This window comes from Procambarus clarkii, chromosome 35 (assembly GCF_040958095.1).
Source record: "Procambarus clarkii isolate CNS0578487 chromosome 35, FALCON_Pclarkii_2.0, whole genome shotgun sequence".
Taxonomy (NCBI): Eukaryota; Metazoa; Arthropoda; class Malacostraca; order Decapoda; family Cambaridae; genus Procambarus; species Procambarus clarkii.
This window is the reverse complement of record NC_091184.1, coordinates 42,523,010-42,667,188: the sequence shown is the minus strand read 5'-3', so window position 1 is coordinate 42,667,188 and position 144,179 is coordinate 42,523,010.

Sequence of the window (144,179 nt, the reverse complement as noted above, 5' to 3'; positions counted from 1 at the left end):
GATAAAAATCAATGTGTTCTCATTAGAATTAACTAAAATGTTCCTGATTTTCCGTTTATATTACCGACGGAAGATGTACACGTAAAACCGCTCTAATCCGGCTGAAACGTCGATATATGCAATAAAAACCGAACTTCTCCCCTTTTCAATATCTTACTCAGAATTTCAACGAAAAACAAATAGATGATTAAAGGTGAAGTATTTAAGTTTATTATCTAATCAATTACGTGTTTGCATCATTTTTATCGTATATTTAATGAATTAATACCAATAAACTGAAAATTCACAAAAACGTGGAAAAACGGCAAAATATTGCCTATTCGATGATATTTTGTTTAAATCACATAAAGAAAAAGGGGATGATAAACGTCAAAATATTGCTAAATTCGATGATGTTTAGTATGAAACAAAATGCAAGAAAACTTGCTTAAAATGCAATATTATGCAAAAATCTGAGATATGAAGGCCAAATCACATATCGTGATACTACATGAAATAGTATCGAAATATTAGTAAAAATGAATATATTTACGTAATATCAAACTACATAAAAAACGTGAAGAGATTCACTATTATTCCAAATTTGTGGATTTTAACTTCGAATTATAAAGCGAGGTTTCGTATTATTTAGATCCAAGAAAAGACATATGACAATGTTGTTTCCAATACAAATGATAAAAATCAATGTGTTTTCATTAGAATTAACTAAAATGTTCCTGATTTTCCGTTTATATTACCGATGGAAGATGTACACGTAAAACCGCTCTATTCCGGCTGAAACGTCGATATATGCAATAAAAACCGAACTTCTCCCCTTTTCAATATCTAACTCAGTATTTCAAAGAGAAACAAATAGATGATTAAAGGTGAAGTATTTAAATTTATTATCTAATCAATTACGTGTTTGCATCATTTTTATCGTATATTTAATGAATCAATACCAATAAACTGAAAATTCACAAAAACGTGGAAAAACGGCAAAATATTGCCTAATTCGATGATATTTTGTTTAAATCACATAAAGGAAAAGGTGATGATAGACGTCAAAATATTGCTAAATTCGATGATGTTTAGTACGAAACAAAATGCAAGAAAGCTTGCTTAAAATGCAATATTATGCGAAAATCTGAGATATGAAGGCCAAATCACATATCGTGATACTACATGAAATAGTATCGAAATATTGGTTAAAATGAATATATTTAAGTAATATCAAACTACATAAAAAACGTGAAAAAAGTCAATATTATTCCATATATGAGGATTTTAACTTCGAATCATAGAGCGAGGTTTCGTATTATTTATATCCAAGAAAAGACATATGACAATGTTGTTTCCAATACAAATGATAAAAATCAATGTGTTCTCATTAGAATTAACTAAAATGTTCCTGATTTTCCGTTTAAATTACCGACGGAAGATGTACACGTAAAACCGCTCTAATCCGGCTGAAACGTCGATAAATGCAATAAAAACCGAACTTCTCCCCTTTTCAATATCTTACTCAGTATTTCAACGAGAAACAAATTGATGATTAAAGGTGAAGTATTCAAGTTTATTATCTAATCAATTACGTGTTTGCATAATTTTTATCGTATATTTAATGAATTAATACCAATAAACAGAAAATTCACAAAAACGTGGAAAAACGGCAAAATATTGCCTAATTCGATGATATTTTGTTTAAATCACATAAAGGAAAAGGGGATGATAAACGTCAAAATATTGCTAAATTCGATGATTTTTAGTACGAAACAAAATGCAAGAAAGCTTGCTTAAAATGCAATATTATGCGAAAATCTGAGATATGAAGGCCGAATCACATATCGTGATACTACATGAAATAGTATCGAAATATTGGTAAAAACGAATATATTTTCGTAATATCAAACTACAAAAAAACGTGAAAAAAGTCAATATTATTCCAAATATGAGGATTTTAACTTCGAATCATAGAGCGAGGTTTCGTATTATTTAGATCCAAGAAAAGACATATGACAATGTTGTTTCCAATACAAATGATAAAAATCAATGTGTTCTCATTAGAATTAACTAAAATGTTCCTGATTTTCCGTTTATATTACCAACGGAAGATGTACACGTAAAACCGCTCTAATCCGGCTGAAACGTCGATATATGCAATAAAAACCGAACTTCTCCCCTTTTCAATATCTTACTCAGTATTTCAACGAGAAACAAATAGATGATTAAAGGTGAAGTATTTAAGTTTATTATTTAATCAATTACGTGTTTGCATCATTTTTATCGTATATTTAATGAATTAATACCAATAAACTGAAAATTCACAAAAACGCGGAAAAACGGCGAAATTTTGCCTAATTCGATGATATTTTGTTTAAATCACATAAAGGAAAAGGGGATGATAAACGTTAAAGTATTGCTAAATTCGATGAAGACAAAATGAAAACAAAATATGAAAACTAAGTATGAAACAAAATGCAAGAAAACTAGCTTAAAATGCAATATTATGCAAAAATCTGAGATATAGAGGCCAAATCACATTTCGTGATAATACATGAAATAGTATCGAAATATTGGTAAAAATGAATATATTTACGTAATATCAAACTACATAAAAAACGTGAAGAGATTCACTATTATTCCAAATTTGTGGATTTTAACTTCGAATTATAAAGCGAGGTTTCGTATTATTTAGATCCAAGAAAAGACATATGACAATGTTGTTTCCAATACAAATGATAAAAATCAATGTGTTTTCATTAGAATTAACTAAAATGTTCCTGATTTTCCGTTTATATTACCGATGGAAGATGTACACGTAAAACCGCTCTATTCCGGCTGAAACGTCGATATATGCAATAAAAACCGAACTTCTCCCCTTTTCAATATCTAACTCAGTATTTCAAAGAGAAACAAATAGATGATTAAAGGTGAAGTATTTAAATTTATTATCTAATCAATTACGTGTTTGCATCATTTTTATCGTATATTTAATGAATCAATACCAATAAACTGAAAATTCACAAAAACGTGGAAAAACGGCAAAATATTGCCTAATTCGATGATATTTTGTTTAAATCACATAAAGGAAAAGGTGATGATAAACGTCAAAATATTGCTAAATTCGATGATGTTTAGTACGAAACAAAATGCAAGAAAGCTTGCTTAAAATGCAATATTATGCGAAAATCTGAGATATGAAGGCCAAATCACATATCGTGATACTACATGAAATAGTATCGAAATAATGGTTAAAATGAATATATTTAAGTAATATCAAACTACATAAAAAACGTGAAAAAAGTCAATATTATTCCATATATGAGGATTTTAACTTCGAATCATAGAGCGAGGTTTCGTATTATTTATATCCAAGAAAAGACATATGACAATGTTGTTTCCAATAAAAATGATAAAAATCAATGTGTTCTCATTAGAATTAACTAAAATGTTCCTGATTTTCCGTTTAAATTACCGACGGAAGATGTACACGTAAAACCGCTCTAATCCGGCTGAAACGTCGATAAATGCAATAAAAACCGAACTTCTCCCCTTTTCAATATCTTACTCAGTATTTCAACGAGAAACAAATAGATGATTAAAGGTGAAGTATTCAAGTTTATTGTCTAATCAATTACGTGTTTGCATCATTTTTATCGTATATTTAATGAATTAATACCAATAAACAGAAAATTCACAAAAACGTGGAAAAACGGCAAAATATTGCCTAATTCGATGATATTTTGTTTAAATCACATAAAGGAAAAGGGGATGATAAACGTCAAAATATTGCTAAATTCGATGATTTTTAGTACGAAACAAAATGCAAGAAAGCTTGCTTAAAATGCAATATTATGCGAAAATCTGAGATATGAAGGCCGAATCACATATCGTGATACTACATGAAATAGTATCGAAATATTGGTAAAAACGAATATATTTTCGTAATATCAAACTACAAAAAAACGTGAAAAAAGTCAATATTATTCCAAATATGAGGATTTTAACTTCGAATCATAGAGCGAGGTTTCGTATTATTTAGATCCAAGAAAAGACATATGACAATGTTGTTTCCAATACAAATGATAAAAATCAATGTGTTCTCATTAGAATTAACTAAAATGTTCCTGATTTTCCGTTTAAATTACCGACGGAAGATGTACACGTAAAACCGCTCTAATCCGGCTGAAACGTCGATAAATGCAATAAAAACCGAACTTCTCCCCTTTTCAATATCTTACTCAGTATTTCAACGAGAAACAAATAGATGATTAAAGGTGAAGTATTCAAGTTTATTGTCTAATCAATTACGTGTTTGCATCATTTTTATCGTATATTTAATGAATTAATACCAATAAACAGAAAATTCACAAAAACGTGGAAAAACGGCAAAATATTGCCTAATTCGATGATATTTTGTTTAAATCACATAAAGGAAAAGGGGATGATAAACGTCAAAATATTGCTAAATTCGATGATTTTTAGTACGAAACAAAATGCAAGAAAGCTTGCTTAAAATGCAATATTATGCGAAAATCTGAGATATGAAGGCCGAATCACATATCGTGATACTACATGAAATAGTATCGAAATATTGGTAAAAAGGAATATATTTTCGTAATATCAAACTACAAAAAAACGTGAAAAAAGTCAATATTATTCCAAATATGAGGATTTTAACTTCGAATCATAGAGCGAGGTTTCGTATTATTTAGATCCAAGAAAAGACATATGACAATGTTGTTTCCAATACAAATGATAAAAATCAATGTGTTCTCATTAGAATTAACTAAAATGTTCCTGATTTTCCGTTTATATTACCAACGGAAGATGTACACGTAAAACCGCTCTAATCCGGCTGAAACGTCGATATATGCAATAAAAACCGAACTTCTCCCCTTTTCAATATCTTACTCAGTATTTCAACGAGAAACAAATAGATGATTAAAGGTGAAGTATTTAAGTTTATTATCTAATCAATTACGTGTTTGCATCATTTTTATCGTATATTTAATGAATTAATACCAATAAACTGAAAATTCACAAAAACGCGGAAAAACGGCGAAATTTTGCCTAATTCGATGATATTTTGTTTAAATCACATAAAGGAAAAGGGGATGATAAACGTCAAAGTATTGCTAAATTCGATGAAGACAAAATGAAAACAAAATATGAAAACTAAGTATGAAACAAAATGCAAGAAAACTAGCTTAAAATGCAATATTATGCAAAAATCTGAGATATAGAGGCCAAATCACATTTCGTGATACTACATGAAATAGTATCGAAATATTGGTAAAAATGAATATATTTACATAATATCAAACTACATGAAAAACGTGAAGAGAGTCACTATTATTCCAAATTTGTGGATATTAACTTCGAATCATAAAGCGAGGTTTCGTATTATTTAGATCCAAGAAAAGATATATGACAATGTTGTTTCCAATACAAATGATAAAAATCAATGTGTTTTCATTACAATTAACTAAAATGTTCCTGATTTTCCGTTTATATTACAGATGAAAGATGTACACGTAAAACTGCTCTATTCCGGCTGAAACGTCGATATATGTAATGTGACGGTAACGCGGTGGTGTTCGGCTGTTCAAAAGCTAGGGGTATGGCCTCGTCACATAGAAACAAAAAAAATAGAAAATCTGGAACTTCGTCTGTGGTAAGATAAGGAGAAGACACACAAAACACAAGTAAATTTAACAATGCGATTTTAATTACGTTAGAAAAAGCAAAACATGAATAAAATGGACATACAAATTCGTATAACAAAATCAATCAATCAAAATAATAAAATTAATCAAATGACAAAATGAAAAGTTACATTAAGACAAGTGAGTAATAACAAGTGAACAATATACAATCAAATAAGAGGTGCAGGAATATTGGCTTTAAGCTATCACCTCTCTTAGTACACGTAAGCCACAGCTTAATCTACCAAGGAGACGTGTTAACCTGATGAAAGCACTGGATATTCTGAGAGCGGTAGGTCGTGTGGCCCCAGACATCAGGTAGTGTGGGGGGGTGGAGGGCAGGTGCAACTGGACACGCAGCCAATCAGCGATGAGCAAGCGACAGACAGGTAGTTTGGCGGTTCGAGGTGGAGCAGGTGTTCCTGGCTGCATACGTTTTGCGCTCTGGCAAACCTTGCTGGTGTAGTTGTTGGATATTTCTTCCATACTAGTTTTATATAGATGTATATATCGACGTATTGTGGAGGGAAGAGCAGGCTCAATCTCTTGAAGGAGATTATCGTCACAACTCTCCCCCGAAGCCTACGGTTCTGGAAGAAGTACGTCGTTATGTGGTGGAGTAATAGATGGAGTCGCTTCTACTTCATAAACTCTGGAGAGATCATTGGATAAGATGTTGTCGGAATCTTGGTATAGCGTGTCTCCAGGTTGAATTTCTGCAGTTATCAAGCCAATAAACGTCTATCAACGTCATCTCAACGTTTGCAGTTATCAAACACGGACCACACCACCCTACACCTCCTGCAGCACGCCCACTTCTCATCTCAACGTCTTCTACTACGTTATCAACGTCTTCCATCGGTAGAAGACGTTGAGATGAGAAGTGGGCGTGCTGCAGGAGGTGTAGGGTGGTGTGGTCCGTGTTGATGGTAGACCAAGCACTTTTCAGGTGTGGAGTGAAGTGCTGGTGCTTCAGGATGATGAAGAGTAGCTCCTTGCCAATTGTTCCGTAGTTCCTTGTAGCAGTAGTCGCTGACAGGTGTATTCTCCTCGCCTCGTTGCTGCATCACGACACCACCAACGTCGGTACCACTGGCGTCGACATGGAGGATGAAGGGCTTATCTGACGAGGTGAGAGTGGAATTAGAATATGGCAAAGGAGCACTATTATTATCCTGAAAGTATTTGGGAAGATCATTAAGGATTTCGGAATTAGAAAGCGCTGACTCCTTGTCAGTGCTTTCGGGAGGAGAAGCTGGGAAGGTCTCACTGTGGATGTAGGGTTCTGTGAAGGTAGAATAATTGATTAGGACAGTGGGAGGAGTACCATTATATTGCTTCAGGAGGTTGACGTGGCACAGCTGGGTCTTCCGCCGCCTATCTGGAGTCTCTATAGCGTAGTTGTTGTTATTTCTGCACTCTTTGACGCGGTAGGGTCCTGAAAACCTGTTTTGTAAAGGTGAACCTGGGATAGGGAAGTATGCTAGGACGAAGTCTCCCGGCTTAAATTTTCTTACTTTGCTGGTCTGGTCGTAATGAGTCTTCATCCTCTCGTGGGCTTTCAATAGATTATCATGGGCAAAACGGTGGACTCTCTCTAGAATGTGTTAAAGGTTTTGAAGAAACTGGGGCACATTCTGATGCTCACTGAAGGTGGCATCTTGGAGAGAGTCTTTGAAAGCCTTAAGGGGAGTACGGCACTTACGGCCGTAGAGCATCTCATAAGGAGATACTCCTAGGGACTCATTGGGAAGACTTCTGTAAATACACATTATAAGGTCGATTTGCTTATCCCAATCCTTAGAGGTTTCACTACAAAACTTTTTCAAGAGTGCTTTGATAGTCTGATGACTACGTTCAAGAGAACCCTGTGAAGCAGGATGACAGGGGCTGGACAATACCTGTTTGATGTTGAACTCCTCCAGTGTCCTTTTGAAGAGATCACTGGTGAAGTTGGTACCACAGTCGCTCTGAATCTCCCTGGGAAATCCGTATTGAGTGAAGATCTTCAATAGATGTTTTACAACTGTAGCAGCCGTGATGTTCTTCACTGGAACTGCTATGGGAAATCTGGTGGTAGGACACAGGATGGTTAAGATATAGGCGTTACCTGAACTGGTCCGAGGTAAAGGACCAACACTGTCTATTATAAGTCTGTGGAAAGGTTCCGCAGGCACCTGTATGGGAATCAGTGGCGCTCTGGGAATAGAGATGTTCGGTTTGCCTGCCATCTGACATGCATGACACTGTTTTACGTACTGTTTGACGCTATTTACCATACCTGGCCAGTAGTAGTCTTGACGAATTCCATGGTAAGTCTTGTTGAATCCGTAGTGGGAGAGTGCTCCGTGGGCCAGGTGTAGAATAGTGGGCCGCAGGCTGGTAGGAATCACAAGTTGTTCGATGTTGGCCCAATCGTCCTCCTCCTTCAGTTTACTGGGTCTATATCTGCGGTAGAGCAAGTCGTTCTCTAGGAAAAACCCAGGAATACTGTCGGGTTGAGTCTCAGCCTGGAAAAACAATGGTGTTAAAGTAAGATCTTCCCTCTGCAACTTACGGAACTCCAACTTGGTCAGATGCGGGGGTAGTTTCTGAGGGTCTTGAGGGACAGCGGTAGCAGTAGAGTCAGCTGGCTGTGGACGTGCTGCTTGTGCACGGGTGGTCACGAGAACCGGAGGAGAAACTTCATCACTCTCTTGAACCTCTGCTGGAACATACGCTAGAATAGGGTTAATTGGCACAGAGTTACACACCTGGGGTTTGTCCATGACGATCAGGTTGGTTGGTTGCAGGTCTTCTGCCAAGTCGTTGCCTAGGAGAAGTTGCACTCCAGGCATGGGAAAAGGCTTTTCCCTGACGGCGACTTGGACTTCTCCGTTCACGTAAGGACAATCCAGGTGGACTCTGGCGAGAGGGTATGGAGTGGTAGCAGTGAGGTCAGTGATGAAGACAGTTTCTCCGGTGTAGGCGATGTTGGGCACAGCCGACTTCAAGATGATCGATTGAAGAGCCGCTGTGTCCCTCAAGATCTTCAATTTGAAACGTCCCTCCGGATTTGAACCGTTGGCAGAGACAGTTCCAGTATACAGGTGGTTACTGAAAAGAGAAAGATCATTAACATTAACACCAACATTCATCACAGGCTTACCGGACTTAGGAGGAGTTGGTTTGGGTTTCTGTGGGTCAGTGGTTCCCTTGTATTGAGACTTACCACACTTGTCTATGGTATGTCCACAGAGTCTACAATACTTGCAGTACAATTGCGAGCCAGCTTGATCGGTGCTCACTTTCTCGTAACTGTACCACGACTTCTTACTGGAGGATGGTTCGGGTGTCAGCCGGTGGATGAGGCTGTAAGTGTCAGCCGACTTAGCACACTTCAGGTAGTCGGTTTCTTCTTTATCTGCTAAGTAGAGACCTACAGGAGGCGGCACACGTCTCAAGAATTCTTCAACTAGCATCAGGTTGACGAGTTCTGTAAAAGTAGAGACATGTGCTGCTTCCAGCCATTTCATAAAATATCTCCGTTTTGTGTTAGCAAACTCGAGGAAGGTAGTGGTACTTGCCTTCAGGTGGTCACGGAATTTCCTTCGATAACTTTCTGTGGAGAGGAGGTAGGCGTCCAACACTGCTTGTTTCAGAGTCTGGTAGTCATTCTCAGACGCCAAAGTACTGAGTGTGACTGCAGCTCTACCTGTAAGATGGACTCTGAGAAGTGCGGCCCATTGGTCGACAGGCCAACTGAGTTGATTAGCAAGGGTTTCAAAGGTGGTGAAAAACACATCAACTTCTGCTTCTACAAAGGATGGCATTAACTTACTTGCAAGTGATATATTAAAACTGACGGGAAGATTGGCTTGCTGGCGTTGAGCGAAGTGTGAAGTTTCCAACGTGTATTCTCGTTGACGACACTCTAGAGCCAAAGTCGCTTGTTGCTTGTCATGTTCGCGTTGCATCTCCAACTCGCGTTGTTTGGTTTCAAGCTGTATTCGTTCCCGCTCCTGGAGCATTGCAACCTCACGTTCCTGGAGGGCGAATTCACGTTCCTGCTCTTCTTTCTTCAAGGCAGTTTCACGTTCCTTGAGAGCGAGTTCACGTTCCTTGAGAGCGAGTTCACGTTCCTTGAGAGCGATTTCACGTTCGTGTTCTTCCTTCCGTATGGCAGCCGCTTCTCTTTGCTGCTCGAGGGCTTCCCTTTGCTGCTCACGTTCTATCTTGGCCAGCTCTAGTTTGAGTTTCATCGTCGCCAAATCAGTTTTATCTGCAATATAGTAAGTTTCATGAGTTTCAGAGTCTATCTTACCTTGCTCTAAGAAATGATCCAGCAACAGGTTGTGTAGGTCGGTCTTGTTGGCTTGGTAGGGAACTGTTAGTTGATACTCATGTGCAAGAGTTTGTAATTCAGCTCTCTTGGCATGACTTAAAGTCCCTATTGTACCTGCTGGATCTGCACGGAAAGCTTGGAGACGAAACATGGTGAAATTAGCAAATAAATGTACAACGAATATACCGTTATAGTGAATGTCAGAAACAGGACAACGTGGCAACTGGTACCTATCCTGTGGGATCTTTAACAATTAAAGTTAAGTAAAAGATGTTAAATGATTAATTTAAATCAAAGGCGCAGGAAATCTTGTACCCTGTACTCATGTAAGAGGATAAGAGCAAGAAAATCCTACTAAACAAACGAAACAGAGTTTCGAAAACAAATGAAACAGTTAATTGCCTCAAGAGTAAAATTGGTAGTCCATGGATGTAGGCATACCTTGCCGAGTCTCTATAGGACATAAAGCAAGTTTTTCCTACTGAAATTAATATGATACTTACAGAATTAGCGAACTTTTGTGCTCTGAAAAAGTAAGCTAATTCCCTACCATTGTATGTATCATCATCTCTGACTGACGTGTAGGGGTGTGAGGTGTCAACTGGTGACGAGAACTGCTGCTGAGGTCCCAATTCAGCAACTAAAGTTCGAGCTAGAGGAACTATGGCCCTCTTGTCCTCCTACAGTCAGATTGCAGAAGATTAGGTGCACTTGACCCGGGGCAGACCACAGTACCAGGGTACCAATATGATGATCTGTCAAAAATGAGAAATATCCAAGGGACAAAGATAGTAAACACGAGTAATAACACGGAGGGAGAGATGACCAATTAAGAGTATGACTGCGGCCTACAGTCACCACGTAATCCAAAGTTGTCTCACCTTCACCATATGCTACTCTCGTAATGCACAATACACCGCACCATATAAAAAATGAAATTGAATATGAAAAATAGTAAAAGCTACGTTAACAAAGTTAAATACGCTTACCATAAATTACTACTTGGCACCAGTACCTGAGTGAAGCTCCCGGACAGGCCCCCCACTTAATATGTGACGGTAACGCGTTGGTGTTCGGCTGTTCAAAACCTAGGGGTATGGCCTCGTCACATAGAAACAAAAAAAATAGAAAATCTGGAACTTCGTCTGTGGAAAGGTAATGAGAAGACACACAAAACACAAGTAAATTTAACAATGCGATTTTAATTACGTTAGAAAAAGCAAAACATGAATAAAATGGACATACAAATTCGTGTAATAAAATCAATCAATCAAAATAATAAGAATAATCAAATGACAAAATGAAAAGTTACGTTAAGACAAGTGAGTAATAACAAGTGAACAATATACAATCAAATAAGAGGTGCAGGAATATTGGCTTTAAGCTATCACCTCTCTTAGTACATGTAAGCCACAGCTTAGTCTACCAAGGAGACGTGTTAACCTGATGAAAGCACTGGATATTCTGAGAGCGGTAGGTCGTGTGGCCCCAGACATCAGGTAGTGTGGGGGGGTGGAGGGCAGGTGCAACTGGACACGCAGCCTATCAGCAATGAGCAAGCGACAGACAGGTAGTTTGGCGGTTCAAGGTGGAGCAGGTGTTCCTGGCTGCATACGTTTTGCGCTCTGGCAAACCTTGCTGGTGTAGTTGTTGGATATTTCTTCCATACTAGTTTTATATAGATGTATATATCGACGTATTTTGGAGGGAAGAGCAGGCTCAATCTCTTGAAGGAGATTATCGTCACAGTAATAAAAACCGAACTTCTCCCCTTTTCAATATCTTACTCAGTAATTCAACGAGAAACAAATAGATGATTAAAGGTGAAGTATTTAAGTTTATTATCTAATCAATTACGTGTTTGCATCATTTTTATCGTATATTTAATGAATTAATACCAATAAACAGAAAATTAACAAAAACGTGGAAAACGGCAAAATATTGCCTAATTCAATGATATTTTGTTTAAATCACATAAAGGAAAAGGGGATGATAAACGTCAAAATATTGCAAAATTCGATGATGTTTAGTATGAAACAAAATGCAAGAAAACTTGCTTAAAATGCAATATTATGCAAAAATCTGAGATATGATGGCCAAATCACATATCGTGATACTACATGAAATAGTATCGAAATATTGGTAAAAATGAATATTTGTACGTAATATCAAACTACATAAAATACGTGAAGAGATTCACTATTATTCCAAATTTGTGGATTTTAACTTCGAATTATAAAGCGAGGTTTCGTATTATTTAGATCCAAGAAAAGACATATGACAATGTTGTTTCCAATACAAATTATAAAAATCAATGTGTTTTCATTAGAATTAACTAAAATGTTCCTGATTTTCCGTTTATATTACCGATGGAAGATGTACACGTAAAACCGCTCTATTCCGGCTGAAACGTCGATATATGCAATATAAACCGAACTTCTCCCCTTTTCAATATCTTACTCAGTATTTCAAAGAGAAACAAATAGACGATTAAAGGTGAAGTATTTAAGTTTATTATCTAATCAATTACGTGTTTGCATCATTTTTATCATATATTTAATGAATCAATACCAATAAACTGAAAATTCACAAAAACGTGGAAAAACGGCAAAAGATTGCCTAATTCGATGATATTTTGTTTAAATCACATAAAGGAAAAGGGGATGATAAACGTCAAAATATTGTTAAATTCGATGATGTTTAGTACGAAACAAAATGCAAGAAAGCTTGCTTAAAATACAATATTATGCGAAAATCTGAGATATGAAGGCCGAATCACATATCGTGATACTACATGAAATAGTATCGAAATATTGGTAAAAATGAATATATTTACGTAATGTCAAACTACATAAAAAACGTGAAAAAAGTCAATATTATTCCAAATATGAAGATTTTAACTTCGAATCATAGAGCGAGGTTTCGTATTATTTAGATCCAAGAAAAGACATATGACAATGTTGTTTCCAATACAAATGATAAAAATCAATGTGTTCTCATTAGAATTAACTAAAATGTTCCTGATTTTCCATTTACATTACCGACGGAAGATGTACACGTAAAACCGCTCTAATCAGGCTGAAACTTCGATATATGCAATAAAAACCGAACTTCTCCCCTTTTCAATATCTTACTCAGTATTTCAACGAGAAACAAATAGATGATTAAAGGTGAAGTATTTAAGTTTATTATCTAATCAATTACGTGTTTGCATCATTTTTATCGTATATTTATTGAATTAATACCAATAAACTGAAAATTCACAAAAACGTGGAAAAACGGCAAAATATTGCCTAATTCGATGATATTTTGTTTAAATCACATAAAGGAAAAGGGGATGATAAACGTCAAAATATTGCTAAATTCGATGATGTTTAGTATGAAACAAAATGCAAGAAAACTTGCTTAAAATGCAATATTATGCAAAAATCTGAGATATGAAGGCCAAATACCATTTCGTGATTCTACATGAAATAGTATCGAAATATTGGTGAAAATAAATATATTTACGTAATATCAAACTACATAAAAAACGTGAAGAGATTCACTATTATTCCAAATTTGTGGATTTTAACTTCGAATTATAAAGCGAGGTTTCGTATTATTTAGATCCAAGAAAAGACATATGACAATGTTGTTTTCAATACAAATGATAAAAAGCAATATGTTTTCATTAGAATTAACTAAAATGTTCCTGATTTTCCGTTTATATTACGGATAGAAGATGTACACGTAAAACCGCTCGATTCCAGCTGAAAGGTAGATATATCCAATAAAAATCGAACTTCTCCCCTTTTCAATATCTTACTCAGTAATTCAACGAGAAACAAATAGATGATTAAAGGTGAAGTATTTAAGTTTATTATTTAATCAATTACTTGTTTGCATCATTTTTATCGTATATTTAATGAATTAATACCAATAAACAGAAAATTAACAAAAACGTGGAAAAACGGCAAAATATTGCCTAATTCGATGATATTTTGTTTAAATCACATAAAGGAAAAGGGGATGATAAACGTCAAAATATTGCTAATTTCGATGATGTTTAGAATGAAACAAAATGCAAGAAAACTTGCTTAAAATGAAATATTATGCGAAAATATGAGATATGAAGGCCAAATCACATTTCGTGATACTACATGAAATAGTATCGAAATATTGGTAAAAATGAATATATTTACGTAATATCAAACTACATGAAAAATGTGAAGAGAGTCACTATTATTCCAAATTTGTGAATTTTAACTTCGAATCATAAAGCGAGGTTTCGTATTATTTAGATCCAAGAAAAGACATATGACAATATTGTTTCCAATACAAATGATAAAACTCAATGTGTTTTCATTAGAATTAAAGTAAATGTTCCTGATTTTCCGTTTATATTACCGATGGAAGATATACACGTAAAACCGCTCTATTCCGGCTGAAACGTCGATATATGCAATAAAAAACGAACTTCTCCCCTTTTCAATATCTTACTCAGTATTTCAACGAGAAACAAATAGATGATTAAAGGTGAAGTATTTAAGTTTATTATCTAATCAATTACGTGTTTGCATCATTTTTATCGTATATTTAATGAATTAATACCAATAAACTGAACATTCACAAAAACGTGGAAAAACGGCAAAATATTGCCTAATTCGATGATATTTTGTTTAAATCACATAAAGGAAAAGAGGATGATGAACGTCAAAATATTGCTAAATTCGATGATGTTTAGTATGAAACAAAATGCAAGAAAACTTTCTTAAAATGCAATATTATGCAAAAATCTGAGATATGAAGGCCAAATCACATTTCGTGATACTACATGAAATAGTATCGAAATATTGGTAAAAATGAATATATTTACGTAATATCAAACTACATGAAAAATGTGAAGAGAGTCACTATTATTCCAATTTTGTGAATTTTAACTTCGAATCATAAAGCGAGGTTTCGTATTATTTAGATCCAAGAAAAGACATATGACAATGTTGTTTCCAATACAAATGATAAAAATCATTGTGTTTTCATTAGAATTAACTAAAATGTTCCTGATTTTTCGTTTATATTACCGATGGAAGATATACACGTAAAACCGCTCTATTCCGGCTGAAACGACGATATATGCAATAAAAACCGAACTTCTCCCCTTTTCAATATCTTACTCAGTATTTCAACGAGAAAAAAATATGTGTTTAAAGGTGAAGTATTTAAGTTTATTATCTAATCAATTACGTGTTTGCATCATTTTTATCGTATATTTAATGAATTAATACCAATAAACTGAAAATTCACAAAAACGTGGAAAAACGGCAAAATATTGCCTAATTCGATGATATTTTGTTTAAATCACATAAAGGAAAAGGGGATGATAAACGTCAAAGTATTGCTAAATTCGATGAAGTTTAGTATGAAACAAAATGCAAGAAAACTTGCTTAAAATGCAATATTATGCGAAAATCTGAGATATGAATTCCAAATCACATTTCGTGATTCTACATGAAATAGTATCGAAATATTGGTAAAAATGAATATATTTACGTAATATCAAACTACATGAAAAACGTGAAGAGAGTCACTATTATTCCAAATTTGTGGATTTTAACTTCGAATCATAGAGCGAGGTTTCGTATTATTTAGATCCAAGAAAAGACATATGACAATGTTGTTTCCAATACAAATGATAAAAATCAATGTGTTCTCATTAGAATTAACTAAAATGTTCCTGATTTTCCGTTTATATTACAGACGGAAGATGTACACGTAAAACCGCTCTAATTAGGCTGAAACGTCGATATATGCAATAAAAACCGAACTTCTCCCCTTTTCAATATCTTACTCAGTATTTCAACGAGAAACAAATAGATGATTAAAGGTGAAGTATTTAAGTTTATTATCTAATCAATTACGTGTTTGCATCATTTTTATCGTATATTTAATGAATTAATACCAATAAACTGAACATTCACAAAAACGTGGAAAAACGGCAAAATATTGCCTAATTCGATGATATTTTGTTAATATCACATAAAGGAAAAGGGGATGATAAACGTCAAAATATTGCTAAAATCGATGATGTTTAGTATGAAACAAAATGCAAGAAAACTTGCTTAAAATGCAATATTATGCAAAATTCTGAGATATGAAGGCCAAATCACATATCGTGATACTACATGAAATAGTATCGAAATATTGGTAAAAATGAATATATTTACGTAATATCAAACTTCATGAAAAACGTGAAGAGGGTCACTATTATTCCAAATTTGTGGATTTTAACTTCGAAACATAAAGCGAGGTTTCGTATTATTTAGATCCAAGAAAAGATATATGACAATGTTGTTTCCAATACAAATGATAAAAATCAATGTGTTTTAATTACAATTAACTAAAATGTTCCTTATTTTCCGTTTATATTACCGATGGAAGATGTACACGTAAAACTGCTCTATTCCGGCTGAAACGTCGATATATGCAATAAAAACCGAACTTCTCCCCTTTGCAATATCTTACTCAGTAATTCAACGAGAAACAAATAGATGATTAAAGGTGAAGTATTTAAGTTTATTATCTAATCAATTACTTGTTTGCATCATTTTTATCGTATATTTAATGAATTAATACCAATAAACAGAAAATTAACAAAAACGTGGAAAAACGGCAAAATATTGCCTAATTCGATGATATTTTGTTTAAATCACATAAAGGAAAAGGGGATGATAAACGTCAAAATATTGCTAAATTCGATGATGTTTAGAATGAAACAAAATGCAAGAAAACTTGCTTAAAATGAAATATTATGCGAAAATATGAGATATGAAGGCCAAATCACATTTCGTGATACTACATGAAATAGTATCGAAATATTGGTAAAAAAGAATATATTTACGTAATATCAAACTACATGAAAAACGTGAAGAGTCACTATTATTACAAATTTGTGGATTTTAACTTCGAATCATAAAGCGAGGTTTCGTATTATTTAGATCCAAGAAAAGATATATGACAATGTTGTTTCCAATACAAATGATAAAAATCAATGTGTTTTCATTACAATTAACTAAAATGTTCCTGATTTTCCGTTTATATTACCGATGGAAGATGTACACGTAAAACTGCTCTATTCCGGCCGAAACGTCGATATATGCAATAAAAACCGAACTTCTCCCCTTTTCAATATCTTACTCAGTAATTCAACGAGAAACAAATAGATGATTAAAGGTGAAGTATTTAAGTTTATTATCTAATCAATTACGTGTTTGCATCATTTTTATCGTATATTTAATGGATCAATACCAATAAACTGAAAATTCACAAAAACGTGGAAAAAGGGCAAAATATGGCCTAATTCGATGATATTTTGTTTAAATCACATAAAGGAAAAGGGGATGATAATCGTCAAAATATTGCTAAATTCGATGATGTTTAGTACGAAACAAAATGCAAGAAAGCTTGCTTAAAATGCAATATTATGCGAAAATCTGAGATATGAAGGCCAAATCACATTTCGTGATACTACATGAAATAATATCGAAATTATGGTAAAATTGAATATATTTACGTAATATCAAACTACATGAAAAACGTGAAGAGAGTCACTATTATTCCAAATTTGTGGAGTTTAACTTAGAATCATAAAGCGAGGTTTCGTATTATTTAGATCCAAGAAAAGACATATGACAATGTTGTTTCCAATACAAATGATAAAAATCAATGTGTTTTCATTAGAATTAACTAAAATGTTCCTGATTTTCCGTTTATATTACCGATGGAAGATATACACGTAAAACCGCTCTATTCCGGCTGAAACGACGATATATGCAATAAAAACCGAACTTCTCCCCTTTTCAATATCTTACTCAGTATTTCAAGGAGAAACAAATATGTGTTTAAAGGTGAAGTATTTAAGTTTATTATCTAATCAATTACGTGTTTGCATCATTTTTATCGTATATTTAATGAATTAATACCAATAAACTGAAAATTCACAAAAACGTGGAAAAACGGCAAAATATTGCCTAATTCGATGATATTTTGTTTAAATCACATAAAGGAAAATGGGATGATAAACGTCAAAGTATTGTTAAATTCGATGAAGTTTAGTATGAAACAAAATGCAAGAAAACTTGCTTAAAATGCAATATTATGCGAAAATCTGAGATATGAAGGCCAAAACACATTTCGTGATACTACATGAAATAGTATCGAAATATTGGTAAAAATGAATATATTTACGTAATATCAAACTACATGAAAAACGTGAAGAGTCACTATTATTACAAATTTGTGGATTTTAACTTCGAATCATAAAGCGAGGTTTCGTATTATTTAGATCCAAGAAAAGATATATGACAATGTTGTTTCCAATACAAATGATAAAAATCAATGTGTTTTCATTACAATTAACTAAAATGTTCATGATTTTCCGTTTATATTACCGATGGAAGATGTACACGTAAAACTGCTCTATTCCGGCCGAAACGTCGATATATGCAATAAAAACCGAACTTCTCCCCTTTTCAATATCTTACTCAGTATTTCAAAGAGAAACAAATAGATGATTAAAGGTGAAGTATTTAAGTTTATTATCTAATCAATTACGTGTTTGCATCATTTTTATCGTATATTTAATGAATTAATACCAATAAACTGAAAATTCACAAAAACGTTGAAAAACGGCAAAATATTGCCTAATTCGATGATATTTTGTTTAAATCACCTAAAGGAAAAGGGGATGATAAACGTCAAAATTTTGCTAAATTCGATGATGTTTAGTATGAAACAAAATGCAAGAAAACTTGCTTAAAATGCAATATAATGCGAAAATCTGAGATATGAAGGCCAAATCACATTTCGTGATACTACATGAAATAGTATCGAAATATTGGTAAAAATGAATATATTTACGTAATATCAAACTACATGAAAAACGTGAAGAGAGTCACTATTATTCCAAATTTGTGGAGTTTAACTTCGAATCATAAAGCGAGGTTTCGTATTATTTAGATCCAAGAAAAGACATATGACAAAGTTGTTTTCAATACAAATGATAAAAATCAATGTGTTTTCATTAGAATTAACTAAAATGTTCCTGATTTTCCGTTTATATTACCGATGGAAGATATACACGTAAACCGCTCTATTCCGGCTGAAACGACGATATATGCAATAAAAACCGAACTTCTCCCCTTTTCAATATCTTACTCAGTATTTCAACGAGAAACAAATATGTGTTTAAAGGTGAAGTATTTAAGTTTATTATCTAATCAATTTCGTGTTTGCATCATTTTTATCGTATATTTAATGAATTAATACCAATAAACTGAAAATTCACCAAAACGTGGAAAAACGGCAAAATATTGCCTAATTCGATGATATTTTGTTTAAATCACATAAAGGAAAAGGGTATGATAAACGTCAAAGTATTGCTAAGTTCGATGAAGTTTAGTATGAAACAAAATGCAAGAAAACTTGCTTAAAATGCAATATTATGCGAAAATCTGGGATGTGAAGGCCAAATCACATTTCGTGATACTACATGAAATAGCATCGAAATATTGGTAAAAATGAATATATTTACGTAATATCAAACTACATGAAAAACGTGAAGAGTCACTATTATTCCAAATTTGTGGATTTTAACTTCGAATCATAAAGCGAGGTTTCGTATTATTTAGATCCAAGAAAAGATATATGACAATGTTGTTTCCAATACAAATGATAAAAATCAATGTGTTTTCATTACAATTAACTAAAATGTTCCTGATTTTCCGTTTATATTACCGATGGAAGATGTACACGTAAAACTGCTCTATTCCGGCCGAAACGTCGATATATGCAATAAAAACCGAACTTCTCCCCTTTTCAATATCTTACTCAGTAATTCAACGAGAAACAAATAGATGATTAAAGGTGAAGTATTTAAGTTTATTATCTAATCAATTACGTGTTTGCATCATTTTTTTCGTATATTTAATGAATCAATACCAATAAACTGAAAATTCACAAAAACGTGGAAAAACGGCAAAATATTGCCTAATTCGATGATATTTTGTTTAAATCACATAAAGGAAAAGGGGATGATAAACGTCAAAATATTGCTAAATGCGATGATGTTTAGTACGAAACAAAATGCAAGAAAGCTTGCTTAAAATGCAATATTTTGCGAAAATCTGAGATATGAAGACCAAATCACATATCGTGATACTATATAATAGTATCGAAATAATGGTAAAAATGAATATATTTACGTAATATCAAACTACATAAAAAACGTGAAAAAAGTCAATATTATTCCATATATGAGGATTTTAACTTCGAATCATAGAGCGAGGTTTCGTATTATTTAGATCCAAGAAAAGACATATGACAATGTTGTTTCCAATACAAATGATAAAAATCAATGTGTTTTCATTAGAATTAACTAAAATGTTCCTGATTTTCCGTTTATATTACGGATGGAAGATGTACACGTAAAACCGCTCTATTCCGGCTGAAAGGTCGATATATGCAATAAAAACCGAACTTCTCCCCTTTTCAATATCTTACTCAGTATTTCAAAGAGAAACAAATAGATGATTAAAGGTGAAGTATTTAAATTTATTATCTAATCAATTACGTGATTGCATCATTTTTATCGTATATTTAATGAATCAATACCAATAAACTGAAAATTCAAAAAAACGTTGAAAAACGGCAAAATATGGCCTAATTCGATGATATTTTGTTTAAATCACATAAAGGAAAAGGGGATGATAAACGTCAAAGTATTGCTAAATTCGATGAAGTTTAGTATGAAACAAAATGCAAGAAAACTTGCTTAAAATGCAATATTATGCGAAAATCTGAGATATGAAGGCCAAATCACATATCGTGATATTACTTGAAATAGTATCGAAATATTGGTAAAAATGAATATATTTACGTAATATCAAACTACATAAAAACGTGAAAAAAGTCAATATTATTCCAAATATGAGGACTTTAACTTCGAATCATAGAGCGAGGTTTCGTATTATTTAGATCCAAGAAAAGACATATGACAATGTTGTTTCCAATACAAATGATAAAAATCAATGTGTTCTCATTAGAATTAACTAAAATGTTCCTGATTTTCCGTTTACATTACGGATGGAAGATGTACACGTAAAACCGCTCTATTCCGGCTGAAAGGTCGATATATGCAATAAAAACCGAACTTCTCCCCTTTTCAATATCTTACTCAGTATTTCAAAGAGAAACAAATAGATGATGAAAGGTGAAGTATTTAAATTTATTATCTAATCAATTACGTGTTTGCATCATTTTTATCGTATATTTAATAAATCATTACCAATAAACTGAAAATTCAAAAAAACGTTGAAAAACGGCAAAATATGGCCTAATTCGATGATATTTTGTTTAAATCACATAAAGGAAAAGGGGATGATAAACGTCAAAATATTGCTAAATTCGATGATGTTTAGTACGAAACAATGCAGGAAAGCTTGCTTAAAATGCAATATTATGCGAAAATCTGAGATATGAAGGCCGAATCACATATCGTGGTACTACATGAAATAGTATCGAAATATTGGTAAAAATGAATATATTTACGTAATATCAAACTACATAAAAAACGTGAAAAAAGTCAATATTATTCCAAATATGAGGATTTTAACTTCGAATCATAGAGCGAGGTTTCGTATTATTTAGATCCAAGAAAAGACATATGACAATGTTGTTTCCAATACAAATGATAAAAATCAATGTGTTCTCATTAAAATTAACTGAAATGTTCCTGATTTTCCGTTTATATTACCGACGGAAGATGTATACGTAAAACCGCTCTAATCCGGCTGAAACGTCGATATATGCAATAAAAACCGAACTTCTCCCCTTTTCAATATCTTACTCAGTAATTCAACGAGAAACAAATAGATGATTAAAGGTGAAGTATTTAAGTTTATTATCTAATCAATTACGTGTTTGCATCATTTTTATCGTATATTTAATGAATCAATACCAATAAACTGAAAATTCACAAAAACGTGGAAAAACGGCAAAATATTGCCTAATTCGATGATATTTTGTTTAAATCACATAAAGGAAAAGGGGATGATAAACGTCAAAATATTGCTAAATTCGATGATGTTTAGTACGAAACAAAATGCAAGAAAGCTTGCTTAAAATGCAATATTATTCGAAAATCTGAGATATGAAGGCCGAATCACATATCGTGATACTACATGAAATAGTATCGAAATATTGGTAAAAATGAATATATTTACGTAATGTCAAACTACATAAAAAACGTGAAAAAAGTCAATATTATTCCAAATATGAGGATTTTAACTTCGAATCATAGAGCGAGGTTTCGTATTATTTAGATCCAAGAAAAGACATATGACAATGTTGTTTCCAATACAAATGATAAAAATCAATGTGTTCTCATTAGAATTAACTAAAATGTTCCTGATTTTCCGTTTATATTACCGACGGAAGATGTACACGTAAAACCGCTCTAATCCGGCTGAAACTTCGATATATGCAATAAAAACCGAACTTCTCCCCTTTTCAATATCTTACTCAGTATTTCAACGAGAAACAAATAGATGATTAAAGGTGAAGTATTTTAAGTTTATTATCTAATCAATTACGTGTTTGCATCATTTTTATCGTATATTTATTGAATTAATACCAATAAACTGAAAATTAACAAAAACGTGGAAAAACGGCAAAATATTGCCTAATTCGATGATATTTTGTTTAAATCACATAAAGGAAAAGGGGATGATAAACGTCAAAAAATTGCTAAATTCGATGATGTTTAGTACGAAACAAAATGCAAGAAAGCTTGCTTAAAATGCAATATTATTCGAAAATCTGAGATATGAAGGCCGAATCACATATCGTGATACTACATGACAACCCGTTCTCGCAAATTTAATAAGTCAATATTGACTTATTAAATATGTGCATAGGTGACATACTTAACATATTAGTTTCCCTTGAAAAGCTTCATAGAAAACACCGACCTTACCTAACCTACTTAGTATGTTAAGATAAGCATCTTATTGCTTCGTAATTACAATTATTACCTAACCTATACCTATAATAGGTTAAGTAACAATTGTAATTACGAAGCTATAAGATGCTTATTTTAACATACTAAGTAGGTTAGGTAAGGTCGGTGTTTTCTATGAAGCTTTTCAAGGGAAACTATTATGTTTAGTATGTCACATATGCACGCAACTGATAAGTCAATATTGACTTATTAAATTTGCGAGAACGGGTTGTACATGAAATAGTATCGAAATATTGGTAAAAATGAATATATTTACGTAATGTCAAACTACATAAAAAACGTGAAAAAAGTCAATATTATTCCAAATATGAGGATTTTAACTTCGAATCATAGAGCGAGGTTTCGTATTATTTAGATCCAAGAAAAGACATATGACAATGTTGTTTCCAATACAAATGATAAAAGTCAATGTGTTCTCATTAGAATTAACTAAAATGTTCCTGATTTTCCGTTTATATTACCGACGGAAGATGTACACGTAAAACCGCTCTAATCCGGCTGAAACTTCGATATATGCAATAAAAACCGAACTTCTCCCCTTTTCAATATCTTACTCAGTATTTCAACGAGAAACAAATAGATGATTAAAGGTGAAGTATTTTAAGTTTATTATCTAATCAATTACGTGTTTGCATCATTTTTATCGTATATTTATTGAATTAATACCAATAAACTGAAAATTCACAAAAACGTGGAAAAACGGCAAAATATTGCCTAATTCGATGATATTTTGTTTAAATCACATAAAGGAAAAGGGGATGATAAACGTCAAAATATTGCTAAATTCGATGATGTTTAGTACGAAACAAAATGCAAGAAAGCTTGCTTAAAATGCAATATTTTGCGAAAATCTGAGATATGAAGACCAAATCACATATCGTGATACTACATGAAATAGTATCGAAATAATGGTAAAAATGAATATATTTACGTAATATCAAACTACATAAAAAACGTGAAAAAAGTCAATATTATTCCATATATGAGGATTTTAACTTCGAATCATAGAGCAAGGTTTCGTATTATTTAGATCCAAGAAAAGACATATGACAATGTTGTTTCCAATACAAATGATAAAAATCAATGTGTTTTCATTAGAATTAACTAAAATGTTCCTGATTTTCCGTTTACATTACGGATGGAAGATGTACACGTAAAACCGCTCTATTCCGGCTGAAAGGTCGATATATGCAATAAAAACCGAACTTCTCCCCTTTTCAATATCTTACTCAGTATTTCAAAGAGAAACAAATAGATGATGAAAGGTGAAGTATTTAAATTTATTATCTAATCAATTACGTGTTTGCATCATTTTTATCGTATATTTAATAAATCATTACCAATAAACTGAAAATTCAAAAAAACGTTGAAAAACGGCAAAATATGGCCTAATTCGATGATATTTTGTTTAAATCACATAAAGGAAAAGGGGATGATAAACGTCAAAATAATGCTAAATTCGATGATGTTTAGTACGAAACAATGCAGGAAAGCTTGCTTAAAATGCAATATTATGCGAAAATCTGAGATATGAAGGCCGAATCACATATCGTGGTACTACATGAAATAGTATCGAAATATTGGTAAAAATGAATATATTTACGTAATATCAAACTACATAAAAAACGTGAAAAAAGTCAATATTATTCCAAATATGAGGATTTTAACTTCGAATCATAGAGCGAGGTTTCGTATTATTTAGATCCAAGAAAAGACATATGACAATGTTGTTTCCAATACAAATGATAAAAATCAATGTGTTCTCATTAAAATTAACTGAAATGTTCCTGATTTTCCGTTTATATTACCGACGGAAGATGTATACGTAAAACCGCTCTAATCCGGCTGAAACGTCGATATATGCAATAAAAACCGAACTTCTCCCCTTTTCAATATCTTACTCAGTAATTCAACGAGAAACAAATAGATGATTAAAGGTGAAGTATTTAAGTTTATTATCTAATCAATTACGTGTTTGCATCATTTTTATCGTATATTTAATGAATCAATACCAATAAACTGAAAATTCACAAAAACGTGGAAAAAGGGCAAAATATTGCCTAATTCGATGATATTTTGTTTAAATCACATAAAGGAAAAGGGGATGATAAACGTCAAAATATTGCTAAATTCGATGATGTTTAGTACGAAACAAAATGCAAGAAAGCTTGCTTAAAATGCAATATTATTCGAAAATCTGAGATATGAAGGCCGAATCACATATCGTGATACTACATGAAATAGTATCGAAATATTGGTAAAAATGAATATATTTACGTAATGTCAAACTACATAAAAAACGTGAAAAAAGTCAATATTATTCCAAATATGAGGATTTTAACTTCGAATCATAGAGCGAGGTTTCGTATTATTTAGATCCAAGAAAAGACATATGACAATGTTGTTTCCAATACAAATGATAAAAATCAATGTGTTCTCATTAGAATTAACTAAAATGTTCCTGATTTTCCGTTTATATTACCGACGGAAGATGTACACTTAAAACCGCTCTAATCCGGCTGAAACTTCGATATATGCAATAAAAACCGAACTTCTCCCCTTTTCAATATCTTACTCAGTATTTCAACGAGAAACAAATAGATGATTAAAGGTGAAGTATTTTAAGTTTATTATCTAATCAATTACGTGTTTGCATCATTTTTATCGTATATTTATTGAATTAATACCAATAAACTGAAAATTAACAAAAACGTGGAAAAACGGCAAAATATTGCCTAATTCGATGATATTTTGTTTAAATCACATAAAGGAAAAGGGGATGATAAACGTCAACATATTGCTAAATTCGATGATGTTTAGTACGAAACAAAATGCAAGAAAGCTTGCTTAAAATGCAATATTTTGCGAAAATCTGAGATATGAACACCAAATCACATATCGTGATACTACATGAAATAGTATCGAAATAATGGTAAAAATGAATATATTTACGTAATATCAAACTACATAAAAAACGTGAAAAAAGTCAATATTATTCCATATATGAGGATTTTAACTTCGAATCATAGAGCGAGGTTTCGTATTATTTAGATCCAAGAAAAGACATATGACAATGTTGTTTCCAATACAAATGATAAAAATCAATGTGTTTTCATTAGAATTAACTAAAATGTTCCTGATTTTCCGTTTATATTACGGATGGAAGATGTACACGTAAAACCGCTCTATTCCGGCTGAAAGGTCGATATATGCAATAAAAACCGAACTTCTCCCCTTTTCAATATCTTACTCAGTATTTCAAAGAGAAACAAATAAATGATTAAAGGTGAAGTATTTAAATTTATTATCTAATCAATTACGTGATTGCATCAATTTTATCGTATATTTAATGAATCAATACCAATAAACTGAAAATTCAAAAAAACGTTGAAAAACGGCAAAATATGGCCTAATTCGATGATATTTTGTTTAAATCACATAAAGGAAAAGGGGATGATAAACGTCAAAGTATTGCTAAATTCGATGAAGTTTAGTATGAAACAAAATGCAAGAAAACTTGCTTAAAATGCAATATTATGCGAAAATCTGAGATATGAAGGCCAAATCACATATCGTGATATTACTTGAAATAGTATCGAAATATTGGTAAAAATGAATATATTTACGTAATATCAAACTACATAAAAACGTGAAAAAAGTCAATATTATTCCAAATATGAGGACTTTAACTTCGAATCATAGAGCGAGGTTTCGTATTATTTAGATCCTAGAAAAGACATATGAGAATGTTGTTTCCAATACAAATGATAAAAATCAATGTGTTCTCATTAGAATTAACTAAAATGTTCCTGATTTTCCGTTTATATTACCGACGGAAGATGTACACGTAAAACCGCTCTAATCCGGATAGAACGTCGATATATGCAATAAAAACCGAACTTCTCCCCTTTTCAATATCTTACTCAGTATTTCAAAGAGAAACAAATAGATGATTAAAGGTGAAGTATTTAAGTTTATTATCTAATCAATTACGTGTTTGCATCATTTTTATCGTATATTTAATGAATTAATACCAATAAACTGAAAATTCACAAAAACGTGGAAAAACGGCAAAATATTGAATAATTCGATGATATTTTGTTTAAATCACCTAAAGGAAAAGGGGATGATAAACGTCAAAATTTTGCTAAATTCGATGATGTTTAGTATGAAACAAAATGCAAGAAAACTTGCTTAAAATGCAATATAATGCGAAAATCTGAGATATGGAGGCCAAATCACATTTCGTGATACTACATGAAATAGTATCGAAATATTGGTAAAAATGAATATATTTACGTAATATCAAACTACATGAAAAACGTGAAGAGAGTCACTATTATTCCAAATTTGTGGAGTTTAACTTCGAATCATAAAGCGAGGTTTCGTATTATTTAGATCCAAGAAAAGATATATGACAATGTTGTTTCCAATACAAATGATAAAAATCAATGTGTTTTCATTACAATTAACTAAAATGTTCCTGATTTTCCGTTTATATTACCGATGGAAGATGTACACGTAAAACTGCTCTATTCCGGCCGAAACGTCGATATATGCAATAAAAACCGAACTTCTCCCCTTTTCAATATCTTACTCAGTAATTCAACGAGAAACAAATAGATGATTAAAGGTGAAGTATTTAAGTTTATTATCTAATCATTTACGTGTTTGCATCATTTTTATCGTATATTTAATGAATCAATACCAATAAACTGAAAATTCACAAAAACGTGGAAAAAGGGCAAAATATTGCCTAATTCGATGATATTTTGTTTAAATCACATAAAGGAAAAGGGGATGATAAACGTCAAAATATTGCTAAATTCGATGATGTTTAGTACGAAACAAAATGCAAGAAAGCTTGCTTAAAATGCAATATTATTCGAAAATCTGAGATATGAAGGCCGAATCACATATCGTGATACTACATGAAATAGTATCGAAATATTGGTAAAAATGATAATATTTACGTAATGTCAAACTACATAAAAAACGTGAAAAAAGTCAATATTATTCCAAATATGAGGATTTTAACTTCGAATCATAGAGCGAGGTTTCGTATTATTTAGATCCAAGAAAAGACATATGACAATGTTGTTTCCAATACAAATGATAAAAATCAATGTGTTCTCATTAGAATTAACTAAAATGTTCCTGATTTTCCGTTTATATTACCGACGGAAGATGTACACTTAAAACCGCTCTAATCCGGCTGAAACTTCGATATATGCAATAAAAACCGAACTTCTCCCCTTTTCAATATCTTACTCAGTATTTCAACGAGAAACAAATAGATGATTAAAGGTGAAGTATTTTAAGTTTATTATCTAATCAATTACGTGTTTGCATCATTTTTATCGTATATTTATTGAATTAATACCAATAAACTGAAAATTAACAAAAACGTGGAAAAACGGCAAAATATTGCCTAATTCGATGATATTTTGTTTAAATCACATAAAGGAAAAGGGGATGATAAACGTCAACATATTGCTAAATTCGATGATGTTTAGTACGAAACAAAATGCAAGAAAGCTTGCTTAAAATGCAATATTTTGCGAAAATCTGAGATATGAACACCAAATCACATATCGTGATACTACATGAAATAGTATCGAAATAATGGTAAAAATGAATATATTTACGTAATATCAAACTACATAAAAAACGTGAAAAAAGTCAATATTATTCCATATATGAGGATTTTAACTTCGAATCATAGAGCGAGGTTTCGTATTATTTAGATCCAAGAAAAGACATATGACAATGTTGTTTCCAATACAAATGATAAAAATCAATGTGTTTTCATTAGAATTAACTAAAATGTTCCTGATTTTCCGTTTATATTACGGATGGAAGATGTACACGTAAAACCGCTCTATTCCGGCTGAAAGGTCGATATATGCAATAAAAACCGAACTTCTCCCCTTTTCAATATCTTACTCAGTATTTCAAAGAGAAACAAATAAATGATTAAAGGTGAAGTATTTAAATTTATTATCTAATCAATTACGTGATTGCATCAATTTTATCGTATATTTAATGAATCAATACCAATAAACTGAAAATTCAAAAAAACGTTGAAAAACGGCAAAATATGGCCTAATTCGATGATATTTTGTTTAAATCACATAAAGGAAAAGGGGATGATAAACGTCAAAGTATTGCTAAATTCGATGAAGTTTAGTATGAAGCAAAATGCAAGAAAACTTGCTTAAAATGCAATATTATGCGAAAATCTGAGATATGAAGGCCAAATCACATATCGTGATATTACTTGAAATAGTATCGAAATATTGGTAAAAATGAATATATTTACGTAATATCAAACTACATAAAAACGTGAAAAAAGTCAATATTATTCCAAATATGAGGACTTTAACTTCGAATCATAGAGCGAGGTTTCGTATTATTTAGATCCTAGAAAAGACATATGAGAATGTTGTTTCCAATACAAATGATAAAAATCAATGTGTTCTCATTAGAATTAACTAAAATGTTCCTGATTTTCCGTTTATATTACCGACGGAAGATGTACACGTAAAACCGCTCTAATCCGGATAGAACGTCGATATATGCAATAAAAACCGAACTTCTCCCCTTTTCAATATCTTACTCAGTATTTCAAAGAGAAACAAATAGATGATTAAAGGTGAAGTATTTAAGTTTATTATCTAATCAATTACGTGTTTGCATCATTTTTATCGTATATTTAATGAATTAATACCAATAAACTGAAAATTCACAAAAACGTGGAAAAACGGCAAAATATTGAATAATTCGATGATATTTTGTTTAAATCACCTAAAGGAAAAGGGGATGATAAACGTCAAAATTTTGCTAAATTCGATGATGTTTAGTATGAAACAAAATGCAAGAAAACTTGCTTAAAATGCAATATAATGCGAAAATCTGAGATATGGAGGCCAAATCACATTTCGTGATACTACATGAAATAGTATCGAAATATTGGTAAAAATGAATATATTTACGTAATATCAAACTACATGAAAAACGTGAAGAGAGTCACTATTATTCCAAATTTGTGGAGTTTAACTTCGAATCATAAAGCGAGGTTTCGTATTATTTAGATCCAAGAAAAGATATATGACAATGTTGTTTCCAATACAAATGATAAAAATCAATGTGTTTTCATTACAATTAACTAAAATGTTCCTGATTTTCCGTTTATATTACCGATGGAAGATGTACACGTAAAACTGCTCTATTCCGGCCGAAACGTCGATATATGCAATAAAAACCGAACTTCTCCCCTTTTCAATATCTTACTCAGTAATTCAACGAGAAACAAATAGATGATTAAAGGTGAAGTATTTAAGTTTATTATCTAATCATTTACGTGTTTGCATCATTTTTATCGTATATTTAATGAATCAATACCAATAAACTGAAAATTCACAAAAACGTGGAAAAACGGCAAAATATTGCCTAATTCGATGATATTTTGTTTAAATCACATAAAGGAAAAGGGGATGATAAACGTCAAAATATTGCTAAATTCGATGATGTTTAGTACGAAACAAAATGCAAGAAAGCTTGCTTAAAATGCAATATTATTCGAAAATCTGAGATATGAAGGCCGAATCACATATCGTGATACTACATGAAATAGTATCGAAATATTGGTAAAAATGATAATATTTACGTAATGTCAAACTACATAAAAAACGTGAAAAAAGTCAATATTATTCCAAATATGAGGATTTTAACTTCGAATCATAGAGCGAGGTTTCGTATTATTTAGATCCAAGAAAAGACATATGACAATGTTGTTTCCAATACAAATGATAAAAATCAATGTGTTCTCATTAGAATTAACTAAAATGTTCCTGATTTTCCGTTTATATTACCGACGGAAGATGTACACTTAAAACCGCTCTAATCCGGCTGAAACTTCGATATATGCAATAAAAACCGAACTTCTCCCCTTTTCAATATCTTACTCAGTATTTCAACGAGAAACAAATAGATGATTAAAGGTGAAGTATTTTAAGTTTATTATCTAATCAATTACGTGTTTGCATCATTTTTATCGTATATTTATTGAATTAATACCAATAAACTGAAAATTAACAAAAACGTGGAAAAACGGCAAAATATTGCCTAATTCGATGATATTTTGTTTAAATCACATAAAGGAAAAGGGGATGATAAACGTCAACATATTGCTAAATTCGATGATGTTTAGTACGAAACAAAATGCAAGAAAGCTTGCTTAAAATGCAATATTTTGCGAAAATCTGAGATATGAACACCAAATCACATATCGTGATACTACATGAAATAGTATCGAAATAATGGTAAAAATGAATATATTTACGTAATATCAAACTACATAAAAAACGTGAAAAAAGTCAATATTATTCCATATATGAGGATTTTAACTTCGAATCATAGAGCGAGGTTTCGTATTATTTAGATCCAAGAAAAGACATATGACAATGTTGTTTCCAATACAAATGATAAAAATCAATGTGTTTTCATTAGAATTAACTAAAATGTTCCTGATTTTCCGTTTATATTACGGATGGAAGATGTACACGTAAAACCGCTCTATTCCGGCTGAAAGGTCGATATATGCAATAAAAACCGAACTTCTCCCCTTTTCAATATCTTACTCAGTATTTCAAAGAGAAACAAATAAATGATTAAAGGTGAAGTATTTAAATTTATTATCTAATCAATTACGTGATTGCATCAATTTTATCGTATATTTAATGAATCAATACCAATAAACTGAAAATTCAAAAAAACGTTGAAAAACGGCAAAATATGGCCTAATTCGATGATATTTTGTTTAAATCACATAAAGGAAAAGGGGATGATAAACGTCAAAGTATTGCTAAATTCGATGAAGTTTAGTATGAAGCAAAATGCAAGAAAACTTGCTTAAAATGCAATATTATGCGAAAATCTGAGATATGAAGGCCAAATCACATATCGTGATATTACTTGAAATAGTATCGAAATATTGGTAAAAATGAATATATTTACGTAATATCAAACTACATAAAAACGTGAAAAAAGTCAATATTATTCCAAATATGAGGACTTTAACTTCGAATCATAGAGCGAGGTTTCGTATTATTTAGATCCTAGAAAAGACATATGAGAATGTTGTTTCCAATACAAATGATAAAAATCAATGTGTTCTCATTAGAATTAACTAAAATGTTCCTGATTTTCCGTTTATATTACCGACGGAAGATGTACACGTAAAACCGCTCTAATCCGGATAGAACGTCGATATATGCAATAAAAACCGAACTTCTCCCCTTTTCAATATCTTACTCAGTATTTCAAAGAGAAACAAATAGATGATTAAAGGTGAAGTATTTAAGTTTATTATCTAATCAATTACGTGTTTGCATCATTTTTATCGTATATTTAATGAATTAATACCAATAAACTGAAAATTCACAAAAACGTGGAAAAACGGCAAAATATTGAATAATTCGATGATATTTTGTTTAAATCACCTAAAGGAAAAGGGGATGATAAACGTCAAAATTTTGCTAAATTCGATGATGTTTAGTATGAAACAAAATGCAAGAAAACTTGCTTAAAATGCAATATAATGCGAAAATCTGAGATATGGAGGCCAAATCACATTTCGTGATACTACATGAAATAGTATCGAAATATTGGTAAAAATGAATATATTTACGTAATATCAAACTACATGAAAAACGTGAAGAGAGTCACTATTATTCCAAATTTGTGGAGTTTAACTTCGAATCATAAAGCGAGGTTTCGTATTATTTAGATCCAAGAAAAGATATATGACAATGTTGTTTCCAATACAAATGATAAAAATCAATGTGTTTTCATTACAATTAACTAAAATGTTCCTGATTTTCCGTTTATATTACCGATGGAAGATGTACACGTAAAACTGCTCTATTCCGGCCGAAACGTCGATATATGCAATAAAAACCGAACTTCTCCCCTTTTCAATATCTTACTCAGTAATTCAACGAGAAACAAATAGATGATTAAAGGTGAAGTATTTAAGTTTATTATCTAATCATTTACGTGTTTGCATCATTTTTATCGTATATTTAATGAATCAATACCAATAAACTGAAAATTCACAAAAACGTGGAAAAACGGCAAAATATTGCCTAATTCGATGATATTTTGTTTAAATCACATAAAGGAAAAGGGGATGATAAACGTCAAAAAATTGCTAAATTCGATGATGTTTAGTACGAAACAAAATGCAAGAAAGCTTGCTTAAAATGCAATATTATTCGAAAATCTGAGATATGAAGGCCGAATCACATATCGTGATACTACATGAAATAGTATCGAAATATTGGTAAAAATGAATATATTTACGTAATGTCAAACTACATAAAAAACGTGAAAAAAGTCAATATTATTCCAAATATGAGGATTTTAACTTCGAATCATAGAGCGAGGTTTCGTATTATTTAGATCCAAGAAAAGACATATGACAATGTTGTTTCCAATACAAATGATAAAAGTCAATGTGTTCTCATTAGAATTAACTAAAATGTTCCTGATTTTCCGTTTATATTACCGACGGAAGATGTACACGTAAAACCGCTCTAATCCGGCTGAAACTTCGATATATGCAATAAAAACCGAACTTCTCCCCTTTTCAATATCTTACTCAGTATTTCAACGAGAAACAAATAGATGATTAAAGGTGAAGTATTTTAAGTTTATTATCTAATCAATTACGTGTTTGCATCATTTTTATCGTATATTTATTGAATTAATACCAATAAACTGAAAATTCACAAAAACGTGGAAAAACGGTAAAATATTGCCTAATTCGATGATATTTTGTTTAAATCACATAAAGGAAAAGGGGATGATAAACGTCAAAATATTGCTAAATTCGATGATGTTTAGTACGAAACAAAATGCAAGAAAGCTTGCTTAAAATGCAATATTTTGCGAAAATCTGAGATATGAAGACCAAATCACATATCGTGATACTACATGAAATAGTATCGAAATAATGGTAAAAATGAATATATTTACGTAATATCAAACTACATAAAAAACGTGAAAAAAGTCAATATTATTCCATATATGAGGATTTTAACTTCGAATCATAGAGCGAGGTTTCGTATTATTTAGATCCAAGAAAAGACATATGACAATGTTGTTTCCAATACAAATGATAAAAATCAATGTGTTTTCATTAGAATTAACTAAAATGTTCCTGATTTTCCGTTTACATTACGGATGGAAGAAGTACACGTAAAACCGCTCTATTCCGGCTGAAAGGTCGATATATGCAATAAAAACCGAACTTCTCCCCTTTTCAATATCTTACTCAGTATTTCAAAGAGAAACAAATAGATGATTAAAGGTGAAGTATTTAAATTTATTATCTAATCAATTACGTGTTTGCATCATTTTTATCGTATATTTAATGAATCAATACCAATAAACTGAAAATTCAAAAAAACGTTGAAAAACGGCAAAATATGGCCTAATTCGATGATATTTTGTTTAAATCACATAAAGGAAAAGGGGATGATAAACGTCAAAATATTGCTAAATTCGATGATGTTTAGTACGAAACAATGCAGGAAAGCTTGCTTAAAATGCAATATTATGCGAAAATCTGAGATATGAAGGCCGAATCACATATCGTGGTACTACATGAAATAGTATCGAAATATTGGTAAAAATGAATATATTTACGTAATATCAAACTACATAAAAAACGTGAAAAAAGTCAATATTATTCCAAATATGAGGATTTTAACTTCGAATCATAGAGCGAGGTTTCGTATTATTTAGATCCAAGAAAAGACATATGACAATGTTGTTTCCAATACAAATGATAAAAATCAATGTGTTCTCATTAAAATTAACTAAAATGTTCCTGATTTTCCGTTTATATTACCGACGGAAGATGTACACGTAAAACCGCTCTAATCCGGCTGAAACGTCGATATATGCAATAAAAACCGAACTTCTCCCCTTTTCAATATCTTACTCAGTATATCAACGAGAAACAAATAGATGATTAATTTGAAGTATTTAAGTTTAATATCTAATCAATTACGTGTGTGCATCATTTTTATCGTAAATTTAATGAATTAATACCAATAAACTGAAAATTCACAAAAACTTGGAAAAACGGCTAAATATTGTCTAATTCGATGATATTTTGTTTAAATCACATAAAGGAAAAGGGGATGATAAACGTTAAAGTATTGCTAAATTCGATGAAGTTTAGTATGAAACAAAATGCAAGAAAACTAGCTTAAAATGCAATATTATGCGATAATCTGAGATATAGAGGCCAAATCACATTTCGTGATACTACATGAAATAGTATCGAAATATTGGTAAAAATGAATATATTTACGTAATATCAATCTACATGCAAAACGTGAAGAGAGTCACTATTATTCCAAATTTCTGGATTTTAACTTTGAAACATAAAGCGAGGTTTCGTATTATTTAGATCCAAGAAAAGATATATGACAATGTTGTTTCCAATACAAATGATAAAAATCAATGTGTTTTTATTACAATTAACTAAAATGTTCCTTATTTTCCGTTTATATTACCGATGGAAGATGTACACATAAAACTGCTCTATTCCGGCTGAAACGTCGATATATGCAATAAAAACCGAACTTCTCCCCTTTTCAATATCTTACTCAGTAATTCAACGAGAAACAAATAGATGATTAAAGGTGAAGTATTTAAGTTTATTATCTAATCAATTACGTGTTTGCATCATTTTTATCGTATATTTAATGAATTAATACCAATAAACTGAAAATTCACAAATACGTGGAAAAACGGCAAAATATTGCCTAATTCGATGATATTTTGTTTAAATCACATAAAGGAAAAGGGGATGATAAACGTCAAAATATTGCTAAATTCGATGATGTTTAGTATGAAACAAAATGCAAGAAAACTTGCTTAAAATGCAATATTATGCAAAAATCGGAGATATGAAGGCCAAATCACATATCGTGATACTACATGAAATAGTATCGAAATATTGGTAAAAATGAATATAATTACGTAATATCAAACTACATAAAAAACGTGAAGAGATTCACTATTATTCCAAATTTGTGGATTTTTACTTCGAATTATAAAGCGAGGTTTCGTATTATTTAGATCCAAGAAAAGACATATAACAATGTTGTTTCCAATACAAATGATAAAAATCAATGTGTTTTCATTAGAATTAACTAAAATGTTCCTGATTTTCCGTTTATATTACCGATGGAAAATGTACACGTAAAACCGCTCTAATCCGGGTGAAACGTCGATATATGCAATAAAAACCGAACTTCTCCCCTTTTCAATATCTTACTCAGTATTTCAACGAGAAACAAATAGATGATTAAAGGTGAAGTATTTAAGTTTATTATCTAATCAATTACGTGTGTGCATCATTTTTATCGTATATTTAATGAATTAATTCCAATAAACTGAAAATTCACAAACACTTGGAAAAACGGAAAATATTGTCTAATTCGATGATATTTTGTTTAAATCACATAAAGGAAAAGGGGATGATAAACGTCAAAATATTGCTAAATTCGATGAAGTTTAGTATGAAACAAAATGCAAGAAAACTTGCTTAAAATGCAATATTATGCAAAAATCTGATATATGAAGGCCAAATCACATATCGTGATACTAAATGAAATAGTATCGAAATATTGGTAAAAATTAATATATATACGTAATATCAAACTACCTAAAAAACGTGAAGAGATTCACTATTATTCCAAATTTGTGGATTTTAACTTCGAATCATAAAGCGAGGTTTCGTATTATTTAGATCCAAGAAAAGACATATGACAATGTTGTTTCCAATACAAATGATAAAAATCAATGTGTTTTCATTAGAATTAACTAAAATGTTCCTGAATTTCCGTTTATATTACCGATGGAAGATGTACACGTAAAACCGCTCTATTCCGGCTGAAACGTCGATATATGCAATAAAAACCGAACTTCTCCCCTTTTCAATATGTTACTCAGTATTTCAAAGAGAAACAAATAGATGATTAAAGGTGAAGTATTTAAGTTTATTATGTAATCAATTACGTGTTTCCATCATTTTTATCGTATATTTAATGAATCAATACCAATAAACTGAAAATTCACAAAAACGTGGAAAAACGGCAAAATATTGCCTAATTCGATGATATTTTGTTTAAATCACATAAATTAAAAGGGGATGATAAACGTCAAAATATTGCTAAATTCGATGATGTTTAGTATGAAACAAAATGCAAGAAAACTTGCTTAAAATGCAATATTATGCGAAAATCTGAGATATGAAGGCCAAATCACATTTCGTGATACTACATGAAATAGTATCGAAATATTGGTAAAAATGAATATATTTACGTAATATCAAACTACATGAAAAATGTGAAGAGAGTCACTATTATTCCAAATTTGTGAATTTTAACTTCGAATCATAAAGCGAGGTTTCGTATTATTTAGATCCAAGAAAAGACATATGACAATGTTGTTTCCAATACAAATGATAAAAATCAATGTGTTTTCATTAGAATTAACTAAAATGTTCCTGATTTTCCTTTATATTACGGATGGAAGATGTACACGTAAAACCGCTCTATTTCGGCTGAAAGGTCGATATATGCAATAAAAACCGAACTTCTCCCCTTTTCAATATCTTACTCAGTATTTCAAAGAGAAACAAATAGATGATTAAAGGTGATGTATTTAAATTTATTATCTAATCAATTACGTGTTTGCATCATTTTTATCGTATATTTATTGAATCAATACCAATAAACTGAAAATTCACAAAAACGTGGAAAAACGGCAAAATATTGCCTAATTCGATGATATTTTGTTTAAATCACATAAAGGAAAAGGGGATGATAAACGTCAAAATATTGCTAAATTCGATGATGTTTAGTACGAAACAAAATGCAAGAAAGCTTGCTTAAAATGCAATATTATGCGAAAATCTGAGATATGAAGGCCGAATCACATATCGTTATACTACATGAAATATTGTAGTATTGGTAAAAATGAATATATTTACGGAATATCAAACTACATAAAAAACGTGAAAAAAGTCAATATTATTCCAAATATGTGGATTTTAACTTCGAATCATAGAGAGAGGTTTCGTATTATTTAGATCCAAGAAAAGACATATTACAATGTTGTTTCCAATACAAATGATAAAAATCAATGTGTTTTCATTAGAATTAACTAAAATGTTCCTGATTTTCCGTTTATATTACCGATGGAAGATATATACGTAAAACCGCTCTATTCCGGCTGAAACGTCGATATATGCAATAAAAATCGAACTTCTCCCCTTTTCAATATCTTACTCAGTATTTCAACGAGAAACAAATAGATGATTAAAGGTGAAGTGTTTAAGTTTATTATCTAATCAATTACGTGTTTGCATCATTTTTATCGTATATTTAATGAATTAATACCAATAAACTGAAAATTCACAAAAACGTGGAAAAAAGCAAAATATTGCCTAATTCGATGATATTTTGTTTAAATCACATAAAGGAAAAGGGGATGATAAACGTCAAAATATTGCTAAATTCGATGATGTTTAGTACGAAACAAAATGCAAGAAAACTTGCTTAAAATGCAATATTATGCGAAAATCTGAGATATGAAGGCCAAATCACATTTCGTGATACTACATGAAATAGTATCAAAATATTGCTAAAAATGAATATATATACGTAATATCAAACTTCCTAAAAAACGTGAAGAGATTCACTATTATTCCAAATTTGTGGATTTTAACGTCGAATCATAAAGCGAGGTTTCGTATTATTTAGATCTAAGAAAAGACATATGACAATGTTGTTTCCAATACAAATGATAAAAATCAATGTGTTTTCATTAGAATTAACTAAAATGTTTCTGAATTTCCGTTTATATTACCGTTGGAAGATGTACACGTAAAACCGCTCTATTCCGGCTTAAACGTCGATATATGCAATAAAAACCGAACTTCTCCCCTTTTCAATATGTTACTCAGTATTTCAAAGAGAAATAAATAGATGATTAAAGGTGAAGTATTTAAGTTTATTATCTAATCAATTACGTGTTTGCATCATTTTTATCGTATATTTAATGAATCAATACCAATAAACAGAATATTCACAAAAACGTGGAAAAACGGCAAAATATTGCCTAATTCGATGATATTTTGTTTAAATCACATAAAGGAAAAGGGGATGATAAACGTCAAAGTATTGCTAAATTCGATGAAGTTTAGTATGAAACAAAATGCAAGAAAACTTGCTTAAAATGCAATATTATGCGAAAATCTGAGATATGAAGGCCAAATCACATTTCGTGATAATACATGAAATAGTATCGAGATATTGGTAAAAATGAATATATTTACGTAATATCAAACTACATGAAAAACGTGAAAAGAGTCACTATTATTCCAAATTTGTGGATTTTAACTTCGAATCATAAAGCGAGGTTTCGTATTAATTAGATCCAAGAAAAGACATATGACAATGTTGTTTCCAATACAAATGATAAAAATCAATGTGTTTTCATTACAATTAACTAAGATGTTCCTGATTTTCCGTTTATATTACCGATGGAAGATGTACACGTAAAACCGCTCTATTCCGGCTGAAACGTTGATATATGCAATAAAAACCGAACTTCTCCCCTTTTCAATATCTTACTCAGTATTTCAAAGAGAAACAAAAGATGATTAAAGGTGAAGTATTTAAGTTTATTATCTAATCAATTACGTGTTTGCATCATTTTTATCGTATATTTAATGAATCAATACCAATAAACTGGAAATTCACAAAAACGTGGAAAAACGGCAAAATATTGCCTAATTCGATGATATTTTGTTTAAATCACATAAAGTAAAAGGGGATGATAAACGTCAAAATATTGCTAAATTCGATGATGTTAAGTACTAAGCAAAATGCAAGAAAGCTTGCTTAAAATGCAATATTATGCGAAAATCTGAGATATGAAGGCCAAATCACATATCGTGATACTACATGAAATAGTATCGAAATATTGGTAAAAATGAATATATTTACGTAATATCAAACTACATAAAAAGGTGAAAAAAGTCAATATTATTCCAAATATGAGGATTTTAACTTCGAATCATAGAGCGAGGTTTCGTATTATTTAGATCCAAGAAAAGACATATGACAATGTTGTTTCCAATACAAATGATAAAAATCAATGTGTTCTCATTAGAATTAACTAAAATGTTCCTGATTTTCCGTTTATATTACCGACGGAAGATGTACACGTAAAACCGCTCAAATCCGGCTAGAACGTCGATATATGCAATAAAACCGAACTTCTCCCCTTTTCAATATCTTACTCAGTATTTCAACGAGAAACAAATAGATGATTAAAGGTGAAGTATTTAAGTTTATTATCTAATCAATTACGTGTTTGCATCATTTTTATCGTATATTTAATGAATTAATACCAATAAACTGAAAATTCACAAAAACGTGGAAAAACGGCAAAATATTGCCTAATTCGATGATATTTTGTTTAAATCACCTAAAGGAAAAGGGGATGATAAATGTCAAAATTTTGCTAAATTCGATGATGTTTAGTATGAAACATAATGCAAGAAAACTTGCTTAAAATGCAATATTATGCGAAAATCTGAGATATGAAGGCCAAATCACATTTCGTGATACTACATGAAATAGTATCGAAATATTGGTAAAAATGAATATATTTACGTAATATCAAAATACGTGAAAAACGTGAAGAGAGTCACTATTATTCCAAATTTTTGAATTTTAACTTTGAATCATAAAGCGAGGTTTCGTATTATTTAGATCCAAGAAAAGACATATGACAATGTTGTTTCCAATACAAATGATAAAAATCAATGTGTTTTCATTAGAATTAACTAAAATGTTCCTGATTTTCCGTTTATATTACTGATGGAAGATATACACGTAAAACCGCTCTATTCCGGCTGAAACGTCGATATATGCAATAAAAATCGAACTTCTCCCCTTTTCAATATCTTACTCAGTATTTCAACGAGAAACAAATAGATGATTAAAGGTGAAGTGTTTAAGTTTATTATCTAATCAATTACGTGTTTGCATCATTTTTATCGTATATTTAATGAATTAATACCAATAAACTGAAAATTCACAAAAACGTGGAAAAAGGCAAAATATTGCCTAATTCGATGATATTTTGTTTAAATCACATAAAGGAAAAGGGGATGATAAACGTCAAAGTATTGCTAAATTCGATGAAGTTTAGTATGAAACAAAATGCAAGAAAACTTGCTTAAAACGCAATATTATGCGAAAATCTGAGATATGAAGGCCAAATCACATTTCGTGATACTACATGAAATAGTATCGAAATATTGGTAAAATGAATATATTTACGTAATATCAAACTACATAAAAAACGTGAAGAGATTCACTATTATTCCAAATTTGTGGATTTTAACTTCGAATCATAAAGCGAGGTTTTCTTATTATTTAGATCCAAGAAAAGACATATGACAATGTTGTTTCCAATACAAATGATAAAAATCAATGTGTTTTCATTACAATTAACTAAAATGTTCCTGATTTTCCGTTTATTTTACCGATGGAAGATGTACACGTAAAACTGCTCTATTCCGGCCGAAACGTCGATATATGCAATAAAAACCGAACTTCTCCATTTTTCAATATCTTACTCAGTAATTCAACGAGAAACAAATAGATGATTAAAGGTGAAGTATTTAAGCTTATTGTCTAATCATTTACGTGTTTGCATCATTTTTATCTTATATTTAATGAATTAATACCAATAAACTGAAAATTCACAAAAACGTGGAAAAATGGCAAAATATTGCCTAATTCGATGATATTTTGTTTAAATCACATAAAGGAAAAGGGGATGATAAACGTCAAAATATTGCTAAATTCGATGAAGTTTAGTATGAAACAAAATGCAAGAAAACTAGCTTAGAATGCAATATTATGCAAAAATCTGATATATGAAGGCCAAATCACATATCGTGATACTACATGAAATAGTATCGAAATATTGCTAAAAATGAATATATATACGTAATATCAAACTTCCTAAAAAACGTGAAGAGATTCACTATTATTCCAAATTTGTGGATTTTAACGTCGAATCATAAAGCGAGGTTTCGTATTATTTAGATCCAAGAAAAGACATATGACAATGTTGTTTCCAATACAAATGATAAAAATCAATGTGTTTTCATTAGAATTAACTAAAATGTTTCTGAATTTCCGTTTATATTACCGTTGGAAGATGTACACGTAAAACCGCTCTATTCCGGCTTAAACGTCGATATATGCAATAAAAACCGAACTTCTCCCCTTTTCAATATGTTACTCAGTATTTCAAAGAGAAATAAATAGATGATTAAAGGTGAAGTATTTAAGTTTATTATCTAATCAATTACGTGTTTGCATCATTTTTATCGTATATTTAATGAATCAATACCAATAAACAGAATATTCACAAAAACGTGGAAAAACGGCAAAATATTGCCTAATTCGATGATATTTTGTTTAAATCACATAAAGGAAAAGGGGATGATAAACGTCAAAGTATTGCTAAATTCGATGAAGTTTAGTATGAAACAAAATGCAAGAAAACTTGCTTAAAATGCAATATTATGCGAAAATCTGAGATATGAAGGCCAAATCACATATCGTGATATTACTTGAAATAGTATCGAAATATTGGTAAAAATGAATATATTTACGTAATATCAAACTACATAAAAACGTGAAAAAAGTCAATATTATTCCAAATATGAGGACTTTAACTTCGAATCATAGAGCGAGGTTTCGTATTATTTAGATCCTAGAAAAGACATATGAGAATGTTGTTTCCAATACAAATGATAAAAATCAATGTGTTCTCATTAGAATTAACTAAAATGTTCCTGATTTTCCGTTTATATTACCGACGGAAGATGTACACGTAAAACCGCTCTAATCCGGATAGAACGTCGATATATGCAATAAAAACCGAACTTCTCCCCTTTTCAATATCTTACTCAGTATTTCAAAGAGAAACAAATAGATGATTAAAGGTGAAGTATTTAAGTTTATTATCTAATCAATTACGTGTTTGCATCATTTTTATCGTATATTTAATGAATTAATACCAATAAACTGAAAATTCACAAAAACGTGGAAAAACGGCAAAATATTGAATAATTCGATGATATTTTGTTTAAATCACCTAAAGGAAAAGGGGATGATAAACGTCAAAATTTTGCTAAATTCGATGATGTTTAGTATGAAACAAAATGCAAGAAAACTTGCTTAAAATGCAATATAATGCGAAAATCTGAGATATGGAGGCCAAATCACATTTCGTGATACTACATGAAATAGTATCGAAATATTGGTAAAAATGAATATATTTACGTAATATCAAACTACATGAAAAACGTGAAGAGAGTCACTATTATTCCAAATTTGTGGAGTTTAACTTCGAATCATAAAGCGAGGTTTCGTATTATTTAGATCCAAGAAAAGATATATGACAATGTTGTTTCCAATACAAATGATAAAAATCAATGTGTTTTCATTACAATTAACTAAAATGTTCCTGATTTTCCGTTTATATTACCGATGGAAGATGTACACGTAAAACTGCTCTATTCCGGCCGAAACGTCGATATATGCAATAAAAACCGAACTTCTCCCCTTTTCAATATCTTACTCAGTAATTCAACGAGAAACAAATAGATGATTAAAGGTGAAGTATTTAAGTTTATTATCTAATCATTTACGTGTTTGCATCATTTTTATCGTATATTTAATGAATCAATACCAATAAACTGAAAATTCACAAAAACGTGGAAAAAGGGCAAAATATTGCCTAATTCGATGATATTTTGTTTAAATCACATAAAGGAAAAGGGGATGATAAACGTCAAAATATTGCTAAATTCGATGATGTTTAGTACGAAACAAAATGCAAGAAAGCTTGCTTAAAATGCAATATTATTCGAAAATCTGAGATATGAAGGCCGAATCACATATCGTGATACTACATGAAATAGTATCGAAATATTGGTAAAAATGATAATATTTACGTAATGTCAAACTACATAAAAAACGTGAAAAAAGTCAATATTATTCCAAATATGAGGATTTTAACTTCGAATCATAGAGCGAGGTTTCGTATTATTTAGATCCAAGAAAAGACATATGACAATGTTGTTTCCAATACAAATGATAAAAATCAATGTGTTCTCATTAGAATTAACTAAAATGTTCCTGATTTTCCGTTTATATTACCGACGGAAGATGTACACTTAAAACCGCTCTAATCCGGCTGAAACTTCGATATATGCAATAAAAACCGAACTTCTCCCCTTTTCAATATCTTACTCAGTATTTCAACGAGAAACAAATAGATGATTAAAGGTGAAGTATTTTAAGTTTATTATCTAATCAATTACGTGTTTGCATCATTTTTATCGTATATTTATTGAATTAATACCAATAAACTGAAAATTAACAAAAACGTGGAAAAACGGCAAAATATTGCCTAATTCGATGATATTTTGTTTAAATCACATAAAGGAAAAGGGGATGATAAACGTCAACATATTGCTAAATTCGATGATGTTTAGTACGAAACAAAATGCAAGAAAGCTTGCTTAAAATGCAATATTTTGCGAAAATCTGAGATATGAACACCAAATCACATATCGTGATACTACATGAAATAGTATCGAAATAATGGTAAAAATGAATATATTTACGTAATATCAAACTACATAAAAAACGTGAAAAAAGTCAATATTATTCCATATATGAGGATTTTAACTTCGAATCATAGAGCGAGGTTTCGTATTATTTAGATCCAAGAAAAGACATATGACAATGTTGTTTCCAATACAAATGATAAAAATCAATGTGTTTTCATTAGAATTAACTAAAATGTTCCTGATTTTCCGTTTATATTACGGATGGAAGATGTACACGTAAAACCGCTCTATTCCGGCTGAAAGGTCGATATATGCAATAAAAACCGAACTTCTCCCCTTTTCAATATCTTACTCAGTATTTCAAAGAGAAACAAATAAATGATTAAAGGTGAAGTATTTAAATTTATTATCTAATCAATTACGTGATTGCATCAATTTTATCGTATATTTAATGAATCAATACCAATAAACTGAAAATTCAAAAAAACGTTGAAAAACGGCAAAATATGGCCTAATTCGATGATATTTTGTTTAAATCACATAAAGGAAAAGGGGATGATAAACGTCAAAGTATTGCTAAATTCGATGAAGTTTAGTATGAAACAAAATGCAAGAAAACTTGCTTAAAATGCAATATTATGCGAAAATCTGAGATATGAAGGCCAAATCACATATCGTGATATTACTTGAAATAGTATCGAAATATTGGTAAAAATGAATATATTTACGTAATATCAAACTACATAAAAACGTGAAAAAAGTCAATATTATTCCAAATATGAGGACTTTAACTTCGAATCATAGAGCGAGGTTTCGTATTATTTAGATCCTAGAAAAGACATATGAGAATGTTGTTTCCAATACAAATGATAAAAATCAATGTGTTCTCATTAGAATTAACTAAAATGTTCCTGATTTTCCGTTTATATTACCGACGGAAGATGTACACGTAAAACCGCTCTAATCCGGATAGAACGTCGATATATGCAATAAAAACCGAACTTCTCCCCTTTTCAATATCTTACTCAGTATTTCAAAGAGAAACAAATAGATGATTAAAGGTGAAGTATTTAAGTTTATTATCTAATCAATTACGTGTTTGCATCATTTTTATCGTATATTTAATGAATTAATACCAATAAACTGAAAATTCAAAAAAACGTGGAAAAACGGCAAAATATTGAATAATTCGATGATATTTTGTTTAAATCACCTAAAGGAAAAGGGGATGATAAACGTCAAAATTTTGCTAAATTCGATGATGTTTAGTATGAAACAAAATGCAAGAAAACTTGCTTAAAATGCAATATAATGCGAAAATCTGAGATATGGAGGCCAAATCACATTTCGTGATACTACATGAAATAGTATCGAAATATTGGTAAAAATGAATATATTTACGTAATATCAAACTACATGAAAAACGTGAAGAGAGTCACTATTATTCCAAATTTGTGGAGTTTAACTTCGAATCATAAAGCGAGGTTTCGTATTATTTAGATCCAAGAAAAGATATATGACAATGTTGTTTCCAATACAAATGATAAAAATCAATGTGTTTTCATTACAATTAACTAAAATGTTCCTGATTTTCCGTTTATATTACCGATGGAAGATGTACACGTAAAACTGCTCTATTCCGGCCGAAACGTCGATATATGCAATAAAAACCGAACTTCTCCCCTTTTCAATATCTTACTCAGTAATTCAACGAGAAACAAATAGATGATTAAAGGTGAAGTATTTAAGTTTATTATCTAATCATTTACGTGTTTGCATCATTTTTATCGTATATTTAATGAATCAATACCAATAAACTGAAAATTCACAAAAACGTGGAAAAACGGCAAAATATTGCCTAATTCGATGATATTTTGTTTAAATCACATAAAGGAAAAGGGGATGATAAACGTCAAAAAATTGCTAAATTCGATGATGTTTAGTACGAAACAAAATGCAAGAAAGCTTGCTTAAAATGCAATATTATTCGAAAATCTGAGATATGAAGGCCGAATCACATATCGTGATACTACATGAAATAGTATCGAAATATTGGTAAAAATGAATATATTTACGTAATGTCAAACTACATAAAAAACGTGAAAAAAGTCAATATTATTCCAAATATGAGGATTTTAACTTCGAATCATAGAGCGAGGTTTCGTATTATTTAGATCCAAGAAAAGACATATGACAATGTTGTTTCCAATACAAATGATAAAAGTCAATGTGTTCTCATTAGAATTAACTAAAATGTTCCTGATTTTCCGTTTATATTACCGACGGAAGATGTACACGTAAAACCGCTCTAATCCGGCTGAAACTTCGATATATGCAATAAAAACCGAACTTCTCCCCTTTTCAATATCTTACTCAGTATTTCAACGAGAAACAAATAGATGATTAAAGGTGAAGTATTTTAAGTTTATTATCTAATCAATTACGTGTTTGCATCATTTTTATCGTATATTTATTGAATTAATACCAATAAACTGAAAATTCACAAAAACGTGGAAAAACGGTAAAATATTGCCTAATTCGATGATATTTTGTTTAAATCACATAAAGGAAAAGGGGATGATAAACGTCAAAATATTGCTAAATTCGATGATGTTTAGTACGAAACAAAATGCAAGAAAGCTTGCTTAAAATGCAATATTTTGCGAAAATCTGAGATATGAAGACCAAATCACATATCGTGATACTACATGAAATAGTATCGAAATAATGGTAAAAATGAATATATTTACGTAATATCAAACTACATAAAAAACGTGAAAAAAGTCAATATTATTCCATATATGAGGATTTTAACTTCGAATCATAGAGCGAGGTTTCGTATTATTTAGATCCAAGAAAAGACATATGACAATGTTGTTTCCAATACAAATGATAAAAATCAATGTGTTTTCATTAGAATTAACTAAAATGTTCCTGATTTTCCGTTTACATTACGGATGGAAGAAGTACACGTAAAACCGCTCTATTCCGGCTGAAAGGTCGATATATGCAATAAAAACCGAACTTCTCCCCTTTTCAATATCTTACTCAGTATTTCAAAGAGAAACAAATAGATGATTAAAGGTGAAGTATTTAAATTTATTATCTAATCAATTACGTGTTTGCATCATTTTTATCGTATATTTAATGAATCAATACCAATAAACTGAAAATTCAAAAAAACGTTGAAAAACGGCAAAATATGGCCTAATTCGATGATATTTTGTTTAAATCACATAAAGGAAAAGGGGATGATAAACGTCAAAATATTGCTAAATTCGATGATGTTTAGTACGAAACAATGCAGGAAAGCTTGCTTAAAATGCAATATTATGCGAAAATCTGAGATATGAAGGCCGAATCACATATCGTGGTACTACATGAAATAGTATCGAAATATTGGTAAAAATGAATATATTTACGTAATATCAAACTACATAAAAAAACGTGAAAAAAGTCAATATTATTCCAAATATGAGGATTTTAACTTCGAATCATAGAGCGAGGTTTCGTATTATTTAGATCCAAGAAAAGACATATGACAATGTTGTTTCCAATACAAATGATAAAAATCAATGTGTTCTCATTAAAATTAACTAAAATGTTCCTGATTTTCCGTTTATATTACCGACGGAAGATGTACACGTAAAACCGCTCTAATCCGGCTGAAACGTCGATATATGCAATAAAAACCGAACTTCTCCCCTTTTCAATATCTTACTCAGTATATCAACGAGAAACAAATAGATGATTAATTTGAAGTATTTAAGTTTAATATCTAATCAATTACGTGTGTGCATCATTTTTATCGTAAATTTAATGAATTAATACCAATAAACTGAAAATTCACAAAAACTTGGAAAAACGGCTAAATATTGTCTAATTCGATGATATTTTGTTTAAATCACATAAAGGAAAAGGGGATGATAAACGTTAAAGTATTGCTAAATTCGATGAAGTTTAGTATGAAACAAAATGCAAGAAAAACTAGCTTAAAATGCAATATTATGCGATAATCTGAGATATAGAGGCCAAATCACATTTCGTGATACTACATGAAATAGTATCGAAATATTGGTAAAAATGAATATATTTACGTAATATCAATCTACATGAAAAACGTGAAGAGAGTCACTATTATTCCAAATTTCGTGGATTTAACTTTGAAACATAAAGCGAGGTTTCGTATTATTTAGATCCAAGAAAAGATATATGACAATGTTGTTTCCAATACAAATGATAAAAATCAATGTGTTTTCATTACAATTAACTAAAATGTTCCTGATTTTCCGTTTATATTACCGATGGAAGATGTACACGTAAAACTGCTCTATTCCGGCCGAAACGTCGATATATGCAATAAAAACCGAACTTCTCCCCTTTTCAATATCTTACTCAGTAATTCAACGAGAAACAAATAGATGATTAAAGGTGAAGTATTTAAGTTTATTATCTAATCATTTACGTGTTTGCATCATTTTTATCGTATATTTAATGAATCAATACCAATAAACTGAAAATTCACAAAAACGTGGAAAAACGGCAAAATATTGCCTAATTCGATGATATTTTGTTTAAATCACATAAAGGAAAAGGGGATGATAAACGTCAAAATATTGCTAAATTCGATGATGTTTAGTACGAAACAAAATGCAAGAAAGCTTGCTTAAAATGCAATATTATTCGAAAATCTGAGATATGAAGGCCGAATCACATATCGTGATACTACATGAAATAGTATCGAAATATTGGTAAAAATGATAATATTTACGTAATGTCAAACTACATAAAAAACGTGAAAAAAGTCAATATTATTCCAAATATGAGGATTTTAACTTCGAATCATAGAGCGAGGTTTCGTATTATTTAGATCCAAGAAAAGACATATGACCAATGTTGTGTTCCAAGACAAATGAATAAAAATCAATGTGTTTCATTAGAATTAACTAAAATGTTCCTGATTTCCGTTTATATTACCGACGGGAAAGATGTACACGTAAAACCGCTCTAATTCCGGCTGAAACTTCGATATATGCAATAAAAACCGAACTTCTCCCCTTTTCAATATCTTACTCAGTATTTCAACGAGAAACAAATAGATGATTAAAGGTGAAGGTATTTAAGTTTATATCTAATCAATTACGTGTTTGCATCATTTTATCGTATATTTATTGAATTAATACCAATAAACTGAAAATTAACAAAAACGTGGAAAAACGGCAAAATATTGCCTAATTCGAATGATATTTTGTTTAAAATCACATAAAGGGAAAAAGGGGATGATAAACGGTCAAAATATTGCTAAATTCGATGATGTTTAGTAGCGAAACAAAATGCAAGAAAAGCTTGCTTAAAATGCAAATATTTTGCGAAAATCTGAGATATGAACAGCCAAATCACATATCGTGATACTACATGAAATAGTATCGAAATATGGTAAAAATGAATATATTTTACGTATATCACACTACATAAAAAACGGGAAAAAAGTCAATATTATTCCATTATGGGATTTTACTTCGAATCATAGAGCGAGGTTTCGTAGTATTTAGATCCAGAAAAGACATATGACAATGTTGTTTCCAATACAAATGATAAAAATCAATGTGTTTTTCATTAGAATTAACTAAAATGTTCCTGATTTTCCGTTTATATTACGGATGGAAGATGTACACGTAAAACCGCTCTATTCCGGCTGAAAGGTCGATATATGCAATAAAAACCGAACTTCTCCCCTTTTCAATATCTTACTCAGTATTTCAAGAGAAACAAATAAATGATTAAAGGTGAAGTATTTAAAGTTTATTATCTAATCAATTACGTGATTGCATCAATTTTTATCGTATATTTAATGAATCAATACCAATAAACTGAAAATTCAAAAAAACGTTGAAAAACGGCAAAATATGGCCTAATTCGATGATATTTTGTTTAAATCACATAAAGGAAAAGGGGATGATAAACGTCAAAGTATTGCTAAATTCGATGAAGTTTAGTATGAAGCAAAATGCAAGAAAACTTGCTTAAAATGCAATATTATGCGAAAATCTGAGATATGAAGGCCAAATCACATATCGTGATATTACTTGAAATAGTATCGAAATATTGGTAAAAATGAATATATTTACGTAATATCAAACTACATAAAAACGTGAAAAAAGTCAATATTATTCCAAATATGAGGACTTTAACTTCGAATCATAGAGCGAGGTTTCGTATTATTTAGATCCTAGAAAAGACATATGAGAATGTTGTTTCCAATACAAATGATAAAAATCAATGTGTTCTCATTAGAATTAACTAAAATGTTCCTGATTTTCCGTTTATATTACCGACGGAAGATGTACACGTAAAACCGCTCTAATCCGGATAGAACGTCGATATATGCAATAAAAACCGAACTTCTCCCCTTTTCAATATCTTACTCAGTATTTCAAAGAGAAACAAATAGATGATTAAAGGTGAAGTATTTTAAGTTTATTATCTAATCAATTACGTGTTTGCATCATTTTTATCGTATATTTAATGAATTAATACCAATAAACTGAAAATTCACAAAAACGTGGAAAAACGGCAAAATATTGAATAATTCAGATGATATTTTGTTTAAATCACCTAAAGGAAAAGGGGATGATAAACGTCAAATATTTGCTAAATTCGATGATGTTTAGTATGAACAAAATGCAAGAAAACTTGCTTAAAATGCAATATAATGCGAAAATCTGAGATATGGAGGCCAAATCACATTTCGTGATACTACATGAAATAGTATCGAAATATTGGTAAAAATGAATATATTTACGTAATATCAAACTACATGAAAAACGTGAAGAGAGTCACTATTATTCCAAATTTGTGGAGTTTAACTTCGAATCATAAAGCGAGGTTTCGTATTATTTAGATCCAAGAAAAGATATATGACAATGTTGTTTCCAATACAAATGATAAAAATCAATGTGTTTTCATTACAATTAACTAAAATGTTCCTGATTTTCCGTTTATATTACCGATGGAAGATGTACACGTAAAACTGCTCTATTCCGGCCGAAACGTCGATATATGCAATAAAAACCGAACTTCTCCCCTTTTCAATATCTTACTCAGTATTCAACGAGAAACAAATAGATGATTAAAGGTGAAGTATTTAAGTTTATTATCTAATCATTACGTGTTTGCATCATTTTATCGTATATTTAATGAATCAATACCAATAAACTGAAAATTCACAAAAACGTGGAAAAACGGCAAAATATTGCCTAATTCGATGATATTTTGTTTAAATCACATAAAGGAAAAGGGGGATGATAAACGTCAAAAATTGCTAAATTCGATGATGTTTAGTACGAAACAAAATGCAGAAAGCTTGCTTAAAATGCAATATTATTCGAAAATCTGAGATATGAAGGCCGAATCACATATCGTGATACTACATGAAATAGTATCGAAATATTGGTAAAAATGAATATATTTACGTAATGTCAAACTACATAAAAAACGTGAAAAAAGTCAATATTATTCCAAATATGAGGATTTTAACTTCGAATCATAGAGCGAGGTTTCGTATTATTTAGATCCAGAAAAGACATATGACAATGTTGTTTCCAATACAAATGATAAAAGTCAATGTGTTCTCATTAGAATTAACTAAAATGTTCCTGATTTCCGTTTATATTACCGACGGAAGATGTACACGTAAAACCGCTCTAATCCGGCTGAAACTTCGATATATGCAATAAAAACCGAACTTCTCCCCTTTTCAATATCTTACTCAGTATTTCAACGAGAAACAAATAGATGATTAAAGGTGAAGTATTTTAAGTTTATTATCTAATCATTACGTGTTTGCATCATTTTTATCGTATATTTATTGAATTAATACCAATAAACTGAAAATTCACAAAAACGTGGAAAAACGGTAAAATATTGCCTAATTCGATGATATTTTGTTTAAATCACATAAAGGAAAAGGGGATGATAAACGTCAAAATATTGCTAAATTCGATGATGTTTAGTACTGAAACAAAATGCAAGAAAAGCTTGCTTAACAATGCAATATTTGCGAAAAATCTGAGATATGAAGGACCAAATCACATATCGTGATACTACATGAAATAGTATCGAAATAATGGTAAAAATGAATATATTTACGTAATATCAAACTACATAAAAAACGTGAAAAAAGTCAATATTATTCCATATATGAGGATTTTAACTTCGAATCATAGAGCGAGGTTTCGTATTATTAGATCCAAGAAAAGACATATGACAATGTTGTTTCCAATACAAATGATAAAAATCAATGTGTTTTCATTAGAATTAACTAAAATGTTCCTGATTTTCCGTTTACATTACGGATGGAAGAGTACACGTAAAACCGCTCTATTCCGGCTGAAAGGTCGATATATGCAATAAAAACCGAACTTCTCCCCTTTTCAATATCTTACTCAGTATTTCAAAGAGAAACAAATAGATGATTAAAGGTGAAGTATTTAAATTTATTATCTAATCAATTACGTGTTTGCATCATTTTTATCGTATATTTAATGAATCAATACCAATAACTGAAAATTCAAAAAAAACGTTGAAAAAACGGCAAAATATTGCCTAATTCGATGATATTTTGTTTAAATCACATAAAGGAAAAGGGGATGATAAACGTCAAAATATTGCTAAATTCGATGATGTTTAGTACGAAACAAATGCAGGAAAGCTTGCTTAAAATGCAATATTATGCGAAAATCTGAGATATGAAGGCCGAATCACATATCGTGGTACTACATGAAATAGTATCGAAATATTGGTAAAAATGAATATATTTACGTAATATCAAACTACATAAAAAACGTGAAAAAAGTCAATATTATTCCAAATATGAGGATTTTAACTTCGAATCATAGAGCGAGGTTTCGTATTATTTAGATCCAAGAAAAGACATATGACAATGTTGTTTCCAATACAAATGATAAAAATCAATGTGTTCTCATTAAAATTAACTAAAATGTTCCTGATTTTCCGTTTATATTACCGACGGAAGATGTACACGTAAAACCGCTCTAATCCGGCTGAAACGTCGATATATGCAATAAAAACCGAACTTCTCCCCTTTTCAATATCTTACTCAGTATATCAACGAGAAACAAATAGATGATTAATTTGAAGTATTTAAGTTTAATATCTAATCAATTACGTGTGTGCATCATTTTTATCGTAAATTTAATGAATTAATACCAATAAACTGAAAATTCACAAAAACTTGGAAAAAACGGCTAAAATATTGTCTAATTCGATGATATTTTGTTTAAATCACATAAAGGAAAAGGGGATGATAAACGTTAAAGTATTGCTAAATTCGATGAAGTTTAGTATGAAACAAAATGCAAGAAAACTAGCTTAAAATGCAATATTATGCGATAATCTGAGATATAGAGGCCAAATCACATTTCGTGATACTACATGAAATAGTATCGAAATATTGGTAAAAATGAATATATTTACGTAATATCAATCTACATGCAAAACGTGAAGAGAGTCACTATTATTCCAAATTTCTGGATTTTAACTTTGAAACATAAAGCGAGGTTTCGTATTATTTAGATCCAAGAAAAGATATATGACAATGTTGTTTCCAATACAAATGATAAAAATCAATGTGTTTTTTATTACAATTAACTAAAATGTTCCTTATTTTCCGTTTATATTACCGATGGAAGATGTACACATAAAACTGCTCTATTCCGGCTGAAACGTCGATATATGCAATAAAAACCGAACTTCTCCCCTTTTCAATATCTTACTCAGTAATTCAACGAGAAACAAATAGATGATTAAAGGTGAAGTATTTAAGTTTATTATCTAATCAATTACGTGTTTGCATCATTTTTATCGTATATTTAATGAATTAATACCAATAAACTGAAAATTCACAAATACGTGGAAAAACGGCAAAATATTGCCTAATTCGATGATATTTTGTTTAAATCACATAAAGGAAAAGGGGATGATAAACGTCAAAATATTGCTAAATTCGATGATGTTTAGTATGAAACAAAATGCAAGAAAACTTGCTTAAAATGCAATATTATGCAAAAATCGGAGATATGAAGGCCAAATCACATATCGTGATACTACATGAAATAGTATCGAAATATTGGTAAAAATGAATATAATTACGTAATATCAAACTACATAAAAAACGTGAAGAGATTCACTATTATTCCAAATTTGTGGATTTTTACTTCGAATTATAAAGCGAGGTTTCGTATTATTTAGATCCAAGAAAAGACATATAACAATGTTGTTTCCAATACAAATGATAAAAATCAATGTGTTTTTCATTAGAATTAACTAAAATGTTCCTGATTTTCCGTTTATATTACCGATGGAAAATGTACACGTAAAACCGCTCTAATCCGGGTGAAACGTCGATATATGCAATAAAAACCGAACTTCTCCCCTTTTCAATATCTTACTCAGTATTTCAACGAGAAACAAATAGATGATTAAAGGTGAAGTATTTAAGTTTATTATCTAATCAATTACGTGTGTGCATCATTTTTATCGTATATTTAATGAATTAATTCCAATAAACTGAAATTCACAAACACTTGGAAAAACGGAAAATATTGTCTAATTCGATGATATTTTGTTTAAATCACATAAAGGAAAAGGGGATGATAAACGTCAAAATATTGCTAAATTCGATGAAGTTTAGTATGAAACAAAATGCAAGAAAACTTGCTTAAAATGCAATATTATGCAAAAATCTGATATATGAAGGCCAAATCACATATCGTGATACTAAATGAAATAGTATCGAAATATTGGTAAAAATTAATATATATACGTAATATCAAACTACCTAAAAAACGTGAAGAGATTCACTATTATTCCAAATTTGTGGATTTTAACTTCGAATCATAAAGCGAGGTTTCGTATTATTTAGATCCAAGAAAAGACATATGACAATGTTGTTTCCAATACAAATGATAAAAATCAATGTGTTTTCATTAGAATTAACTAAAATGTTCCTGAATTTCCGTTTATATTACCGATGGAAGATGTACACGTAAAACCGCTCTATTCCGGCTGAAACGTCGATATATGCAATAAAAACCGAACTTCTCCCCTTTTCAATATGTTACTCAGTATTTCAAAGAGAAACAAATAGATGATTAAAGGTGAAGTATTTAAGTTTATTATGTAATCAATTACGTGTTTCCATCATTTTTATCGTATATTTAATGAATCAATACCAATAAACTGAAAATTCACAAAAACGTGGAAAAAAACGGCAAAATATTGCCTAATTCGATGATATTTTGTTTAAATCACATAAATTAAAAGGGGATGATAAACGTCAAAATATTGCTAAATTCGATGATGTTTAGTATGAAACAAAATGCAAGAAAACTTGCTTAAAATGCAATATTATGCGAAAATCTGAGATATGAAGGCCAAATCACATTTCGTGATACTACATGAAATAGTATCGAAATATTGGTAAAAATGAATATATTTACGTAATATCAAACTACATGAAAAATGTGAAGAGAGTCACTATTATTCCAAATTTGTGAATTTTAACTTCGAATCATAAAGCGAGGTTTCGTATTATTTAGATCCAAGAAAAGACATATGACAATGTTGTTTCCAATACAAATGATAAAAATCAATGTGTTTTCATTAGAATTAACTAAAATGTTCCTGATTTTCCTTTATATTACGGATGGAAGATGTACACGTAAAACCGCTCTATTTCGGCTGAAAGGTCGATATATGCAATAAAAACCGAACTTCTCCCCTTTTCAATATCTTACTCAGTATTTCAAAGAGAAACAAATAGATGATTAAAGGTGATGTATTTAAATTTATTATCTAATCAATTACGTGTTTGCATCATTTTTATCGTATATTTATTGAATCAATACCAATAAACTGAAAATTCACAAAAACGTGGAAAAACGGCAAAATATTGCCTAATTCGATGATATTTTGTTTAAATCACATAAAGGAAAAGGGGATGATAAACGTCAAAATATTGCTAAATTCGATGATGTTTAGTACGAAACAAAATGCAAGAAAGCTTGCTTAAAATGCAATATTATGCGAAAATCTGAGATATGAAGGCCGAATCACATATCGTTATACTACATGAAATATTGTAGTATTGGTAAAAATGAATATATTTACGGAATATCAAACTACATAAAAAACGTGAAAAAAGTCAATATTATTCCAAATATGTGGATTTTAACTTCGAATCATAGAGAGAGGTTTCGTATTATTTAGATCCAAGAAAAGACATATTACAATGTTGTTTCCAATACAAATGATAAAAATCAATGTGTTTTCATTAGAATTAACTAAAATGTTCCTGATTTTCCGTTTATATTACCGATGGAAGATATATACGTAAAACCGCTCTATTCCGGCTGAAACGTCGATATATGCAATAAAAATCGAACTTCTCCCCTTTTCAATATCTTACTCAGTATTTCAACGAGAAACAAATAGATGATTAAAGGTGAAGTGTTTAAGTTTATTATCTAATCAATTACGTGTTTGCATCATTTTTATCGTATATTTAATGAATTAATACCAATAAACTGAAAATTCACAAAAACGTGGAAAAAAGCAAAATATTGCCTAATTCGATGATATTTTGTTTAAATCACATAAAGGAAAAGGGGATGATAAACGTCAAAATATTGCTAAATTCGATGATGTTTAGTACGAAACAAAATGCAAGAAAACTTGCTTAAAATGCAATATTATGCGAAAATCTGAGATATGAAGGCCAAATCACATTTCGTGATACTACATGAAATAGTATCAAAATATTGCTAAAAATGAATATATATACGTAATATCAAACTTCCTAAAAAACGTGAAGAGATTCACTATTATTCCAAATTTGTGGATTTTAACGTCGAATCATAAAGCGAGGTTTCGTATTATTTAGATCTAAGAAAAGACATATGACAATGTTGTTTCCAATACAAATGATAAAAATCAATGTGTTTTCATTAGAATTAACTAAAATGTTTCTGAATTTCCGTTTATATTACCGTTGGAAGATGTACACGTAAAACCGCTCTATTCCGGCTTAAACGTCGATATATGCAATAAAAACCGAACTTCTCCCCTTTTCAATATGTTACTCAGTATTTCAAAGAGAAATAAATAGATGATTAAAGGTGAAGTATTTAAGTTTATTATCTAATCAATTACGTGTTTGCATCATTTTTATCGTATATTTAATGAATCAATACCAATAAACAGAATATTCACAAAAACGTGGAAAAAACGGCAAAATATTGCCTAATTCGATGATATTTTGTTTAAATCACATAAAGGAAAAGGGGATGATAAACGTCAAAGTATTGCTAAATTCGATGAAGTTTAGTATGAAACAAAATGCAAGAAAACTTGCTTAAAATGCAATATTATGCGAAAATCTGAGATATGAAGGCCAAATCACATTTCGTGATAATACATGAAATAGTATCGAGATATTGGTAAAAATGAATATATTTACGTAATATCAAACTACATGAAAAACGTGAAAAGAGTCACTATTATTCCAAATTTGTGGATTTTAACTTCGAATCATAAAGCGAGGTTTCGTATTAATTAGATCCAAGAAAAGACATATGACAATGTTGTTTCCAATACAAATGATAAAAATCAATGTGTTTTCATTACAATTAACTAAGATGTTCCTGATTTTCCGTTTATATTACCGATGGAAGATGTACACGTAAAACCGCTCTATTCCGGCTGAAACGTTGATATATGCAATAAAAACCGAACTTCTCCCCTTTTCAATATCTTACTCAGTATTTCAAAGAGAAACAAAAGATGATTAAAGGTGAAGTATTTAAGTTTATTATCTAATCAATTACGTGTTTGCATCATTTTTATCGTATATTTAATGAATCAATACCAATAAACTGGAAATTCACAAAAACGTGGAAAAACGGCAAAATATTGCCTAATTCGATGATATTTTGTTTAAATCACATAAAGTAAAAGGGGATGATAAACGTCAAAATATTGCTAAATTCGATGATGTTAAGTACTAAGCAAAATGCAAGAAAGCTTGCTTAAAATGCAATATTATGCGAAAATCTGAGATATGAAGGCCAAATCACATATCGTGATACTACATGAAATAGTATCGAAATATTGGTAAAAATGAATATATTTACGTAATATCAAACTACATAAAAAGGTGAAAAAAGTCAATATTATTCCAAATATGAGGATTTTAACTTCGAATCATAGAGCGAGGTTTCGTATTATTTAGATCCAAGAAAAGACATATGACAATGTTGTTTCCAATACAAATGATAAAAATCAATGTGTTCTCATTAGAATTAACTAAAATGTTCCTGATTTTCCGTTTATATTACCGACGGAAGATGTACACGTAAAACCGCTCAAATCCGGCTAGAACGTCGATATATGCAATAAAACCGAACTTCTCCCCTTTTCAATATCTTACTCAGTATTTCAACGAGAAACAAATAGATGATTAAAGGTGAAGTATTTAAGTTTATTATCTAATCAATTACGTGTTTGCATCATTTTTATCGTATATTTAATGAATTAATACCAATAAACTGAAAATTCACAAAAACGTGGAAAAACGGCAAAATATTGCCTAATTCGATGATATTTTGTTTAAATCACCTAAAGGAAAAGGGGATGATAAATGTCAAAATTTTGCTAAATTCGATGATGTTTAGTATGAAACATAATGCAAGAAAACTTGCTTAAAATGCAATATTATGCGAAAATCTGAGATATGAAGGCCAAATCACATTTCGTGATACTACATGAAATAGTATCGAAATATTGGTAAAAATGAATATATTTACGTAATATCAAAATACGTGAAAAACGTGAAGAGAGTCACTATTATTCCAAATTTTTGAATTTTAACTTTGAATCATAAAGCGAGGTTTCGTATTATTTAGATCCAAGAAAAGACATATGACAATGTTGTTTCCAATACAAATGATAAAAATCAATGTGTTTTCATTAGAATTAACTAAAATGTTCCTGATTTTCCGTTTATATTACTGATGGAAGATATACACGTAAAACCGCTCTATTCCGGCTGAAACGTCGATATATGCAATAAAAATCGAACTTCTCCCCTTTTCAATATCTTACTCAGTATTTCAACGAGAAACAAATAGATGATTAAAGGTGAAGTGTTTAAGTTTATTATCTAATCAATTACGTGTTTGCATCATTTTTATCGTATATTTAATGAATTAATACCAATAAACTGAAAATTCACAAAAACGTGGAAAAAGGCAAAATATTGCCTAATTCGATGATATTTTGTTTAAATCACATAAAGGAAAAGGGGATGATAAACGTCAAAGTATTGCTAAATTCGATGAAGTTTAGTATGAAACAAAATGCAAGAAAACTTGCTTAAAACGCAATATTATGCGAAAATCTGAGATATGAAGGCCAAATCACATTTCGTGATACTACATGAAATAGTATCGAAATATTGGTAAAATGAATATATTTACGTAATATCAAACTACATAAAAAACGTGAAGAGATTCACTATTATTCCAAATTTGTGGATTTTAACTTCGAATCATAAAGCGAGGTTTTCTTATTATTTAGATCCAAGAAAAGACATATGACAATGTTGTTTCCAATACAAATGATAAAAATCAATGTGTTTTCATTACAATTAACTAAAATGTTCCTGATTTTCCGTTTATTTTACCGATGGAAGATGTACACGTAAAACTGCTCTATTCCGGCCGAAACGTCGATATATGCAATAAAAACCGAACTTCTCCATTTTTCAATATCTTACTCAGTAATTCAACGAGAAACAAATAGATGATTAAAGGTGAAGTATTTAAGCTTATTGTCTAATCATTTACGTGTTTGCATCATTTTTATCTTATATTTAATGAATTAATACCAATAAACTGAAAATTCACAAAAACGTGGAAAAATGGCAAAATATTGCCTAATTCGATGATATTTTGTTTAAATCACATAAAGGAAAAGGGGATGATAAACGTCAAAATATTGCTAAATTCGATGAAGTTTAGTATGAAACAAAATGCAAGAAAACTAGCTTAGAATGCAATATTATGCAAAAATCTGATATATGAAGGCCAAATCACATATCGTGATACTACATGAAATAGTATCGAAATATTGCTAAAAATGAATATATATACGTAATATCAAACTTCCTAAAAAACGTGAAGAGATTCACTATTATTCCAAATTTGTGGATTTTAACGTCGAATCATAAAGCGAGGTTTCGTATTATTTAGATCCAAGAAAAGACATATGACAATGTTGTTTCCAATACAAATGATAAAAATCAATGTGTTTTCATTAGAATTAACTAAAATGTTTCTGAATTTCCGTTTATATTACCGTTGGAAGATGTACACGTAAAACCGCTCTATTCCGGCTTAAACGTCGATATATGCAATAAAAACCGAACTTCTCCCCTTTTCAATATGTTACTCAGTATTTCAAAGAGAAATAAATAGATGATTAAAGGTGAAGTATTTAAGTTTATTATCTAATCAATTACGTGTTTGCATCATTTTTATCGTATATTTAATGAATCAATACCAATAAACAGAATATTCACAAAAACGTGGAAAAACGGCAAAATATTGCCTAATTCGATGATATTTTGTTTAAATCACATAAAGGAAAAGGGGATGATAAACGTCAAAGTATTGCTAAATTCGATGAAGTTTAGTATGAAACAAAATGCAAGAAAACTTGCTTAAAATGCAATATTATGCGAAAATCTGAGATATGAAGGCCAAATCACATATCGTGATATTACTTGAAATAGTATCGAAATATTGGTAAAAATGAATATATTTACGTAATATCAAACTACATAAAAACGTGAAAAAAGTCAATATTATTCCAAATATGAGGACTTTAACTTCGAATCATAGAGCGAGGTTTCGTATTATTTAGATCCTAGAAAAGACATATGAGAATGTTGTTTCCAATACAAATGATAAAAATCAATGTGTTCTCATTAGAATTAACTAAAATGTTCCTGATTTTCCGTTTATATTACCGACGGAAGATGTACACGTAAAACCGCTCTAATCCGGATAGAACGTCGATATATGCAATAAAAACCGAACTTCTCCCCTTTTCAATATCTTACTCAGTATTTCAAAGAGAAACAAATAGATGATTAAAGGTGAAGTATTTAAGTTTATTATCTAATCAATTACGTGTTTGCATCATTTTTATCGTATATTTAATGAATTAATACCAATAAACTGAAAATTCACAAAAACGTGGAAAAACGGCAAAATATTGAATAATTCGATGATATTTTGTTTAAATCACCTAAAGGAAAAGGGGATGATAAACGTCAAAATTTTGCTAAATTCGATGATGTTTAGTATGAAACAAAATGCAAGAAAACTTGCTTAAAATGCAATATAATGCGAAAATCTGAGATATGGAGGCCAAATCACATTTCGTGATACTACATGAAATAGTATCGAAATATTGGTAAAAATGAATATATTTACGTAATATCAAACTACATGAAAAACGTGAAGAGAGTCACTATTATTCCAAATTTGTGGAGTTTAACTTCGAATCATAAAGCGAGGTTTCGTATTATTTAGATCCAAGAAAAGATATATGACAATGTTGTTTCCAATACAAATGATAAAAATCAATGTGTTTTCATTACAATTAACTAAAATGTTCCTGATTTTCCGTTTATATTACCGATGGAAGATGTACACGTAAAACTGCTCTATTCCGGCCGAAACGTCGATATATGCAATAAAAACCGAACTTCTCCCCTTTTCAATATCTTACTCAGTAATTCAACGAGAAACAAATAGATGATTAAAGGTGAAGTATTTAAGTTTATTATCTAATCATTTACGTGTTTGCATCATTTTTATCGTATATTTAATGAATCAATACCAATAAACTGAAAATTCACAAAAACGTGGAAAAAGGGCAAAATATTGCCTAATTCGATGATATTTTGTTTAAATCACATAAAGGAAAAGGGGATGATAAACGTCAAAATATTGCTAAATTCGATGATGTTTAGTACGAAACAAAATGCAAGAAAGCTTGCTTAAAATGCAATATTATTCGAAAATCTGAGATATGAAGGCCGAATCACATATCGTGATACTACATGAAATAGTATCGAAATATTGGTAAAAATGATAATATTTACGTAATGTCAAACTACATAAAAAACGTGAAAAAAGTCAATATTATTCCAAATATGAGGATTTTAACTTCGAATCATAGAGCGAGGTTTCGTATTATTTAGATCCAAGAAAAGACATATGACAATGTTGTTTCCAATACAAATGATAAAAATCAATGTGTTCTCATTAGAATTAACTAAAATGTTCCTGATTTTCCGTTTATATTACCGACGGAAGATGTACACTTAAAACCGCTCTAATCCGGCTGAAACTTCGATATATGCAATAAAAACCGAACTTCTCCCCTTTTCAATATCTTACTCAGTATTTCAACGAGAAACAAATAGATGATTAAAGGTGAAGTATTTTAAGTTTATTATCTAATCAATTACGTGTTTGCATCATTTTTATCGTATATTTATTGAATTAATACCAATAAACTGAAAATTAACAAAAACGTGGAAAAACGGCAAAATATTGCCTAATTCGATGATATTTTGTTTAAATCACATAAAGGAAAAGGGGATGATAAACGTCAACATATTGCTAAATTCGATGATGTTTAGTACGAAACAAAATGCAAGAAAGCTTGCTTAAAATGCAATATTTTGCGAAAATCTGAGATATGAACACCAAATCACATATCGTGATACTACATGAAATAGTATCGAAATAATGGTAAAAATGAATATATTTACGTAATATCAAACTACATAAAAAACGTGAAAAAAGTCAATATTATTCCATATATGAGGATTTTAACTTCGAATCATAGAGCGAGGTTTCGTATTATTTAGATCCAAGAAAAGACATATGACAATGTTGTTTCCAATACAAATGATAAAAATCAATGTGTTTTCATTAGAATTAACTAAAATGTTCCTGATTTTCCGTTTATATTACGGATGGAAGATGTACACGTAAAACCGCTCTATTCCGGCTGAAAGGTCGATATATGCAATAAAAACCGAACTTCTCCCCTTTTCAATATCTTACTCAGTATTTCAAAGAGAAACAAATAAATGATTAAAGGTGAAGTATTTAAATTTATTATCTAATCAATTACGTGATTGCATCAATTTTATCGTATATTTAATGAATCAATACCAATAAACTGAAAATTCAAAAAAACGTTGAAAAACGGCAAAATATGGCCTAATTCGATGATATTTTGTTTAAATCACATAAAGGAAAAGGGGATGATAAACGTCAAAGTATTGCTAAATTCGATGAAGTTTAGTATGAAACAAAATGCAAGAAAACTTGCTTAAAATGCAATATTATGCGAAAATCTGAGATATGAAGGCCAAATCACATATCGTGATATTACTTGAAATAGTATCGAAATATTGGTAAAAATGAATATATTTACGTAATATCAAACTACATAAAAACGTGAAAAAAGTCAATATTATTCCAAATATGAGGACTTTAACTTCGAATCATAGAGCGAGGTTTCGTATTATTTAGATCCTAGAAAAGACATATGAGAATGTTGTTTCCAATACAAATGATAAAAATCAATGTGTTCTCATTAGAATTAACTAAAATGTTCCTGATTTTCCGTTTATATTACCGACGGAAGATGTACACGTAAAACCGCTCTAATCCGGATAGAACGTCGATATATGCAATAAAAACCGAACTTCTCCCCTTTTCAATATCTTACTCAGTATTTCAAAGAGAAACAAATAGATGATTAAAGGTGAAGTATTTAAGTTTATTATCTAATCAATTACGTGTTTGCATCATTTTTATCGTATATTTAATGAATTAATACCAATAAACTGAAAATTCAAAAAAACGTGGAAAAACGGCAAAATATTGAATAATTCGATGATATTTTGTTTAAATCACCTAAAGGAAAAGGGGATGATAAACGTCAAAATTTTGCTAAATTCGATGATGTTTAGTATGAAACAAAATGCAAGAAAACTTGCTTAAAATGCAATATAATGCGAAAATCTGAGATATGGAGGCCAAATCACATTTCGTGATACTACATGAAATAGTATCGAAATATTGGTAAAAATGAATATATTTACGTAATATCAAACTACATGAAAAACGTGAAGAGAGTCACTATTATTCCAAATTTGTGGAGTTTAACTTCGAATCATAAAGCGAGGTTTCGTATTATTTAGATCCAAGAAAAGATATATGACAATGTTGTTTCCAATACAAATGATAAAAATCAATGTGTTTTCATTACAATTAACTAAAATGTTCCTGATTTTCCGTTTATATTACCGATGGAAGATGTACACGTAAAACTGCTCTATTCCGGCCGAAACGTCGATATATGCAATAAAAACCGAACTTCTCCCCTTTTCAATATCTTACTCAGTAATTCAACGAGAAACAAATAGATGATTAAAGGTGAAGTATTTAAGTTTATTATCTAATCATTTACGTGTTTGCATCATTTTTATCGTATATTTAATGAATCAATACCAATAAACTGAAAATTCACAAAAACGTGGAAAAACGGCAAAATATTGCCTAATTCGATGATATTTTGTTTAAATCACATAAAGGAAAAGGGGATGATAAACGTCAAAAAATTGCTAAATTCGATGATGTTTAGTACGAAACAAAATGCAAGAAAGCTTGCTTAAAATGCAATATTATTCGAAAATCTGAGATATGAAGGCCGAATCACATATCGTGATACTACATGAAATAGTATCGAAATATTGGTAAAAATGAATATATTTACGTAATGTCAAACTACATAAAAAACGTGAAAAAAGTCAATATTATTCCAAATATGAGGATTTTAACTTCGAATCATAGAGCGAGGTTTCGTATTATTTAGATCCAAGAAAAGACATATGACAATGTTGTTTCCAATACAAATGATAAAAGTCAATGTGTTCTCATTAGAATTAACTAAAATGTTCCTGATTTTCCGTTTATATTACCGACGGAAGATGTACACGTAAAACCGCTCTAATCCGGCTGAAACTTCGATATATGCAATAAAAACCGAACTTCTCCCCTTTTCAATATCTTACTCAGTATTTCAACGAGAAACAAATAGATGATTAAAGGTGAAGTATTTTAAGTTTATTATCTAATCAATTACGTGTTTGCATCATTTTTATCGTATATTTATTGAATTAATACCAATAAACTGAAAATTCACAAAAACGTGGAAAAACGGTAAAATATTGCCTAATTCGATGATATTTTGTTTAAATCACATAAAGGAAAAGGGGATGATAAACGTCAAAATATTGCTAAATTCGATGATGTTTAGTACGAAACAAAATGCAAGAAAGCTTGCTTAAAATGCAATATTTTGCGAAAATCTGAGATATGAAGACCAAATCACATATCGTGATACTACATGAAATAGTATCGAAATAATGGTAAAAATGAATATATTTACGTAATATCAAACTACATAAAAAACGTGAAAAAAGTCAATATTATTCCATATATGAGGATTTTAACTTCGAATCATAGAGCGAGGTTTCGTATTATTTAGATCCAAGAAAAGACATATGACAATGTTGTTTCCAATACAAATGATAAAAATCAATGTGTTTTCATTAGAATTAACTAAAATGTTCCTGATTTTCCGTTTACATTACGGATGGAAGAAGTACACGTAAAACCGCTCTATTCCGGCTGAAAGGTCGATATATGCAATAAAAACCGAACTTCTCCCCTTTTCAATATCTTACTCAGTATTTCAAAGAGAAACAAATAGATGATTAAAGGTGAAGTATTTAAATTTATTATCTAATCAATTACGTGTTTGCATCATTTTTATCGTATATTTAATGAATCAATACCAATAAACTGAAAATTCAAAAAAACGTTGAAAAACGGCAAAATATGGCCTAATTCGATGATATTTTGTTTAAATCACATAAAGGAAAAGGGGATGATAAACGTCAAAATATTGCTAAATTCGATGATGTTTAGTACGAAACAATGCAGGAAAGCTTGCTTAAAATGCAATATTATGCGAAAATCTGAGATATGAAGGCCGAATCACATATCGTGGTACTACATGAAATAGTATCGAAATATTGGTAAAAATGAATATATTTACGTAATATCAAACTACATAAAAAACGTGAAAAAAGTCAATATTATTCCAAATATGAGGATTTTAACTTCGAATCATAGAGCGAGGTTTCGTATTATTTAGATCCAAGAAAAGACATATGACAATGTTGTTTCCAATACAAATGATAAAAATCAATGTGTTCTCATTAAAATTAACTAAAATGTTCCTGATTTTCCGTTTATATTACCGACGGAAGATGTACACGTAAAACCGCTCTAATCCGGCTGAAACGTCGATATATGCAATAAAAACCGAACTTCTCCCCTTTTCAATATCTTACTCAGTATATCAACGAGAAACAAATAGATGATTAATTTGAAGTATTTAAGTTTAATATCTAATCAATTACGTGTGTGCATCATTTTTATCGTAAATTTAATGAATTAATACCAATAAACTGAAAATTCACAAAAACTTGGAAAAACGGCTAAATATTGTCTAATTCGATGATATTTTGTTTAAATCACATAAAGGAAAAGGGGATGATAAACGTTAAAGTATTGCTAAATTCGATGAAGTTTAGTATGAAACAAAATGCAAGAAAACTAGCTTAAAATGCAATATTATGCGATAATCTGAGATATAGAGGCCAAATCACATTTCGTGATACTACATGAAATAGTATCGAAATATTGGTAAAAATGAATATATTTACGTAATATCAATCTACATGAAAAACGTGAAGAGAGTCACTATTATTCCAAATTTCTGGATTTTAACTTTGAAACATAAAGCGAGGTTTCGTATTATTTAGATCCAAGAAAAGATATATGACAATGTTGTTTCCAATACAAATGATAAAAATCAATGTGTTTTTATTACAATTAACTAAAATGTTCCTTATTTTCCGTTTATATTACCGATGGAAGATGTACACATAAAACTGCTCTATTCCGGCTGAAACGTCGATATATGCAATAAAAACCGAACTTCTCCCCTTTTCAATATCTTACTCAGTAATTCAACGAGAAACAAATAGATGATTAAAGGTGAAGTATTTAAGTTTATTATCTAATCAATTACGTGTTTGCATCATTTTTATCGTATATTTAATGAATTAATACCAATAAACTGAAAATTCACAAATACGTGGAAAAACGGCAAAATATTGCCTAATTCGATGATATTTTGTTTAAATCACATAAAGGAAAAGGGGATGATAAACGTCAAAATATTGCTAAATTCGATGATGTTTAGTATGAAACAAAATGCAAGAAAACTTGCTTAAAATGCAATATTATGCAAAAATCTGAGATATGAAGGCCAAATCACATATCGTGATACTACATGAAATAGTATCGAAATATTGGTAAAAATGAATATAATTACGTAATATCAAACTACATAAAAAACGTGAAGAGATTCACTATTATTCCAAATTTGTGGATTTTTACTTCGAATTATAAAGCGAGGTTTCGTATTATTTAGATCCAAGAAAAGACATATAACAATGTTGTTTCCAATACAAATGATAAAAATCAATGTGTTTTCATTAGAATTAACTAAAATGTTCCTGATTTTCCGTTTATATTACCGATGGAAAATGTACACGTAAAACCGCTCTAATCCGGGTGAAACGTCGATATATGCAATAAAAACCGAACTTCTCCCCTTTTCAATATCTTACTCAGTATTTCAACGAGAAACAAATAGATGATTAAAGGTGAAGTATTTAAGTTTATTATCTAATCAATTACGTGTGTGCATCATTTTTATCGTATATTTAATGAATTAATACCAATAAACTGAAAATTCACAAAAACTTGGAAAAACGGAAAATATTGTCTAATTCGATGATATTTTGTTTAAATCACATAAAGGAAAAGGGGATGATAAACGTCAAAATATTGCTAAATTCGATGAAGTTTAGTATGAAACAAAATGCAAGAAAACTTGCTTAAAATGCAATATTATGCAAAAATCTGATATATGAAGGCCAAATCACATATCGTGATACTAAATGAAATAGTATCGAAATATTGGTAAAAATTAATATATATACGTAATATCAAACTACCTAAAAAACGTGAAGAGATTCACTATTATTCCAAATTTGTGGATTTTAACTTCGAATCATAAAGCGAGGTTTCGTATTATTTAGATCCAAGAAAAGACATATGACAATGTTGTTTCCAATACAAATGATAAAAATCAATGTGTTTTCATTAGAATTAACTAAAATGTTCCTGAATTTCCGTTTATATTACCGATGGAAGATGTACACGTAAAACCGCTCTATTCCGGCTGAAACGTCGATATATGCAATAAAAACCGAACTTCTCCCCTTTTCAATATGTTACTCAGTATTTCAAAGAGAAACAAATAGATGATTAAAGGTGAAGTATTTAAGTTTATTATGTAATCAATTACGTGTTTCCATCATTTTTATCGTATATTTAATGAATCAATACCAATAAACTGAAAATTCACAAAAACGTGGAAAAACGGCAAAATATTGCCTAATTCGATGATATTTTGTTTAAATCACATAAATTAAAAGGGGATGATAAACGTCAAAATATTGCTAAATTCGATGATGTTTAGTATGAAACAAAATGCAAGAAAACTTGCTTAAAATGCAATATTATGCGAAAATCTGAGATATGAAGGCCAAATCACATTTCGTGATACTACATGAAATAGTATCGAAATATTGGTAAAAATGAATATATTTACGTAATATCAAACTACATGAAAAATGTGAAGAGAGTCACTATTATTCCAAATTTGTGAATTTTAACTTCGAATCATAAAGCGAGGTTTCGTATTATTTAGATCCAAGAAAAGACATATGACAATGTTGTTTCCAATACAAATGATAAAAATCAATGTGTTTTCATTAGAATTAACTAAAATGTTCCTGATTTTCCTTTATATTACGGATGGAAGATGTACACGTAAAACCGCTCTATTTCGGCTGAAAGGTCGATATATGCAATAAAAACCGAACTTCTCCCCTTTTCAATATCTTACTCAGTATTTCAAAGAGAAACAAATAGATGATTAAAGGTGATGTATTTAAATTTATTATCTAATCAATTACGTGTTTGCATCATTTTTATCGTATATTTATTGAATCAATACCAATAAACTGAAAATTCACAAAAACGTGGAAAAACGGCAAAATATTGCCTAATTCGATGATATTTTGTTTAAATCACATAAAGGAAAAGGGGATGATAAACGTCAAAATATTGCTAAATTCGATGATGTTTAGTACGAAACAAAATGCAAGAAAGCTTGCTTAAAATGCAATATTATGCGAAAATCTGAGATATGAAGGCCGAATCACATATCGTTATACTACATGAAATATTGTAGTATTGGTAAAAATGAATATATTTACGGAATATCAAACTACATAAAAAACGTGAAAAAAGTCAATATTATTCCAAATATGTGGATTTTAACTTCGAATCATAGAGAGAGGTTTCGTATTATTTAGATCCAAGAAAAGACATATTACAATGTTGTTTCCAATACAAATGATAAAAATCAATGTGTTTTCATTAGAATTAACTAAAATGTTCCTGATTTTCCGTTTATATTACCGATGGAAGATATATACGTAAAACCGCTCTATTCCGGCTGAAACGTCGATATATGCAATAAAAATCGAACTTCTCCCCTTTTCAATATCTTACTCAGTATTTCAACGAGAAACAAATAGATGATTAAAGGTGAAGTGTTTAAGTTTATTATCTAATCAATTACGTGTTTGCATCATTTTTATCGTATATTTAATGAATTAATACCAATAAACTGAAAATTCACAAAAACGTGGAAAAAAGCAAAATATTGCCTAATTCGATGATATTTTGTTTAAATCACATAAAGGAAAAGGGGATGATAAACGTCAAAATATTGCTAAATTCGATGATGTTTAGTACGAAACAAAATGCAAGAAAACTTGCTTAAAATGCAATATTATGCGAAAATCTGAGATATGAAGGCCAAATCACATTTCGTGATACTACATGAAATAGTATCAAAATATTGCTAAAAATGAATATATATACGTAATATCAAACTTCCTAAAAAACGTGAAGAGATTCACTATTATTCCAAATTTGTGGATTTTAACGTCGAATCATAAAGCGAGGTTTCGTATTATTTAGATCCAAGAAAAGACATATGACAATGTTGTTTCCAATACAAATGATAAAAATCAATGTGTTTTCATTAGAATTAACTAAAATGTTTCTGAATTTCCGTTTATATTACCGTTGGAAGATGTACACGTAAAACCGCTCTATTCCGGCTTAAACGTCGATATATGCAATAAAAACCGAACTTCTCCCCTTTTCAATATGTTACTCAGTATTTCAAAGAGAAATAAATAGATGATTAAAGGTGAAGTATTTAAGTTTATTATCTAATCAATTACGTGTTTGCATCATTTTTATCGTATATTTAATGAATCAATACCAATAAACAGAATATTCACAAAAACGTGGAAAAACGGCAAAATATTGCCTAATTCGATGATATTTTGTTTAAATCACATAAAGGAAAAGGGGATGATAAACGTCAAAGTATTGCTAAATTCGATGAAGTTTAGTATGAAACAAAATGCAAGAAAACTTGCTTAAAATGCAATATTATGCGAAAATCTGAGATATGAAGGCCAAATCACATTTCGTGATAATACATGAAATAGTATCGAGATATTGGTAAAAATGAATATATTTACGTAATATCAAACTACATGAAAAACGTGAAAAGAGTCACTATTATTCCAAATTTGTGGATTTTAACTTCGAATCATAAAGCGAGGTTTCGTATTAATTAGATCCAAGAAAAGACATATGACAATGTTGTTTCCAATACAAATGATAAAAATCAATGTGTTTTCATTACAATTAACTAAGATGTTCCTGATTTTCCGTTTATATTACCGATGGAAGATGTACACGTAAAACCGCTCTATTCCGGCTGAAACGTTGATATATGCAATAAAAACCGAACTTCTCCCCTTTTCAATATCTTACTCAGTATTTCAAAGAGAAACAAAAGATGATTAAAGGTGAAGTATTTAAGTTTATTATCTAATCAATTACGTGTTTGCATCATTTTTATCGTATATTTAATGAATCAATACCAATAAACTGGAAATTCACAAAAAACGTGGAAAAACGGCAAAATATTGCCTAATTCGATGATATTTTGTTTAAATCACATAAAGTAAAAGGGGATGATAAACGTCAAAATATTGCTAAATTCGATGATGTTAAGTACTAAGCAAAATGCAAGAAAGCTTGCTTAAAATGCAATATTATGCGAAAATCTGAGATATGAAGGCCAAATCACATATCGTGATACTACATGAAATAGTATCGAAATATTGGTAAAAATGAATATATTTACGTAATATCAAACTACATAAAAAGGTGAAAAAAGTCAATATTATTCCAAATATGAGGATTTTAACTTCGAATCATAGAGCGAGGTTTCGTATTATTTAGATCCAAGAAAAGACATATGACAATGTTGTTTCCAATACAAATGATAAAAATCAATGTGTTCTCATTAGAATTAACTAAAATGTTCCTGATTTTCCGTTTATATTACCGACGGAAGATGTACACGTAAAACCGCTCAAATCCGGCTAGAACGTCGATATATGCAATAAAACCGAACTTCTCCCCTTTTCAATATCTTACTCAGTATTTCAACGAGAAACAAATAGATGATTAAAGGTGAAGTATTTAAGTTTATTATCTAATCAATTACGTGTTTGCATCATTTTTATCGTATATTTAATGAATTAATACCAATAAACTGAAAATTCACAAAAACGTGGAAAAACGGCAAAATATTGCCTAATTCGATGATATTTTGTTTAAATCACCTAAAGGAAAAGGGGATGATAAATGTCAAAATTTTGCTAAATTCGATGATGTTTAGTATGAAACATAATGCAAGAAAACTTGCTTAAAATGCAATATTATGCGAAAATCTGAGATATGAAGGCCAAATCACATTTCGTGATACTACATGAAATAGTATCGAAATATTGGTAAAAATGAATATATTTACGTAATATCAAAATACGTGAAAAACGTGAAGAGAGTCACTATTATTCCAAATTTTTGAATTTTAACTTTGAATCATAAAGCGAGGTTTCGTATTATTTAGATCCAAGAAAAGACATATGACAATGTTGTTTCCAATACAAATGATAAAAATCAATGTGTTTTCATTAGAATTAACTAAAATGTTCCTGATTTTCCGTTTATATTACTGATGGAAGATATACACGTAAAACCGCTCTATTCCGGCTGAAACGTCGATATATGCAATAAAAATCGAACTTCTCCCCTTTTCAATATCTTACTCAGTATTTCAACGAGAAACAAATAGATGATTAAAGGTGAAGTGTTTAAGTTTATTATCTAATCAATTACGTGTTTGCATCATTTTTATCGTATATTTAATGAATTAATACCAATAAACTGAAAATTCACAAAAACGTGGAAAAAGGCAAAATATTGCCTAATTCGATGATATTTTGTTTAAATCACATAAAGGAAAAGGGGATGATAAACGTCAAAGTATTGCTAAATTCGATGAAGTTTAGTATGAAACAAAATGCAAGAAAACTTGCTTAAAACGCAATATTATGCGAAAATCTGAGATATGAAGGCCAAATCACATTTCGTGATACTACATGAAATAGTATCGAAATATTGGTAAAATGAATATATTTACGTAATATCAAACTACATAAAAAACGTGAAGAGATTCACTATTATTCCAAATTTGTGGATTTTAACTTCGAATCATAAAGCGAGGTTTTCTTATTATTTAGATCCAAGAAAAGACATATGACAATGTTGTTTCCAATACAAATGATAAAAATCAATGTGTTTTCATTACAATTAACTAAAATGTTCCTGATTTTCCGTTTATTTTACCGATGGAAGATGTACACGTAAAACTGCTCTATTCCGGCCGAAACGTCGATATATGCAATAAAAACCGAACTTCTCCATTTTTCAATATCTTACTCAGTAATTCAACGAGAAACAAATAGATGATTAAAGGTGAAGTATTTAAGCTTATTGTCTAATCATTTACGTGTTTGCATCATTTTTATCTTATATTTAATGAATTAATACCAATAAACTGAAAATTCACAAAAACGTGGAAAAATGGCAAAATATTGCCTAATTCGATGATATTTTGTTTAAATCACATAAAGGAAAAGGGGATGATAAACGTCAAAATATTGCTAAATTCGATGAAGTTTAGTATGAAACAAAATGCAAGAAAACTAGCTTAGAATGCAATATTATGCAAAAATCTGATATATGAAGGCCAAATCACATATCGTGATACTACATGAAATAGTATCGAAATATTGCTAAAAATGAATATATATACGTAATATCAAACTTCCTAAAAAACGTGAAGAGATTCACTATTATTCCAAATTTGTGGATTTTAACGTCGAATCATAAAGCGAGGTTTCGTATTATTTAGATCCAAGAAAAGACATATGACAATGTTGTTTCCAATACAAATGATAAAAATCAATGTGTTTTCATTAGAATTAACTAAAATGTTTCTGAATTTCCGTTTATATTACCGTTGGAAGATGTACACGTAAAACCGCTCTATTCCGGCTTAAACGTCGATATATGCAATAAAAACCGAACTTCTCCCCTTTTCAATATGTTACTCAGTATTTCAAAGAGAAATAAATAGATGATTAAAGGTGAAGTATTTAAGTTTATTATCTAATCAATTACGTGTTTGCATCATTTTTATCGTATATTTAATGAATCAATACCAATAAACAGAATATTCACAAAAACGTGGAAAAACGGCAAAATATTGCCTAATTCGATGATATTTTGTTTAAATCACATAAAGGAAAAGGGGATGATAAACGTCAAAGTATTGCTAAATTCGATGAAGTTTAGTATGAAACAAAATGCAAGAAAACTTGCTTAAAATGCAATATTATGCGAAAATCTGAGATATGAAGGCCAAATCACATTTCGTGATAATACATGAAATAGTATCGAGATATTGGTAAAAATGAATATATTTACGTAATATCAAACTACATGAAAAACGTGAAAAGAGTCACTATTATTCCAAATTTGTGGATTTTAACTTCGAATCATAAAGCGAGGTTTCGTATTAATTAGATCCAAGAAAAGACATATGACAATGTTGTTTCCAATACAAATGATAAAAATCAATGTGTTTTCATTACAATTAACTAAGATGTTCCTGATTTTCCGTTTATATTACCGATGGAAGATGTACACGTAAAACCGCTCTATTCCGGCTGAAACGTTGATATATGCAATAAAAACCGAACTTCTCCCCTTTTCAATATCTTACTCAGTATTTCAAAGAGAAACAAAAGACGATTAAAGGTGAAGTATTTAAGTTTATTATCTAATCAATTACGTGTTTGCATCATTTTTATCGTATATTTAATGAATCAATACCAATAAACTGGAAATTCACAAAAACGTGGAAAAACGGCAAAATATTGCCTAATTCGATGATATTTTGTTTAAATCACATAAAGTAAAAGGGGATGATAAACGTCAAAATATTGCTAAATTCGATGATGTTAAGTACTAAGCAAAATGCAAGAAAGCTTGCTTAAAATGCAATATTATGCGAAAATCTGAGATATGAAGGCCAAATCACATATCGTGATACTACATGAAATAGTATCGAAATATTGGTAAAAATGAATATATTTACGTAATATCAAACTACATAAAAACGTGAAAAAAGTCAATATTATTCCAAATATGAGGATTTTAACTTCGAATCATAGAGCGAGGTTTCGTATTATTTAGATCCAAGAAAAGACATATGACAATGTTGTTTCCAATACAAATGATACAAATCAATGTGTTCTCATTAGAATTAACTAAAATGTTCCTGATTTTCCGTTTATATTACCGACGGAAGATGTACACGTAAAACCACTCAAATCCGGCTAGAACGTCGATATATGCAATATAACCGAACTTCTCCCCTTTTCAATATCTTACTCAGTATTTCAACGAGAAACAAATAGATGATTAAAGGTGAAGTATTTAAGTTTATTATCTAATCAATTACGTGTTTGCATCATTTTTATCGTATATTTAATGAATCAATACCAATAAACTGAAAATTCACCAAAACGTGGAAAAACGGCAAAATATTGCCTAATTCGATGATATTTTGTTTAAATCACATAAAGGAAAAGGGGATGATAAACGGCAAAATATTGCTAAATTCGATGATGTTTAGTACGAAACAAAATGCAAGAAAGCTTGCTTAAAATGCAATATTATGCGAAAATCTGATATATGAAGGCCAAATCACATATCGTGATACTACATGAAATAGTATCGAAATATTGGTAAAAATGAATATATTTACGTAATATCAAACTACATAAAAACGTGAAAAAAGTCAATATTATTCCAAATATGAGGATTTTAACTTCGAATCATAGAGCGATGTTTCGTATTATTTAGATCCAAGAAAAAACCTGACAATGTTGTTTCCAATACAAATGATAAAAATCAATGTGTTCTCATTAGAATTAACTAAAATGTTCCTGATTTTCCATTTATATTACCGACGGAAGATGTACACGTAAAACCGCTCTAATCCGGCTGAAACGTCGATATATGCAATAAAAACCGAACTTCTCCCCTTTTCAATATCTTACTCAGTATTTTAAAGAGAAATAAATAGATAATTAAAGGTGAAGTATTTAAGTTTATTATCTAATCAATTACGTGTTTGCATCATTTTTATCGTATATTTAATGAATCAATACCAATAAACAGAATATTCACAAAAACGTGGAAAAACGGCAAAATATTGCCTAATTCGATGATATTTTGTTTAAATCACATAAAGGAAAAGGGGATGATAAACGTCAAAGTATTGCTAAATTCGATGAAGTTTAGTATGAAACAAAATGCAAGAAAACTTGCTTAAAATGCAATATTATGCGAAAATCTGAGATATGAAGGCCAAATCACATTTCGTGATAATACATGAAATAGTATCGAGATATTGGTAAAAATGAATATATTTACGTAATATCAAACTACATGAAAAACGTGAAAAGAGTCACTATTATTCCAAATTTGTGGATTTTAACTTCGAATCATAAAGCGAGGTTTCGTATTAATTAGATCCAAGAAAAGACATATGACAATGTTGTTTCCAATACAAATGATAAAAATCAATGTGTTTTCATTAGAATTAACTAAAATGTTCCTGAATTTCCGTTTATATTACCGATGGAAGATGTACACGTAAAACCGCTCTATTCCTGCTGAAACGTCGATATATGCAATAAAAACCGAACTTCTCCCCTTTTCAATATGTTACTCAGTATTTCAAAGAGAAACAAATAGATGATTAAAGGTGAAGTATTTAAGTTTATTATCTAATCAATTACGTGTTTGCATCATTTTTATCGTATATTTAATGAATCAATACCAATAAACTGAAAATTCACAAAAACGTGGAAAAACGGCAAAATATTGCCTAATTCGATGATATTTTGTTTAAATCACATAAAGGAAAAGGGGATGATAAACGTCAAAATATTGCTAAATTCGATGATGTTTAGTTCGAAACAAAATGCAAGAAAGCTTGCTTAAAATGCAATATTATGCGAAAATCTGATATATGAAGGCCAAATCACATATCGTGATACTACATGAAATAGTATCGAAATATTGGTAAAAATGAATATATTTACGTAATATCAAACTACATAAAAACGTGAAAAAAGTCAATATTATTCCAAATATGAGGATTTTAACTTCGAATCATAGAGCGATGTTTCGTATTATTTAGATCCAAGAAAAAACCTGACAATGTTGTTTCCAATACAAATGATAAAAATCAATGTGTTCTCATTAGAATTAACTAAAATGTTCCTGATTTTCCATTTATATTACCGACGGAAGATGTACACGTAAAACCGCTCTAATCCGGCTGAAACGTCGATATATGCAATAAAAACCGAACTTCTCCCCTTTTCAATATCTTACTCAGTATTTTAAAGAGAAATAAATAGATAATTAAAGGTGAAGTATTTAAGTTTATTATCTAATCAATTACGTGTTTGCATCATTTTTATCGTATATTTAATGAATCAATACCAATAAACAGAATATTCACAAAAACGTGGAAAAACGGCAAAATATTGCCTAATTCGATGATATTTTGTTTAAATCACATAAAGGAAAAGGGGATGATAAACGTCAAAGTATTGCTAAATTCGATGAAGTTTAGTATGAAACAAAATGCAAGAAAACTTGCTTAAAATGCAATATTATGCGAAAATCAGAGATATGAAGGCCAAATCACATTTCCTGATAATACATGAAATAGTATCGAGATATTGGTAAAAATGAATATATTTACGTAATATTAAACTACATGAAAAACGTGAAAAGAGTCACTATTATTCCAAATTTGTGGATTTTAACTTCGAATCATAAAGCGAGGTTTCGTATTAATTAGATCCAAGAAAAGACATATGACAATGTTGTTTCCAATACAAATGATAAAAATCAATGTGTTTTCATTAGAATTAACTAAAATGTTCCTGAATTTCCGTTTATATTACCGATGGAAGATGTACACGTAAAACCGCTCTATTCCGGCTGAAACGTCGATATATGCAATAAAAACCGAACTTCTCCCCTTTTCAATATGTTACTCAGTATTTCAAAGAGAAACAAATAGATGATTAAAGGTGAAGTATTTAAGTTTATTATCTAATCAATTACGTGTTTGCATCATTTTTATCGTATATTTAATGAATCAATACCAATAAACTGAAAATTCACAAAAACGTGGAAAAACGGCAAAATATTGCCTAATTCGATGATATTTTGTTTAAATCACATAAAGTAAAAGGGGATGATAAACGTCAAAATATTGCTAAATTCGATGATGTTTAGTTCGAAACAAAATGCAAGAAAGCTTGCTTAAAATGCAATATTATGCGAAAATCTGAGATATGAAGGCCAAATCACATATCGTGATACTACATGAAATAGTATCGAAATATTGGTAAAAATGAATATATTTACGTAATATCAAACTTCATAAAAACGTGAAAAAAGTCAATATTATTCCAAATATGGAGATTTTAACTTCGAATCATAGAGCGAGGTTTCGTATTATTTAGATCCAAGAAAAAACATGACAATGTTGTTTCCAATACAAATGATAAAAATCAATGTGTTCTCATTAGAATTAACTAAAATGTTCCTGATTTTCCATTTATATTACCGACGGAAGATGTACACGTAAAACCGCTCTAATCCGGCTGAAACGTCGATATATGCAATAAAAACCGAACTTCTCCCCTTTTCAATATCTTACTCAGTATTTTAAAGAGAAATAAATAGATGATTAAAGGTGAAGTATTTAAGTTTATTATCTAATCAATTACGTGTTTGCATTATTTTTATCGTATATTTAATGAATCAATACCAATAAACAGAATATTCACAAAAACGTGGAAAAACGGCAAAATATTGCCTAATTCGATGATATTTTGTTTAAATCACATAAAGGAAAAGGGGATGATAAACGTCAAAGTATTGCTAAATTCGATGAAGTTTAGTATGAAACAAAATGCAAGAAAACTTTCTTAAAATGCAATATTATGCGAAAATCTGAGATATGAAGGCCAAATCACATTTCGTGATAATACATGAAATAGTATCGAGATATTGGTAAAAATGAATATATTTACGTAATATCAAACTACATGAAAAACGTGAAAAGAGTCACTATTATTCCAAATTTGTGGATTTTAACTTCGAATCATAAAGCGAGGTTTCGTATTATTTAGATCCAAGAAAAGATATATGACAATGTTGTTTCCAATACAAATGATAAAAATCAATGTGTTTTCATTACAATTAACTAAGATGTTCCTGATTTTCCGTTTATATTACCGATGGAAGATGTACACGTAAAACCGCTCTATTCCGGCTGAAACGTCGATATATGCAATAAAAACCGAACTTCTCCCCTTTTCAATATTTTACTCAGTATTTCAAAGAGAAACAAATAGATTATTAAAGGTGAAGTATTTAAGTTTATTATCTAATCAATTACGTGTTTGCATCATTTTTATCGTATATATAATGAATCAATACTAATAAACTGGAAATTCACAAAAACGTGGAAAAACGGCAAAATATTGCCTAATTCGATGATATTTTGTTTAAATCACATAAAGTAAAAGGGGATGATAAACGTCAAAATATTGCTAAATTCGATGATGTTAAGTACTAAGCAAAATGCAAGAAAGCTTGCTTAAAATGCAATATTATGCGAAAATCTGAGATATGAAGGCCAAATCACATATCGTGATACTACATGAAATAGTATCGAAATATTGGTAAAAATGAATATATTTACGTAATATCAAACTACATAAAAACGTGAAAAAAGTCAATATTATTCCAAATATGAGGATTTTAACTTCGAATCATAGAGCGAGGTTTCGTATTATTTAGATCCAAGAAAAGACATATGACAATGTTGTTTCCAATACAAATGATAAAAATCAATGTGTTCTCATTAGAATTAACTAAAATGTTCCTGATTTTCCGTTTATATTACTGACGGAAGATGTACACGTAAAACCGCTCAAATCTGGCTAGAACGTCGATATATGCAATAAAACCGAACTTCTCCCCTTTTCAATATCTAACTCAGTATTTCAACGAGAAACAAATAGATGATTAAAGGTGAAATATTTAAGTTTATTATCTAATCAATTACGTGTTTGCATCATTTTTATCGTATATTTAATGAATTAATACCAATAAACTGAAAATTCACAAAAACGTTGAAAAACGGCAAAATATTGCCTAATTCGATGATATTTTGTTTAAATCACCTAAAGGAAAAGGGGATGATAAACGTCAAAATTTTGCTAAATTCGATGATGTTTAGTATGAAACAAAATGCAAGAAAACTTGCTTAAAATGCAATATTATGCGAAAATCTGAGATATGAAGGCCAAATCACATTTCGTGATACTACATGAAATAGTATCGAAATATTGGTAAAAATGAATATATTTACGTAATATCAAACTACCTAAAAAACGTGAAGAGATTCACTATTATTCCAAATTTGTGGATTTTAACTACGAATCATAAAGCGAGGTTTCGTATTATTTAGATCCAAGAAAAGACATATGACAATGTTGTTTCCAATACAAATGATAAAAATCAATGTGTTTTCATTAGAATTAACTAAAATGTTCCTGAATTTCCGTTTATATTACCGATGGAAGATGTACACGTAAAACCGCTCTATTCTGGCTGAAACGTCGATATATGCAATAAAAACCGAACTTCTCCCCTTTTCAATATCTTACTCAGAATTTCAAAGAGAAACAAATAGATTTTTAAAGGTGAAGTATTTAAGTTTATTATCTAATCAATTACGTGTTTGCATCATTTTTATCGTATATTTAATGAATCAATACCAATAAACTGGAAATTCAAAAAAACGTGGAAAAACGGCAAAATATTGCCTAATTCGATGATATTTTGTTTAAATCACATAAAGTAAAAGGGGATGATAAACGTCAAAATATTGCTAAATTCGATGATGTTAAGTACGAAGCAAAATGCAAGAATGCTTGCTTAAAATGCAATATTATGCGAAAATCTGAGATATGAAGGCCAAATCACATATCGTGATACTACATGAAATAGTATCGAAATATTGGTTAAAATGAATATATTTACGTAATATCAAACTACATAAAAACGTGAAAAAAGTCAATATTATTCCAAATATGAGGATTTTAACTTCGAATCATAGAGCGAGGTTTCGTATTATTTAGATCCAAGAAAAGACATATGACAATGTTGTTTCCAATACAAATGATAAAAATCAATGTGTTTTCATTAGAATTAACTAAAATGTTCCTGAATTTCCGTTTATATTACCGATGGAAGATGTACACGTAAAACCGCTCTATTCTGGCTGAAACGTCGATATATGCAATAAAAACCGAATTTCTCCCCTTTTCAATATGTTACTCAGTATTTCAAAGAGAAACAAATAGATGATTAAAGGTAAAGTATTTAAGTTTATTATCTAATCAATTACGTGTTTGCATCATTTTTATCGTATTTTTAATGAATCAATACCAATAAACTGAAAATTCACAAAAACGTGGAAAAACGGCAAAATATTGCCTAATTCGATGATATTATGTTTAAATCACATAAAGGAAAAGGGGATGATAAAAGTCAAAATATTGCTAAATTCGATGATGTTTAGTACGAAACAAAATGCAAGAAAGCTTGCTTAAAATGCAATTTTATGCGAAAATCTGAGATATGAAGGCCAAATCACATATCGTGATACTACATGAAATAGTATCGAAATATTGGTAAAAATGAATATATTTGCGTAATATCAAACTACATAAAAACGTGAAAAAAGTCAATATTATTCCAAATATGAGGATTTTAACTTCGAATCATAGAGCGAGGTTTCGTATTATTTAGATCCAAGAAAAGACATATGACAATGTTGTTTCCAATACAAATGATAAAAATCAATGTGTTCTCATTAGAATTAACTAAAATGTTCCTGATTTTCCGTTTATATTACCGACGGAAGATGTACACGTAAAACCGCTCAAATCCGGCTAGAACGTCGATATATGCAATAAAACCGAACTTCTCCCCTTTTCAATATCTTACTCAGTATTTCAACGAGAAACAAATAGATGATTAAAGGTGAAGTATTTAAGTTTATTATCTAATCAATTACGTGTTTGCATCATTTTTATCGTATATTTAATGAATTAATACCAATAAACTGAAAATTCACAAAAACGTGGAAAAACGGCAAAATATTGCCTAATTCGATGATATTTTGTTTAAATCACCTAAAGGAAAAGGGGATGATAAACGTCAAAATTTTGCTAAATTCGATGATGTTTAGTATGAAACAAAATGCAAGAAAACTTGCTTAAAATGCAATATTATGCGAAAATCTGATATATGAAGGCCAAATCACATTTCGTGATACTACATGAAATAGTATCGAGATATTGGTAAAAATAAATATATTTACGTAATATCAAACTACATGAAAAACGTGAAAAAGAGTCACTATTATTCCAAATTTGTGTATTTTAACTTCGAATCATATAGCGAGGTTTCGTATTATTTAGATCCAAGAAAAGATATATGACAATGTTGTTTCCAATACAAATGATAAAAATCAATGTGTTTTCATTACAATTAACTAAGATGTTCCTGATTTTCCGTTTATATTACCGATGGAAGATGTACACGTAAAACGGCTCTATTCCGGCTGAAACGTCGATATATGCAATAAAAACCGAACTTCTCCCCTTTTCAATATCTTACTCAGAATTTCAAAGAGAAACAAATAGATGATTAAAGGTGAAGTATTTAAGTTTATTATCTAATCAATTACGTGTTTGCATCATTTTTATCGTATATTTAATGAATCAATACCAATAAACTGGAAATTCAAAAAAACGTGGAAAAACGGCAAAATATTGCCTAATTCGATGATATTTTGTTTAAATCACATAAAGTAAAAGGGGATGATAAACGTCAAAATATTGCTAAATTCGATGATGTTAAGTACGAAGCAAAATGCAAGAATGCTTGCTTAAAATGCAATATTATGCGAAAATCTGAGATATGAAGGCCAAATCACATATCGTGATACTACATGAAATAGTATCGAAATATTGGTTAAAATGAATATATTTACGTAATATCAAACTACATAAAAACGTGAAAAAAGTCAATATTATTCCAAATATGAGGATTTTAACTTCGAATCATAGAGCGAGGTTTCGTATTATTTAGATCCAAGAAAAGACATATGACAATGTTGTTTCCAATACAAATGATAAAAATCAATGTGTTTTCATTAGAATTAACTAAAATGTTCCTGAATTTCCGTTTATATTACCGATGGAAGATGTACACGTAAAACCGCTCTATTCTGGCTGAAACGTCGATATATGCAATAAAAACCGAATTTCTCCCCTTTTCAATATGTTACTCAGTATTTCAAAGAGAAACAAATAGATGATTAAAGGTAAAGTATTTAAGTTTATTATCTAATCAATTACGTGTTTGCATCATTTTTATCGTATATTTAATGAATCAATACCAATAAACTGAAAATTCACAAAAACGTGGAAAAACGGCAAAATATTGCCTAATTCGATGATATTATGTTTAAATCACATAAAGGAAAAGGGGATGATAAAAGTCAAAATATTGCTAAATTCGATGATGTTTAGTACGAAACAAAATGCAAGAAAGCTTGCTTAAAATGCAATTTTATGCGAAAATCTGAGATATGAAGGCCAAATCACATATCGTGATAATACATGAAATAGTATCGAAATATTGGTAAAAATGAATATATTTGCGTAATATCAAACTACATAAAAACGTGAAAAAAGTCAATATTATTCCAAATATGAGGATTTTAACTTCGAATCATAGAGCGAGGTTTCGTATTATTTAGATCCAAGAAAAGACATATGACAATGTTGTTTCCAATACAAATGATAAAAATCAATGTGTTTTCATTAGAATTAACTAAAATGTTCCTGAATTTCCGTTTATATTACCGATGGAAGATGTACACGTAAAACCGCTCTATTCTGGCTGAAACGTCGATATATGCAATAAAAACCGAATTTCTCCCCTTTTCAATATGTTACTCAGTATTTCAAAGAGAAACAAATAGATGATTAAAGGTGAAGTATTTAAGTTTATTATCTAATCAATTACGTGTTTGCATCATTTTTATCGTATATTTAATGAATCAATACCAATAAACTGAAAATTCACAAAAACGTGGAAAAACGGCAAAATATTGCCTAATTCGATGATATTTTGTTTAAATCACATAAAGGAAAAGGGGATGATAAAAGTCAAAATATTGCTAAATTCGATGATGTTTAGTACGAAACAAAATGCAAGAAAGCTTGCTTAAAATGCAATTTTATGCGAAAATCTGAGATATGAAGGCCAAATCACATATCGTGATACTACATGAAATAGTATCGAAATATTGGTAAAAATGAATATATTTGCGTAATATCAAACTACATAAAAACGTGAAAAAAGTCAATATTATTCCAAATATGAGGATTTTAACTTCGAATCATAGAGCGAGGTTTCGTATTATTTAGATCCAAGAAAAAACATGATAATATTGTTTCCAATACAAATGATAAAAATCAATGTGTTCTCATTAGAATTAACTAAAATGTTCCTGATTTTCCGTTTATATTACCGACGGAAGATGTACACGGAAAATCGCTCTAATCCGGCTGAAACGTCGATATATGCAATAAAAACCGAACTTCTCCCCTTTTCAATATCTTACTCAGTATTTTAAAGAGAAATAAATAGATGATTAAAGGTGAAGTATTTAAGTTTATTATCTAATCAATTACGTGTTTGCATCATTTATATCGTATATTTAATGAATCAATACCAATAAACTGAAAATTCAAAAAAACGTGGAAAAACGGCAAAATATTGCCTAATTCGATGATATTTTGTTTAAATCACATAAAGGAAAAGGGGATGATAAACGTCAAAATATTCTTAAATTCGATGATGTTTAGTACGAAGCAAAATGCAAGAAAGCTTGCTGAAAATGCAATATTATGCGAAAACCTGAGATATGAAGGCCAAATCACATATCGTGATACTACATGAAATAGTATCGAAATATTGGTAAAAATGAATATATTTACGTAATATCAAACTACATAAAAACGTGAAAAAAGTCAATATTATTCCAAATATGAGGATTTTAACTTCGAATCATAGAGCGAGGTTTCGTATTATTTAGATCCAAGAAAAAACCTGACAATATTGTTTCCAATACAAATGATAAAAATCAATGTGTTCTCATTAAAATTAACTAAAATGTTCCTGATTTTCCGTTTATATTACCGACGGAAGATGTACACGTAAAACCGCTCTAATCCGGCTGAAACGTCGATATATGCAATAAAAACCGAACTTCTCCCCTTTTCAATATCTTACTCAGTATTTTAAAGAGAAATAAATAGGTGATTAAAGGTGAAGTATTTTAGTTTATTATCTAATCAATTACGTGTTTGCATCATTTTTATCGTATATTTAATGAATCAATACCAATAAACTGAAAATTCAAAAAAACGTGGAAAAACGGCAAAATATTGCCTAATTCGATGATATTTTGTTTAAATCACATAAAGGAAAAGGGGATGATAAACGTCAAAATATTGCTAAATTCGATGATGTTTAGTATGAAACAAAATGCAAGAAAACTTGCTTAAAATGCAATATTATGCAAAAATCTGAGATATGAAGGCCAAATCACATATCGTGATACTACATGAAATAGTATCGAAATATTGGTAAAAATGAATATATTTACGTAATATCAAACTACATAAAAAACGTGAAGAGATTCACTATTATTCCAAATTTGTGGATTTTAACTTCGAATCATAAAGCGAGGTTTCGTATTATTTAGATCAAAGAAAAGACATATGACAATGTTGTTTCCAATACAAATGATAGAAATCAATGTGTTTTCATTAAAATTAACTGAAATGTTCCTGATTTTCCGTTTATATTACCGATGGAAGATGTACACGTAAAACTGCTCTATTCCGGCTGAAACGTCGGTAATAAAAACCGAACTTCTCCCCTTTTCAATATCTTTCTCAGTATTTCAAAGAGAAACAAATAGATGATTAAAGGTGAAGTATTTAAGTTTATTATCTAATCAATTACGTGTTTGCATCATTTTTATCGTATATTTAATGAATTAATACTAATAAACTGACAATTCACAAAAACGAGGAAAAACGGCAAAATATTGCCTAATTCGATGATATTTTGTTTAAATCACATAAAGGAAAAGGGGATGATAAACGTCAAAATATTGCTAAATTCGATGAAGTTTAGTATTAAACAAAATGCAAGAAAACTTGCTTAAAATGCAATATTATGCAAGAATCTGAGATATGAAGGCCAAATCACATATCGTAATACTACATGAAATAGTATCGAAATATTGGTAAAAATGAATATATTTACGTAATATCAAACTACATAAAAACGTGAAAAAAGTCAATATTATTCCAAATATGAGGATTTTAACTTCGAATCATAGAGCGAGGTTTCGTATTATTTAGATCCAAGAAAAGACATATGACAATGTTGTTTCCAATACAAATGATAAAAACAATGTGTTCTCATTAGAATTAACTAAAATGTTCCTGATTTTCCGTTTATATTACCGACGGAAGATGTACACGTAAAACCGCTCTAATCCGGCTTGAACGTCGATATATGCAATAAAACCGAACTTCTCCCCTTTTCAATATCTTTCTCAGTATTTCAACGAGAAACAAATAGATGTTTAAAGGTGAAGTATTTAAGTTTATTATCTAATCAATTACGTGTTTGCATCATTTTTATCGTATATTTAATGAATTAATACCAATAAACTGAAAATTCACAAAAACGTGGAAAAACGGCAAAATATTGCCTAATTCGATGATATTTTGTTTAAATCACATAAAGGAAAAGGGGATGATAAACGTCAAAGTATTGCTAAATTCGATGAAGTTTAGTATGAAACAAATTGCAAGAAAACTTGCTTAAAATGCAATATTATGCGAAAATCTGAGATATGAAGGCCAAATCACATTTCGTGATACTACATGAAATAGTATCGAAATATTGGTAAAAATGAATATATTTACGTAATATCAAACTACCTAAAAAACGTGAAGAGATTCACTATTATTCCAAATTTATGGATTTTAACTTCGAATCATAAAGCGAGGTTTCGTATTATTTAGATCCAAGAAAAGACATATGACAATGTTGTTAGCAATACAAATGATAAAAATCAATGTGTTCTCATTAGAATTAACTAAAATGTTCCTGATTTTCCGTTTATTTTACCGACGGAAGATGTACACGTAAAACCGCTCTATTCCGGCTGAAACGTCGATATATGCAATAAAAACAGAACTTCTCCCCCTTTTCAATATCTTACTCAGTATTTCAAAGAGAAACAAATAGATGATTAAAGGTGAAGTATTTAAGTTTATTATCTAATCAATTTCGTGTTTGCATCATTTATATCGTATATTTAATGAATCAATACCAATAAACTGAAAATTCACAAAAACGTTGAAAAAGGCAAAATATTGCCTAATTCGATGATATTTTGTTTAAATCACATAAAGGAAAAGGGGATGATAAACGTCAAAATATTGCTAAATTCGATGATGTTTAGTACGAAACAAAATGCAAGAAAGCTTGCTTAAAATGCAATATTATGCGAAAATCTGAGATATGAAGGCCAAATCACATATCGTGATACTACATGAAATAGTATCGAAATATTGGTAAAAATGAATTTATTTACGTAATACCAAACTACATAAAAACGTGAAAAAAGTCAATATTATTCCAAATATAAGGATTTTAACTTCGAATCATAGAGCGAGGTTTCGTATTATTTAGATCCAAGAAAAGACATATGACAATGTTGTTTCCAATACAAATGATAAAAATCAATGTGTTCTCATTAGAATTAACTAAATTGTTCCTGATTTTCCATTTATATATCCGACGGAAGATGTACACGTAAAACCGCTCTAATCCGGCTAGAACGTCGATATATGCAATAAAACCGAACTTCTCCCCTTTTCAATATCTTACTCAGTATTTCAACGAGAAACAAATAGATAATTAAAGGTGAAGTATTTAAGTTTATTATCTAATCAATTACGTGTTTGCATCATTTTTATCGTATATTTAATGAATTAATACCAATAAACTGAAAATTCACAAAAACGTGGAAAAACGGCAAAATATTGCCTAATTCGATGATATTTTGTTTAAATCACCTAATTGAAAAAGGGATGATGAACGTCAAAATTTTGAAAATTCGATGATGTTTAGTATGAAACAAAATGCAAGAAAACTTGCTTAATATTATGCGATATACATGCGAAATAATTATTAATATTATGCGATATTATGCGATATACATACATAATAACAATATTATGCGAAAATCTGAGATATGAAGGCCAAATCACATTTCGTGATACTACATGAAATAGTATCGAAATATTGGTAAAAATGAATATATTTACGTAATATCAAACTACATGAAAAACGTGAAGAGAGTCACTATTATTCCAAATTTGTGGATTTTAACTTCGAATCATAAAGCGAGGTTTCGTATTATTTAGATCCAAGAAAAGACATATGACAATGTTGTTTCCAATACAAATGATAAAAATCAATGTGTTTTCATTAGAATTAACTAAAATGTTCCTGATTTTCCGTTTATATTACCGATGGAAGATGTACACGTAAAACCGCTCAATTCCGGCTGAAACGTCGATATATGCAATAAAAACCGAACTTCTCCCCTTTTCAATATGTTACTCAGTATTTCAAAGAGAAACAAATAGATGTTTATAGGTGAAGTATTTAAGTTTATTATCTAATCAATTACGTGTTTGCATCATTTTTATCGTATATTTAATGAATACAAATAGCAATATTTTGACGTTTATCATCCCCTTTTCCTTTATGTGATTTAAACAAAATATCATCGAATTAGGCAATATTTTGCCGTTTTTCCACGTTTTTTTGAATTTTCAGTTTATTGGTATTGATTCATTAAATATACGATAAAAATGATGCAAACACGTAATTGATTAGATAATAAACTTAAATACTTCACCTTTAATCATCTATTTATTTCTCTTTAAAATACTGAGTAAGATATTGAAAAGGGGAGAAGTTCGGTTTTTATTGCATATATCGACGTTTCAGCCGGATTAGAGCGGTTTTACGTGTACATCTTCCGTCGGTAATATAAATGGAAAATCAGGAACATTTTAGTTAATTCTAATGAGAACACATTGATTTTTATCATTTGTATTGGAAACAACATTGTCATGTTTTTTCTTGGATCTAAATAATACGAAACCTCGCTCTATGATTCGAAGTTAAAATCCTCATATTTGGAATAATATTGACTTTTTTCACGTTTTTATGTAGTTTGATATTACGTAAATATATTCATTTTTACCAATATTTCGATACTATTTCATGTAGTATCACGATATGTGATTTGGCCTTCATATCTCAGATTTTTGCATAATATTGCATTTTAAGCAAGTTTTCTTGCATTTTGTTTCATACTAAACATCATCGAATTTAGCAATATTTTGACGTTTATCATCCCCTTTTCCTTTATGTGATTTAAACAAAATATCATCGAATTAGGCAATATTTTGCCGTTTTTCCACGTTTTTTTTAATTTTCAGTTTATTGGTATTGATTCATTAAATATACGATAAAAATGATGCAAACACCTAATTGATTATATAATAAACTTAAATACTTCACCTTTAATCATCTATTTATTTCTCTTTAAAATACTGAGTAAGATATTGAAAAGGGGAGAAGTTCGGTTTTTATTGCATATATCGACGTTTCAGCCGGATTAGAGCGGTTTTACGTGTACATCTTCCGTCGGTAATATAAACGGAAAATCAGGAACATTTTAGTTAATTCTAATGAGAACACATTGATTTTTATCATTTGTATTGGAAACAATATTGTCATGTTTTTTCTTGGATCTAAATAATACGAAACCTCGCTCTATGATTCGAAGTTAAAATCCTCATATTTGGAATAATATTGACTTTTTTCACGTTTTTATGTAGTTTGATATTACGTAAATATATTCATTTTTACCAATATTTCGATACTATTTCATGTAGTATCACGATATGTGATTTGGCCTTCATATCTCAGATTTTCGCATAAAATTGCATTTTAAGCAAGCTTTCTTGCATTTTGTTTCGTACTAAACATCATCAAATTTAGCAATATTTTGACGTTTATCATCCCCTTTTCCTTTATGTGATTTAAACAAAATATCATCGAATTAGGCAATATTTTGCCGTTTTTCCACGTTTTTGTGAATTTTCAGTTTATTGGTATTGATTCATTAAATATACGATAAAAATGATGCAAACACGTAATTGATTAGATAATAAACTTAAATACTTCACCTTTAATCATCTATTTGTTTCTCGTTGAAATACTGAGTAAGATATTGAAAAGGGGAGAAGTTCGGTTTTATTGCATATATCGACGTTCTAGCCGGATTAGAGCGGTTTTACGTGTACATCTTCCGTCGGTAATATAAACGGAAAACCAGGAACATTTTAGTTAATTCTAATGAAAACACTTTGATTTTTATCATTTGTATTGGAAAAACATTGTCATATGTCTTTTCTTGGATCTAAATAATACGAAACCTCGCTTTATGATTCGAAGTTAAAATCCACAAATTTAGAATAATAGTGATTCTCTTCACGTTTTTCATGTAGTGTGATATTACGTAAATATATTCATTTTTACCAATGTTTCGATACTATTTCATGTAGTATCACGAAATGTGATTTGGCCTTCATATCTCAGATTTTCGCATAATATTGCATTTTAAGCAAGTTTTCTTGCATTTTGTTTCATACTAAACATCATCGAATTTAGCAAAATTTTGACGTTTATCATCCCCTTTTCCTTTATGTGATTTAAACAAAATATCATCGAATTAGGCAATATTTTGCCGTTTTTCCACGTTTTTTTGAATTTTCAGTTTATTGGTATTGATTCATTAAATATACGATAAAAATGATGCAAACACGTAATTGATTAGATAATAAACTTAAATACTTCACCTTTAATCATCTATTTATTTCTCTTTAAAATACTGAGTAAGATATTGAAAAGGGGAGAAGTTCGGTTTTTATTGCATATATCGACGTTTCAGCCGGATTAGAGCGGTTTTACGTGTACATCTTCCGTCGGTAATATAAATGGAAAATCAGGAACATTTTAGTTAATTCTAATGAGAACACATTGATTTTTATCATTTGTATTGGAAACAACATTGTCATGTTTTTTCTTGGATCTAAATAATACGAAACCTCGCTCTATGATTCGAAGTTAAAATCCTCATATTTGGAATAATATTGACTTTTTTCACGTTTTTATGTAGTTTGATATTACGTAAATATATTCATTTTTACCAATATTTCGATACTATTTCATGTAGTATCACGATATGTGATTTGGCCTTCATATCTCAGATTTTCGCATAATATTGCATTTTAAGCAAGCTTTCTTGCATTTTGTTTCGTACTAAACATCATCGAATTTAGCAATATTTTGACGTTTATCATCCCCTTTTACTTTATGTGATTTAAACAAAATATCATCGAATTAGGCAATATTTTGCCGTTTTTCCACGTTTTTGTGAATTTTCAGTTTATTGGTATTGATTCATTAAATATACGATAAAAATGATGCAAACACGTAATTGATTAGATAATAAACTTAAATACTTCACCTTTAATCATCTATTTGTTTCTCTTTGAAATACTGAGTAACATATTGAAAAGGGGAGAAGTTCGGTTTTTATTGCATATATCGACGTTTCAGCCGGAATAGAGCGGTTTTACGTGTACATCTTCCATCGGTAATATAAACGGAAATTCAGGAACATTTTAGTTAATTCTAATGAAAACACATTGATTTTTATCATTTGTATTGGAAACAACATTGTCATGTCTTTTCTTGGATCTAAATAATACGAAACCTCGCTTTATGATTCGAAGTTAAAATCCACAAATTTGGAATAATAGTGAATCTCTTCACGTTTTTTAGGTAGTTTGATATTACGTAAATATATTCATTTTTACCAATATTTCGATACTATTTCATGTAGTATCACGAAATGTGATTTGGCCTTCATATCTCAGATTTTCGCATAATATTGCATTTTAAGCAAGTTTTCTTGCATTTTGTTTCATACTAAACATCATCGAATTTAGCAAAATTTTGACGTTTATCATCCCCTTTTCCTTTAGGTGATTTAAACAAAATATCATCGAATTAGGCAATATTTTGCCGTTTTTCCACGTTTTTGTGAATTTTCTGTTTATTGGTATTAATTCATTAAATATACGATAAAAATGATGCAAACACGTAATTGATTAGATAATAAACTTAAATACTTCACCTTTAATCATCTATTTGTTTCTCGTTGAAATACTGAGTAAGATATTGAAAAGGGGAGAAGTTCGGTTTTATTGCATATATCGACGTTCTAGCCGGATTAGAGCGGTTTTACGTGTACATCTTCCGTCGGTAATATAAACGGAAAACCAGGAACATTTTAGTTAATTCTAATGAAAACACTTTGATTTTTATCATTTGTATTGGAAACAACATTGTCATATGTCTTTTCTTGGATCTAAATAATACGAAACCTCGCTTTATGATTCGAAGTTAAAATCCATAAATTTAGAATAATAGTGATTCTCTTCACGTTTTTCATGTAGTGTGATATTACGTAAATATATTCATTTTTACCAATGTTTCGATACTATTTCATGTAGTATCACGAAATGTGATTTGGCCTTCATATCTCAGATTTTCGCATAATATTGCATTTTAAGCAAGTTTTCTTGCATTTTGTTTCATACTAAACATCATCGAATTTAGCAAAATTTTGACGTTTATCATCCCCTTTTCCTTTAGGTGATTTAAACAAAATATCATCGAATTAGGCAATATTTTGCCGTTTTTCCACGTTTTTGTGAATTTTCAGTTTATTGGTATTAATTCATTAAATATACGATAAAAATGATGCAAACATGTAATTGATTAGATAATAAACTTAAATACTTCACCTTTAATCATCTATTTGTTTCTCGTTGAAATACTGAGTAAGATATTGAAAAGGGGAGAAGTTCGGTTTTATTGCATATATCGACGTTCTAGCCGGATTTGAGCGGTTTTACGTGTACATCTTCCGTCGGTAATATAAACGGAAAATCAGGAACATTTTAGTTAATTCTAATGAGAACACATTGATTTTTATCATTTGTATTGGAAACAACATTGTCATATGTCTTTTCTTGGATCTAAATAATACGAAACCTCGCTCTATGATTCGAAGTTAAAATCCTCATATTTGGAATAATATTGACTTTTTTCACGTTTTTATGTAGTTTGATATTACGTAAATATATTCATTTTTACCGATATTTCGATACTATTTCATGTATTATCACGAAATGTGATTTGGCCTTCATATCTCAGATTTTCGCATAATATTGCATTTTAAGCAAGTTTTCTTGCATTTTGTTTCATACTAAACTTCATCGAATTTAGCAATACTTTGACGTTTATCATCCCCTTTTCCTTTATGTGATTTAAACAAAATATCATCGAATTAGGCAATATTTTGCCGTTTTTCCACGTTTTTGTGAATATTCTGTTTATTGGTATTGATTCATTAAATATACGATAAAAATGATGCAAACACGTAATTGATTAGATAATAAACTTAAATACTTCACCTTTAATCATCTATTTGTTTCTCTTTGAAATACTGAGTAAGATATTGAAAAGGGGAGAAGTTCGGTTTTTATTGCATATATCGACGTTCCAGGCGGAATAGAGCGGTTTTACGTGTACATCTTCCATCGGTAATATAAACGGAAAATCATTAACATTTTAGTTAATTTTAATGAAAACACATTGATTTCTATCATTTGTATTGGAAACAACATTGTCATATGTCTTTTCTTGGATCTAAATAATACGAAACCTCGCTTTATGATTCGAAATTAAAATCCACAAATTTGGAATAATAGTGAATCTCTTCACGTTTTTCATGTAGTTTGATATTACGTAAATATATTCATTTTTACCAATATTTCGATACTATTTCATGTAGTATCACGATATGTGATTTGGCCTTCATATCTCAGATTTTCGCATAATATTGCATTTTAAGCAAGCTTTCTTGCATTTTGCTTAGTACTTAACATCATCGAATTTAGCAATATTTTGACGTTTATCATCCCCTTTACTTTATGTGATTTAAATAAAATATCATCGAATTAGGCAATATTTTGCCGTTTTTCCACGTTTTTGTGAATTTCCAGTTTATTGGTATTGATTCATTAAATATACGATAAAAATGATGCAAACACGTAATTGATTAGATAATAAACTTAAATACTTCACCTTTAATCATCTATTTGTTTCTCTTTGAAATACTGAGTAAGATATTGAATAGGGGAGAAGTTCGGTTTTTATTGCATATATCGACGTTTCAGCCGGAATAGAGCGGTTTTACGTGTACATCTTCCATCGGTAATATAAACGGAAAATCAGGAACATCTTAGTTAATTGTAATGAAAACACATTGATTTTTATCATTTGTATTGGAAACAACATTGTCATATGTCTTTTCTTGGATCTAAATAATACGAAACCTCGCTTTATGATTCGAAGTTAAAATCCACAAATTTGGAATAATAGTGACTCTTTTCACGTTTTTCATGTAGTTTGATATTACGTAAATATATTCATTTTTACCAATATCTCGATACTATTTCATGTATTATCACGAAATGTGATTTGGCCTTCATATATCAGATTTTCGCATAATATTGCATTTTAAGCAAGCTTTCTTGCATTTTGTTTCTGTTACGAACCCGGATCCGAGGTCCGAGCACGGAGCCGTGACAACCGCGCCATCTGTGGGTCAGCTCCCGAAACCCCCGCCAAACGGACGGCGACACCTGGTGAGGACAGCGTGTACTGGCCTCGAGGACCAGTTTCCAGTCTGGTTCAGCGCTCAACACCGCCGCCACTGACCTCTGGTGAGGTGGTGCTCCGACGACAGCGCCATCTATGGACTGGATACGTCAGGTGTTTGTGCCCGAGCCCGTAAGTGAGGTGTTTTAGTGTCCCAGTTATTGATGACGTGTCTGCTTACAGAGCCGACCTGGGACTGCTGTGATGGAAGTGGAGTCAGTCTACCCGAGGCAGCCAGTCTCCATACCTTGAACGTTGCTGCAGCTGTTGTGAAGTCGTCCCCCCGGAAGAACACTGTGGTGTGTTAGCCTGCCAGTGGAGTGGCAGTTAGAGGATTTACCCGGGACCGACTGTTGGAGACGATCATCCACTGGGGTACTGAAGACAGGAGAGTGACTTGTGTTGTCACACGAGGCTCCTGTCTAGGGCGTTCCCCTTTTATCGTTCGTGGAGTGGCCGTACCAGCCTTGTTGGCTCAGAACCTGCCAGCAGACCAGCTGGACGTGTGGTTGACGGCCTCCACGACGGTGCCCCCAGTGGACCTGTGTTTTGGCTGACCTGTGGCCCGGGTAGGCTCGGCATTCTCAGAGGACACGTCGTGAGGCCACGAAGAAAGCACCGCGGACTCAGCACCTAGCTTCTTGATCCAGAGTCTTCTGCAGAAGACTATATTGTGCATAATCCCCTTGTATAGTGTTAATACCCCTCCCCCTGTGCACTTTTTGATTTTATATATTTAATTGGTGATGGTGACATGTATAATATTAAGTTCTTAGCTTTCTTTCCCTACTCCCTTTAAATTGCTTGCGTCACGGATCTCATCCCTTGATAGCCACTACTGGCATGGGAACGGATACATATATCTTCCTCTAACAACATCAGAGTAAGGACCCCGTTGCGTCCCGAGAGGGCCGTAACAGTTTCGTACTAAACATCATCGAATTTAGCAATATTTTGACGTTTATCATCCCCTTTTCCTTTATGTGATTTAAACAAAATATCATCGAATTAGGCAATATTTTGCCGTTTTTCCACGTTTTTGTGAATTTTCAGTTTATTGGTATTGATTCATTAAATATACGATAAAAATGATGCAAACACGTAATTGATTAGATAATAAACTTAAATACTTCACCTTTAATCATCTATTTGTTTCTCTTTGAAATACTGAGTAAGATATTAAAAAGGAGAGAAGTTCTGTTTTTATTGCATATATCGACGTTTCAGCCGGAATAGAGCGATTTTCGTGTACATCTTAAATCGGTAATATAAACGGAAAACCAGGAACATTTTAGTTAATTCAAATGAAAACACTTTGATTTTTATCATTTGTATTGGAAACAACATTGTCATATGTCTTTTCTTGGATCCAAATAATACGAAACCTCGCTCTATGATTTGAAGTTAAAATCCTCAAATATGGGTAAAAAGTTACTTTTTTTACGTTTTTCATGTAGTTTGATATTACGTAAATATATTCATTTTTACCAATATTTCGATACTATTTCATGTAGTATCACGATATGTGATTAGGCCTTCATATCTCAGATTTTCGCATAATATTGCATTTTAAGCAAGTTTTCTTGCATTTTGTTTCATACTAAACTTCATCGAATTTAGCAATACTTTGACGATTATCATCCCCTTTTCCTTTATGTGATTTAAACAAAATATCATCGAATTAGGCAATATTTTGCCGTTTTTCCACGTTTTTGTGAATATTCTGTTTATTGGTATTGATTCATTAAATATACGATAAAAATGATGCAAACACGTAATTGATTAGATAATAAACTTAAATACTTCACCTTTAATCATCTATTTGTTTCTCTTTGAAATACTGAGTAAGATATTGAAAAGGGGAGAAGTTCGGTTTTTATTGCATATATCGACGTTCCAGGCGGAATAGAGTGGTTTTACGTGTACATCTTCCATCGGTAATATAAACGGAAAATCAGGAACATTTTAGTTAATTTTAATGAAAACACATTGATTTCTATCATTTGTATTGGAAACAACATTCTCATATGTCTTTTCTTGGATCTAAATAATACGAAACCTCGCTTTATGATTCGAAGTTAAAATCCACAAATTTGGAATAATAGTGAATCTCTTCACGTTTTTCATGTAGTTTGATATTACGTAAATATATTCATTTTTACCAATATTTCGATACTATTTCATGTAGTATCACGATATGTGATTTGGCCTTCATATCTCAGATTTTCGCATAATATTGCATTTTAAGCAAGCTTTCTTGCATTTTGCTTAGTACTTAACATCATCGAATTTAGCAATATTTTGACGTTTATCATCCCCTTTACTTTAGGTGATTTAAATAAAATATCATCGAATTAGGCAATATTTTGCCGTTTTTCCACGTTTTTGTGAATTTCCAGTTTATTGGTATTGATTCATTAAATATACGATAAAAATGATGCAAACACGTAATTGATTAGATAATAAACTTAATTACTTCACCTTTAATCATCTATTTATTTCTCTTTAAAATACTGAGTAAGATATTGAAAAGGGGAGAAGTTCGGTTTTTATTGCATATATCGACGTTTCAGCCGGATTAGAGCGGTTTTACGTGTACATCTTCCGTCGGTAATATAAATGGAAAATCAGGAACATTTTAGTTAATTCTAATGAGAACACATTGATTTTTATCATTTGTATTGGAAACAACATTGTCATGTTTTTTCTTGGATCTAAATAATACGAAACCTCGCTCTATGATTCGAAGTTAAAATCCTCATATTTGGAATAATATTGACTTTTTTCACGTTTTTATGTAGTTTGATATTACGTAAATATATTCATTTTTACCAATATTTCGATACTATTTCATGTAGTATCACGATATGTGATTTGGCCTTCATATCTCAGATTTTCGCATAATATTGCATTTTAAGCAAGCTTTCCTGCATTTTGCTTAGTACTTAACATCATCGAATTTAGCAATATTTTGACGTTTATCATCCCCTTTACTTTAGGTGATTTAAATAAAATATCATCGAATTAGGCAATATTTTGCCGTTTTTCCACGTTTTTGTGAATTTTCCGTCCATGGGTATGGACATTTGTTAATTTTCAGTCCATCGGTATTAATTCATATATATATACGATAAAAATGATGCAAACACATAATTGATTAGATAATTTCCTTAAATACTTCATTTTCAATCATCTATTTGTTTCTCGTTAAAATACTGAGAAAGATATTGAAAAGGGGAGAAGTTCGGTTTTTATTGCATATATCGACGTTTCAGCCGGATTAGAGCGGTTTTACGTGTACATCTTCCCTCGTTAATACAAACGGAAAATCAAGAACATTATAGTTAATTCTAATGAAAACACATTGTTTTTTATCATTTGTATTGGAAACAACATTGTCATGTCTTTTCTTGGAACTAAATAATACGAAACCTCGCTCTATGATTTGAAGGTAAAATCCTCAAATATGGTAAAATAGTGACTTTTTCACGTTAATCATGTAGTTTGATGTTACGCAAATATATTCATTTTTACCAATATTTCGATACTATTTCATGTAGTATCACGATATGTGATTTGCCCTTCAAATCTCAGAATTTCGCATAATATTGCATTTTAAGCAAGTTTTCTTGCATTTTGTTTCGTACGAAAAATCATCGAATTTAGCAAAATTTTGACGTTTATCATCCCCTTTTCCTTTATTTGATTTAAACAAAATATCATCGAATTAGGCAATATTTTGCCGTTTTTCCACGTTTTTGTGAATTTTCAGTCTATGGGTATTAATTCATTATATATACGATAAAAAATGATGCAAACACATAATTGATTAGATAATAACCTTAAATACTTCATTTGCAATCATCTATTTGTTTCTCGTTAAAATACTGAGTAAGATATTGAAAAGGGGAGAAGTTCTGTTTTTATTGCATATATCGACGTTTCAGCCGGAATAGAGCGGTTTTACGTGTACATCTTCCATCAGTAATATAAACGGAAAATCAGGAACATTTTAGTTAATTCTAATGAAAACACATTGATTTTTATCATTTGTATTGGAAACAACATTGTCATATGTCTTTTCTTGGATCTAAATAATACGAAACCTCGCTCTATGATTCTAAGTTAAAATCCTCAAATATGGTTAAATAGTGACTTTTTTAACGATTTTCATGTAGTTTGATATTACGTAAATATATTCATTTTTACCAATATTTTGATACTATTTCATGTAGTATCACGATATGTGATTTGCCCTTCAAATCTCAGAATTTCGCGTAATATTGCATATTAAGCAAGTTTTCTTACATTTTGTTTCGTACGAAAAATCATCGTATTTAGCAATATTTTGACGTTTATCATCCCCTTTTCCTTCATGTGATTTAAACAAAATATCATCGAATTAGGCAATATTTTGCCGTTTTCCACGTTTTTGTGAATTTTCAGTCCATGGGTATTAATTCATATATATACGATAAAAATGATGCAAACACATAATTGATTAGATAATAAACTTAAATACTTCATTTTCAATCATCTAATTGTTTCTCGTTTAAATACTGAGTAAGATATTGAAAAGGGGAGAAGTTCGGTTTTTATTGCATATATCGACGTTTCAGCCGGATTAGAGCGGTTTTACGTGTACATCTTCCCTCGTTAATATAAACGGAAAATCAAGAACATTTTAGGTTTTTCTAATGAAAACATTGTTTTTTTCATTTGTATTGGAAACAACATTGTCATATGTCTTTTCTTGGATCTAAATAATACGAAACCTCGCTCTATGATTTGAAGTTAAAATCCTCATATATGGTTATATAGTGACTTTTTTCACGTTTTTCATGTAGGTTGATATTACGTAAATATATTCATTTTTACCAATATTTCGATACTATTTCATGTAGTATCACGATATGTGATTTGTCCTTCAAATCTCAGAATTTCGCATAATATTGCATTTTAAGCAAGTTTTCATGAATTTTGTTTCGTACGAAAAATCATCGAAATTAGCAATATTTTAACGTTTGTCATCTCCTTTTCCTTCATGTGATTTAAACAAAATATCATCGAATTAGGCAATATTTTGCCGTTTTCCACGTTTTTGTGAATTTTCCGTCCATGGGTATTAATTCATATATATACGATAAAAATGATGCAAACACATAATTGATTAGATAATAACCGTAAATACTTCATTTTCAATCATCTATTTGTTTCTCGTTAAAATACTGAGTAAGATATTGAAAAGGGGAGAAGTTCGGTTTTTATTGCATATATCGACGTTTCAGCCGGATTAGAGCGGTTTTACGTGTACATCTTCCCTCGTTAATATAAACGGAAAATCAAGAACATTATAGTTAATTCTAATGAAAACACATTGTTTTTTATCATTTGTATTGGAAACAACATTGTCAAATGTCTTTTCTTGGAACTAAATAATACGAAACCTCGTTCTATGATTTGAAGGTAAAATCCTCAAATATGGTAAAATAGTGACTTTTTCACGTTAATCATGTAGTTTGATATTACGCAAATATATTCATTTTTACCAATATTTCGATACTATTTCATGTAGTATCACAATATGTGATTTGGCCTTCAAATCTCAGAATTTCGCGTAATATTGCATTTTAAGCAAGTTTTCTTGCATTTTGTTTCATACTAAACATCATCGAATTTAGCAATATTTTAACGTTTATCATCTCCTTTTCCTTCATGTGATTTAAACAAAATATCATCGAATTAGGCTTTTTTTTGCCGTTTTCCACGTTTTTGTGAATGTTCCGCTCCATGGGTATTAATTCATATATATACGATAAAAATGATGCAAACACATAATTGATTAGATAATAACCTTAAATACTTCATTTTCAATCATCTATTTGTTCCTCGTTAAAATACTGAATAAGATATTGAAAAGGGGAGAAGTTCTGTTTTTATTGCATATATCGACGTTTCAGCCGGAATAGAGCGGTTTTACGTGTACATCTTCCATCAGTAATATAAACGGAAAATCAGGAACATTTTAGTTAATTCTAATGAAAACACATTGATTTTTATCATTTGTATTGGAAACAACATTGTCATATGTCTTTTCTTGGATCTAAATAATACGAAACCTCGCTCTGTGATTCTAAGATAAAATCCTCAAATATGGTTAAATAGTGACTTTTTTAACGATTTTCATGTAGTTTGATATTACGTAAATATATTCATTTTTACCAATATTTTGATACTATTTCATGTAGTATCACGATATGTGATTTGGCTTTCAAATCTCAGAATTTCGCATAATATTGCATTTTAAGCAAATTTTCTTGCATTTTGTTTCGTACGAAAATTCATCGAATATAGCAATATTTTGACGTTTATCATCTCCTTTTCCTTCATGTGATTAAAACAAAATATCATCGAATTAGGCAATATTTTGCCGTTTTCCACGTTTTTGTGAATTTTCAGTCCATGGGTTTTTATTCATATATATACGATAAAAATGATGCAAACACATAATTGATTAGATAATAACCTTAAATACTTCATTTTCAATAAATTATTTCTTTCTCGTTAAAATACTGAGTAAGATATTGAAAGTTCTGATTTTATTGCATATATCGACGTTTCAGCCGGAATAGAGCGGTTTTCGTGTATATCTTCCATCGGTAATATAAACGGAAAATCAGGAACATTTTAGTTAATTCTAATGAAAACACATTGATTTTTATCATTTGTATTGGAAACAACATTGTCATATGTCTTTTCTTGGCTCTAAATAATACGAAACCTCGCTTTATGATTTGAAGGTAAAATCCTCAAATATGGTAAAATAGTAACTTTTTCACGTTAATCATGTAGTTTGATATTACGTAAATATATTCATTTTTACCAATATTCCGATACTATTTCATGTAGTATCACGATATGTGATTTGCCCTTCAAATCTCAGAATTTCGCGTAATATTGCATATTAAGCAAGTTTTCTTGCATTTTGTTTCGTACGAAAAATCATCGAATTTAGCAATATTTTGACGTTTATCATCCCCTTTTCCTTCATGTGATTGAAACAAAATATCATCGAATTAGGCAATATTTTGCCGTTTTTCCACGTTTTTGTGAATTTTCAGTCCATGGATATTAATTCATATATATACGATAAAAATGATGCAAACACATAATTGATTAGATAATAACTTTAAATCCTTCATTTTCAATCAACTATTTGTTTCTCGTTAAAATACTGAGTAAGATATTGAAAAGGGGAGAAGTTCTGTTTTTATTGCATATATCGACGTTTCAGCCGGAATAGAGCGATTTTCGTGTACATCTTCCGTCGGTAATAAAAACGAAAACCAGGAACATTTTAGTTAATTCTAATGAAAACACTTTGATTTTTATCATTTGTATTGGAAACAACATTGTCATATGTCTTTTCTTGGATCCAAATAATACGAAACCTCGCTCTATGATTTGAAGTTAAAATCCTCAAATATGGTTAAATAGTGACTTTTTTCACGTTTTTCATGTAGTTTGATATTACGTAAATATATTCATTTTTTACCAATATTTCGATACTATTTCATGTAGTATCACGATATGTGATTTGGCCTTGAAATCTCAGAATTTCGATTAATATTGCATTTTAAGCAAGTTTTCTTGCATTTTGTTTCGTACGAAAAATCATCGAATTTAGCAATATTTTGACGTTTATCATCTTTTTTTCCTTCATGTGATTTAAACAAAATATCATCGAATTAGGCAATATTTTGCCGTTTTCCACGTTTTTGTGAATTTTCAGTCCATGGGTTTTAATTCATATATATACGATAAAAATGATGCAAACACATAATTGATTAGATAATAACCTTAAATACTTCATTTTCAATCAACTATTTGTTTCTCGTTAAAATACTGAGTAGGATATTGAAAACGGGAGAAGTTCTGTTTTTATTGCATATATCGACGTTTCAGCCGGAATAGAGCGGTTTTACGTGTTCATCTTCCATCAGTAATATAAACGGAAAATCAGGAACATTTTAGTTAATTCTAATGAAAACACATTGATTTTTATCATTTGTATTGGAAACAACATTGTCATATGTCTTTTCTTGGATCTAAATAATACGAAACCTCGATCTATGATTCTAATTTAAAATCCTCAAATATGGTTATATGTGACTTTTTTCACGATTTTCATGTAGTTTGATATTACGTAAATATATTCATTTTTTCCAATATTTCGATACTATTTCATGTAGTATCACGATATGTGATTTGGCCTTGAAATTTCAGAATTTCGCATAATATTGCATTATAAGCAAGTTTTCTTGCATTTTGTTTCTTACGAAAATCATCGAATTTAGTAATATTTTGACGTTTATCATCCCTTTTTCCTTTATTTGATTTAAACAAAATATCAACGAATTAGGCAATATTTTGACGTTTTTGTGAATTTTCAGTCTATGGGTATTAATTCATTATATATACGATAAAAATGATGCAAACACATAATTGATTAGATAATAACCTTAAATACTTCATTTTCAATCAACTATTTGTTTCTCGTTAAAATACTGAGTAAGATATTTAAAAGGGGAGAAGTTCTGTTTTTATTGCATATATCGACGTTTCAGCCGGAATAGATCGGTTTTACGTGTACATCTTCCATCGGTAATATAAACGGAAAATCAGGAACATTTTAGTTAATTCTAATGAAAACACATTGATTTTTATCATTTGTATTGGAAACAACATTGTCATATGTCTTTTCTTGGATCTAAATAATACGAAACCTCGCTCTATGATTTTAAGTTAAAATCCTCAAATATGGTTAAATAGTGACTTTTTTCACGATTTTCATGTAGTTTGATACTACGTAAATATATTCATTTTTACCAATATTTCGATACTATGTCATGTAGTATCACGATATGTGATTTGGCCTTCAAATCTCAGAATTTCGCATAATATTGCATTTTAAGCAAGTTTTCATGCATTTTGTTTCGTACGAAAAATCATCGAATATAGCAATATTTTGACGTTTTTCATCTCCTTTTCCTTCATGTGATTTAAACAAAATATCATCGAATTAGGCAATATTTTGCCGTTTTCCACGTTTTTGTGAATTTTCAGTCCATGGGTTTGAATTCATATATATACGATAAAAATGATGCAAACACATAATTGATTAGATAATAACCTTAAATACTTCATTTTCAATCAACTATTTGTTTCTCGTTAAAATACTGAGTAAGATATTTAAAAGGGGAGAAGTTCTGTTTTTATTGCATATATCGACGTTTCAGCCGGAATAGAGCGATTTTCGAGTACATCTTCCATCGGTAATATAAACGGAAAAACAAGAACATTTTAGTTATTTCTAATGAAAACACATTGTTTTTTATCATTTGTATTGGAAACAACATTGTCATATATCTTTTCTTGGATCTAAATAATACGAAACCTCGCTCTATGATTTGAAGTTAAAATCCTCAAATATGGTTATATGTGACTTTTTTCACGATTTTCATGTAGTTTGATATTACGTAAATATATTCATTTTTACCAATATTTCGATACTATTTCATGTAGTATCACGATATGTGATTTGGCCTTCAAATCTCAGAATTTCGCATAATATATTGCATTTTAAGCAAGTTTTCTTGCATTTTGTTTCGTACGAAAAATCATCGAATTTAGCAATATTTTGACGTTTATCATCTCCTTTTCCTTCATGTGATTTAAACAAAATATCATCGAATTAGGCAATATTTTGCCGTTTTACACGTTTTTTGTGAATTTTCAGTCCATGGGTTTTAATTCATATACATACGATAAAAATGATGCAAACACATAATTGATTAGATAATAACCTTAAATACTTCATTTCAATCAACTATTTCTTTCTCGTTAAAATACTGAGTAAGATATTGAAAGGGGGAGAAGTTCTGATTTTATTCCATATATCGACGTTTCAGCCGGAATAGAGCGGTTTTCGTGTACATCTTCCATCGGTAATATAAACGGAAAATCAGGAATATTTTAGTTAATTCTAATGAAAACACATTGATTTTTATCATTTGTATTGGAAACAACATTGTCATATGTCTTTTCTTGGATCTAAATAATACGAAACCTCGCTCTATGATTTGAAGGTAAAATCCTCAAATATGGTAAAATAGTAACTTTTTCACGTTTTTCATATAGTTTGATATTACGTAAATATATTCATTTTTACCAATATTTCGATACTATTTCATGTAGTATCACGATATGTGATTTGGCCTTCAAATCTCAGAATTTCGCATAATATTGCATTTTAAGCAAGTTTTCTTGCATTTTGTTTCGTACGAAAAACCATCGAATTTAGCAATATTTTAACGTTTATCATCTCCTTTTCCTTCATGTGATTTAAACAAAATGTCATCGAATTATGCAATATTTTGCCGTTTTCCACGTTTTTGTGAATTTTCCGTCCATGGGTATTAATTCATATATATATATACGATAAAAACGATGCAAACACATAATTGATTAGATAATAACCTTAAATACTTCATTTTCAATCATCTATTTGTTTCTCGTCAAAATACTGAGTAAGATATTGAAAAGGGGAGAAGTTCGGTTTTTATTGCATATATCGACGTTTCAGCCGGATTAGAGCGGTTTTACGTGTTCATCATCCCTCGTTAATATAAACGGAAAATCAAGAACATTATAGTTAATTCTAATGAAAACACATTGTTTTTTATAATTTGTATTGGAAACAACATTGTCATATGTCTTTTCTTGGAACTAAATAATACGAAACCTCGCTCTATGATTTGAAGGTAAAATCCTCAAATATGGTAAAATAGTGACTTTTTCACGTTAATCATGTAGTTTGATATTACGCAAATATATTCATTTTTACCAATATTTCGATACTATTTAATGTAGTATCACGATATGTGATTTGCCCTTCAAATCTCAGAATTTCGCGTTATATTGCATTTTAAGCAAGTTTTCTTGCAAATTGTTTCGTACGAAAAATCAACGAATTTAGCAATATTTTGACGTTTATCAACCCCTTTTCCTTTATTTGATTTAAACAAAATATCATCGAATTAGGCAATATTTTGCCGTTTTTCCACGTTTTTGTGAATTTTCAGTAAATGGGTATTAATTCATTATATATACGATAAAAATGATGCAAACACATAATTGATTAGATAAGTACCTTAAATACTTCATTTTCAATCAACTATTTGTTTCTCGTTAAAATACTGAGTAAGATATTGAAAAGGGGAGAAGTTCTGTTTTTAATGCATATATCGACGTTTTAGCCGGAATAGATCGGTTATACGTGTACATCTTTTATCGGTAATATAAACGGAAAATCAGGAACATTTTAGTTAATTCTAATGAAAACACATTGATTTTTATCATTTGTATTGGAAACAACATTGTCATATGTCTTTTCTTGGCTCTAAATAATACGAAACCTCGCTCTATGATTTGAAGGTAAAATCCTCAAATATGGTAAAATAGTAACTTTTTCACGTTAATCATGTAGTTTGATATTACGCAAATATATTCATTTTTACCAATATTCCGATACTATTTCATGTAGTATCACGATATGTGATTTGCCCTTCAAATCTCAGAATTTCGCGTTATGTTGCATTTTAAGCAAGTTTTCTTGCATTTTGTTTCGAACGAAAAATCATCGAATTTAGCAATATTTTGACGTTTATCATCCCCTTTTCCTTCATGTGATTTAAACAAAATATCATCGAATTAGGCAATATTTTGCCGTTTTTCCACGTTTTTGTGAATTTTCAGTCCATGGGTATTAATTCATATATATACGATAAAAATGATGCAAACACATAATTGATTAGATAATAACCTTAAATACTTCATTTTCAATCAACTATTTCTTTCTCGTTAAAATACTGAGTAAGATATTGAAAAGGGGAGAAGTTTTGTTTTTATTGCATATCGACGTTTCAGCCGGAATAGAGCGATTTTCGTGTACATTTTCCATCGGTAATATAAACGGAAAATCAGGAACATTTTAGTTCTTTCTAATGAAAACACATTGATTTTTATCATTTGTATTGCAAACAACATTGTCATATGTCTTTTCTTGGATCTAAATAATACAAAACCTCGCTCTATGATTTAAAGTTAAAATCTTCAAATATCGTTAAATAGTGACTTCTTCACGTTTTTCATGTAGTTTGATATTACGTAAATATATTCATTTTTATCAATATTTCGATACTATTTCATGTAGTATCACGATATGTGATTTGGCCTTCGAATCTCAGAATTTCGCATAATATTGCATTTTAAGCAAGTTTTCTTGCATTTTGTTTCGTACGAAAAATCATCGAAATTAGCAATATTTTAACGTTTGTCATCTCCTTTTCCTTCATGTGATTTAAACAAAATATCATCGAATTAGGAAATATTTTGCCGTTTTCCACGTTTTTGTGAATTTTCCGTCCATGGGTATTAATTCATATATATATACGATAAAAATGATGCAAACACATAATTGATTAGATAATAACCTTAAATAATTCATTTTCAATCATCTATTTGTTTCTCGTTAAAATACTGAGTAAGATATTGAAAAGGGGAGAAGTTCTGTTTTTATTGCATATATCGACGTTTCAGCCGGAATAGAGCGATTTTCGTGTACATTTTCCATCGGTAATATAAACGGAAAATCAGGAACATTTTAGTTAATTCTAATGAAAACTCATTGATTTTTATCATTTGTACGGGAAGCAACATTGTCATATGTCTTTTCTTGGATCTAAATAATAGGAAACCTCGCTCTATGATTTGAAGTTAAAATCCTCAAATATGGTTAAATAGTGACTTTTTTCACGTTTTTCATGTAGTTTGATATTACGTAAATATATTCATTTTTACCAATATTTCGATACTATTTCATGTATCACGATATGTGATTTGGCCTTGAAATTTCAGAATTTCGCATAATATTGCATTTTAAGCAAGTTTTCTTGCATTTTGTTTATACGAAAAATCATCGAATATAGCAATATTTTGACGTTTATCATCTCCTTTTCCTTCATGTGATTTAAACAAAATATCATCGAATTAGGCAATATTTTGCCGTTTTCCACGTTTTTGTGAATTTTCAGTCCATGGGTTTTAATTCATATATATACGATAAAAATGATGCAAACACATAATTGATTAGGTAATAACCTTAAATACTTCATTTTCAATCAACTATTTCTTTCTCGTTAAAATACTGAGTAATATATTGAAAGGGGGAGAAGTTCTGATTTTATTGCATATATCGACTTTTCAGCCGGAATAGAGCGGTTTTCGTGTACATCTTCCAACGGTAATATAAACGGAAAATCAGGAACATTTTAGTTAATTCTAATGAAAACACATTGATTTTTATCATTTGTATTGGAAACAACATGGTCATATGTATTTTCTTGGATCTAAATAATACGAAACCTCGCTCTATGATTTGAAGGTAAAATCCTCAAATATGGTAAAATATTAATTTTTCACGTTTTTCATGTAGTTTGATATTACGTAAATATATTCATTTTTACCAATATTTCGATACTATTTCATGTAGTATCACGATATATGATTTGGCCTTCAAATCTCAGAATTTCGCATAATATTGCATTTTAAGCAAGTTTTCTTGCATTTTGTTTCGTACGAAAAACCATCGAATTTAGCAATATTTTAACGTTTATCATCTCCTTTTCCTTCATGTGATTTAAACAAAATGTCATCGAATTAGGCAATATTTTGCCGTTTTCCACGTTTTTGTGAATTTTCCGTCCATGGGTATTAATTCATATATATATACGATAAAAACGATGCAAACACATAATTGATTAGATAATAACCTTAAATACTTCATTTTCAATCATCTATTTGTTTCTCGTTAAAATACTGAGTAAGATATTGAAAAGGGGAGAAGTTCGGTTTTTATTGCATATATCGACGTTTCAGCCGGATTAGAGCGGTTTTACGTGTTCATCATCCCTTGTTAATATAAACGGAAAATCAAGAACATTATAGTTAATTCTAATGAAAACACATTGTTTTTTATAATTTGTATTGGAAACAACACTGTCATATGTCTTTTCTTGGAACTAAATAATACGAAACCTCGCTCTATGATTTGAAGGTAAAATCCTCAAATATGGTAAAATAATGACTTTTTCACGTTAATCATGTAGTTTGATATTACGTAAATATATTCATTTTACCAATATTTCGATACTATTTAATGTAGTATCATGATATGTGATTTGGCCTTCAAATCTCAGAATTTCGCATAATTTTGCATTTTAAGCAAGTTTTCTTGCATTTTGTTTCGTACGAAAAATCATCGAATTTAGCAATATTTTGACGTTTATCATCCCCTTTTCCTTTATTTGATTTAAACAAAATATCATCGAATTAGGCAATATTTTGCCGTTTTTCCACGTTTTTGTGAATTTTCAGTCTATGGGTATTAATTCATTTTATATACGATAAAAATGATGCAAACACATAATTGATTAGATAATAACCTTAAATACTTCATTTTCAATCAACTATTTGTTTCTCGTTAAAATACTGAGTAAGATATTGAAAACAGGAGAAGTTCTGTTTTTATTGCATATATCGACGTTTCAGCCGGAATAGAGCGGTTTTACGTGTTCATCTTCCATCAGTAATATAAACGGAAAATCAGGAACATTTTAGTTAATTCTAATGAAAACACATTGATTTTTATCATTTGTATTGGAAACAACATTGTCATATGTCTTTTCTTGGATCTAAATAATACGAAACCTCGCTCTATGATTCTAAGTTAAAATCCTCAAATATTGTTAAATGTGTCTTTTTTCACGATTTTCACGTAGTTGGATATTACGTAAATATATTCATTTTGACCAATATTTCGATACTATTTCATGTAGCATCACGATATGTGATTTGGCCTTCAAATCTCAGAATTTCGCATAATATTGCATTTTAAGCAAGTTTTCTTGCATTTTGTTTCGTACGAAAAATCATCGAATTTAGCAATATTTTGACGTTTATCATCTCCTTTTCCTTCATGTGATTTAAACAAAATATCATCGAATTAGGCAATATTTTGCCGTTTTACACGTTTTTGTGAATTTTCAGTCCATGGGTTTTAATTCATATATATACGATAAAAATGATGCAAACACATAATTGATTAGATAATAACCTTAAATACTTCATTTCAATCAACTATTTCTTTCTCGTTAAAATACTGAGTAAGATATTGAAAGAGGGAGAAGTTCTGATTTTATTGCATATATCGACGTTTCAGCCGGAATAGAGCGGTTTTCGTGTACATCTTCCATCGGTAATATAAACGGAAAATCAGGAATATTTTAGTTAATTCTAATGAAAACACATTGATTTTTATCATTTGTATTGGAAACAACATTGTCATATGTCTTTTCTTGGATCTAAATAATACGAAACCTCGCTCTATGATTTAAAGCTAAAATCCTAAAATATGGTAAAATAGTAACTTTTTCACGTTAATCATGTAGTTTGATAATACGCAAATATATTCATTTTAACCAATATTCCGATACTATTTCATGTAGTATCACGATATGTGATTTGCCCTTCAAATCTCAGAATTTCGCAGAATTTCACATTTTAAGCAAGTTTTCTTGCATTTTGTTTCGTACGAAAAATCATCGAATTTAGCAATATTTTGACGTTTATCATCCCCTTTTCCTTCATGTGATTTAAACAAAATATCATCGAATTAGGCAATATTTTGCCGTTTTTCCACGTTTTTGTGAATTTTCAGTCTATGGGTATTAATTCATTATATATACGATAAATATGATGCAAACACATAATTGATTAGATAATAACCTTAAATACTTCATTTTCAATCAACTATTTCTTTCTCGTTAAAATACTTAGTAAGATATTGAAAAGGGGAGAAGTTCTGTTTTTATTGCATATATCGACGTTTCAGCCGGAATAGAGCGATTTTCGTGTACATTTTCCATTATTAATATTAACGGAAAATCAGGAACATTTTAGTTAATTCTAATGAAAACTCATTGATTTTTATCATTTGTATTAGAAGCAACATTGTCATATGTCTTTTCTTGGATCTGAATAATACGAAACCTCGCTCTATGATTTGAAGTTAAAATCCTCAAATATGGTTAAATAGTGACTTTTTTCACGTTTTTCATGTAGTTTGATATTACGTAAATATATTCATTTTTATCAATATTTCGATACTATTTCATGTAGTATCACGATATGTGATTTGGCCTTGAAATTTCAGAATTTCGCATAATATTGCATTATAAGCAAGTTTTGTGCATTTTGTTTCGTACGAAAAATCATCGAATTTAGCAATATTTTGACGTTTATCATCCCCCTTTTCCTTTATTTGATTTAAACAAAATTTCATCGAATTAGGCAATATTTTGCCGTTTTTCCACGTTTTTGTGAATTTTCAGTCTATGGGTATTAATTCATTATATATACGATAAAAATGATGCAAACACATAATTGATTAGATAATAACCTTAAATACTTCATTTTCAATCAACTATTTGTTTCTCGTTAAAATACTGAGTAAGATATTGAAAAGGGGAGAAGTTCTGTTTTTATTGCATATATCGACGTTTCAGCCGGAATAGATCGGTTTTACGTGTACATCTTCCATCGGTAATATAAACGGAAAATCAGGAACATTTTAGTTAATTCTAATGAAAACACATTGATTTTTATCAATTGTATTGGAAACAACATTGTCATATGTCTTTTCTTGGATCTAAATAATACGAAACCTCGCTCTATGATTTTAAGTTAAAATCCTCAAATATGGTTAAATAGTGACTTTTTTCACGATTTTCATGTAGTTTGATACTACGTAAATATATTCATTTTTACCAATATTTCGATACTATCTCATGTAGTATCACGATATGTGATTTGGCCTTCAAATCTCAGAATTTCGCATAATATTGCATTTTAAGCAAGTTTTCTTGCATTTTGTTTCGTACGAAAAATCATCGAATTTAGCAATATTTTGACGTTTATCATCCCCTTTTCCTTCATGTGATTTAAACAAAATATCATCGAATTAGGCAATATTTTGCCTTTTTCTACGTTTTTGTGAATTTTCAGTCCATGGGTTTTAATTCATATATATACGATAAAAATGATGCAAACACATAATTGATTAGATAATAACCTTAAATACTTCATTTTCAATCATCTATTTGTTTCTCGTTAAAATACTGAGTAAGATATTGAAAAGGGGAGAAGTTCGGTTTTTATTGCATATATCGACGTTTCAGCCGGAATAGAGCGGTTTTACGTGTACATCTTCCATCGGTAGTATAAACAGATAATCTATAATCTATATAATTCATATATATACGATAAAAATGATGCAAACACATAATTGATTAGATAATAACCTTAAATACTTAATTTTCAATCATCTGTTTGTTTCTCGTTAAAATACTGAGTAAGATATTGAAAAGGGGAGAAGTTCTGTTTTTATTGCATATATCGACGTTTCAGCCGGAATAGAGCGATTTTCGTGTACATTTTCCATCGTTAATATAAACGGAAAATCAGGAACATTTTAGTTAATTCTAATGAAAACTCATTGATTTTTATCATTTGTATTGGAAACAACATTGTCATATGTCTTTTCTTGGATCTAAATAATACGAAACCTCGCTCTATGATTTGAAGTTAAAATCCTCAAATATGGTTAAATAGTGACTTTTTCACGTTTTTCATGTAGTTTGATATTACGTAAATATATTCATTTTTACCAATATTTCGATACTATTTCATGTATCACGATATGTGATTTGGCCTTGAAATTTCAGAATTTCGCATAATATTGCATTTTAAGCAAGTTTTCTTGCATTTTGTTTATACGAAAAACCATCGAATATAGCAATATTTTGACGTTTATCATCTCCTTTTCCTTCATGTGATTTAAACAAAATATCATCGAATTAGGCAATATTTTGCCGTTTTCCACGTTTTTGTGAATTTTCAGTCCATGGGTTTTAATTCATATATATACGATAAAAATGATGCAAACACATAATTGATTAGATAATAACCTTAAATACTTCATTTTCAATCAACTATTTCTTTCTCGTTAAAATACTGAGTAAGATATTGAAAGGGGGAGAAGTTCTGATTTTATTGCATATATCGACTTTTCAGCCGGAATAGAGCGGTTTTCGTGTACATCTTCCAACGGTAATATAAACGGAAAATCAGGAACATTTTAGTTAATTCTAATGAAAACACATTGATTTTTATCATTTGTATTGGAAACAACATTGTCATATGTATTTTCTTGGATCTAAATAATACGAAACCTCGCTCTATGATTTGAAGGTAAAATCCTCAAATATGGTAAAATAGTAATTTTTCACGTTTTTCATGTAGTTTGATATTACGTAAATATATTCATTTTTACCAATATTTCGATACTATTTCATGTAGTATCACGATATGTGATTTGGCCTTCAAATCTCAGAATTTCGCATAATATTGCATTTTAAGCAAGTTTTCTTGCATTTTGTTTCGTACGAAAAATCATCGAATTTAGCAATATTTTGACGTTTATCATCCCCTTTTCCTTCATGTGATTTAAACAAAATATCATCGAATTAGGCAATATTTTGCCTTTTTCTACGTTTTTGTGAATTTTCAGTCCATGGGTTTTAATTCATATATATACGATAAAAATGATGCAAACACATAATTGATTAGATAATAACCTTGAATACTTAATTTTCAATCATCTATTTGTTTCTCGTTAAAATACTGAGTAAGATATTGAAAAGGGGAGAAGTTCGGTTTTTATTGCATATATCGACGTTTCAGCCGGAATAGAGCGATTTTCGTGTACATTTTCCATCGGTAATATAAACGGAAAATCAGGAACATTTTAGTTAATTCTAATGAAAACTCATTGATTTTTATCATTTGTATTGGAAACAACATTGTCATATGTCTTTTCTTGGATCTAAATAATACGAAACCTCGCTCTATGATTTGAAGTTAAAATCCTCAAATATGGTTAAATAGTGACTTTTTTCACGTTTTTCATGTAGTTTGATATTACGTAAATATATTCATTTTTACCAATATTTCGATACTATTTCATGTATCACGATATGTGATTTGGCCTTGAAATTTCAGAATTTCGCATAATATTGCATTTTAAGCAAGTTTTCTTGCATTTTGTTTATACGAAAAATCATCGAATTTAGCAATATTTTGACGTTTATCATCTCCTTTTCCTTCATGTGATTTAAACAAAATATCATCGAATTAGGCAATATTTTGCCGTTTTCCACGTTTTTGTGAATTTTCAGTCCATGGGTTTTAATTCATATATATACGATAAAAATGATGCAAACACATAATTGATTAGATAATAACCTTAAATACTTCATTTTCAATCAACTATTTCTTTCTCGTTAAAATACTGAGTAAGATATTGAAAGGGGGAGAAGTTCTGTTTTTATTGCATATATCGATGTTTCAGCCGGAATAGAGCGATTTTCGTGTACATCATCCAACGGTAATATAAACGCAAAATCAGGAACATTTTAGTTAATTCTAATGAAAACACATTGATTTTTATCATTTGTATTGGAAACAACATTGTCATATGTCTTTTCTTGGATTTAAATAATACGAAACCTCGCTCTATGATTTGAAGTTAAAAAACCTCAAATATGGTTAAAAAGTGACTTTTTTCACGCGTTTCATGTAGTTTGATATTACGGAAATATATTCATTTTTACCAATATTTCGATACTATTTCATGTAGTATCACGATATGTGATTTGGCTTTCAAATCTCAGATTTTCGCATAATATTGCATTTTAAGCAAGTTTTCATGCATTTTGTTTCGTACGAAAAATCATCGAATTTAGCAATATTTTGACTTTTATCATCCCCTTTTCCTTCATGTGATTTAAACAAAATATCATCGAATTAGGCAATATTTTGCCTTTTTCTACGTTTTTGTGAATTTTCAGTCCATGGGTATTACTTCATATATATACGATAAAAATGATGCAAACACATAATTGATTAGATAATAACCTTAAATACTTAATTTTCAATCATCTATTTGTTTCTCGTTAAAATACTGAGTAAGATATTGAAAAGGGGAGAAGTTCGGTTTTTATTGCATATATCGACGTTTCAGCCGGAATAGAGCGGTTTTACGTGTACATCTTCCATCGGTAGTATAAACAGAAAATCTATAATCTATATAATTCATATATATACGATAAAAATGATGCAAACACATAATTGATTAGATAATAACCTTAAATACTTCATTTTCAATCATCTATTTGTTTCTCGTTAAAATACTGAGTAAGGTATTGAAAAGGGGAGAAGTTCGGTTTTTATTGCAAATATCGACGTTTCAGCCGGAATAGAGCGGTTTTACGTGTACATTTTCCATCGGTAATATAAACGGAAAATCAGGAACATTTTAGTTAATTCTAATAAAAACACATTGATTTTTATCATTTGTATTGGAAACAACATTGTCATATGTCTTTTCTTGGATCTAAATAATACGAAACCTCGCTCTATGATTTGAAGTTAAAATCCTCAAATATGTTTAAATAGTGACTTTTTTCACGTTTTTCATGTTTGATATTACGTATATATTTTAATTTTTACCAATATTCCGATACTATTTCATGTAGTATCACGATATGTGATTTGGCCTTGAAATCACAGAATTTCGCATAATATTGCATTTTAAGAAAGTTTTCTTGCATTTTGTTTTGTACGAAAAATCATCGAATTTAGTAATAATTTGACGTTTATCATCCCCTTTTCCTTCATGTGATTTAAATAAAATATCATCGATTTGGCAATATTTTGCCGTTTTTTCCAGGTTTTTGTGAATTTTCAGTCCATGGGTATTAATTCATATATATACGATAAAAATGATGCAAACACATAATTGATTAGATAATAACCTTAAATACTTCATTTTCAATCATCTATTTGTTTCTCGTTAAATACTGAGTAAGATATTGAAAAGGGGAGAAGTTCTGTTTTTATTGCATATATCGACGTTTCAGCCGGAATAGAGCGATTTTCGTGTACATCATCCATCGGTAATATAAACGGAAAATCAGTAACATTTTAGTTAATTCTAATGAAAACACATTGTTTTTTATCATTTGTATTGGAAACAGCATTGTCATATGTCTTTTCTTGGATCTAAATAATACGAAACCTCGCTCTATGATTTGAAGGTAAAATCCTCAAATAGGGTAAAATAGTGACTTTTTCACGTTAATCATGTAGTTTGATATTATGCAAATATATTCATTTTTACCAATATTTAGATACTATTTCATGTAGTATCACGATATGTGATTTGGCCTTCAGATCTCAGAATTTCGTATAATATTGCATTTTAAGCAAGTTTTCTTACATTTTGTTTCGTACGAAAAATCATGAAATTTAGCAATATTTTGACGTTTATCATCCCCTTTTCCTTTATTTGATTTAAACAAAATATCATCGAATTATTCAATATTTTTCCGTTTTCCAAGTTTTTGTGAATTTTCAGTCCATGGGTATTACTTCATATATATACGATAAAAATGATGCAAACACATAATTGATTAGATAATAACCTTAAATACTTCATTTTCAATCATCTATTTGTTTCTCGTTAAAATACTGAGTAAGATATTGAAAAGGGAGAAGTTCGGTTTTTATTGCATATATCGACGTTTCAGCCGGAATAGAGCGGTTTTACGTGTACATCTTCCATCGGTAATATAAACGGAAAATCAGGAACATTTTAGTTAATTCTAATAAAAACACATTGATTATTATCATTTGTATTGGAAACAACATTCTCATATGTCTTTTCTTGGATCTAAATAATATGAAACCTCGCTCTATGATTTGAAGGTAAAATCCTCAAATATGGTAAAATTGTGACTTTTTCACGTTAATCATGTAGTTTGATATTATGCAAATATATTCATTTTTACCAATATTTCGATACTATTTCATGTAGTATCACGATATGTGATTTGGCCTTCAAATCTCAGAATTTCGCATAATATTGCATTTTAAGCAAGTTTTCTTGCATTTTGTTTCGTACGAAAAATCATCAAATTTAGCAATATTTTGACGTTTATCATCCCCTTTTCCTTTATTTGATTTAAATAAAATATCATCGAATTAGGCAATATTTTGCCGTTTTCCACGTTATTGTGAATTTTCAGTCCATGGGTATTAATTCATATATATACGATAAAAATGATGCAAACACATAATTGATTAGATAATAACCTTAAATACTTCATTTTCAATCATCTATTTGTTTCTCGTTAAAATACTGAGTAAGATATTGAAAAGGGGAAAAGTTCGGTTTTTATTACATATATCGACGTTTCAGCCGGAATAGAGCGATTTTCGTGTACATCATCCATCGGTAATATAAACGGAAAATCAGGAACATTTTAGTTAATTCAAATGAAAACACATTGTTTTTTATCATTTGTATTGGAAACAGCATTGTCATATGTCTTTTCTTGGATCTAAATAATACGAAACCTCGCTCTATGATTTGAAGGTAAAATCCTCAAATATGGTAAAATAGTGACTTTTTCACGTTAATCATGTAGTTTGATATTATGCAAATATATTCATTTTTACCAATATTTCGATACTATTTCATGTAGTATCACGTTATGTGATTTGGCCTTCAAATCACAGAATCTCGCATAATATTGCATTTTAAGCAAGTTTTCTTGCATTTTGTTTCGTACGAAAAATCATCAAATTTAGCAATATTTTGATGTTTATCATCCCCTTTTCCTTTATTTAATTTAAACAAAATATCATCGAATTAGGCCATTTTTGCCGTTTTCCAAGTTTTTGTGAATTTTCAGTCCATGGGTATTACTTCATATATATACGATAAAAATGATGCAAACACATAATTGATTAGATAATAACCTTAAATACTTCATTTTCAATCATCTATTTGTTTCTCGTTAAAATACTGAGTAAGATATTGAAAAGGGGAGAAGTTCTGTTTTTATTGCATACATCGACGTTTCTGCCGGAATAGAGCGGTTTTACGTGTACATCATCCATCGGTAATATAAACTGAAAATCAGGAACGTTTTAGTTAATTCTAATGAAAACACATTGATTTTTATCATTTGTATTGGAAACAACATTGTCATATGTCTTTTCTTGGATCTAAATAATACGAAACCTCGCTCTATGATTTGAAGGTAAAATCCTCAAATATGGTAAAATAGTGACTTTTTCAAGTTAATCAGGTAGTTTGATATTATGCAAATATATTCATTTTTACCAATATTTCGATACTATTTCATGTAGTATCACGTTATGTGATTTGGCCTTCAAATCACAGAATCTCGCATAATATTGCATTTTAAGCAAGTTTTCTTGCATTTTGTTTCGTACGAAAAATCATCAAAATTAGCAATATTTTGACGTTTATCATCCCCTTTTCCTTTATTTAATTTAAACAAAATATCATCGAATTAGGCCATATTTTGTCGTTTTCCAAGTTTTTGTGAATTTTCAGTCCATGGGTATTACTTCATATATATACGATAAAAATGATGCAAACACATAATTGATTAGATAATAACCTTAAATACTTCATTTTCAATCATCTATTTGTTTCTCGTTAAAATACTGAGTAAGATATTGAAAAGGGGAGAAGTTCTGTTTTTATTGCATATATCGACGTTTCAGCCGGAATAGAGCGATTTTCGTGTACATCATCCATCGGTAATATAAACGGAAAATCAGGAACATTTTAGTTAATTCTAATGAAAACACATTGTTTTTTATCATTTGTATTGGAAACAGCATTGTCATATATCTTTTCTTGGATCTAAATAATACGAAACCTCGCTCTATGATTTGAAGGTAAAATCCTCAAATATGGTAAAATAGTGACTTTTTCACGTTAATCAGGTAGTTTGATATTATGCAAATATATTCATTTTTTACCAATATTTCGATTCTATTTCATGTAGTATCACGTTATGTGATTTGGCCTTCAAATCTCAGAATCTCGCATAATATTGCATTTTAAGCAAGTTTTCTTGCATTTTGTTTCGTACGAAAAATCATCAAATTTAGCAATATTTTGACGTTTATCATCCCCTTTTCCTTTATTTGATTTAAACAAAATATCATCGAATTAGGCAATATTTTGTCGTTTTCCAAGTTTTTGTGAATTTTAAGTCCATGGGTATTACTTCATAGATATACGATAAAAATGATGCAAACACATAATTGATTAGATAATAACCTTAAATACTTCATTTTCAATCATCTATTTGTTTCTCGTAAAATACTGAGTAAGATATTGAAAAGGAAAGAAGTTCGGTTTTTTATGCATATATCGACGTTTCAGCCGGAATAGAGCGGTTTTACGTGTACATCTTCCATCGGTAATATAAACGGAAAATCAGGAACATTTTAGTTAATTCTAATAAAAACACATTGATTTTTATCATTTGTATTGGAAACAACATTGTCATATGTCTTTTCTTGGATCTAAATTATACGAAACCTCGCTCTATGATTTGAAGTTAAAATCCTCAAATATGGTTAAATAGTCACTTTTTCACGCGTTTCATGTAGTTTGATATTACGGAAATATATTCATTTTTACCAATATTTCGATACTATTTCATGTTGTATCACGATATGTGATTTGGCCTTCAAATCTCAGAATTTCGCATAATATTGCATTTTAAGCAAGTTTTCTTGCATTTTGTTTCGTACGAAAAATCATCGAATTTAGCAATATTTTGACGTTTATCATCCCCTTTTCCTTCATGTGATTTAAACAAAATATCATCGAATTAGGCAATATTTTGCCTTTTTCTACGTTTTTGTGAATTTTCAGTCCATGGGTATTACTTCATATATATACGATAAAAATGATGCAAACACATAATTGATTAGATAATAACCTTAAATACTTAATTTTCAATCATCTATTTGTTTCTCGTTAAAATACTGAGTAAGATATTGAAAAGGGGAGAAGTTCGGTTTTTATTGCATATATCGACGTTTCAGCCAGAATAGAGCGGTTTTACGTGTACATCTTCCATCGGTAGTATAAACAGAAAATCTATAATCTATATAATTCATATATATACGATAAAAATGATGCAAACACATAATTGATTAGATAATAACCTTAAATACTTCATTTTCAATCATCTATTTGTTTCTCGTTAAAATACTGAGTAAGATATTGAAAAGGAAAGAAGTTCGGTTTTTATTGCATATATCGACGTTTCAGCCGGAATAGAGCGGTTTTACGTGTACATTTTCCATCGGTAATATAAACGGAAAATCAGGAACATTTTAGTTAATTCTATTAAAAACACATTGATTATTATCATTTGTATTGGAAACAACATTGTCATATGTCTTTTCTTGGATCTAAATAATACGAAACCTCGCTCTATGATTTGAAGTTAAAATCCTCAAATATGGTTAAATAGTGACTTTTTCACGTTTTTCATGTAGTTTGATATTACGTAAATATATTCATTTTTACCAATATTCCGATACTATTTCATGTAGTATCACGATATGTGATTTGGCCTTGTAATCACAGAATTTCGCATAATATTGCATTTTAAGCAAGTTTTCTTGCATTTTGTTTCGTACGAAAAATCATCGAATTTAGCAATATTTTGACGTTTATCATCCCCTTTTCCTTCATGTGATTTAAATAAAATATCATCGAATTAGGCAATATTTTGCCGTTTTTTCCACGTTTTTGTGAATTTTCAGTCCATGGGTATTAATTCATATATATACGATAAAAATGATGCAAACACATAATTGATTAGATAATAACCTTAAATACTTCATTTTCAATCATCTATTTGTTTCTCGTCAAAATACTGAGTAAGATATTGAAAAGGGGAGAAGTTCGGTTTTATTGCATATATCGACGTTTCAGCCGGAATAGAGCGGTTTTACGTGTACATCTTCCATCGGTAATATAAACGGAAAATCAGAAACATTTTAGTTAATTCTAATGAAAACACATTGATTTTTATCATTTGTATTGGAAACAACATTGTCATATGGCTTTTTTTGGATCTAAATAATACGAAAACTCTCTCTATGATTTGAAGTTAAAATCCTCAAATATGGTTAAATAGTGACTTTTTCACGTTTTTCATGTAGTTTGATATTACGTAAATATATTCATTTTTACCAATATTCCGATACTATTTCATGTAGTATCACTATATGTGATTTGGCCTTGAAATCACAGAATTTCGATTAATATTGCATTTTAAGCAAGTTTTCTTGCATTTTGTTTCGCACGAAAATTCATCGAATTTAGCAATATTTTGACGTTTATCATCCCCTTTTCCTTCATGTGATTTAAATAAAATATCATCGAATTAGGCAATATTTTGCCGTTTTCCACGTTTTTGTGAATTTTCAGTCCATGGGTATTAATTCATAAATATACGATAAAAATGATGCAAACACATAATTGATTAGCTAATAACCTTAAATACTTCATTTTCAATCATCTATTTGTTTCTCGTTAAAATACTGAGTAAGATATTGAAAAGGGGAGAAGTTCGGTTTTTATTGCATATATCGACGTTTCAGCCGGAATAGAGCGATTTTCGTGTACATCATCCATCGGTAATATAAACGGAAAATCAGGAACATTTTAGTTAATTCTAATGAAAACACATTGTTTTTTATCATTTGTATTGGAAACAGCATTGTCATATATCTTTTCTTGGATCTAAATAATACGAAACCTCGCTCTATGATTTGAAGGTAAAATCCTCAAATATGGTAAAATAGTGACTTTTTCACGTTAATCAGGTAGTTTGATATTATGCAAATATATTCATTTTTTACCAATATTTCGATTCTATTTCATGTAGTATCACGTTATGTGATTTGGCCTTCAAATCTCAGAATCTCGCATAATATTGCATTTTAAGCAAGTTTTCTTGCATTTTGTTTCGTACGAAAAATCATCAAATTTAGCAATATTTTGACGTTTATCATCCCCTTTTCCTTTATTTGATTTAAACAAAATATCATCGAATTAGGCAATATTTTGTCGTTTTCCAAGTTTTTGTGAATTTTAAGTCCATGGGTATTACTTCATAGATATACGATAAAAATGATGCAAACACATAATTGATTAGATAATAACCTTAAATACTTCATTTTCAATCATCTATTTGTTTCTCGTAAAATACTGAGTAAGATATTGAAAAGGAAAGAAGTTCGGTTTTTTATGCATATATCGACGTTTCAGCCGGAATAGAGCGGTTTTACGTGTACATCTTCCATCGGTAATATAAACGGAAAATCAGGAACATTTTAGTTAATTCTAATAAAAACACATTGATTTTTATCATTTGTATTGGAAACAACATTGTCATATGTCTTTTCTTGGATCTAAATTATACGAAACCTCGCTCTATGATTTGAAGTTAAAATCCTCAAATATGGTTAAATAGTCACTTTTTCACGCGTTTCATGTAGTTTGATATTACGGAAATATATTCATTTTTACCAATATTTCGATACTATTTCATGTTGTATCACGATATGTGATTTGGCCTTCAAATCTCAGAATTTCGCATAATATTGCATTTTAAGCAAGTTTTCTTGCATTTTGTTTCGTACGAAAAATCATCGAATTTAGCAATATTTTGACGTTTATCATCCCCTTTTCCTTCATGTGATTTAAACAAAATATCATCGAATTAGGCAATATTTTGCCTTTTTCTACGTTTTTGTGAATTTTCAGTCCATGGGTATTACATCATATATATACGATAAAAATGATGCAAACACATAATTGATTAGATAATAACCTTAAATACTTAATTTTCAATCATCTATTTGTTTCTCGTTAAAATACTGAGTAAGATATTGAAAAGGGGAGAAGTTCGGTTTTTATTGCATATATCGACGTTTCAGCCAGAATAGAGCGGTTTTACGTGTACATCTTCCATCGGTAGTATAAACAGAAAATCTATAATCTATATAATTCATATATATACGATAAAAATGATGCAAACACATAATTGATTAGATAATAACCTTAAATACTTCATTTTCAATCATCTATTTGTTTCTCGTTAAAATACTGAGTAAGATATTGAAAAGGAAAGAAGTTCGGTTTTTATTGCATATATCGACGTTTCAGCCGGAATAGAGCGGTTTTACGTGTACATTTTCCATCGGTAATATAAACGGAAAATCAGGAACATTTTAGTTAATTCTATTAAAAACACATTGATTATTATCATTTGTATTGGAAACAACATTGTCATATGTCTTTTCTTGGATCTAAATAATACGAAACCTCGCTCTATGATTTGAAGTTAAAATCCTCAAATATGGTTAAATAGTGACTTTTTCACGTTTTTCATGTAGTTTGATATTACGTAAATATATTCATTTTTACCAATATTCCGATACTATTTCATGTAGTATCACGATATGTGATTTGGCCTTGTAATCACAGAATTTCGCATAATATTGCATTTTAAGCAAGTTTTCTTGCATTTTGTTTCGTACGAAAAATCATCGAATTTAGCAATATTTTGACGTTTATCATCCCCTTTTCCTTCATGTGATTTAAATAAAATATCATCGAATTAGGCAATATTTTGCCGTTTTTTCCACGTTTTTGTGAATTTTCAGTCCATGGGTATTAATTCATATATATACGATAAAAATGATGCAAACACATAATTGATTAGATAATAACCTTAAATACTTCATTTTCAATCATCTATTTGTTTCTCGTCAAAATACTGAGTAAGATATTGAAAAGGGGAGAAGTTCGGTTTTATTGCATATATCGACGTTTCAGCCGGAATAGAGCGGTTTTACGTGTACATCTTCCATCGGTAATATAAACGGAAAATCAGAAACATTTTAGTTAATTCTAATGAAAACACATTGATTTTTATCATTTGTATTGGAAACAACATTGTCATATGTCTTTTTTTGGATCTAAATAATACGAAAACTCGCTCTATGATTTGAAGTTAAAATCCTCAAATATGGTTAAATAGTGACTTTTTCACGTTTTTCATGTAGTTTGATATTACGTAAATATATTCATTTTTACCAATATTCCGATACTATTTCATGTAGTATCACTATATGTGATTTGGCCTTGAAATCACAGAATTTCGATTAATATTGCATTTTAAGCAAGTTTTCTTGCATTTTGTTTCGCACGAAAATTCATCGAATTTAGCAATATTTTGACGTTTATCATCCCCTTTTCCTTCATGTGATTTAAATAAAATATCATCGAATTAGGCAATATTTTGCCGTTTTCCACGTTTTTGTGAATTTTCAGTCCATGGGTATTAATTCATAAATATACGATAAAAATGATGCAAACACATAATTGATTAGCTAATAACCTTAAATACTTCATTTTCAATCATCTATTTGTTTCTCGTTAAAATACTGAGTAAGATATTGAAAAGGGGAGAAGTTCGGTTTTTATTGCATATATCGACGTTTCAGCCGGAATAGAGCTGTTTTACGTGTACATCTTCCATCGGTAATATAAACGCAAAATCAGGAACATTTTAGTTAATTCTAATGAAAACACATAGTTTTTTATCACTTGTATTGGAAACAGCATTGTCATATGTCTTTTCTTGGATCTAAATAATACGAAACCTCGCTCTATGATTTGAAGGTAAAATCCTCAAATATGGTAAAATAGTGACTTTTTCACGTTAATCAGGTAGTTTGATATTACGTAAATATATTCATTTTTACCAATATTCCGATACTATTTCATGTAGTATCACTATATGTGATTTGGCCTTCATATCTCAGAATTTCGCATAATATTGCATTGTAAGCAAGTTTTCTTGCATTTTGTTTCGTACGAAAAATCATCGTATTTAGCAATATTTTGACGTTTATCATCCCCTTTTCCTTTATGTGATTTAAACAAAATATCATCGAATTAGGCAATATTTTGCTGTTTTTCCACGTTTTTGTGAATTTTCAGTCCATGGGTATTACTTCATATATATACGATAAAAATGATGCAAACACATAATTGATAAGATAATAACCTTAAATACTTCTTTTTCAATCATCTATTTGTTTCTCGTTAAAATACTGAGTAAGATATTGAAAAGGGGAGAAGTTCGGTTTTTATTGCATATATCGACGTTTTAGCCGGAATAGAGCGGTTTTACGTTTACATCTTCCATCGGTAATATAAACGGAAAATCAGGAACATTTTAGTTAATTCTAATAAAAACACATTGATTTTTATCATTTGTATTATAAACAACATTGTCATATGTCTTTTCTTGTATCTAAATAATACGAAACTCGCTCTATGATTTGAAGTTAAAATCCTCAAATATGGTTAAATAGTGACTTTTTTCACATTTTTAATTTAGTTTGATATTACGTAAATATATTAATTTTTACCAATATTCCGATACTATTTCATGTAGTATCACGATATGTGATTAGGCCTTGAAATCACAGAATTTCGCCTAATATTGCATTTTAAGCAAGTTTTCTTGCATTTTGTTTCGTAGGAAAAATCATTGAATTTAGCATTATTTTGACGTTTATCATCCCCTTTTCCTTCATGTGATTTAAATAAAATATCATCGATTTAGGCAATATTTTGCCGTTTTCCACGTTTTTGTGAATTTTCAGTCCATGGGTATTACTTCATATATATACGATAAAAATGATGCAAACACATAATTGATTAGATAATAACCTTAAATACTTCATTTTCAATCATCTATTTGGTTCTCGTTAAAATACTGAGTAAGATATTGAAAAGGGGAGAACTTCGGTTTTTATTGCATATATCGACGTTTCAGCCGGAATAGAGCGGTTTTACGTGTACATCTTCCATCGGTAATATAAACGGAAAATCAGGAACATTTTAGTTAATTCTAATGAAAACACATTGATTTTTATCATTTGTATTGGAAACAACATTGTCATATGTCTTTTCTTGGATCTAAATAATACGAAACCTCGCTCTATGATTTGAAGTTAAAATCCTCAAATATGGTTAAATAGTGACTTTTCTCACGTTTTTCATGTAGTTAGATATTACGTAAATATATTCATTTTTACCAATATTCCGATGCTATTTCATGTAGTATCACGATATGTGATTTGGCCTTGAAATCACAGAATTTCGCATAATATTTCATTTTAAGCAAGATTTCTTGCATTTTGTTTCGTACGAAAAATCACCGAATTTAGCAATATTTTGACGTTTATCATCCCCTTTTCCTTCATGTGATTTAAATAAAATATCATCGAATTAGGCAATATTTTGCCGTTTTCCACGTTTTTGTGAATTTTCAGTCCATGGGTATTAATTCATATATATACGATAAAAATGATGCAAACACATAATTGATTAGATAATAACCTTAAATACTTCATTTTCAATCATCTATTTTTTTTCTCGTTAAAATACTGAGTAAGATATTGAAAAGGGGAGAAGTTCGGTTTTTATTGCATATATCGACGTTTCAGCTGGATTAGAGCGGTTTTAATTGTACATCTTCCCTCGTTAATATATACGGAAAATCAAGAACAATATAGGTAATTCTAATGAAAACACAATGTTTTTTATCATTTGTATTAGAAACAACATTGTCATATGTCTTTTCCTGGAACTAAATAATACGAAACCTCGCTCTATGATTTGAAGGTAAAATCCTCAAATATGGTAAAATAGTGACTTTTTCACGTTAATCATGTAGTTTGATATTACGCAAATATATTCATTTTTACCTATATTTCGATACTATTTAATGTAGTATCACGATATGTGACTTGGCCTTCAAATCTCAGAATTTCGCATAATTTTGCATTGTAAGCAAGTTTTCTTGCATTTTTTTCGTACGAAAAATCATCGTATTTAGCAATATTTTGACGTTTATCATCGCATTTTAAGCAAGTTTTCTTGCATTTTGTTTCGTACGAAAAATCATCGAATTTAGCAATATTTTGACGTTTATCATCCCCTTTTCCTTCATGTGATTTAAACAATATATCATGGAATTAAGCAATATTTTGCCGTTTTCCACGTTTTTGTAAATTTTCAGTCCATGGGTATTACTTCATATATATACAATAAAAATGATGCAAACACATAATTGATTAGATAATAACCTTAAATACTTCATTTTCAATCATCTATTTGTTTCTCGTTAAAATACTGAGTAAGATATTGAAAAGGGGAGAAGTTCGGTTTTTATTGCATATATCGACGTTTCAGCCGGAATAGAGCGGTTTTACGTGTACATCTTCCATCGGTAATATAAACGGAAAATCAGGAACATTTTAGTTAATTCTAATGAAAACACATTGATTTTTATCATTTGTATTGGAAACAACATTGTCATATGTCTTTTCTTGGATCTAAATAATACGAAACCTAGCCCTATGATTTGAAGGTAAAATCCTCAAATATGGTAAAATAGTGACTTTTTCACGTTAATCATGTAGTTTGATATTTTGCAAATATATTCATTTTTACCAATACTTCGATACTATTTCATGTAGTATCACGATATGTGATTTGGCCTTCAAATCTCAGAATTTCGCATAATATTGCATTTTAAGCAAGTTTTCTTGCATTTTGTTTCGTACGAAAAATCATCAAATTTAGCAATATTTTGACGTTTATCATCCCCTTTTCCTTTATTTGATTTAAACAAAATATCATCGAATTAGGCAATATTTTGCCGTTTTCCACGTTTTTGTGAATTTTCAGTCCATGGGTATTACTTCATATATATACGATAAAAATGATGCAAACACATAATTGATTAGATAATAACCTTAAATACTTCATTTTCAATCATCTATTTGTTTCTCGTTAAAATACTGGGTAAGATATTGAAAAGGGGAGAAGTTCGGTTTTTATTGCATATATCGACGTTTCAGCCGGAATAGAGCGGTTTTACGTGTACATCTTCCATCGGTAATATAAACGGAAAATCAGGAACATTTGAGTTAATTCTAATGAAAACACATTGTTTTTATCATTTGTATTGGAAACAGCATTGTCATATGTCTTTTCTTGGACCTAAATAATACGAAACCTAGCCCTATGATTTGAAGGTAAAATCCTCAAATATGGTAAAATAGTGACTTTTTCACGTTAATCATGTAGTTTGATATTATGCAAATATATTCATTTTTACCAATAATTCGATACTATTTCATGTAGTATCACGATATGTGATTTGGCCATCAAATCTCAGAATTTCCCATAATATTGCATTTTAAGCAAGTTTTCTTGCATTTTGTTTCGTACGAAAAATCATCAAATTTAGCAATATTTTGACGTTTATCATCCCCTTTTCCTTTATTTGATTTAAACAAAATATCATCGAATTAGGCAATATTTTGCCGTTTTCCACGTTTTTGTGAATTTTCAGTCCATGGGTATTACTTCATATATATACGATAAAAATGATGCAAACACATAATTGATTAGATAATAACCTTAAATACTTCATTTTCAATCAACTATTTCTTTCTCGTTAAAATACTGAGTAAGATATTGAAAGGGGGAGTAGTTCTGTTTTTATTGCATATATCGACGTTTCAGCCGGAATAGAGCGATTTTTGTGTACATCTTCCATCGGTAATATAAACGGAAAATCAGGAACATTTTAGTTAATTCTAATGAAAACACATTGATTTTTATCATTTGTATTGGAAACAACATTGTCATATGTCTTTTCTTGGATCTAAATAATACGAAACCTCGCTTTATGATTTGAAGTTAAAATCCTCAAATATGGTTAAATAGTGACTTTTTTCACGTTTTTCGTGTAGTTTGATATTACGTAAATATATTCATTTTTACCAATATTCCGATGCTATTTCATGTAGTATCACGATATGTGATTTGGCCTTGAAATCACAGAATTTCGCATAATATTGCATTTTAAGCAAGATTTCTTGCATTTTGTTTCGTACGAAAAATCACCGAATTTAGCAATATTTTGACGTTTATCATCCCCTTTTCCTTCATGTGATTTAAATAAAATATCATCGAATTAGGCAATATTTTGCCGTTTTCCACGTTTTTGTGAATTTTCAGTCCATGGGTATTAATTCATAAATATACGATAAAAATGATGCAAACACATAATTGATTAGCTAATAACCTTAAATACTTCATTTTCAATCATCTATTTGTTTCTCGTTAAAATACTGAGTAAGATATTGAAAAGGGGAGAAGTTCGGTTTTTATTGCATATATCGACGTTTCAGCCGGAATAGAGCTGTTTTACGTGTACATCTTCCATCGGTAATATAAACGCAAAATCAGGAACATTTTAGTTAATTCTAATGAAAACACATTGTTTTTTATCACTTGTATTGGAAACAGCATTGTCATATGTCTTTTCTTGGATCTAAATAATACGAAACCTCGCTCTATGATTTGAAGGTAAAATCCTCAAATATGGTAAAATAGTGACTTTTTCACGTTAATCAGGTAGTTTGATATTACGTAAATATATTCATTTTTACCAATATTCCGATACTATTTCATGTAGTATCACTATATGTGATTTGGCCTTCATATCTCAGAATTTCGCATAATATTGCATTGTAAGCAAGTTTTCTTGCATTTTGTTTCGTACGAAAAATCATCGTATTTAGCAATATTTTGACGTTTATCATTCCCTTTTCCTTTATGTGATTTAAACAAAATATCATCGAATTAGGCAATATTTTGCTGTTTTTCCACGTTTTTGTGAATTTTCAGTCCATGGGTATTACTTCATATATATACGATAAAAATGATGCAAACACATAATTGATAAGATAATAACCTTAAATACTTCATTTTCAATCATCTATTTGTTTCTCGTTAAAATACTGAGTAAGATATTGAAAAGGGGAGAAGTTCGGTTTTTATTGCATATATCGACGTTTTAGCCGGAATAGAGCGGTTTTACGTTTACATCTTCCATCGGTAATATAAACGGAAAATCAGGAACATTTTAGTTAATTCTAATAAAAACACATTGATTTTTATCATTTGTATTATAAACAACATTGTCATATGTCTTTTCTTGTATCTAAATAATACGAAACTCGCTCTATGATTTGAAGTTAAAATCCTCAAATATGGTTAAATAGTGACTTTTTTCACATTTTTAATTTAGTTTGATATTACGTAAATATATTAATTTTTACCAATATTCCGATACTATTTCATGTAGTATCACGATATGTGATTAGGCCTTGAAATCACAGAATTTCGCCTAATATTGCATTTTAAGCAAGTTTTCTTGCATTTTGTTTCGTAGGAAAAATCATTGAATTTAGCATTATTTTGACGTTTATCATCCCCTTTTCCTTCATGTGATTTAAATAAAATATCATCGATTTAGGCAATATTTTGCCGTTTTCCACGTTTTTGTGAATTTTCAGTCCATGGGTATTACTTCATATATATACGATAAAAATGATGCAAACACATAATTGATTAGATAATAACCTTAAATACTTCATTTTCAATCATCTATTTGGTTCTCGTTAAAATACTGAGTAAGATATTGAAAAGGGGAGAACTTCGGTTTTTATTGCATATATCGACGTTTCAGCCGGAATAGAGCGATTTTTGTGTACATCTTCCATCGGTAATATAAACGGAAAATCAGGAACATTTTAGTTAATTCTAATGAAAACACATTGATTTTTATCATTTGTATTGGAAACAACATTGTCATATGTCTTTTCTTGGATCTAAATAATACGAAACCTCGCTTTATGATTTGAAGTTAAAATCCTCAAATATGGTTAAATAGTGACTTTTTTCACGTTTTTCGTGTAGTTTGATATTACGTAAATATATTCATTTTTACCAATATTCCGATGCTATTTCATGTAGTATCACGATATGTGATTTGGCCTTGAAATCACAGAATTTCGCATAATATTGCATTTTAAGCAAGATTTCTTGCATTTTGTTTCGTACGAAAAATCACCGAATTTAGCAATATTTTGACGTTTATCATCCCCTTTTCCTTCATGTGATTTAAATAAAATATCATCGAATTAGGCAATATTTTGCCGTTTTCCACGTTTTTGTGAATTTTCAGTCCATGGGTATTAATTCATAAATATACGATAAAAATGATGCAAACACATAATTGATTAGCTAATAACCTTAAATACTTCATTTTCAATCATCTATTTGTTTCTCGTTAAAATACTGAGTAAGATATTGAAAAGGGGAGAAGTTCGGTTTTTATTGCATATATCGACGTTTCAGCCGGAATAGAGCTGTTTTACGTGTACATCTTCCATCGGTAATATAAACGCAAAATCAGGAACATTTTAGTTAATTCTAATGAAAACACATTGTTTTTTATCACTTGTATTGGAAACAGCATTGTCATATGTCTTTTCTTGGATCTAAATAATACGAAACCTCGCTCTATGATTTGAAGGTAAAATCCTCAAATATGGTAAAATAGTGACTTTTTCACGTTAATCAGGTAGTTTGATATTGCGTAAATATATTCATTTTTACCAATATTCCGATACTATTTCATGTAGTATCACTATATGTGATTTGGCCTTCATATCTCAGAATTTCGCATAATATTGCATTGTAAGCAAGTTTTCTTGCATTTTGTTTCGTACGAAAAATCATCGTATTTAGCAATATTTTGACGTTTATCATTCCCTTTTCCTTTATGTGATTTAAACAAAATATCATCGAATTAGGCAATATTTTGCTGTTTTTCCACGTTTTTGTGAATTTTCAGTCCATGGGTATTACTTCATATATATACGATAAAAATGATGCAAACACATAATTGATAAGATAATAACCTTAAATACTTCATTTTCAATCATCTATTTGTTTCTCGTTAAAATACTGAGTAAGATATTGAAAAGGGGAGAAGTTCGGTTTTTATTGCATATATCGACGTTTTAGCCGGAATAGAGCGGTTTTACGTTTACATCTTCCATCGGTAATATAAACGGAAAATCAGGAACATTTTAGTTAATTCTAATAAAAACACATTGATTTTTATCATTTGTATTATAAACAACATTGTCATATGTCTTTTCTTGTATCTAAATAATACGAAACTCGCTCTATGATTTGAAGTTAAAATCCTCAAATATGGTTAAATAGTGACTTTTTTCACATTTTTAATTTAGTTTGATATTACGTAAATATATTAATTTTTACCAATATTCCGATACTATTTCATGTAGTATCACGATATGTGATTAGGCCTTGAAATCACAGAATTTCGCCTAATATTGCATTTTAAGCAAGTTTTCTTGCATTTTGTTTCGTAGGAAAAATCATTGAATTTAGCATTATTTTGACGTTTATCATCCCCTTTTCCTTCATGTGATTTATATAAAATATCATCGATTTAGGCAATATTTTGCCGTTTTCCACGTTTTTGTGAATTTTCAGTCCATGGGTATTACTTCATATATATACGATAAAAATGATGCAAACACATAATTGATTAGATAATAACCTTAAATACTTCATTTTCAATCATCTATTTGGTTCTCGTTAAAATACTGAGTAAGATATTGAAAAGGGGAGAACTTCGGTTTTTATTGCATATATCGACGTTTCAGCCGGAATAGAGCGGTTTTACGTGTACATCTTCCATCGGTAATATAAACGGAAAATCAGGAACATTTTAGTTAATTCTAATGAAAACACATTGATTTTTATCATTTGTATTGGAAACAACATTGTCATATGTCTTTTCTTGGATCTAAATAATACGAAACCTCGCTCTATGATTTGAAGTTAAAATCCTCAAATATGGTTAAATAGTGACTTTTCTCACGTTTTTCATGTAGTTAGATATTACGTAAATATATTCATTTTTACCAATATTCCGATGCTATTTCATGTAGTATCACGATATGTGATTTGGCCTTGAAATCACAGAATTTCGCATAATATTTCATTTTAAGCAAGATTTCTTGCATTTTGTTTCGTACGAAAAATCACCGAATTTAGCAATATTTTGACGTTTATCATCCCCTTTTCCTTCATGTGATTTAAATAAAATATCATCGAATTAGGCAATATTTTGCCGTTTTCCACGTTTTTGTGAATTTTCAGTCCATGGGTATTAATTCATATATATACGATAAAAATGATGCAAACACATAATTGATTAGATAATAACCTTAAATACTTCATTTTCAATCATCTATTTTTTTTCTCGTTAAAATACTGAGTAAGATATTGAAAAGGGGAGAAGTTCGGTTTTTATTGCATATATCGACGTTTCAGCTGGATTAGAGCGGTTTTAATTGTACATCTTCCCTCGTTAATATATACGGAAAATCAAGAACAATATAGGTAATTCTAATGAAAACACAATGTTTTTTATCATTTGTATTAGAAACAACATTGTCATATGTCTTTTCCTGGAACTAAATAATACGAAACCTCGCTCTATGATTTGAAGGTAAAATCCTCAAATATGGTAAAATAGTGACTTTTTCACGTTAATCATGTAGTTTGATATTACGCAAATATATTCATTTTTACCTATATTTCGATACTATTTAATGTAGTATCACGATATGTGACTTGGCCTTCAAATCTCAGAATTTCGCATAATTTTGCATTGTAAGCAAGTTTTCTTGCATTTTTTTCGTACGAAAAATCATCGTATTTAGCAATATTTTGACGTTTATCATCGCATTTTAAGCAAGTTTTCTTGCATTTTGTTTCGTACGAAAAATCATCGAATTTAGCAATATTTTGACGTTTATCATCCCCTTTTCCTTCATGTGATTTAAACAATATATCATGGAATTAAGCAATATTTTGCCGTTTTCCACGTTTTTGTAAATTTTCAGTCCATGGGTATTACTTCATATATATACAATAAAAATGATGCAAACACATAATTGATTAGATAATAACCTTAAATACTTCATTTTCAATCATCTATTTGTTTCTCGTTAAAATACTGAGTAAGATATTGAAAAGGGGAGAAGTTCGGTTTTTATTGCATATATCGACGTTTCAGCCGGAATAGAGCGGTTTTACGTGTACATCTTCCATCGGTAATATAAACGGAAAATCAGGAACATTTTAGTTAATTCTAATGAAAACACATTGATTTTTATCATTTGTATTGGAAACAACATTGTCATATGTCTTTTCTTGGATCTAAATAATACGAAACCTAGCCCTATGATTTGAAGGTAAAATCCTCAAATATGGTAAAATAGTGACTTTTTCACGTTAATCATGTAGTTTGATATTTTGCAAATATATTCATTTTTACCAATACTTCGATACTATTTCATGTAGTATCACGATATGTGATTTGGCCTTCAAATCTCAGAATTTCGCATAATATTGCATTTTAAGCAAGTTTTCTTGCATTTTGTTTCGTACGAAAAATCATCAAATTTAGCAATATTTTGACGTTTATCATCCCCTTTTCCTTTATTTGATTTAAACAAAATATCATCGAATTAGGCAATATTTTGCCGTTTTCCACGTTTTTGTGAATTTTCAGTCCATGGGTATTACTTCATATATATACGATAAAAATGATGCAAACACATAATTGATTAGATAATAACCTTAAATACTTCATTTTCAATCATCTATTTGTTTCTCGTTAAAATACTGGGTAAGATATTGAAAAGGGGAGAAGTTCGGTTTTTATTGCATATATCGACGTTTCAGCCGGAATAGAGCGGTTTTACGTGTACATCTTCCATCGGTAATATAAACGGAAAATCAGGAACATTTGAGTTAATTCTAATGAAAACACATTGTTTTTATCATTTGTATTGGAAACAGCATTGTCATATGTCTTTTCTTGGACCTAAATAATACGAAACCTAGCCCTATGATTTGAAGGTAAAATCCTCAAATATGGTAAAATAGTGACTTTTTCACGTTAATCATGTAGTTTGATATTATGCAAATATATTCATTTTTACCAATAATTCGATACTATTTCATGTAGTATCACGATATGTGATTTGGCCATCAAATCTCAGAATTTCCCATAATATTGCATTTTAAGCAAGTTTTCTTGCATTTTGTTTCGTACGAAAAATCATCAAATTTAGCAATATTTTGACGTTTATCATCCCCTTTTCCTTTATTTGATTTAAACAAAATATCATCGAATTAGGCAATATTTTGCCGTTTTCCACGTTTTTGTGAATTTTCAGTCCATGGGTATTACTTCATATATATACGATAAAAATGATGCAAACACATAATTGATTAGATAATAACCTTAAATACTTCATTTTCAATCAACTATTTCTTTCTCGTTAAAATACTGAGTAAGATATTGAAAGGGGGAGTAGTTCTGTTTTTATTGCATATATCGACGTTTCAGCCGGAATAGAGCGATTTTTGTGTACATCTTCCATCGGTAATATAAACGGAAAATCAGGAACATTTTAGTTAATTCTAATGAAAACACATTGATTTTTATCATTTGTATTGGAAACAACATTGTCATATGTCTTTTCTTGGATCTAAATAATACGAAACCTCGCTTTATGATTTGAAGTTAAAATCCTCAAATATGGTTAAATAGTGACTTTTTTCACGTTTTTCGTGTAGTTTGATATTACGTAAATATATTCATTTTTACCAATATTCCGATGCTATTTCATGTAGTATCACGATATGTGATTTGGCCTTGAAATCACAGAATTTCGCATAATATTGCATTTTAAGCAAGATTTCTTGCATTTTGTTTCGTACGAAAAATCACCGAATTTAGCAATATTTTGACGTTTATCATCCCCTTTTCCTTCATGTGATTTAAATAAAATATCATCGAATTAGGCAATATTTTGCCGTTTTCCACGTTTTTGTGAATTTTCAGTCCATGGGTATTAATTCATATATATACGATAAAAATGATGCAAACACATAATTGATTAGATAATAACCTTAAATACTTCATTTTCAATCATCTATTTGTTTCTCGTTAAAATACTGAGTAAGATATTGAAAAGGGGAGAAGTTCGGTTTTTATTGCATATATCGACGTTTTAGCCGGAATAGAGCGGTTTTACGTTTACATCTTCCATCGGTAATATAAACGGAAAATCAGGAACATTTTAGTTAATTCTAATGAAAACACATTGATTTTTATCATTTGTATTGGAAACAACATTGTCATATGTCTTTTCTTGGATCTAAATAATACGAAACCTCGCTTTATGATTTGAAGTTAAAATCCTCAAATATGGTTAAATAGTGACTTTTTTCACGTTTTTCGTGTAGTTTGATATTACGTAAATATATTCATTTTTACCAATATTCCGATGCTATTTCATGTAGTATCACGATATGTGATTTGGCCTTGAAATCACAGAATTTCGCATAATATTGCATTTTAAGCAAGATTTCTTGCATTTTGTTTCGTACGAAAAATCACCGAATTTAGCAATATTTTGACGTTTATCATCCCCTTTTCCTTCATGTGATTTAAATAAAATATCATCGAATTAGGCAATATTTTGCCGTTTTCCACGTTTTTGTGAATTTTCAGTCCATGGGTATTAATTCATATATATACGATAAAAATGATGCAAACACATAATTGATTAGATAATAACCTTAAATACTTCATTTTCAATCATCTATTTTTTTCTCGTTAAAATACTGAGTAAGATATTGAAAAGGGGAGAAGTTCGGTTTTTATTGCATATATCGACGTTTCAGCTGGATTAGAGCGGTTTTAATTGTACATCTTCCCTCGTTAATATATACGGAAAATCAAGAATAATATAGGTAATTCTAATGAAAACACATTGTTTTTTATCATTTGTATTAGAAACAACATTGTCATATGTCTTCTCCTGGAACTAAATAATACGAAACCTCGCTCTATGATTTGAAGGTAAAATCCTCAAATATGGTAAAATAGTGACTTTTTCACGTTAATCATGTAGTTTGATATTACGCAAATATATTCATTTTTACCTATATTTCGATACTATTTAATGTAGTATCACGATATGTGACTTGGCCTTCAAATCTCAGAATTTCGCATAATTTTGCATTGTAAGCAAGTTTTCTTGCATTTTTTTCGTACGAAAAATCATCGTATTTAGCAATATTTTGACGTTTATCATCGCATTTTAAGCAAGTTTTCTTGCATTTTGTTTCGTACGAAAAATCATCGAATTTAGCAATATTTTGACGTTTATCATCCCCTTTTCCTTCATGTGATTTAAACAATATATCATGGAATTAAGCAATATTTTGCCGTTTTCCACGTTTTTGTAAATTTTCAGTCCATGGGTATTACTTCATATATATACAATAAAAATGATGCAAACACATAATTGATTAGATAATAACCTTAAATACTTCATTTTCAATCATCTATTTGTTTCTCGTTAAAATACTGAGTAAGATATTGAAAAGGGGAGAAGTTCGGTTTTTATTGCATATATCGACGTTTCAGCCGGAATAGAGCGGTTTTACGTGTACATCTTCCATCGGTAATATAAACGGAAAATCAGGAACATTTTAGTTAATTCTAATGAAAACACATTGATTTTTATCATTTGTATTGGAAACAACATTGTCATATGTCTTTTCTTGGATCTAAATAATACGAAACCTAGCCCTATGATTTGAAGGTAAAATCCTCAAATATGGTAAAATAGTGACTTTTTCACGTTAATCATGTAGTTTGATATTTTGCAAATATATTCATTTTTACCAATACTTCGATACTATTTCATGTAGTATCACGATATGTGATTTGGCCTTCAAATCTCAGAATTTCGCATAATATTGCATTTTAAGCAAGTTTTCTTGCATTTTGTTTCGTACGAAAAATCATCAAATTTAGCAATATTTTGACGTTTATCATCCCCTTTTCCTTTATTTGATTTAAACAAAATATCATCGAATTAGGCAATATTTTGCCGTTTTCCACGTTTTTGTGAATTTTCAGTCCATGGGTATTACTTCATATATATATGATAAAAATGATGCAAACACATAATTGATTAGATAATAACCTTAAATACTTCATTTTCAATCATCTATTTGTTTCTCGTTAAAATACTGGGTAAGATATTGAAAAGGGGAGAAGTTCGGTTTTTATTGCATATATCGACGTTTCAGCCGGAATAGAGCGGTTTTACGTGTACATCTTCCATCGGTAATATAAACGGAAAATCAGGAACATTTGAGTTAATTCTAATGAAAACACATTGTTTTTATCATTTGTATTGGAAACAGCATTGTCATATGTCTTTTCTTGGACCTAAATAATACGAAACCTAGCCCTATGATTTGAAGGTAAAATCCTCAAATATGGTAAAATAGTGACTTTTTCACGTTAATCATGTAGTTTGATATTATGCAAATATATTCATTTTTACCAATAATTCGATACTATTTCATGTAGTATCACGATATGTGATTTGGCCATCAAATCTCAGAATTTCCCATAATATTGCATTTTAAGCAAGTTTTCTTGCATTTTGTTTCGTACGAAAAATCATCAAATTTAGCAATATTTTGACGTTTATCATCCCCTTTTCCTTTATTTGATTTAAACAAAATATCATCGAATTAGGCAATATTTTGCCGTTTTCCACGTTTTTGTGAATTTTCAGTCCATGGGTATTACTTCATATATATACGATAAAAATGATGCAAACACATAATTGATTAGATAATAACCTTAAATACTTCATTTTCAATCAACTATTTCTTTCTCGTTAAAATACTGAGTAAGATATTGAGAGGGGGAGTAGTTCTGTTTTTATTGCATATATCGACGTTTCAGCCGGAATAGAGCGATTTTTGTGTACATCTTCCATCGGTAATATAAACGGAAAATCAGGAACATTTTAGTTAATTCTAATGAAAACACATTGATTTTTATCATTTGTATTGGAAACAACATTGTCATATGTCTTTTCTTGGATCTAAATAATACGAAACCTCGCTTTATGATTTGAAGTTAAAATCCTCAAATATGGTTAAATAGTGACTTTTTTCACGTTTTTCGTGTAGTTTGATATTACGTAAATATATTCATTTTTACCAATATTCCGATGCTATTTCATGTAGTATCACGATATGTGATTTGGCCTTGAAATCACAGAATTTCGCATAATATTGCATTTTAAGCAAGATTTCTTGCATTTTGTTTCGTACGAAAAATCACCGAATTTAGCAATATTTTGACGTTTATCATCCCCTTTTCCTTCATGTGATTTAAATAAAATATCATCGAATTAGGCAATATTTTGCCGTTTTCCACGTTTTTGTGAATTTTCAGTCCATGGGTATTAATTCATATATATACGATAAAAATGATGCAAACACATAATTGATTAGATAATAACCTTAAATACTTCATTTTCAATCATCTATTTGTTTCTCGTTAAAATACTGAGTAAGATATTGAAAAGGGGAGAAGTTCGGTTTTTATTGCATATATCGACGTTTTAGCCGGAATAGAGCGGTTTTACGTTTACATCTTCCATCGGTAATATAAACGGAAAATCAGGAACATTTTAGTTAATTCTAATGAAAACACATTGATTTTTATCATTTGTATTGGAAACAACATTGTCATATGTCTTTTCTTGGATCTAAATAATACGAAACCTCGCTTTATGATTTGAAGTTAAAATCCTCAAATATGGTTAAATAGTGACTTTTTTCACGTTTTTCGTGTAGTTTGATATTACGTAAATATATTCATTTTTACCAATATTCCGATGCTATTTCATGTAGTATCACGATATGTGATTTGGCCTTGAAATCACAGAATTTCGCATAATATTGCATTTTAAGCAAGATTTCTTGCATTTTGTTTCGTACGAAAAATCACCGAATTTAGCAATATTTTGACGTTTATCATCCCCTTTTCCTTCATGTGATTTAAATAAAATATCATCGAATTAGGCAATATTTTGCCGTTTTCCACGTTTTTGTGAATTTTCAGTCCATGGGTATTAATTCATATATATACGATAAAAATGATGCAAACACATAATTGATTAGATAATAACCTTAAATACTTCATTTTCAATCATCTATTTTTTTCTCGTTAAAATACTGAGTAAGATATTGAAAAGGGGAGAAGTTCGGTTTTTATTGCATATATCGACGTTTCAGCTGGATTAGAGCGGTTTTAATTGTACATCTTCCCTCGTTAATATATACGGAAAATCAAGAATAATATAGGTAATTCTAATGAAAACACATTGTTTTTTATCATTTGTATTAGAAACAACATTGTCATATGTCTTCTCCTGGAACTAAATAATACGAAACCTCGCTCTATGATTTGAAGGTAAAATCCTCAAATATGGTAAAATAGTGACTTTTTCACGTTAATCATGTAGTTTGATATTACGCAAATATATTCATTTTTACCTATATTTCGATACTATTTAATGTAGTATCACGATATGTGACTTGGCCTTCAAATCTCAGAATTTCGCATAATTTTGCATTGTAAGCAAGTTTTCTTGCATTTTTTTCGTACGAAAAATCATCGTATTTAGCAATATTTTGACGTTTATCATCGCATTTTAAGCAAGTTTTCTTGCATTTTGTTTCGTACGAAAAATCATCGAATTTAGCAATATTTTGACGTTTATCATCCCCTTTTCCTTCATGTGATTTAAACAAAATATCATGGAATTAAGCAATATTTTGCCGTTTTCCACGTTTTTGTAAATTTTCAGTCCATGGGTATTACTTCATATATATACAATAAAAATGATGCAAACACATAATTGATTAGATAATAACCTTAAATACTTCATTTTCAATCATCTATTTGTTTCTCGTTAAAATACTGAGTAAGATATTGAAAAGGGGAGAAGTTCGGTTTTCATTGCATATATCGACGTTTCAGCCGGAATAGAGCGGTTTTACGTGTACATCTTCCATCGGTAATATAAACGGAAAATCAGGAACATTTTAGTTAATTCTAATGAAAACACATTGATTTTTATCATTTGTATTGGAAACAACATTGTCATATGTCTTTTCTTGGATCTAAATAATACGAAACCTAGCCCTATGATTTGAAGGTAAAATCCTCAAATATGGTAAAATAGTGATTTTTCACGTTAATCATGTAGTTTGATATTATGCAAATATATTCATTTTTACCAATAATTCGATACTATTTCATGTAGTATCACGATATGTGATTTGGCCTTCAAATCTCAGAGTTTCCCATAATATTGCATTTTAAGCAAGTTTTCTTGCATTTTGTTTCGTACGAAAAATCATCAAATTTAGCAATATTTTGACGTTTATCATCCCCTTTTCCTTTATTTGATTTAAACAAAATATCATCGAATTAGGCAATATTTTGCCGTTTTCCACGTTTTTGTGAATTTTCAATCCATGGGTATTACTTCATATATATACGATTAAAATGATGCAAACACATAATTGATTAGATAATAACCTTAAATACTTCATTTTCAATCAACTATTTCTTTCTCGTTCAAATACTGAGTAAGATATTGAAAGGGGGAGTAGTTCTGTTTTTATTGCATATATCGACGTTCCAGCCGGAATAGAGCGATTTTTGTGTACATCTTCCATCGGTAATATAAACGGAAAATTAGGAACATTTTAGTTAATTCTAATGAAAACACATTGATTTTTATCATTTGTATTGGAAACAACATTGTCATATGTCTTTTCTTGGATCTAAATAATACGAAACCTCGCTTTATGATTTGAAGTTAAAATCCTCAAATATGGTTAAATAGTGACTTTTTTCACGTTTTTCATGTAGTTTGATATTACGTAAATATATTCATTTTTACCAATATTTCGATACTATGTCATGTAGTATCACGATATGTGATTTGGCCTTCAAATCTCAGAATTTCGCATAATATTGCATTTTAAGCAAGTTTTCTTGCATTTTGTTTCGTACGAAAAATCATCGAATTTAGCAATATTTTGACGTTTATCATCTCCTTTTCCTTCATGTGATTTAAACAAAATATCATCGAATTAGGCAATATTTAGCCGTTTTCCACGTTTTTGTGAATTTTCACTCCTTGGGTATTAATTCATATATATTCGATAAAAATGATGCAAACACATAATTGATTAGATAATAACCTTAAATACTTCATTTTCAATCATCTATTTGTTTCTCGTTATAATACTGAGTAAGATATTGAAAAGGGGAGAAGTTCGGTTTTTATTGCATATATCGACGTTTCAGCCGGAATAGAGCGATTTTCGTGTACATCATCCATCGGTAATAAAAACGGAAAATCAGGAACATTTTAGTTAATTCTAATGAAAACACATTGTTTTTTATAATTTGTATTGGAAACAGCATTTTCATATGTCTTTTCTTGGATCTAAATTATACGAAACCTCGCTCTATGATTTGAAGGTTAAATCCTCAAATATGGTAAAATAGTGACTTTTTCACGTTAATCATGTAGTTTGATATTATGCAAATACATTCATTTTTACCAATATTTCGATACTATTTCATGTAGTATCACGATATGTGATTTGGCCTTCAAATCTCAGAATTTCGCATAATATTGCATTTTAAGCCAGTTTTCTTGCATTTTATTTCGTACGAAAAATCATCGTATTTAGCAATATTTTGACGTTTATCATCCCCTTTTCCTTTATGTGATTTAAACAAAATATCATCGAATTAGGCAATATTTTGCCGTTTTTCCACATTTTTGTGAATTTTCAGTCTATGGGTATTAATTCATATATATACGATAAAAATGATGCAAACACATAATTGATTAGATAATAACCTTAAATACTTCATTTTCAATCAACTAATTGTTTCTCGTTAAAATACTGGGTAAGATATTGAAAAGGGGAGAAGTTCTGTTTTTATTGCATATATCGACGTTTCAGCCGGAATAGAGCGATTTTCGTGTACATCATCCATCGGTAATAAAAACGGAAACTCAGGAACATTTTAGTTAATTCTAATGAAAACACATTGTTTTTTATCATTTGTATTGGAAACAGCATTGTCATATGTCTTTTCTTGGATCTAAATAATCC